General features: G+C 39.4%; 1 protein-coding gene across 3 annotated transcripts; it reads right to left on the minus strand.

Moving 5' to 3' along the window:
- Nucleotides 1-7,148: 7,148 nt before the first annotated feature.
- Nucleotides 7,149-94,248, minus strand: FAM171A1 (family with sequence similarity 171 member A1). 3 transcript variants are annotated; one of them, XM_057383245.1, is made up of 8 exons: nt 93,809-94,247; nt 44,892-45,119; nt 39,136-39,228; nt 33,971-34,129; nt 28,885-29,061; nt 15,874-15,990; nt 13,264-13,378; nt 7,150-12,618 (listed from the first exon to the last, which is right to left on the minus strand). In XM_057383245.1, exons 1-8 carry the CDS (start codon nt 93,900-93,902, stop codon nt 10,914-10,916), a joined length of 2,688 nt encoding a protein of 895 aa, XP_057239228.1. In that variant the 5' UTR covers nt 93,903-94,247; the 3' UTR covers nt 7,150-10,913. The 3 variants fall into 3 exon arrangements, with proteins under 3 accessions (XP_057239236.1, XP_057239228.1, XP_057239244.1); XM_057383253.1 differs by lacking the exon at nt 28,885-29,061 and having other exon boundaries at nt 7,149-12,618; nt 93,809-94,248; XM_057383261.1 differs by lacking the exon at nt 93,809-94,247 and having other exon boundaries at nt 44,865-44,905.
- Between the last annotated feature and the right edge of the window lie 22,239 nt (nt 94,249-116,487).

The following is a 116,487-nucleotide window of genomic DNA, read 5'->3' on the forward strand; positions in this document are numbered from 1 at the left end:
ACTATGGTCAGCCACCAAAGAACAGAGCAGTGGCTAGGGGACCCACCACACCACCATAAATCCCAGCTTTCTGGATCGTGCCCCATTCTACTTCTCCTTCCAGGTTCTGTTTCTCCCTTGCTTTCCATAACAGAGGCAGCCATGGGTCAGTCACGGCTACWCCAAATTGACCTGTGCCTACAATTCAGAGATGCTTTCAGCCACCTCAAATGTACATAGGATGCACAAATGGCCTTTACCATTGCTGTGTTTAAGTTTTTCCTGGCTGACTCCCAGATCAAACTCCAAGACTCAAAATGAAGCTCTATGAACTAAATTTGCTGCTGAGTCTGCTGAGGCCACCTTTTGTATTTCTACAAGCTACATGCTAGAAAACCTGGAGTTAAATGTAATKATTTGTACCCAGGAAAACAAATAAAGAGCAACTTGTGTTAAGTATTTGAACTGTTGTGATTTCCAGGGTCATATCAAGCTTTCTGGATGAGATTYAGAATTTCTGAGTACTTGGTTTGGCAGTGCTGCCAAGCACCACATTAAAATGTAAGAATAGGGTGCATCAGTTGTAATTTCTCCTTATCTAYGCTATTGCTATTGCTTCCAGCCTTTTTGATTTAAGGTGGTGATTTGGATTACTTTTTCCCATTTTTTGATATAAGGTAGTGTCATGTTTTGCTCTATCATGTATTGCAGGTGACATGTCAAGTAAAAGATCTCCCTGGCCAAGCAGAAGAAAACTTATGTCCTTTCAGTTGTCAAATTCAGAATCTGCGTACCAATAACCAGACTGGGGCCACTCTGTATCCCGCTGCACTTGGTCCTTTACAACTTGTGAGTTGCCACAGGAACTTGTGATTCAAATGCATAAAATGGAGTCTCTAATTTGGGAGGTCATACTTGACCACATGTAATGTCAAGCCATTGCTGTAATTCAGAAGGAAAATGTTTCTGTCATGTCATTACAGTTTGACATGACCTTCAGGAGTAAACCTTCTTYCAGTTGTACTGCATAAGAGAGAAAGGAAATCTCAAAACAAAGGCACAATACTCAATAGCTTTCAATAACAAAAAGCAATTGCAAACAGTTGTCTCATAGCTTGGAGAGAAGTCAATCCAGTAAGTATGAATGATTTTTTCCTCTCATAATAATGTAWAAGGGAGAGTGAAGAACATATGTCAATGACTAAAGAGCTATTTTGAATCACAGTGTTGGAGGAGCTGTAGATTTCACTGTCTTCAGTCCTTTACCACAATTTTCCTCACTTCATTGAGACAAATGGAGTACAGGAAGCCTGAATTCTGACTCTTCTTGTATTTCATATTGCCAATTAAAGAGACAATATGAATCTCCCAGAGTTACCCTGATAGGCATTCTCCCTGGAAGGGGGAGTATAGCTGCAGAATGGCTGCTATGCTGTACTTYGTAGCAYGCACAAAGAATATCTTTAAGCTGTTGRTATCCTGAGATTATTATCCAGGTTCAACTGTTACAAGGTCAAATGAAAACACTGGATTGTGCTTTGCGATTCATGCAACTTTTGGTTATACTACAAGTAGTGAATTTCAGCAGAAGTGAGAGTTATGCACCTGTCCTGCAGATGCAGGATGCAGCTTTGCATCAGAAATTACTGRAATTACAATTCAATTTCCTAAATTACAAGATGTCTTCCCACAGCATTTAAATTCACTCTGCAAACACTGCTCAGCAGTTACACTACTTGATAGATGCTGGCTATCACATATATAGTTGTCTTCTGAAAATAGAGCAGCAAGGTAAAAAAAAGTATCTCAGTATGACTTTCAGGACCTCACATGCTCAACCACAAAGAGTTATTGGATTATGTGACATTAGGACAAGCAGCAAGAATGGCATCTGCTGTGCCTGAACAGGCTCCCTGCGGCCATCTGTACATCCAAAATCTATGTTGTTCCATGTGGGTATGTCCAGGACCTCCCCAAAATGCTGCATACTAGTCCTACAGACACAACCCACAGRCTCACACCAGTCTAAGCAGACCATCAAAAGCCATCAGGAATGTTTAATTTTAAACTTAAACSAGGTAAAGAGCCTGTGTTTGTGAAGGTGTGAACTTACTGGTTTTAACTGATAAAAAAGACCTCTTCCCGTATGTACAGGAAAGATAAAAGCAAAAGCCTTTTATTTTATGAGGATTGAAAAGAAGAAAGCACAGTCACTTTGCACAAAAGCTAAAAAACTATTAACAAAGGAAAACAGATTTCCTTTGGMGGAGATACACTTCRCTTAATACTAAATGGCGTATCATGAAATCAATTAAAATTATTCCAGCATGTCATGAATTATTCATCAGTTGGTTTTTTYCATAGTTCTYCTCAGAGCTCTAGTAGTGGCTCTGGGTTTGCTGCTAGATGTAGACAAAATACCCAGTTGCTTATGGCAACAAATTGGAAGGAAGGAAGGAAGAGAGAAAGGCAAATACATTACTTCAGATGTAGCTCTGCCCTGCTGCTCCCACTATGGTCAGCCACCAAAGAACAGAGCAGTGGCTAGGGGACCCACCACACCACCATAAATCCCAGCTTTCTGGATCGTGCCCCATTCTACTTCTYCTTCCAGGTTCTGTCTCTCCCTTGCTTTCCATAACAGAGGCAGCCATGGGTCAGTCACGGCTACWCYRAATTRACCTGTGCCTACAATTCAGAGATGCTTTCAGCCACCTCAAATGTACAGGAGTATGGGTCCAGATCCACAAATGGCCTTTGCCATTGCTGTTTTTAAGTTTTTCCTAGCTGACTTTGGGTGTCTTGGTGGCCAACATGAGTTCTAAAGAACCCCAGGYTACTGAGGGAGGAGCCATCTAAGCTTGGCAATAAGAAATACTGAGGACAGGGGAGCCCAAACTCCCAGGACTGTACAGGGATTTGTTGGATCTCACCTGTTGGATCAACCAGCAGGTGACTGTGCAGTAGTGGGCGGGGTTGGACCATCCTTTTCCTCGCTTCTCTGCGACTGAATAAAGACAGCCAAGCACAGATACTGTTTCACTCAAGCAGCCAGGCATAATCCAGACTTGTTTACCTACCTAGCAACACATATCAATTACATCCCCGTGAGCTGGTGATATATAATCCAGCATTCAGACAATTGGCATCATCTGATTAGTCTATGTGTTTTGAGTATTAAACACTGCAGAACAAAAGTACCTGAAACTTTTTTGCAGTCAYGGGACTGCTCCTACCTTTTCATACCACATTGAAATATTAATGGCATTTATAATTTAAAATGGATTTGGATTCCAAGTAATAATAAGAAACAATTTGCTGTAAACATTTTTAATCTTGTAAATTGGAAGCAAAACAGAGCCAATTTGAAAATTAGATAGTATTTCAGTGTTTTCCCAATTTTTCCAATTAATATGGACAAAAGTTATTGAGCAAATATATTTAGGCTTTGATTCACACAAGCATCTACTAGTACTACCTCACACTGTTTTTTTTTTTTTTAATTGACTGCTCTCTATGGTGAAAACTTAAGTACTGTCTTCCTCAATTGTGAATGAGAGGAAAGGGTAAAAGATTGAAAATACACAGAAAAAAAAGCACCAAAACACCTATGTGTAGTTGTTGCAGTTAACAGCATAGGCAGAAATTGTTAGGGAAGAAAATGAGCTTGAGATTCCGTATGTTGCACATCTGTGTCCATCTGAGATCACACCTCTGATTTTTATGGTTAGTCTCATCCACTTTATCTCTTTTTAGGCCCCCTTGCATACCATGCTTGGGGAGCTGCAGCCTCGCCTGCCCCCACAGCCCACATGCTGGTGGCCTGTATTGGCTGCACTGGTCAAACTGGGGGCAAGCACTCTCAAAATATCCCACTCTTTCTCCTGCACTGTCATTCAGCTTTGTTTTTTATTCCRTTTTAAAATGCAGTTCATACCTTACCTCTTCTATTTTACATCTTACCTTTGCACAGAACCATCTACCTCTCCATGGTGGTGCTTGCATTGGCAAGGACTGTGGGCTATACAGCACTGAAGAGGGTTAGACATTTACATGCATAGTGAAAAAATATCAGAGCATTAAAAATGTGTATGATAAATATAAAGCTTTGTGCTTAAAGGTATAAGTGATAAGGATAGACATTCATCCTGTTATTATTGCTAGTAGAGATTTCAGTTTTCTGAAGCATCTGTTTTTGATGATTGTTGGAAGTAGGATACAAGACTTACATTTAACACAGGTTCAGACCGCTTCCTGCACTGCTCACTTCCTCAGTTCCTGGGGTCTCTATCCCCAAAAGGTAAAAAGATATTTAATGATCAGAACTGACAATTAAATAATTATTACAAATACATACATATTTTGCATTTTTATGTCTATTTTTATTCTAAAACCCTTCTCAAACTGTGTATGTGAAGGAGAATTAGTGGTGACTGATTTTTTGGCAAAGATGGTGTTGACAAAGGTGCTGCGGGAGCTCTGACCAATACTCAGCAACTACTTCTGTCCATCYAATCTCCAAATCAATCCAATTTACTCCTGTCAGCTCTACAATCAGTTCTCCCACTAGCCTTTTACACTTCCCCTATCAGTGTGCCTGCTGTTTCCTTCTCTTTGCAGGGAGGCTGCATGTACAGTCAAGATGCTTTATTTCCCTCATTCAGGATGAAGGGAGCAAGAGATACATGAATTACTCTTCATCCCTTGACCATTTCAGTAATTTTTCGAAAATTAATTTTTTTTTTTTTTTTGCCTGTTTCAGACAGTTCTTTGCCCCAACAAAAAAGAACTCTTCCTGGGACAGATGTGCCTTCTGGGTGATTAGAAACAGATTAACAACTTAGTTCAGGATGGTTCCACACCTATGACATGGAGAATGACATTGAATTAAGAAGTGTCTCACAGATATAGTGTCTTCCCTATGAAGATAGAGGAACACCACTCTTCAATTTTTATGCAGATTTTTTTTTAAGGTTTTAAGGTAAGATTTTACCATTCAGAATTTTAAAATTTTGTGCAAAAGAAAAGCCTCTGTCAAGAATGCAACAACTGCAGAGTAACTTATTTAAAATACAGATATTAAACAACTTTTAATCACAGAATTTATACATTGGGTCTAGGCTAGAAGGCAAGTGTGAATAAATCTTGTGGAAGTTGGAGGTACAGCAGAAACTTAGCATCAAGCATGGTTTTGACCTGCAATGTCAGACCACAAGGACAATTARGTTAATTAATACAAACCTTTATGGGCTCTCATGCCAGTTCTTCCAGTCAGTCTGGATGAACGACCTTCACTTCACCATTGCTTGATGTTGAAATGCTGAAACCAGTATTTAAGCCAGCTTTTCTATTAAATGCATTTAYTGACATACATGTGAACGGGTATCCATGCACGTGTGCATGAACCTATACACACACATTTATGTAGGTATACTTTCAAGGGTTTCAAAGAATGAAAGATCAAACCAGCTCTCAAGAGAAAAACATTTCTCCTTGGGGAACCTGGCTATCATGTCTTGCTTTTTTCATTTTTATTGGGTTATTTAATACAGGATTGCAGAGTATTAAATACAAGTTTGAGCAAATGACATAGATACAAAGGAAGCTTGCCCTAACCAACACCAAAAAGTAGCTTTACTGAAAAATCTAATTGTCACATTGTATGTCCCATTGATGTGTGGCCKCATAGGATGGCACAAAACTGGAGGCGGGATCAGGGAGCTGGGTTTATAGAAGAGACATTCCTTGAAGAGAGGGAGAGGAGCCAAGGCCCATAGCCTCTCTCATCTCCAGGTTTTTTAAACTTCCTCCCACTAAATCATGAAAACCCTTGAAAAAACAGTGCTTGTAACAGGACTCCCTTTRAACAAGCTCTTTAAGCTTTGATGCCCAACATCTCTTGCAGCAGACCAGCCGTTCCTTTGAAAGTGAGATTCTCATCTCACAGCATTATTTCAAGCACCATTTCCTATCTTTCAAGTATAAAACTGGCAGGAGCATTCTTCAGTTGGGTTTATTGAGGAGTATTTCTAGTCATGTGACCACGAAGTCCTTCTCTACATAATTACAAAAATAACCTGTAAACAAGTATTTCATTTGTACATCCCTGTTGCCATCACATTTTCCTTGATGTGGCTGTAAATTTCTAAGGCAGAATAGCTATTTAAAAACCAAGCACACTAACTGGAACTGCTCATTTCTAGAAGAAAAGCACATAAATAAGAAAGAAATACTTTTGTTAAATGGTAATAGACCATGCCACAGTTTGCAAAGGAATAACCTGTGGATACCAGAGGATTACAGCTGAAAAGAACTAGATACCCTTCTGTTACTACTGACAAATAAAAGACAGTACCTGATCTTGATTTAATAGTTGGAATTACATGAGTGATTATAATAAAAAATGCTCCTCTATTCTGACAGCTGCCTATTTGTTTACCCAAAGCTCTAATTCCAATTGCTTTACAGCATGGAAATGAAAACATCAGAGTTGATGAAAATATAGTATGAGTCTGTATCTATCATGGCATATGATATAGCATAATATATATATTATAAATCATAGGTATACACACAGACAGACACAAAATAACAGTAAGGTTAGCATTATGAGTAAGGTTAGTGTTGAACCTGCCAGTTTATCTGTCTGTAAGCAGAGGAACATGAAAAGAACAACTGAGTTGCTCCTATTTTTCTCAACTTTGGAAAAAATTATTAGCTAAAATGGTTTTTACTTTATTTTAATCTAAACCCAAGGTGSTATTCACGATGCAGAATACAGAGCTATCAGTGACGATGCATTTTGATTTGAATGGAGATGTCATAAGATGAATACTCTCCCAGCAAAGAGGCTGGGCAAGATCTCTGAGCTGACAGAGAACTCTGCACTTGGACTGACAGCATGGCCAGGAAACAACTGAMGATCCTGTGCCAGCTGCCTACTGGTGTTACTGAAGCTGTTAACTGGGCTTACATTGAAATGATGAATTGTGYTTCACGGGACGTCTGGAGAGACAGTTCACCACCAGGTGGCAGACACCACAACTTGAATTTCAAATACTAAAGAGACCCAAACGGAAGCACTTATTCAGAAAAACCTTATCTGTCACGCATTTTAGGAAAGTAAACACTCTTCTGCTTTGACAAAGGCCAAGTATGTACTGCATGAATGCTACCATGCCCCAAGTTACACACTATTGATAGTTGATTATTGTGTTATAATAATTTTTAAGAATTGATGAATTCTTGTTGGTTAAGAAAAAAAAATATAGGCGTTTTTGGTTCACTGCAGAATTTCCTAGACTAAGGGTAAATATCTAATCCAGCACTTGTTCATTTATGCTTGTACTATTCTATAGGCTAAACCCTACATAGGACATTTATTTCTTAACAATTTCAACCATATTGGTTTAGAACAGTGAAGTAAGATTGGTCCCCTAGAGTATTCATAGATAGAATGAAGGGCAGAAAATGAAAATATTGCCMAGGTATTTCAAGAGTGCTCAATTCACTCTACTAAAGCTACTCAGTCCTCCCTGTAACAAAGAAAAGCATGAGSAATTTCCAAATGGTGGGCCTTCCTTTGTAATCTGTTCATCTCAGATCAGTACCACAATTTTGTATGATTTGTGTAGCATATTAGATTGCAAACACTGAGTGAGGCAGTACCCAGTTTTTGTCCCTGTATCTGCAGAGGGTTTCACATGATGGTACCCTGACAAAGCACTTAATCAAATAATAAAAAGTCTTTATCACAATAAGTAAGGTACTTTACAGATTAATAAGCTTTGAGAAGCAAGCATTTGAGCAGGAACAAAGTGGAAGCTGGGGGACAATCATGAAGTGAATGAACTCTTAATGAGTGTATTAACTCCCAAGAGTGCTAACATTTCAGAAAGTCTGTGATATAAATAGACCTGAATTTAGAAAATTTATTTTTAGTAATTTTTAAAGATCAACATATTTTTGTTAGTTTTGTAAGCTTTGTCATTACAAACWTTTACATTTTTTTCCTACTAGTATTTGCCATCAGAAAACAAGAAAACAATTGTTTTTCTAGTTTATCTTCTACATGGACTTGGAGCTGCTGATGCCAAGACCTATTCAAGTTATACTTTGTTCTCTGTGTTTTATATGCTTTATTGGAACTTGCTTCACTGTGCAACTGCAATATATAAGCAAGAAAATGTATAGTATTTTACTGACGTACCTTCCTCAGTATGTTTCTGAAAATTAAAACATAGAAATTGTCACAGGACTTTCAGATTAGGCATGGCATATTCCAGTCTCAACCTGTTACCTGATCTGTGTTAACTCTATTCCTGTTTCATTTAGCAGATGGGCCAGGTGTGTTGGATACAGAGAAACACATTTCATAAACTATATATTCTGCAAAATTAAGYTATCACACCAATTAAAAAATGCCATTTTTGATTTTCAACATACACACACTGCTTTTGTTCAAATATATTTGCTGTATTAGGACCACAAATCATCAAACCATCAAATGAAATGTTTTGAACATAAAACCAACACAATTAAAGAAACAAACCACTGCAATTTAATAGCAACAATCTCACTTTACAAGATAGCAACGATGGAAACTTTGCAAWGGAATGTGAAAAAAGAATGTAATTAAAAATGACATCTAAGACAACAGAAAATTTGAAATTAAATAGCACAATAATTCTAGTATGCAGAAGTTTTATTCAGAATGTTTACTTATGCAGCATTCTGACTGATGTGACACTGTATTACCAGCACTTACTGACATCTGATAAATACCATTCCTTTAAAGTATTTTTCTGTTCAGTGACCTTGCACAAACAATAAGAAACCCAGAGCCCAAAACCAGTTCACAGGTGGTCAGTACAAAATTCCTAAACAGGATAGGAAAAGACCTGGCACGCACACACAATGAGCAAAACATAATTTACTGCTAATATGGTGATTTCAATATTCAATGCACTCCACAATATTTTAGATTTCTTTTACAACATATACCACTTTCAAACATGAATCAAAGCAAAAGGTGATGTAGCTTTGTGGATGGAAAGGAGCATTGACCTGGGAACTAGGGAATTGGGATTCAATTCCTGGGTAGAGATCAGATTCCCAGGTAAGACATACAGTGAGATGGAAATTACAAGATTCACTTCCTATGAAAACCTTGAGATCTACTGAAAATAAAGCAATGAATGTGAGTTGGGGCTTATTAAAAATTAAATAGGAACTACATAGCACTTWAATCACTTTGGAGATTACTTAATTACTAATTTTAGTAAGCATGACTGCTGCTAATCTGCATAAAAATAACAGAATGAAACTTGATAAATGGAATGTATATGAAGGGTTCCACAAGAGTGGAAGTCACATACTTCCTCTTCTTTGAACCCAATTCATGAAAAAGTGAGAAGAGTGCAGTAAGTCTGAGTACCCACAGGAATCCCAGGAAGAAAACTGGCCCACAGGAAGAGTGACTCCACAGGGAGTTTTGGTGATACCAGGATTTCATTTCCAATGTCTTCAGTGATACTTAAGCAAATAATTATGTATTTATCAAAATACAGAGGATGCTTTTCTGAAAARGGGTCTAAATTTCAGTATTGACTTAAGTTCATGAGAGCTGCAAAAGAAAATAAATCACACAAGCATAAATATGAAMAGGAAAAGTGAAATCAAAGTATTTTTTCTTTTTAAATAACATAAAATAATGTAATAACCACTAACAGAGGAAAAAATCCACRAAGATACTTTTTGCAGTTTATTTTCAATTATAATTTTTGGATAACCAAGCAGCTCTGTATGGAAAAAAAGCACAGAAGAGTAATTCTGGCACTTTTGGATAGTACATTTTTTTTCCCCTCAAATTTTTCTAGACACATTCAGTCCACTTGCTCGGTCCATAGTCCATTTTATATGAGCATGAYTAGCTCATGTGATTCCAGAGGAAACTAACAATATATACAGTCAATGAAACTATCTTCTTGGCTACTCTGGGCCCTTTAAAATGTCTTCTAAGTCTATCCTGGCTAAACAGAATCCACAATATACATGATAGCTACAGAATACACTGTATTGAAATGAGAAATGCTCAGCACAAAATGGGACTCTTGGCATGCAGCTTAAAATAAAAGGTAGAAGTTCAGAAGTTTATAAAATCTCAAATGGGGTCAATTAAAAGGACTTAGCAAAAGAAGGGACTGTTCATTGTTACTGTAAAAAAGGCACTTTGAGAAAATGGGACCAGAATTGGAGGAATCTTAGTCGACACAAAGTTCAGTTTGGTTTCATAAAAAGGCTTCAATGCTAAGGGATGCTACTCAAGTTTCCTGCAGTTGTACATTAAAATAAATTGCTGAGTAGTTTTATAATAAAGGACATAAAATGTTTACAACCAACTTGTAAAATTAAGAAAAGCATAGTATAAGCAAAATATTACTAAAAGCAGCAATGCATAGCCTTTCATTGAGATAATGCACAATTTTGGACACCATGTGTCAAACTCTTGTTTTTAAGATACTTTCAGTAGCATTATCAACATAAAATTGGCCTACAAAACAAAAGCTTTACCAGCTCCTATTCATAAGGAGATTGAGGTCATAAACCAACCAAAACAATTTGTCAGTATTTTCAACATCCTGGATGACCAATATCAAGTATATGGAATAACAATCACACTCTTTGTTCAGCTATCTCACTGGAGKCAGCTGTTAAATCAGAGGAATGATTTAAATTCTTTTCTAACATTTACACAGTAATGCATTTAAATTCTTTCAAATGTTGCTCACCACAGTTTGTTTTTCTCTTTTCTCTCCACAACAACAAAAAAAAGAAAAAAAAAGAAGAAAAAAGGAAAAAAAATATCAAGCACTTCCACAGAAAGGATATTTGGCAATTTTATATTCCACTGAAGGGTGGATTTTCACAATAGCTCACTTTAGATTGAAAGTCATTAGTGGTCTTTCCTCTCGTTTCTGCCAAGGACTCTTTTTATCTTCACCTTGGTCATCTTCTTCATCCTCCTCCTCATCATCATCATCATCTTGACCGGATGTTCCRTGTTCAGGACTAGTTAATGGCTCTGGTTTGGTATCCACAGTTCTGGTTTCCTCCTGCAGGCTGGGCAGCTGCACACCACTTCTCTTACTGGTGCCTTCTAGGAGGCATCGGAGAGCATTGTCCTCGGGGCTGCAAACTGCTGTTCCACACTCGCTGCCACTTTGGTCCATGTCATCCAAGTACACCAGCTGCGTGTAAGCCGTGCTATCGGAAGCCTTCCGCTCCCTCTGCTGGTGCTCCTGCACCGGGGGGTGACTCTGAGGTGCAGACAGATGATCTCCTCTTCCCTTTCGGGCAGATTTCGGTTCATTCATGTCAACACCAGAGTCCAAACTGGCATCGTTACTCCCATTCCTACCAGCTCTTTGGAGATCAATGTATGAATGTCTAACGTGAGCATTTGAACGTCCATCTAGAGAAACRAACCATGCTCGAGGATGAGGCAATGGCTTTCCACCTCCCAATTCCATCAAAGCCTTTTCTGTAAGAAGCTGCACTTCGCTATTCATTTGAGCCAGGGACGCATCATTAAGAGAGGCAGGAATGGAAATAGACTCAGACATGGAAGCATTTTGCTGACTCCACTCAGCTGCACCTGCATCTTGCAAATGCTGCTGAGATATTGCTTGGGATGCCAACTGCTGGGGCTGCAGCTGCTGGGTGGGGTGCGGGAAAAGCCGTGCGTGAGGGTTRGGAAGCTCAGCCTGAAGTCTTTCTAGATCAATCTGCTGGTCAGCTGGGACAACCAGGGGCTGGCTAACAAAAGGGTGCTCTCCGGGCAACTTCATGTAATGACCTGGGATGACCAGTGCAGGCAAAACCTTTCTGTAAACACTGTCATTGACTTGGTCAACAGAATTGCAGCAGATTAACTGACCTGGTCGAGGGAAAGATGTAGGTCTTTCAAGGTGATCAACTGAACGAGACATCATACAATCAGTAGGTCTGCAGTCCAGCAGCTCTTTTTCAGGGGCTGAAGGTGTGGGGTATATTTGTTCCTGAATATTATATTTACTTCCAGTAGCAATATGGTTCATAGATACTTGAATTTCTCTCTCTTGCTTTTCAAATAAAGGCTGAGACAGCATAGCATTGTAACTTCTCCTATACTCATCTTTAATAGGGGACTCATAGCCTTCAGCTGTTTCTGTCGATTTTCTTGCCTTTAGAGGAAARCTATCTGCTGATTTGTGGTAGTCTTTTCTTAGAGACCCACTGGGAGTYAGGTCATCCAAGGAAATTCTGCTCTTGTCTTTCTCCTTGTCAGAGAGCAGTTCCTCTCGGGAGCTGAACTCCTGGGAAGTACTGAAGGAGTGTTTGAGCATAGGTGTATGCATATCTGCTTCTCCAGTAGGTGATACCATCTCCATGTGGACAGCACTGATTAATTCCTTTGCCCCTGAGTTTTCAGCGTGTCCATTGCTGGCAACAGACAATCCACCTGGAAATTCTGACTCACGACGTGAAAATATTAAATTTATATGGGACATTGACGTTGCTTGATCCTTCTTAGAAGTGTCCAGTGCTGTCGAAAGTTGCAGTTTCTTATGATGTTGACGTGGTCTTAGACATTTTCTTCTATAAAARCCAGTAACAAAAGAAGTTATACAATTATGACTGTTGTGCACAGAAACAAGAGAAGCAAGTGTGTCTTAACAGAAGATTTTTAGGCAGTGATTAGTATTAGGGGAATTGAGCTTTTATTACATCAYCTAAAAATTAAAAGCTTATCCCAGCAGCGAAGATAAAATTAAGAATAACTAATGTCAATTGGGAAATATCTCAAGTACCAATTACAAATTGGAGTAAATGTCTGGAGAAGGCAAATATAAAATCGCTCATTAGCAGGCACTTACTGATAGAAGTTTAACATTCATTATAATGCAAGGCTAACAGAAAGATCATTTGCAAATGCCTAACAGGTACAATGACAGAGATCTTGAACCTAGGCCCATGTTTGATAGGAAGTTACAACATAGAGAACACAGGTACAGACGTGTGTGATTCATTCAACTACCACCCTACCAGGGGCAGGGATTTATATGCTGCATGGAACCAGGAACACAGGAAATTAGATCTCACTGTTTCTTTCTTTTTCAAGTRCCTGCTTGCTTTTTTCTTCCCCAAAGTAAAAATGGTTCAATACAAATGTTTTTAATTTCGTAAGCACAACAAAGCTTTTATTTTCAACGTGAACTAAGTAACCAGGATGTTGAATCTTACCTGCAATAATACAAAAGCAGACACAGCAAGACTAGAAGTATGAGAGCCATCCCTCCTAAAATTGCCAAAAGAAACATTGTGTGATAGCTGGTAATGTCGTGTGTTACAACGGGACCTGGAAGGTCAGAAAAGATAATTTAGACCTGYAATACCCTGCAAACAGGAACAACAGTCAAACACAGAGAGTAACACCTTCCCTTATTACCATGGTGCTAAGCAACACTGCTGCTCATAGCCCTGGTGCCTACTCAGCAGATCATCTCTGGAGAAGGGGGCAAGTTGTGGAGAAAGCATGTGCTGCTTTTCATGACTGGAAGTCCAATTAGCTCACTCTGTGGAAAAGCAGTTAGTTTCAATGGGAGCATGCATCAGTGAATGCTGCCTTCCAGGTCCTAATGCTGACACCCTGTGCCAAAGCCCTCACCACCGCAGAAAATCCATCTGAGCATCTCCCAGCACTGTAATGCACYGAGCAGCATTGTGGGCAGCAAGTGCTCTTTAACATCTGTGGCTCTTCACACTAAACAGTACTGACAGTGCAGTACAGCATYCACTGGAAGATGTGCTGGTGCTCTGAAATCTAGAAAAAGCCAAGTCAAGCAGATCTTCAGTAGCCTTAAAACACAGGCCACTGGTGAAAGTGTTGTAACTCCAGGTTTAATAAAGCTGAGTACATGTTCTAACACACAAAGGGATGCAGACATGTAGACAACATCTGTTCACAATTATGCATGTGTGACCCTGTTGGTGTGTAAAATCCTTATGATAATTTTGAAATAAAGATCCCAATTTTCATCTGCAGGCAAGAAGGTAGAGCACCAGCTGGCAGACTAACATGTACTGTGTTACAGTATGATGCATGTACTGTGAAGAACAGCAAACTCAGCCAATTTGGAGGTTCCAAGTCATAAGGTTTGCAAAATATCATCTGGGGATCTTGAGTGGTCTGTAGAGCCTGGGATACAAAGCTCATTTTTGTCCATTTTTGAGATAAGAAATTGAAAAGATTCAATTAGGAGATAAAATATGCAAAAATACATTAACTCATTAAAAGTAAYATAAAATATATTGCATTTGGGAAATCTAAATATTTATACATTCTGTCCCACCACTAGCTTTACGTAAGTGATTGTTACTGTTGCTTAAGGACATTAAGCAAAATGAAGAACAGATAAATCACTTGAATTTTTCATGAAAATATTACTCCCACTGAATGAAGTTTTAGAAACTCAGATCTAGTTACAGAGGGAAAGAAAAGTAAAATACAAGTAGAAACTCTGCCATACAAGTTAAACCACAGGCACAAATAAGCTTTCTCCAGTTAAGAGTTACAGGCATTGTAACCTTAGTTACAAGCACAAATTCATGATGAGTGTAACTTCTTTGCATTCYGGGACAGAGCTGTACTGGGAAATGTTTGGCTCAGAGCAGTTACTTTTTCTTCAGGTAGAATTATTTTATAGAATTCCATTGAATTTAATATGATAGCTTCTATTAAATATATAGATATTTAGATCTGCACCTGCCTCTAAAGTCTGTTCAGCAATGAATCAGCTGAATATCMCAGTGTTTAATATTTAGTATTTAATAGACACTCAAATAAAAAGCTTGCGTATTATGAAACAATTTCATGATATGTATGAGCAGATTTTAAAACTTGTCCTCGTGTAAGAGTTTGTTTTGTGTATTATAGGTAGTTTATTGAGCTTGCACAGCCAAGGCAAGCATGTTTTCTATTTTCAGCTGGAAAATCTAATAAAGAAAATCTTAAGGAATTCTAGGTTGTTTCTTTTTGATCGATTGACTGATTAATTGATTGATTGATTATCTTTTTTATAAACAGAGGTATCTCAGATTATTGGTGGCTGATAAACTAATACCAAGGAATCTGAGGCAGCCACAGAAAAAAAGGAAGCAAAAGCTGCAGCATTAATACTCTTCACAGACAGAGAAGCACATGTAATTAATGCCTAGTTCAAAGCCATTTTCTACAGTTATCTCAAGAAGTTTGCAGATGTCAACCAGCTCTGTACTAATGCCACTGTAATACACTTCCTGCCACTTCTGAGCTAAGCTAAACTGTAAATTTATCAGTCAAGATGACGCAAAGCATAACTCAGGGCAAAATGGGCATCTTCGGTTCAAAAGGGAAAAGGTGCCAATCAATCAATCAATCAATCTATCGATCCATGCATCCATCCAATAGTAAATGTTTAACCCAGAATAAAGCTGGTTTTAGGTGAATCCATATCTCCCAAGTTTCTGTACAGAAACTTCACAGCACCTGTTTTTCCTACCTGCTGGAACACCAACACATTGATGYTATGACTTCCCTAATTTTCTAGCAATGGCTCTGCTAGGCAATTGTGACATAAATACATCAAAGCAGAAACACTTAAAAAAGTTCCCCTTTGAAATGACACAGGTATTTTGAGCACCAGGATTGCCYCACATAATCCCCAAAAGATTTTAGCCCTTTACTTTCAGATTTCTGTTTTCTAATAATCCATTATTGATCAAGCTGTGGTCATTCTGAAAAATAGAAACATTATATATGAATAAATAATTACCCAATGTTGCAAATCTCAGTAAAATSCAGTTCCATCCTACCTGGGATAGTAGGTGACATAGCTGCAACCCAGTAGCCCAGYTGAGGTGCAATATAAGTCCAAGTCAACTGATTTCCTTCTTGTTGCACAATGCCCAAACTACTCTTCAGCCATGTCCCTGTAAATGCAAAAGGTGTAGGAAGATGTTACAGATGTTACTTCTGCAAGCAAAGGAAAATCAAGCAGTAACAAAAACTATCCCTGCAGGGAGCAGGGACTGTATGGGCTGACGTGCTAAGTTGTGCCTTTTGGTCACCGGCATTTGAGGGCTCCCACAAGCAGTCATCCCCTTGGCTTTCTCAGAAGTAAAAAAACCACAAACCCCAAACCGTTAAGTTTAAATAAAACTAATGAATCTTCAAAACCTGTAAAAAGAAAATACTGTCATAYTAGATTCCCCTATTTTTGAAGAAGGATATTCCTGAAGCTGATGAGATATAGATAGCCCACTTCAAAAATGTAGTTCAAGAGACATCACATCTCTCTGAGCACCTGTGAGTTCTACACACCAYCTTTCCACCAGCCCTGGCTGTCAGTTCTAGAAGACAGAGGAAAATGTTTCCTCAAAATAGTTTCCCTATACAGAATGCATTTTATGAATGTTACTGCCAATGACTAGAATTACATTGCACCATCACTTCAATTAACTTCATTAATCATTCAGAATCTGTATCATACCCCCAGGAATACTGTCTGGTAACAGATGATGAGTTTTTTTAAAAYATGTTTCTCAAAGGAAACAAAATAGATTTTTTCACAATGATGAAATGATAATTTCAAAATAAGTAAGACCAACAATTTTAAGCAGTGTATTTAAGTTCTTGTAACGCCTAAATAGTCCAGATCGACCATCTGCACTAGTTGAGAGTTGTTCTACTTCCTGAAGATTAATTTTATTCCAAGAGTTATGAAAACCATTACAATTGAACCAACTGGATGCCTTTTTGTAATTCATTAAGACTCCAGATTCTGGGGCTGTAGGAGAAAAAAAATCACCTTAGTTTCTGTAATGATAACTGTCCAGAAGAGCAATCACTGAGAGACCACCCCGTGGTGCCAGGCAGTGTTCCCCAAAGCTGCAGACCTGGCTTGGCTTCTCCAGCAGGTGCCATAATAGAGGGCATAGGCTCCTTAAGGAGGTTCTTCCCATATTTTGGTAGCCATTAGCAGGATGCTGATGTGTGTACAGAGAAGGGATGAACACCTCTGCATTTCTGTAGTCAGCTCTGTTATTTCTGTGCAGAAAGGGGAACAAAGCTGTATTTCCCTTACTCAGCTTCAAATGCTCATTTGAAAGGCAAGCTGCATCATGTACTTGTGATTTTTCTTCCTTTAAATAATCCTCCTACTTGTAATTCCCAAAATGGTGCTTTTCATCAGACGTCACTCAGGACTAAGTAACARCATTTTGGATGACAGTCATCTGAACACTCAGCAGTGAGTACAGAACACAAAGAACAGATGCTGTGGCTGTGTTTGTCGTTTTTATAAAACATCCAAGATCCCGATGATTTCTTCTGTGTTCCTCAGATTATCTATCTTTGCAAACCCTCTACACATGAGAATGGCTTGAGTATCTGTTTTCTCCCTACTACTGSTTTTTACTATGTAAGACCACCATCTTAGGTTAATAATAAACCCACCTGAATACAGTGAAAGGTTTAGAAAAATACYTGTTTGAGAGGTGACTACTACTGCTAGACGTCAACTATATTTACAAAAAACCTGATTTTGTGGGCAACATGGAAAAAGAATTACTGATGTAATTATCTGTTTTCCAAGTATCATTTCCAGTCTGTACAGGGTAGCAATAATCTGTTATTTCATAAAGAAAGTCACACAAGACAAGTAATTTTGATTTAAAGTACTAGAAGGACCAAAATCTGTGTACATKGAATTGCATAAATGACATCCATAATTGTCGCAGCAGAACACCTTGATGTAGTCACTCCTCTACCTCTCTTGGGGAAACATTGTCAGGAAAAATAGAATGGAATTGTCTGCAGTTACGTATGAAATTTCTGTAAAAACCAGGAAAAGCAGAATTCTTTTTCTCCCCTAATATGGCCACTAACTCTTCAGATTCTCCATCCRTGAACTTTTGGGGAAGGTGATACTAACAGCCCTGAGGGTGAAAAATAGCCCTTATGGTTACAAATTGCATTTAGCTTTTCTCTAAAATGCCATTTGGTAAAAATTCTGTAACCTTGCAATTTTTCTTTTTCTGCAAGATATGGATGATGAGAACTATGCACCAACTATTCAAATATACAACACACATTTTATTTCACACATATGTGAAATAAAATTTTAGCAGAGGTAAAAACTGCTGATTAAAAAAAAATGTAAGGACGTGGGTGATGAATACATCGTATTTCCCATACTTTTCTTACCATCTCTAAGCCCTTTAAATTCGCACATGAGCAGAACGCAGATGTGATTTAGCGAAGTTCATTACCTTTCATGCTTATTTCTCCAGCTCTTCTGGAGCAGAAGCTATTACAGAATCCCTCACTAGGGGGAACTTGTGTCCAGCGTGCCTTWCCCACACGATGCCGCCAAGCCAAGGAACGCAGCGCTCCTGCCGCCTCCTGAAAAGCCTTTTGCTCAAAAATCTCCACAATGCAGCGATCAAGAAGCTCAGAGAGGCTGCAGGTTATCGCTGCGAGCAGAGCTCTGCCGCCGTCCTGCCAAACGAGCAGCAGCTCGGATTGCTCATGTTTTAGCAGCGACGGGAATCCCTGATTTGTAATGGAAGCACACGAGTCTCTACTGCACAAWCCTCAATCAGGGCTCACTGAGTTCACCCGTTCTTGCTAACCACTGCACATCCTCCAGGCAATGTGCTGGTCTGGATTAATGAAGGAAAAAATGTAATTCCCTCTCTCTCTTATGGATAGTTGAGAACTTCAAATGCGTGAAAGATGTATCCAATATTGGTCATCTTTAAACAAGAGTGATGCAGCTTTTGTTGTCCATACCCTAMAAATTAGTGTATTATGACAGAAAAGAAATACTTTTCAAACAGCACTGCTCCAAGTTCCTTTGTCAGGATGACACCAAGTGTGGATTCCTGTGAACCATGAGCATACACTCTCATTGTCAGTCCTTTTTTAATACCTTCATCATCCAACACTTTGGTACCAAATTTGCCTCTTAAACTTTCACCATCTCTTATCAAAAGTCCACTAATGAAGCAGAGCATCCTCCTACATTGTGGGAAGAAGAATGGGAAGAACTCCATCCTTCACAACAGCAGCAACAAATTTGAGTGGAAACAGCTGAAACACAAAGTCCTGTATTGCTTCTTTTCAGATCAAATAGCTGAAAGCCAACCTAGTATTACTGGGGGGAASTGACATACCTCCAGTATTCTGCAAATACATCAGAGCATTTCCAGGTCTCTCATATTTCAGCCGTCACAGGTTCTAATTTCCTGTTTGTTTTTTCAAATATCATTAAACAAGCAGTGTTCTTGTAGCTCCTTACATGCAATGCTTTGCTGTAATGACGAATGCTGGACCTTCTCTTGAGCAAAACCCAACTACACGGCAGTGACTGGCCGTGCTCCTCCCAATTCATGCTGCCTTAAGTGACCAAAAGTTCATTGCTGTGCAGCCTTGAGAATGAACTCCCTATCCTGCCTCCTTGGAGTGGAAAACAAGATGTTTTCCTGTTCTAAACATGGAGCTAATTACYGTCTGTGTCCTCACGTACTTGCTGCTGTAAGCAAAGGAGGAGACTGGGGCAGTGAATAAAGAACTTGGTCCTTTTTTCTATCTGATCCTGTGCAGTAGCCTGCAAATGGAAGGAGGGCAAGCAGCATTCATTCTTCCTGTGTTGTCAGGATTACAACTGCAGAACTAAGCAGGAARATTTAGAAGGGAAAAGAGATCTTACCTCTCTGTATGGCTGGGTTCTAACAATTTAATTTGTTATTCTCTGAATATCCGGTAACATCTACTTCTTCCCCCAACCAAGTCAGCAAAATCAATGAGCTTCACTGCTTATTAATATTTGAATGAGCTTCACTGCTTATTAATATTTGCATTTGATTTAAACAAAATAGCCACAAGTAATACAGGATTATTGAAAAAAATAAAAGCTCAAACCAGTAAAAAGAGCTGGATGTAATGGAAGTGGTCATTTTTGTTCAAGACTGTGTAGCTCCAAGGAAAACTTGTCAATGCCTCTTTGGAGGAGAAACAGCAAGCTCAGTGTAGTTTGTAAGCACTCCATGATTTGGGCCAATTCACCATTAATTCCCAAAGACTGTCTGGTGCTTCACGGAAAACTTCTATATATAGACACATTCTTGCTTATAGATCATTTTTACATTTCTCTTCCTCTTTTCCCTCTCTTGCTGCTCAGYGGAGCCAACATGCTGATCCAAGATTCAAGTCAGGGGAGCTGTCTCCTGGCTCAAACTAACGGTAGGGGGAGAATCTAGAAGTTTAACACTTTTCTCACCAAAATTGTACTGCCTGCTACTGACTTYTTGGAATAAATGGTGTGGTGTAATTTAACAAATTTATTGTTAATTTCTTCTTAAAAAGCTTACGAAGAATCTACCCATCACTCTTTCATATACGGAACTCAAAAGCAAGGTAAGAAAACACAGCAAAGAACATAAAAATCAGAGTACCTTAAAGATACACAAATCAAAAAACAGTCAGATAAAGAAAGCTGAYCTCCCATCTGTCTGCAAAAATATCAGAGAAGTTCAAGAGTTTAGTAGAGCAGGAGAAAAAAATTCTGCTAGGGAGAAGCATCTTAATACTTTGCAGTAACTTTGATACTGATGAACACGCTTATTTATCTCAGGCAGCTTTTAGKTCTTGCCAGTGGGCAAGAGGGGGTTATGAGTAAATTTAACAGCAAAAAGTTTGCACATTAAATCTCTATTTCAAGTCACACTCAGCATGGAACAACACCTTTTTGTAATTTAATTTGGTTCACTTCTGAATCAGACTGGAAAATGGCACTTTCAGCAAGGAGAGTGTCTAGTTGGGCAGCTATTGCAGAGAAGCCACTGAAGAACAGCTATTCTAGAATATCCCCTGCACAATCAGGTCACTGCACTTATGGCTGGTTTGCCCAGAAAAGAGACACCCTGTTGTCTTCAAAGACATTAACTATTCAATGTGACGGTTTGCTGGAAGCAACAGCACGAATGGATCTACTACCATAGTCTAGACACATGATGCCTCTGAGTAACACATTGCTTTCATATTTTAAAGCTAGACTTCATTACTTAAAATTGATCTGTAGTGAAATCCAGGGAGTTGTATGTCCTTCTGGGCTCCAGGTGTGACTCTGCGTGCTGACAAACCCACGCTGCTCCCGCTCAAGCAAATGGCAAACAGTTCTGGTAAATGACTGTCAGAGGRGTGTGCTGCAGCCAGCAGCTTCCCCTAATGACAGTAATAAAGCCTAAATATTGCTTGTGTTTAGATATATGGTAGCTATGGTGGTTTATTTCCATAAATTACTTTTACATGTAAGCTTTTGATAGAAAATTCTTCCACTGATCAAATACTGTTTTCTTTTCATTTTCTTTCTTTTAATTGGCAATAGGATCATCCAATCCCACTCAAGCGAGGAACCAAAACATTTTATTTACAACATGAATTATTTCCATCCAATAGGTTTGACAAATAAGAGGATTTAATTAGTCAGAGAGCAAATTAAACATAATCCCATTATATGAATTTATTTTTATTCACAAGATTATCTTCCCTGGACAAAAGAGCTTTGGAAAGATAAGAAAGGTACTTTTAACCATACTGCTGAATAGCATAGATGTTTTAAATAAATATTCCTTAATGAGAAGTGCTTTTCTTTCWGCATAGATCTCTTTTGTGCTGTCTATGATGTCTCATAGGATTGCCCTGCTTGGGCAGAGAATCACGGTTAAACASAGATATACGTGTCAAAAGGAATGAGGCAGGTTGCTATCAGACAGTGTAGGACAGCAAAGGATATTCAAAACATACTAAAAGTGCTTCTAGAAGTAATTGATTTAGACACTGCAAGTGTTGTTATGAAGAGTTAATCAAGGGCAAATTTGTGAAAATAACTTCCTAAAGCATGTTATGACACACATAAATTGTAGCTTTTCATTCTACCAGTTGAAAGCTGCTTATCAGATTTCTTTTTCCAACTGAAAATCACCTCTAATCTGCATAAGGAGGGGAAGTTTTACTAGAGAGGGATGAGATTTTTGGCTTTACTTTTGCTCATTTTCTAAAAAGCTAAAAGCTGAAATGGAAGTTAAAAATTCCTTCCTGAATATTGGTAGAGCTTACTCTCTTCCTTGCCTTCCTCCCAATACACACGGGTTTAAAAATTCATAGTATTTAAGTTAATATTACAATTTTGTTTTCAGGGTTGCTAGGCAACATCAAAAAATAAATGTCCCTGCTCTGAGAGCCCATACCCTCATTATTCTTCCACTCTTACARAATTTGTTACACAACCCTTCCAGGGCTAAATCCTGCTCCTGTTCTAGCAGCACCACAATTATTTCATGAACTAAAAGGGAAATGCTTTTACCATCATACCTTGAAGATTTTGGCAAGGAAATCTAGAGTTCRGATTATTGTTTATGTCTGAGAAGCTATGTGGGTTTTGCCATTTCTTCTCATTTTCCCCCTTAAATCACCTGTCAAATGTTTAAAAAAAGAGCACACCAGTTTTCATTATTTAATAATCTTAATTAGATCTGAGCAGAAGGCAGGGCATGTCATACACAGAACTGCTTGCATGGCATTGGTCCCCTCAATATTTCCTTCCCAAAATGCCAGAACAGAAGGGACTTAATAAAGAAAATTACTTCCATACATAATTGCTAGTTAATAATTGTATTTCAAGACAAAAAGCTTAGTTACGCCTGCTGGACCACCATCCTTAGTTACAGGCACACGTGAAAGATACTGCCTTTAGAATTTGCTTTACCAATTATTAATCATATTCAGTTAGTTACTAACAAAATTATTAGAAAAAGTAACAAATAAAAACACATACACAAAACACTGTATGCCTTTTCCTTCCTTCAGCCTCACATCACACCCACATTCTGTTTTTATTTTTAAAACTGGAAGTGGAAGCAGAGGCACGCTGGCATTTGACCTGACAAGACTGCAGAGGAAGGCGTTCCCAGGTACTCCTCAGCCTCTTCCAGCCCCCTCCAGGCACTTCTCACTCCTGACTGGATTCCCACCAATCTCCAKGTCCTCTTCAACTCAGGCAGCTGCACAAGCACAAAGGTCTTCTCTCCACTTCTGAAGTTTTGACACCCACCTCTTCCCACCTTCTCCTGCATAGCTTCTGTAGGTGGAGCTACAGGGCCATCTACATGATATTGCATTATTCAAACCTGCTCCCAGAGGGCAGATRATTTGTTCCCAGTTTTATTTCTTTGACTACATATTAGTAGATTATTTGCACGAAGATAACTACACTTTGGCGCCAACCTGGTTCCTTCAATGTCCCCTTGAGCTCCACCATCATGCCACACCTCATCTGCTTTGCTACAAATGCAGCTTGGATGGGAAGAGGATCAAAAAAATCCATTAATTCACTTTCATATGTGCAAGCCACAATATCCATTTTGAAAACAGACATCAAGAAATAAGGACAACTATCTCATATGATCCAGAGGAATCGCAACAGTGAGAACGTACCTCAGTGAGCTACACTGTGAAGCAACAGAGGAAGAGCTTCTTTTCCTTTCCAATCCTGAAGTCTGTCTAATACTCTGAAATTATATCCACACCTATTATGTAGACATCGTACATGGTAAAAAGCTGAGTTTGGTAGCTGCCATTTCTATGGCAACACATAAAATATGAAATTTTTTGAGAGCTGTTAGTTAGAATTTGTATTCCTTAGTGCATTTCATTTTTAAGAATAATTTAAGCTTTCCAGCTGAGATTAAAAAGGAAGTCAAAATCAAATAGTCAAGSAATTTTTAAATGACAGAAATAGCTTAACCTTGAACTTTGGTGGTTTTCACCTTTGCAAACAAACTACCATATTACCATTGAATCTGGTCTAGAACCATGTGTTCTGGATATGATTATACTGAACTCAAAATCTGGGGGCAAGGAATGTGATTTCTTGAGCACATCCAATTTCTTATGGAAAACCCACTAAAAGTCAAGGAGAAGTGCAAGAAGTTCCAGGCCCTGCAGCTGCATACAGACCAAATGCAGACCATCTCTCCAAGGTCACAAACTCACAACCCAGGGTCAAGTCAAGTGAGAGACTGCAAACATTTCTGTTCAATAATTATTTTCTGTCACACAGAAATGTGACAAAATGTGTCACACAAAAAACGTAGTGGCAATCAGAAATTAATCAAATTCACAACAAAAAGAAACATGTTTTATTTTTAAACTATAAAACAAGCTTTTCTTTGGGTGGATTATCAYTGCTACCACATGGGAAGCTTAGATCCAAGATTTTTTTAAATCTTATTCTCAAACAATGCACAGTGAACTAGACAAGTATATGTACAATAATCTGCTTACATTTTCTGCCTGACAGTAGCTGTCGCTCTCTCCTTATAAACACTATGAACAAAAAACAAGCATCATTTCACCTCTATGAAATGCAGCAAAAATACTGCAGTCAAGTTTAAGCAGGCACCAATACTGCTTACACACAAGTATATCCTCATAACTTGAGCACAGAAAACATTATCTTGATTTTGCTGAGGAAGGAACATCTGGAAATTCTGATTCTACAAAAATCAATACAAATGTCACCACTGACAGAACGTCTCCCAGAAAAAAACAAGTACCAGACTTCTAAATGCATTTAGAAATCTATTATGGCTTAAAATRCAGACAGAAAGCACCAACCAGGAACAGCAGGGTGCTTAAAGTATTGTGTTTTATAAAGCTATAAAGAGTTCCCCAAGATACTTTTCTCCATATTCTGCCATCACTTTACATGAACACATGGTTGAAATTTCAGGGACTGGGGAAACATCCTCCTCTGCAAAGGAGCCAGTCATTTAAAGACAACAAGGTCAAGTCGAAGATGCACACCAAGTGTTTGGGGAGAAGGAAGAACAGAGACTCAGTATTCTGAACTTCATTTACCCATAGTGCACAAGAAATAATACATTTTAAGGAGGAGGAACAGCAAAGGTTTAACCCTTCCACTCCAGAGTCCTTTGCCACACAACTGAAAACAGGGTTGAAAATATTTTCCTGTTATTTGATGGGATTAATTAACTAGCAGATGCAAAATATTAATAAATCTAATTTTCGTATTACGCACACTGGAATATTTGTTAATATTTTAAAGTCCTTTGTGCAGCTTCAGATGTGGATCTAGAGGTGTAGGTGCAACATAATGCCTTCTTACCACATGGAATGAAACTGAGGACTTAAAACAGAAAATACTGGACTTACAGTTTTGCTCACTGAATCCAACGAAAACCAGACACCTTAACATAAAACACAAACCATTTAAATGGGAGCTAAGGAGAATAYAGCTGAGCAAGTGCTGTGTTATTCAGTCCAGCTGGTGGAAGCTGGAGATGACACAAGAGATCAAGGGATCTGTGGTATTTCTGACTGTAGAGGATAAGGCTAGAAGGAAGTTTTGAACAGAAATTTGGTGTCCAAGAATAGAGAGATTAATTATACTGCAGTAAATCCTACTGACATCAAGGCAAATATACATTGAAGAAGTCATGATCTCAAGCATCTGTTTATAAGTTAAGAAAAAAACGTTTTTCAGTCCCCTCAGATTTTGAGAAATACATCACAGCACTTGTTAGGAAAAAAMCTCCAAATCCCACGAAACCCCACCAAACACTCCTGATTATAGAAATGAGAATCCCTGTCTCTATGTTTAAACCTGCAAATGCATAYTGTGAAATAAAATCACTGTCCCACAGTAGTGTGAAACACAAGACATGGGTATGTCCGCAGCRTAGAGTGATTAAGCTGCATTTTAGCATGTAATGTCCCCATAACATAAATGCATCTGGGTTTATTATTACCAACACTAAGAAATGCTGCAGGAAACAGTGGTGGACCAACACAAGAATAAGGTTACATGTATTTGTTTACCCTGAAAACATCTCCAGGGCATCAACAGCTGATCTTCATTTTATTAACTATTCAAAATGGTATTATTGCTTTAATTTGCTTGCTGTGCACACAAGGCAGTAGGTTTGTTTCATAATGGAAAATCTCATTTGGAACAGTATGAAATAGATGCAGCAGATTGTCTTATTTTGATGTCAGCCTGTTTTTTCTGGCTGCTTGTTTCATCAGTATCAGTGGAGCCACTCTCAGCCTCAAGCAGATTATGCTGCTTCTCCTCCTTCTCTCCCAAGGATAGAAAGCATGGTCATGAAAATACAGATTGTTTATGGTAAACATCCTAAAAAGCCATTAGTTATTTTTGGCTGCCATAAGATGCAAATGCGCCCCATTTTTGTGGAAAATACGAAAATCTCTGCACTTCCAATCAGATGCTTCTRGGTTCATATTAGTTCATCATGAGCTCAGCAAAACGCATGAGATAGTAAGGATTAAAATATATCTGTAGTATTTCTGTCACTTCTCCACGCCCTCTAAAAGTGAAAAATATTTCTGCTTTTTAGAGCAGAAATTTCAYACAGTAATGATGACAACCACATGGATCCTAAACAAGAACAATGGCTTGCACGAACAAGCGTCCAGTGTACTGCTAATCCACAAGGGAGAAGTGCTGTGTTAGTGCCTGGTAAGACAGTCATAGTCTTCTATTTGTGGCATTTACTCACKGTTCAGATAAAAGCATGAAAATTTAAGACACTGAAAATCTATTAAGGAGAGACCRAAACATAACCAGCACTGAAAAAAGCAGCCCTGAAATGAAAGACAAAATCAGAATAAAAAGGTTAGAGGTCCTGTCCTGACGCGGCCCAGACCTGGAAGTGCAAATGGGTTACAAAAACTTATCTGCCAGCTAAGGATTTCTCCACTACAGAGCCATCCCAGTCACTAGAGGGATGGGGAATGACAGGATACCACTATGTTCATGCTACATATGGCTAGTTTGACAGCCCTTAGGGTGCTAAAGTAGCTCGCATAAGATAGTGTGGCTGCTCTACTTATTAAATTCAGCTACTCTAATTTAAAGTGGTTGGGATGTGGCCAGAATTCTACTAGAACTGGCATGCTGCAGTCAGGGCTTAAAATGCATCTTTGTTCAACATCTTTGGTTGCACAGAAAGATGCTTACTTCAGCTAAGTGTGAGCTGGAGCCTGAGCATATCATCTTCAATACCTTCCTCTCCACGGCTTTGTGAAGCTAAGTGGTCTGACAAAGAAGCATTTTGTTTAGCAATCCTCATGCCTTCTCCTCCCAGTAACACAAGTGCTCCAGTAGTTTGTCAACTGAATCAAACAACGCTGGACTTGTCTCAAGATTGGGAGCCTCAAGCCTGCAACACTAATTAACTAACCCACATTAATATATACKAATATATACTGCACACAATAGGGTAACTAGCTCTCTATATACAAAAGTAAAAACCATATTCCATACTAAGAGCTTTTGTGGCCTCACTGCAGGGGTATGGAAATTTGGCCACAAATGAGAAAGCTCCATAATCAAAATCAGAACCATTTACTTGCAATGAGTAACCAGCAACGAAACAGGCTGCAGCTCTAGCACAGCTGACAGGAAGRGTTTGGGGAAGCACTGCTTCTTGTGGAGAAAGTAAACGTGACTCAGTCTTCCCCATCTTTTTCTTTTAACAAGGGAAAACAAGAGTTTCTAGAAGAATTATTCAGTTTCAGGAAGAATGTAGTGAAACATTGCCAGGACAGTACAAGGGAAGAGTCATTTCAACTGTCAAGGGAAAAGCCAAATCCATTATCTGCACTCTTTTTCTCTGATTCCACTTTATATCATATTCAAATTTACCCTTCACTAAATCATACTGCTTTACTCTCTAATACAAGCAACTTCTGACAGAAGATTCATAGGCATGCTATTTGAAAATACATCACTTTTTTCAGCAAACAGAGGCAGGAAGGAAGCAAAAACATTATTCCCCCTTCACCTCTCTCTTCCTCCCTTCCTCCAACACGCTACTCTCATGCTTGTTGCTCTACTTCTGGGTGTGATCACCAACTGTCTCAAAATATTTGCCTCGCAGGACAAACCCCACTGATTGTCTATACAGACCCATATTTCTGGCTCCTTTTTCTCTCAGCATCTGCCYTTCTCACTGTCCATTTTTCTTAACAACCATCTGGCACATACTTCAGAAGGACAATAAATGAAGGGGATCACCAAGACCAGACATGCACTCCCTCACCCTTTAAACTTTGATGCTGTAAAGAAGCCCAGTACAGTGCACCAGCTAGCAACAAAATAAAGAAAATAAATACAAAAAGAGAGCCAAAACCACATATTTCTGGGAAAATTCCTGTTCACAAAGGCACACACTATTCTGCAATATAAAATCCTGAGTGCATTTTACAGATTTTATTAATTAGTCATTCTGTCCATTTAAAACGTTTCATGAATTTTTCTTTTTAAAATTTTATTTAAATCATTTACATGTACTTTCCTGACAGAATTAGAAAATCTCAAAGTGATTTACAAAAGAAGTCAGTACTATATTTCCTATCTGGCAGGCAGGAAACAGAGCTTGAGCCAAGAGAGGGACCCAAGGTCMGACAGCTGGCTGCTGGCAAAGATAAGGCAAGTTTCCATTTCTATACATTTCCAATTCAATCCTGTAGTAAGTATGTCTCTCTTCTTCTTAGTCTGTGAGTGAAATACAGTTCTCTCAAGTTTTCAAATAAAATATTTAATAACTAAAAAAATGGTACATTTACAAAAAAATTTTGTTTCAAATTGTCACACAATGCTAGTCAAGTATATTTGCATATATACCATACATTACTCGATCAGTAAAACTCAATTGTCTCTTCTTTTGGATAGAAAACAAAAGTCATCCAGGGAGGCACAATGAGATGTTACCTACCAAATTTTTGGTCAAACCTCCATGCTGGAACGTGTGCATTGTGTTTCAAGTTGCTGTTTGCTGGCAGAGGCACTGTTACATAGATGGGGCCGTTCACAGGGACGGGGGTCCCATCGCTGCTGTGGAGGTGGACGCTGACGGCAGTGACAGGGGTGAGGTCATACCTGGTGCTGTTTCCTAATGAGAGAGTGAATGAACACTGAGACTACACAATGTACAGAATGTAAGGGATACCTGGGTGGTTCAATACCGCAGTACTGCATCAACAATATTCTCAAGGGATGGTAACAGTAATCTCCTCCCTGCCTTTCAAAAGAATCTCCAACCAACCAACCAGCCAGCCAACAAAAAACTCTCCCCCTGCCAAAAAAACCAAACCCAAACCACAAAATCCAAGGAAGATGTATATGATCTATTTTTCACTTAATTTTGGAAAATGTGAAGACAAAAAAGCTACAATGTAAACATCTCCTGCATATAGTTTTTCATTTTACATAATCTTAAATAAATATGTGTAACACAGCCATAATCATGGCAAAAAAAATTATCTCACAATTCTTTATTATATCCTCAAATGYCCACATTGTTAATTAACAAACACCAAAATAAACAGTGGCACCTCACAAGTGATCAGCCACATGTTTAAAAACACCAGGCTGCATTTCCTTTGGCCTTTCACTGAAATAACCAAGCTAAATGGATTATTAGGATATACAGTGTTATCTTCCTATCCATGTAAGACAGTAATTATTCTTCATGTTTAAACTGCATGCCAATGAATGTTACTTCATGACAACATGCTTTAAAAAGCGTTATAACCCTTCAATCATTTAATCAAATGAATCAATGACAAGGATAAATGTCCCAAATGAAAAAAAAAAAACCCTTGAGGTTTAAAACTGAGGAGATCTGGAGCTCAAAGCAATAGCATGAGTAGTTCAAACTGGAAGACATGGAAATTGCAGTTTGGCAAGGGGCTTGAGCCCCACAGTTGTTAAGATCACCATCCCTGCTGCCCCCATTGTGCTGGCTCCGGGGCTCTGCAGCTGCTCCTCCTGCTGMGGGTGAATTGGGGACAGGAAGAGGGACAGGAAGAGGGACACCTGACTGGCAGGGATGGGGCACTGCCCCCACCTTACGCTGCCCTCTGCCTGTGAGAGCATATTCCAGCCCAGCAGCGGTGGCTCACCAAGGGGCTCTCGGAAGCAAGTCGTATCTCGACAACAACGCTCAGGAGGATGACTACACTTAAGGGAATGTTGGGAAAGCATTGAGACCTTAGAATTTCTCAGAACACAGGATAAGTCTCAAGGAATGACATTTATTAAATTTCATGTCTCTGAGTCACAGCTCACTAAATAAGGACATCACGGAGAAAGGAGGTAGGGGAGTGGTAAAGGCAAGGGGAAAAAAGGTGACAAAAGTTCTCTGAATTTCAAATTCCTTGCATTCTGCAAGATGGGCAAACTGAAGAAATGGAAAATAACCAGAAGCAATGTTGCATGTGGTTTATTTATGAAATCATCTAGTCTGATGCACACTTTGCCCAGATTTCCAGGTGGGTGTCAGTGTTACACAGCTGATGTGCAAGGGMCACACACATTGCCTTCACTGACGGTGAACAGAGGGGCAGATGCTGATCTCACAGAGGGATTAAAGTTCTGAGAAAACAGGCACTCTGAAGGTGGCCACAGAGGAGAGCCACAGAGCTAACAGATTAAAACAGGCTTTACTTTCAAAGTAAGCTTTGAAAATTCAGCTAGAGTGCAGGSGAAGGTTGCCAGCCTACCCATGCATCTGTAAATGCATATTATAGGCTCCAATGGAGCAAAATATTGTCCCCTTAACACCTTAGAATATAAAACAGTGAGACAGAGGAAGGAATTGGTGAGGGAAAAGTTATTTCTTTATTCCTCATCATTTAATACATTGCCAGTGCCATGCACCTGTAACTTCTGTCAGATTGCTGCTTGACTCCAGGACTTGGGCCACTAAGGTTCTCAGGTTGGTATCAGACAAATAAATTCCTCTTGCCAAGTACTGTATCCTGACCACATTCGTGTGTACACAAATTTCAAATGAAAAAAGGAATAACTTCAGATTTTAGATGAATATAAAGGATTAAATAATGTTTTATATTTTACATCTTTTTAGTTAYTGAAAGTTTGAATTTTTATTTTATTACTATCTTGATATAGCATGTATCTGTAAAAAATTACTTTTCAGTCCCAGAAATAGCATTGTGATGGTGAAACACAATTTTAATTAAGATGCACTAATATTTTGCTCAGCACTGGACTGAACAATTGATATTAGAAGATGAAGAAATTTCTGAAAACCACTGACCTCTAGCAAGAAGAAATAATTCTTCAGTTTGCCACCTTGTAGAGTATGTTAATGCTCATTAAAAAGATAAAATATTTCTCTGTTGTGAAGGCAAATTAAAATCAATGCATGTGAAACTCTTGCATCCTATAAAACTGATAAGCACGCACACAGATTAAATGGGAATGGGCTTCGATAAATGTCAGCTTTCATTTATTTCTTGTCATTTTTGACATCTGGTGACCTGTAAAGAGCTTTAAAAATAACCAGATAAAAATCACTGTCACTTCAGACATGATGCTTTATAAAAAAAGCAAGTAGCCTCGAAAAGCAGGAGGAGTCATTGCTATTAACAAGTGTGGTCCACTGAGGCAAATGGTGGAAAGTTTTCTTTAGTTGGGTAAAAAGGACGAAATTTTGTGAAACCATCCTCCTGCTCACCAACTGGTGATTAATATAAACAATAAGCTAACACTATACAGGCWTATCACTACTTGCAGTGAAATTCTTCAAATTTTTATGCTTACAACATGCTGATTTATGAGATGAATTTTCACTGCTCCATATTACTGATTCAACACCCAGTTGGGATTTTATGAAAAATGCTCAACTCATAGAGAATAGGTTTTAACTAAAACTACTACAAAGTCAGTCTGCACAAATACTGAGAGACCTAAATGGAGGGAYCTCACCAAAATGCTGCAGCCATATAATAAACTGTGAAAGAACAGAGGAGTAATCATGGGGGAAGGAGAGAGGGAGAAGAGGCTGTTCTGACAAATTCCAAAATTTCTAATGCAATTCAGTGCTAAGGTTATTTAGAATTCTAAAATTTGCAAGTGTTTTTTTTCTCTTGAGAACAGAAATATTAAAAAACCTCCAGCAGGTCTTGACCTAATTTTTTATGCTTTCAAAAGTCTTCAAGTCACTTGGAGATGCAGGAAAGGAAGTCAATACAACTCCAGGATTTTAGTTTCATGTTTCCACATCAGGAGAGGTTTCTACTAGAGACAGAAAACATTTTACTTCTACTATAGAGCATAATAAAATACATTCCATTTATATAGTCTGTGTTATACCATACCGAATACTACAATATTCAGAAAACAAGGCTGCTCTCAATCTCTTAAATGCCATTTCTTTGCCAATCATTTTGGTTTTTTATGACATAATTTTACCTGAAGGCTARAAGTCAAATCCAGGGTCCCCATACTCAAGCAGAAAAGTTTCWGTCATGCAGTACAGAAAACTAAAAAACCCAAGGGTGCATGAAACTGTTTTATAGGGGGATAGGAGATAAAACAGGAGAAAAACAATATCCTGGTTGTGCAGTTCCCATGAGATGGGATCATCTGAAGCCTTGGCAAGACCTGTGCTCACTAAATAAATGCAAGAACGGGAAGCTGGGTTGCAGAGTACTTAGGAAAGACTTGGGAAAGAGGAATCCCACAYACATTGCCAACAGTTTGTTCAGTTAGTTTACAGATAAAAAGAAAGGAGATGAGGAAGTAGATGAATGAGATCAAATGCATTCCTTCCTTTCAAAAAGATGARGMGATTTTGATCATGTCTGAGTATGAAAAGTCAGAGAAAACTGAAGGTTGAAGATGAGAGTAGGAAAATGACAGGGAGCTAGAATGAGATAGAATGAGATGTACTCACTGGAGCAGACAGAAGGACTGGAGTAAGGCTGGAGTAAGACACAATTTTTGTTGTAATACACAAGGAGATATGCAGATTTTTACAAAGGGAAGATGGGAGAAGCTAGCAAGCTACTGTTTGTACACACGACCTAGCATTTAAAGTCACTCAGATCAACACATCACAAGTAAATGCATCCTGAGAAACAGCAGGGAGAGACCTCAAGGGGATATTCAGGCTGCTTCAAAGCAGGCTCAGCTATGCCTATGCCATCCTCACAGGTGACTGTCTAGCCCTGTCCAACATCCCAGTTAATTCCATAGCTTAAACTATCYTCACCATAGCAAGGTTTTCCTTATCACTAGCCTGAATCTCTCTTGCTACACTGCATGGTCACTGATATATTTCTAACCCACTAGGGGCATAGAAACAAATTATTCTCCTTTTCACACCAACCTTTTAAGAAATTGAAAGCTTATGCTCTCGATTCTGTTATTCTTTTACCTGTGAAACACCAGTTATTTCACTCAAGACTGAAGAAAAAGTGGAAAGACTAGCAGGCAGCTGCAGTCATAAAAATGTATTACAACTTTGAATTTACTAGTGGCTGTGCTTCTAACTGTGAATTTTCATTGTTTTCCCTTTGATGACAGACGAATTTGCACATTTTAGCTACATTCAAAAGTATCAACAAAGCCATTGAAACAAAACAGTATTAAATCCTTGGTAYACAGGTATTTAATTTTAGAAAAAAAAAGATGAACAACAATTTTATGGCATCCTAAAGTTAAATTCTCTCTTGTTCCTTCACATTAATCTCCATCTTCTACGTGCACGTGCAGCACATTTGGGGACTCAGCTCTGAGCTAAAGTGCAACCAACTTGTCTGATCTCTCAAGGCCAAGAGTTTTCATCTTTGCTATTCAGCGGCCCCATTTAAGGGAGAGCAAACCTTGCCCTCTTACTCACTGGAACAGCATATTGGCAGGACAGTTGAACATACTATGACATCCAAATTGGAAAGAGTATTAGCTGGAATTGGGAATGGAAAAAATTATATGATCAAAAGTCAAATCCTGAACCAATATGAAATCAGATCAAAATGAAAGTAGTGGGTTACCTGTTCCATTTCCATCTAATCCCTGCAAATAAGGGAAACTGTCCACTTCCCAGGGTGAACTGGCTGCAGTCAGATATGCTGTCAAATCACTGTAGCTAGTGTTCTCTGGCAATTTCACAGATCTTCTTTGAAAGTGAACTTGTGGCTGAGTCCGTGCACCTAAAAATATTAAAAGTGATTTTATATCCAAGGCAGACAGAATATTTACATGTTCATATTCATGGAAGCACTTTTACATTTCTTTCATTATAAATTTCARTAGCTTTAGTAGGACAAAGACATTAGAATGCTATTATAAAAGACTGAAAACCAATACTATTGCATTTATTTTGTAATTGTCATTATTTGTCCAGAAGTATTCCACATCAAAATTGTGGAGGCACCTACTGTCAAAAGCTTTCTAGCTACCTTGTTTCTCCTCCACTTTCATTACATGCCTCTTTTAATAACTGAAACCAGAACTAAGTTTAGAGGTAGGGTATGCAAAAGCTTASGAAAGCATCCAGTTTACCATATTTGTTCCAATTTTGTTTTCCCTGAAATAGCAAGATAAATGGAGTTTATACCCTCTAAATTTATTTTCTAAGAGACAATTCTACCTGCAGTCTCRATTAATTTATGTAACTTCTGTACTTAGATTTTGCAAAGCTCTGGCCATGAAAATTAACTCCAGAACTGGGACTGGTCACTACTGAAATCACTGGATGAAAAGATTCACTTATCAAATCTTGGGTGAAAAGATTTGCCATATTTTCCCATGCAAAGAACACATCTAAATAGAATCAGATTACTTGGCAAGTAAGATTTCTCTGTTTTCCTCCGCCTTGTACAGTGTTAGTGTTTCTTTCAGGCTCACTAGGTGTTAATTGAAGGGTCTCTGCTGCAACATGATTTAAGACTGTTTCATGTACTCTGGTTTTCTTGTCTCATTTAAATTCCAGCTTATAAAGTCAATAGTCTTTTTCAAAGGATACTCACCATTAATACTGTTTAGCAACACACAGCAAGACTCCATCTACAAGTTCGTGTGCACAACATGCAAATTAATTTATAAATCAAAAGCTATTGTATTCTCCAGAGCTCATTTTGAATACATACAGAACGCTTCCCACACAGTACAAAATCAAGAGGCAAGCAGTTTTCCTCTTAATTCACACTGGACTATGTGATTCAAAGATGTCAACTCATAAAAATTTTGCATCTTTACCCCATTAGTCTCTGGCAGCATTTTTAGGTTACATGTAGCTTCACTGTGAGAAAGAATAACAAGCTTGACTTGCTCCTAAGCTTTGTAACTGCCTGTGTCATTAACCTAGAGACTGGAATCTATYCTTGCATAATTTTCCAGCAGGAGCTCTAGATGTGAGAAAATACAAAGCTCAACAGAACAAAACGTTGCATTGGCCAACAAAAATGTCTGTGTACAGAAGTAAGTACCTCCAAAGAGCTGATCATTGTTTAGCTGTCATTTCTTTGGTAATTTTGCAAGAAAAAGCTATAAAAATGCTTTTATTTTTAATTTCTGAAACATTAAAGTGTTTACAGCAGGCTCTCAAGACTGGTGTTATCTGTAAGTGTTTAACAAAAAAAACACCCATGTGAAATGGGAAGAAACCTTCCTTATCCAATTTCTAGACGTAAATGGAAAGCTATGTAAAAGATTTAAAAAAATTGACTGCAACAAACTCAGGCAAGACTTATCTCCTGAGTGCTCTGCAATACTGTAACAGTTTCCTGTACCTCAGGGACTGATCTGCTCAGGMACTTTGGAAACCTCTGACTGCAATGCTGAGTGGGCTCCTACAGCCCATCGGTATAAATACCCACAGTAACAAAACAGGAAAAAAACCAACCCACATCAAAGAAACTGACATTAGGATTATCACTAACAGTTCAATGTAAAATTGTAGCATTTTCTGCAGTCTAAATCTCTGGTTAAGATGCAATTATTCCAGTTGCCAAGAACTGGTGTTTTATTTCCAAACATGCACACTAATTAAAAATCAGAAASAGAGTAACTGTTGTTGACTCTGTAATACAGCAGTTTATAAGTTTTCTATTAAAAAATAGYTGGATTTTAGCAATGGGAGAGCCAYGAGCTGCCAAATTTTAACTAGATAAGGAGGACTCAGAAAGCCAACCACAGTTCCTTCGATCCTACAAGCAGCACAAAGCCTTCTTATGGCTGAGCCCCAAACCTGGCAGGAAACTGCACAGCAATGAACTCAAATATAAGTTGTGAGGGTGAAGAAACAGCCTCCTCTGTAGATAGGCATACACAGACGAGTGCAGAGTAGTTAATTCACACCCTAGAATAACAAATTCCTTGATACTGATGTTCACCTGAAAACTGACACCCTGACTCTCCCRTCAGTTCCTCCGTTGGGTCTCCCCCACTTGGCAAGAGACTCCAAAGGGGGAGAAGACCAGGAGCTTCCAGAGAAAGGCTTGTAAGGGAAGCAGCTACCAAGGCTTTCACCTTCTTTCATCACCTTGCTAGAAGATAATCCAGTGTTCTCCTGTACCAGAGGCAATGTTGATTTTGGGGCATGTGTTTGGGGATTGACTTATTGAGGGAATTGGAAGGGGTAGAAACTTGTGCTGACCAGACTCTTAAGAGTATTTTTCAACAAGTCATCACTTATAACTGGAAGTGGATTCTTAATAYTGCTTCTATTACTGGAAATAACTAGTTTTTACTGATAAGTTGCAGTTTTTACTCTCAAAACCCAAACAAATTCAAGTCTAAAATGGACATGTGAGCTCTTTCCACATGGTGTGTGCCATGAGGTAAAGATGGCTGAGCACTGATCTGATCTTATCTTCTTTAAAGAGCCTCTCGTCCACACATCAGCCATGATTCAAATGTTGTCAAGTCCAGCTGGCCATTGCACACCTGCACATGAACCTAAAGGAGTCTCTGTAAGGCACCTCTTGTCACACTGGATGTGTGACATGTGGCACCACAGCATTTGAGGTCTAATCTATGTGAAGTAACATTTGAAGCCTCACTAATTCATGCTCTGATTGCTCAGGTCAGAGGCAGATAGAGGGTCCCCATACAGCTTCCATTCACTGAACACTGAAATCCAGCCTGTSACTGTGCTGGTATTAAATAACTGAAATGACCCAGTGGTTGGCAAGCCCCATCCCTCACAATTACTGACAGAGCACAGCAGTGGATTGTAATGCCATCATGAAAATGGAGCTGCCTGCATCAACTCAGACAAACTTCTCAACTGCATAATACGTTGCTTGCTTGATTAATTATTCAAATGCAATTGGTAACTTAGTGTACCAAGACAGGCCTTTCTTTCCCTTTCACTTATGCTTCAAACACCAGTGTTCCCAGCCCGTTCCTGGTATAATGAGTTCTGGTTTGCTCTCATTTTTGTACTAAGGTAACTCCTGATCAGCTCTTTTGAAACAGCATGAGGCTACTGGGAAGTAAATTGGAGAAATAACAGAGAAAAACTAGGTCACAAGGATTTTGGATGGAGACTAGAGAGGCTCCATTCAAATACTGGAACAATGTCTAGGCTGTCTTTCATTTAGGCTTCATCACAAGAGAATTCCCAAGAAAAGAAACACGGACTGGACCAAAAAAACATATTTTACTGGGCAAGACTCTGAGTTCAAATCCCAATCCTTAAAATACTCCAGGTACTACTTTCTTTGTTTATCCTTTATTTCTGCTATTCCAGTAGAACCAGTTATGTTATTCTAATTTACATATATTGTGAACACACTGGATCAATTCACTGAAGTAAGGAAGATTATGTTGAAAATATTGATGAGTCTCACTCAGCTGTTAAATGTCCCTCTAGTCCTTTAATATCCCATTTTTTTAAGGACACTGTGAACACAAAAATACTGTTCTTTTTCAGTTAATTGCATRATATTAGCACATTTGCATAAGAACAAGAGTATTTAATACAGCATGGTAGTGGAATACTGTTGGTAAACAATGTTTCATATTTTGCCTAATGCAATCCCTTGTGCATTAACACAGTTCACTGTCCATCTAATTTACCMCATTAGATAATGTCCACCTCTCAAATTGTAAAATATATGTACAGCAGCTGCTTCTTCAGCTCCTTCTGAGCATTCCACCAGCTACCTAATTTGTTTAATACATTTTCAGCTCCAGTCGTATCTAGTGCTATCCTTAATGAAAAGCCTATTGTGTCTGGATGGCTTCTAACTAAAAAAATATGTCAGGAAGGCATAATTGTATTATATTCTCTCAGACAGAACAAGGTTATCTCAGAATACTATTGAGGGCACTATTCCCTTGTTTATTAACTACCAGTAGAGTTTAAAATGATGGCAAGCATAAGACTTTTTGTGAATAAGACACTATGCACAATAAGAGTGCCCACAGGAAGGATATTCCCTTGTTCTGGTTCAAGGTATATTTAAAAGYTCCTGTTCTTTTGCTAACACACTTACCTCAGCCAGCACATCAATTGGATTAATTTACGTCAGACCCYTAAGTCAGATGAACATTTTATCCTTCACTGCAGTTCAGAAATGACTGTTCCTGACTGATACTACCGTTGCTTTAACATCTGTGTTCGGCCTTACAAAAAGGTTTTTCAAACTTTATTTTTCTAATATACTGGATTTCAAMCTGCAGGATTTGGGTTTGCAGGCAGTCTGACCAGGGGTCTACAGGAAAAGTAAGTTTATACAGGGTGTACAACAATGCATATACAAGAAATTTTATGGGTTTATAGGTTTTTTATGCCCTAAATTTTTAAGTCATTCACACGAGGAAGCAAGAAACAAAATAAAACCATAAGAAATCCTTAAACATTAAGAACACCAGAAAATGTCTACTTCAAGGATGGTTAAATAAGGCTAGATAAAAAAACATCCAACAGATAGTGTAAGAAATTTAATCTCTAGCTCTCAAATGGCACACTGAAGTCCAAACTCATTTATTACCGTGTAACTTGAATTCCCTAGTCAGAGCAGTTAGGGATGAACTCAGCTATTAATTTGGTAAAACAATCCCACAGAGAAGCATTCCTCAGGGAGCTCAGAACTCCCCACAGAATACCAGTCTCACTCACAGGACAGAGCTCAGAAAGCATTGGGCTGTCAGGCTTTTTGCTTAGTGTCCCTCAAATTTCAATTCTGACTTCCAAAAGCCAGCATACCTTGAAATCCTGAGACTATCTGGACTACATCATCGTAGACCATCAGAGTAGCTGAGCGTTCAGGAAGAAGGCCGAGGCTCAGTGAAGAGAACACTGTGGGAGAGAAGTGGTTTAAGTGGGATGTATTAAAATTCTTATAAACATAATCCAACAACAACAGTGCTTACTTTTTTCACATTTTTGCAAAAGCAGGCCACCCAAACGATTAAAATAATTTTGTATACATGACAAAAACCACATGCATTTTCTGAACCAAACAGCTAAATTGCCAGACTAATTACTGAACTAAACAAAATGTTCTATGCTTTGACTCCTGCACGTCATGCATGGTAGCTCAAAGCACTGAAGAGTGCAGGGTTCCAAGCTTTACATGGAGCATTTTCCAGCTCCACAGAAAGACACAGAGGAGTGAAACACTAACTCAGTCTGGCTGATTTATTTTTCTGTGCAAAAGCTATACTTCTTACCTCAGGAAGATTTTAATGAAACTTAAGTACTTTGAGATACTTACGTAAGTCATACAGAAAGGCAAAGTATGATGAGCAAGTCTGAATAATTTGCTTTAAAATGCAGCATGTACTTACTGAGTCACCTCCTACACTAGGGAAGGGCTATTTATAGCAGAACTACTGTCATCCTACCAGTGGTATGAAAAGGGACAGATAAATGGTATTTGCTGCAAGAAGGCTGCCTGCAAGGATCTCCCTTCCCACTGGGTACTGACACTCCTTGCAGGGGGCTGTGTCTGTAGGCACACACATCTTTGCACAGTGAAAAACAGGACAGAATTTCATGCCAAGTTCTTCAGACCCACAAGACCTGAAATATGGAAGGAATTAGCTACAGAGCCCACCTGCCTCCTGCCTCCATGAAAACAGTAAGGAGCATGACTGCCTGCAGTCCACACATGGCTTTCAAAGGTAGAAGGAGACTAATGCAGACTACTAATTTTTGGTAACGGGGCAGCATCCCATACCTGGAGATTCCTCATCCCAGTCTGAAGTAAATGCAAGCTAAGGAAGGCATTCCCAGAACCAGTCAACAGAACAACACAAACTCTTCTGATTTTCTGGTGTTTTTAAAATTTCCTCTAAATTAATAAACATTACTTAACCCAAGAAACCATACAGATGTTAGCTACCAATAGGGAGACTACACTATTCTGCTTTAAAAAATATATTCTCCTTTTAAAGAKCAGAAATTTTAGTTGGGAGAAGTGCAGGACAAAGAAAAAACTAGAAGAAACACGCTGATAACAACCACCATCTAAAAATGGTTTTAACAATATATATAAATATTAMAATAAATAAAAATTAAATACCATTTTATTTCAAGTACAGCTGGGAATTTTCTTTCCCGTGCCCTACATGTGAAACAGATCTACACATAAGTAAGAAAGCTGAGTGCAAGTAGCACTAAGGCCACACAATTACAAAATTTGTCTTTATTCCAATAACTTAATTTCTATGAAGAAAGCTAATATAATTTAGACACCCTGGGGAGCTCAATACAATCAACCATGCCAACGTCTTCTTCCATATATGCCAGACTATAATGAATATATAACCTCTAAACTTCCCTTGGGCTTTTCTGCACAATCTTTTCTCAGCATGACAAAGACAGAAAGACACAGCTTTTAAGGCCAGAAGGATGACAGYGATGATCCAGCCTTATTCCTGTGTAACTACAGCCTTCCCTGAATTAATTATTGCTGCAGATTCAATTTCTGTACTGAAACCTGAAAACATGGTATAGAAAAACTCTAATTTTCTTTTACAGGTGTCCAGTGGTGAAGAACACACCGCAACATCAATGCTCCAATAAATAATTACGAGGGCACTTAAACTATGTGCCTCTTTACCCATCAAAATTTATGGAGGTTAGATTYCCAGCCACTTGATCTTCTTTTTATACAAGCCTGCTAGACAGAAAAATTCTCTCTTACTCGTTTCCTGTTCTCTATGAGGGTATTGATAGACTGTGATCAAATTACCCCATGAACTTTYGCGCTAGTGAACAAAATAAATTAAGCACTTCCAAGTCTTTCCATGCAAACCATATTTTCCAATCTCTTAATCATCCCTGATATAACTCTGCAGTTTGAAACATTCTTCTTGAAACGTGGATTCAGAGCTAGACATACATTTCCCTGAATGGCTATACCAAGGACAAGACCTGAAATACTATACTCTGCCTTCTGCATTTTACCTTATTTTACAGGTAAACTATTCCAGATGAGCTCTTCTCTCCCAGAAATACCATAAGCATCATTCTCTGTTCCTAAAACTCTACTTCACCACAGTGAATGCCATGGTTTGCTTTGACTGACTGTCCTGGTTTCAGCCAGGATACAGATATTTTGTTCTCTGTTGCTGGTACAGTTCAGCATTTTTGGTTTGGGATGACAATGCCAATTACACACTGATGGTTTGGGTGCTGCTGAGTAGTACTTATCCTAAGTTAASGGCTTTGCAGTTTTCTATGCTTTGTCAGTGAGAAGCTGCAGAAGAAGCTGGGAGGGAGCACAGCCAGGACAGCTGACTAAGACTGGCCAAAGGGATATTCCATACTACAGAATGYCATGGCCAGCATTTAAACTGGGGAGGAGCTGTCTGGGAGGGGTCAACTGCTGCTCAGGGACAGGCTGGGCAATTGTATTGTGCATYACTTGCTTTACCTGGGTTTTACTATTATAAAATTTTACTTTATTTCAATTACTTAACTGTTTTTATCTCAACCCATGTTTTTTACCTTTTTATGATTCTCTTCCCCATCACACCAAGGCTGGGAGGGAGCAARCAGATGGGTGATACTTAGTTAATGACTGGAGTAAAACCATGACACTGACCCCATCAGCTAAGTTTAACTGTGCTGTCTCAGCAACTCCATCTCTTCATTGCATCCTTTCAAATAAGGATTACCAGTCACAAATGTTTTCTTCCAAATTACTTACAAAGAAAAATCTATGCGTAGTTAAGAGGAGACAGACAAACACATCTTCCATCATAAACACTTCAACAACTCAAGTGATGTTAAATTAATGAACTGTTAATAAGTGGAGTCATGGCTCTGCTGATAAATATTTTAATGGAAAAAAGAGATCTTAAATCTTTTCCTCCTACCATTTATCACTATGTAAATAAATAATCCTCCTGCTAAAGCGATAAAGAGCTAGTAATTATTTTGGTTAATATAAGAAAAGTTATTTCTGCCAAATTGTAAGAACAGAAAACCTTTGATAYTCACTCCTTGAAGGTACTACAACAATATCATAAGTTCAGTGGCTGCACAGCTTTTCAGCATAAGGCTGTAACTAATGCATATTGCCTGTGAAGGAACAATCCAGATCTTTGGCAAAGTTCTGCTACAGCACTTTAAACATTACCACTCTATAGCTTTCAAATCTGCTCCCTGCCCGTGGTTATCATTTTCTCATTTGAGGTAAATATGGCCATAGTGCATTTAACATACCACAGGATGGCACATCAGCTTAAAACACTGCCCTGGCTGGAATGCTGCTCAGTGGGGGATCTGCTCTGTGGGTGACAGCTCCTGAGACTGTKAAAAGGTATTTCTGGGAAAAGAGGACCCAGCTGCATGGTTGTGCCCAGACTCCACATTGCAGAATGAAGATTCAGATATGCTGCCTGCTGCCCATCCTTCAAACCAGCTTAAAAATAATAAGAGAACAACTTGCCCATTTTTCCAAAGTTCTATACTGTACTGGTTAAAAGCATGATAGGCATTTAAATACAGGACATTTAAACACAGATGTTTTTTAAAGACTATAGGTATCTTCATCACTACAAAAAATAAAACTAAGTATATTGGTCCTTAACTTTTATGTCATGTACCTTTTCTGGACTAATTCAAAGAACAACCCTATTAAATCTATATAAGGCATATCCAGTTGTAACTTGTTTCTTTAATCAAAGAAARGAGTAAGCTCAAGGTACAGAAAGCAAAAGAAAGGATTCTACATCCAATTAAATCAATGACAAACTATCTATGCGTTTCAGTGGGGGAGGATCAGAGGTGAAACGAATCTACTTTCTGAGCTAAGCTCACATTTCAGCCATGGAAAGAAAGATTTTCTGGAACCTATACAATTACTGCTCTTTAAACTTCAATGACTTACTGAACAAAAATGCCCTGTTTCTTTCCCTTCCCTCAAAATCAGTATCTAAGAAAAGCAACAAGCAAAAACCTAACCAAGTAAACTCCGGACTATGGAAGAGTACATCTCATTCAAAAGACCTAGGGTATGAGACAGAAAGATAAGAGACGCAAGGCAAAGTTATTGCATACTTTAATCATTTAAAAGCACATGAAAGTATGCTGAGGAAGCTGCACTTCATCTGCTTTAAAGAGAAGAAAACCCAAAGGAAATTTTGAAAGACAATCACAGAACAATTATGGCTRGAAGGGATCTCTGGACATCCCCTTCTTCCACCAAGCATGGCGTGTCCAGTTCAATTTTCAATGTCTTTAGACATTTCACAACCTTTCTGGGTAACCTACTCCAATCTTTGCTGCTGCTGTAATGAATTGTTGCTTTTTACTTATTTGAAACTCTGCTGGCGGCAATTCTTTATAGCTGCTTCTTATTCTTTCACTACACCCCAAAGAGCTTGACTTAGTCTTTGCTGTAGCTCCATTAAGCAGCTGAAAAACATGGCAGATYACAGTACAGAAAATGTGGAAGAAGTCAGTCTTATCTTATCTGAAGCAAGTGAATGCAGATAAGTAAACAGAATGTTGAAATGCCTAAAGCATAATTCTGAGTTTGAAGAGATTCACGTTCCTTTCCCCTTCTAAAAATTTATTTGCTWCTTGACCTTGCAGCAAGTCACGCAGTCCTCCTGGCTATGTTGATATTAATAAATAAAATGGAGCCAAGGCATGGAATTCAACACTGCCCTGGGAACATGTATACTATTTAAATATTAGTGCACTTAAAACCTGGCATGACTTTGGCCCAGGCTAATTATCAAACCTGAGGCGTCATATAAACCAAGCCTGTGACCATTCCCAAATTATGTGGGCTCTGATTGTGGCTGCAGATTACAGAGAAGGCAGATGAAACTACGGATGTGATCTTCATATAGATGCTACATCTCAAGGTTTGAAAGCCACCCTCAATCTGTTCTTTTTAGCAGTACAGAAATGGCTACATGACTCAATTTTTCCTCTCTTATAACTAAAGTTCTGAGACATTCTGATAAAAACTAACATGCAAGTACTATTGTTATATTTGCCTGTGGAAGAAGCAAAACCATGCAAATTAATTTAGTAAAAACCCTAACATCTGGAAAACATAACATGTTCTATGGACAAGGCTAGGAACTGCAAGACCAGGACTTTTTTGTAAACTACAGCCTATAGCACAAGAGTTGTTGTTACACCTTGTAAGAGAAACAAGAGTACGTCACAACTGCTGAAATGAGGCTCTTGGAAACAGAGTTCCTATAAAGAGAAAGATCTGGAATAGATTTCTATTTTCTATGGAGCTGTAAGAGMACAAACAGTTGTTTCAAAACTGATGCAGCACTGTATCGAGGATCACCAGAAGAAGAGTGAATCTCTGTTCAGCCTGATGCTGCAGTTTAACCGAGGAAGAATTGTTACTATTTTTGAAATGTGCAGATGTTTCTCCTCCCACCCAGGATGGCAAGCATTGAAACACATCATACAAAACTGTGTAGCTTCCTTTAGATGCAAAATCTTACCTCAGAACAAAAATAAAGATCTCTTACCAGGCAATCTTACAGGTTTCCATGGTGCAGAATTTGGCACATATGCATGTTTACTAGCAGTCACTATCAGCTGATTGCCCAACTTATACTGAAACTTGAGGAAGGCAGTGCCATCTGCTCCTGAGGTTCCAGATGCAATGGAGATCTGGTTGGTAAAAATCTCAATGAAGGCTTCAGTTACTGGCTGATGAGTGCTGGCATCGCTTACATGGACCTTCAGCGTTACTTCTGTAATGACAAACAACCACAGTAATTATTGTCTGAAAAGCTTCTATGGGAGGCAGCAGTTAGAACATGCTGACACCAATGACTGAAAAGACAACAGGCTCTGACATTCTAATGCCACACAGGACTTCCTATACTGGCCTGCAGTTCTCCATCTGAGGCAGTCACTCCTTAGAGACACTGTGCATTCTGCCACAAGCCACACCTGAATCATTGCCTGACAGAGAATTGCCACTTCAGCTGTGGAGGCATTTATCTTCCACCGGTGACCCACATGCAGCTGGGCAGCACATCACCAGAGCAGGCAATACGCCCTTTGATGGACAACACGTCAATCACACAGTGCTGCTGTACTGTGACAGTTTTAAATGTGTGCTATCAAGTGTCAGGTGTTAGTCAYGGACAGCAGGGCGTGGCAGCTCTCTGTAAGGTCCCTGCTTTGCTGTGCCTCTGCTCCAGCCAGCCTTCTCCAACAGCAGCAGAAAGAGGGAAAGGCTGCAAGGGGGATATGCTGCCTCACCCCTTCCCACAGCAATTCTGTGTAGCAATGGAATGGAGGAAATCTGGTCTGACGGAAGCCCAGGGAGAAAGTGAGCAATGGAGTAGGCTGCGTTGCAGCTGGTGATTTTCAGCTCTGGCGGAGCGACTGTCCCAGCTGACACAGGACTTCCCTGGTGATGTCTAAGGTGGTGAATTCCCACAGGATCATGTCCATGTCCTGTGCTTTGAGGTGGGATGCAGAGTGCTAGCACTGACAGCAGTAGCCTTGGCACCACTGTATCACCTGTCCCCACATAGTACTGGTGAGAAGCACAGAAGTGGTGGTTAAGGCAGTCGGGAGAATAATACATCTTGCAGATAAGCAGTCAGAAGCCAGCACAATGGACTACATTTTTCTTGAGTAATTTGCCATTTTTCCAGAAACTAATTACTAGTTAAAATGTTTCCAGATGTACAATATTTGTCCACTCTGGGCACTCCTATGACTAAACCATGCATTGTGTCACCAGGCTTTTGTTACATARAGTGGAGTGGCTTGTGCAAGACAGTCCCTCTGGAAGGCATTCTTCTGTATCTACGATTATTTTTCTGTGTCTACAATAGTTCCATTGCCTCACGTTCTAAAGTAGCAGCTGTTGCCTTTCTGCAATAACTGTGACTTAAATGCAATGCTGTGTTGAAAAGACCCAGCAATGATCTACTACTTCCACCAAGACACTCCTTGGGTTCTTTTCTCTTCCAGTCACCCCTTTCTCCTAAATGAATATCTCCCCCCCTCTTTTCTCTCCCACTCTCCCCTTTCCCTCATTCCCATCCTAATTTCTGGAAATTCTGTTGTTTCTTGCATGAAGTTCCCTACCTCAGCTTACTCCACTGCCTAAGGTTGTAGATGATATTTTGCAAACTCACTTCTAGCGTCAGGAGACTTCAGCCTTTCACAAGCAAAATGCTCATGTGCATTCCATGTGCAACTCATTTCTGCATGCGACACCCACAAAAGATAGCAAGATCTCCTATTCATAAATATTCAAAAACAATATACTGATTTCTACAGAACAGTACCAGTGGTACAGTTCTGTTCTATTACTAATGCCTTGTGATTATAAAAACTTACTTTGGTGTAAGTCCTGAGCCAGCAAGACATAACATCAAGATGAAAACAAAGAACTTAACAAAATCTTAGTTGTGAGTTTCAATATTGAAATGACACAACTGAGTATGCAGAGAAAGACACTGCAACAACCAAAAATTTTAAAAGGATGTCGGGACCTAATAGAAAAATGTCAGCACATCTGTCCTAAGGGCATTTCAGTCAGAAAGATCAATATCTTGGGCCCTTTTATAAGCAGGGACCTTCTCTGTGAATCCTACAGTATTGAAAATGCCAATATCCTGCAGCCTTGTACAAAAACTCCATTAGAGAAATTCATCATCATCGCAGCCCTCGCTTTAGAACTTGGCAACAGAGGTTGCCAATTTAGATGGGATCAGCATGAAATACATTCTAGCTATTAAAGATTTTGGACTTTTTCCCAGTTTCGCATTTAGTAGTCAAAAGAAGAAATGTACATTGAAAATTAGGGTCCAAATACTCTGGTGCCCAGTACAGAATGCCTCCTTAGCAACCCTGCCTTGTCCACCAAGCAATTTGTGAAATCATGTGTATGTAAAAGGCAGTCACATTAATCAATGAAGGAAAAAAATATATATTCAAKTATTTACAAACATGAGGACAAAAAGCAGTGTTTTAATTAAGTTTTAATTTTCAAAGGGACAATATGCTTAGATCCAAAGGCAGCTGTGCTCTTAGTATTTTCCCCTTTGAATTGCCTAGCAAAGAATGCAAGAACAGATGAGGTTAAGAGTAATGGGTGATGCATTAAAGAAAAAGCAAGAGAACAGGACAAGCTGAACACTGCTGTTAGCAACTTCAGCAGCATGGAAGTTTAGCCTTTTCTAAAACAACTACATATAAGAAGGAACCAAGAAGCTCTGGAATATTAAATACTAATAAAGGAAGAGTATAAGAAAACAACAGAAGTATCAAATCAATTTAATTTCTTATATACATCCAAAATTCTAGAACAGAGACTACTACTAAAATTGATCAAAAGAAAAAACTGATAAAATTTTCTTGTATACACAAATCCATCTTTCTTTTCCCAAATCAGAGAGCTAGCCATGGGTATCTCCAAGTAGGAAATTTATCTTTCACTCCATAGCTATGTCTGCATCCTTCTCTCTGATAAGTTTAGGGGTTTCCAAAATCCTGTTCCTCAACAGAAATGACAAAGGCAATCACCCAAGAAGGAAGACTGAAATCCTGAAAGGCAGCAGACTGGAACTGCTGTTCCAAACCACACAGTCCCTAGATCAGACATGGGGCTTGTTGTCTCCTCCTTTTTGATATTTAATATGGTTTTTTTTCCTGAGCAGATAGAGAAAAGCCTAGCAGCCTGAACAATTCTGACTCCTTTTCATGTGTTATCTTCTCTGACAAACATGTGAAACATACACAACTTGCTTAATTCAGGGCTTTCTCCCACACGACAGCTCCTTTTTCTTATCTAATGCAGCAGTGAAGTCATGAATGCTAAACCTGCATTATCACTGTAATTTCCACAGCAACTGAATGATTAAAAGCTTAAAACTGGAAAGAACTTGTTGAAGAAAACATCCTCTCAAACAGTGACCTGATGAGAAGAACCTATAAAAAGAGAGTAAGCATATTAAAAAAAACTTACTGTATAAAAACCCGTAAGTTCCAGGTTTGCTAGGATACATTCAGGCAGTCCTTGAGAGTCAGGAGGACTGATGAAAGGAAATAAGAGAGCCAAGCAAGGACAAGTGACCCAAGATCAGTCTGATCTCAAATTAAGAGGGAGGTCTTAGATTGAAAGACTAGGTATACTGGATGAAATAAACTAGAAGCTTTTTAGAAAATTTAAACTTAGAAAATAGAGAATTTAAAATATCTGGCAAACGTTTTAGTTGGTAGTCTCAGTAAACAGTGGGTAYAAAGCAGATACACTATTCTTGAGTTTTGCAGTCTACCACAGTAAGGAGCTCACAAAGAATTAAAGACACACGGACTCAGAGAAGCAGGACATCTGCAGATGGAGGCAGGGAACTGAAATCACTGCAAAAGATGAACTCTGAGAACATGAACTGCTAAAGGGAAGCCTGCTTCATTCTCACACTATTGTAAGAACAGCAGGAGTATTTGCTAAGTTGTGGAAGAGCTCTGTTCTGTGCCGCTAGTGAGGTCCTGGAGGAAGGAACCAGACATAAAGGTGAAGAGTGCTGACGTTTCCTCATTTAAGAGCAAAGCAGAGATGGCTGAGGTGACAGACCCCAGGATGATGAACTCAGCCAGGGCAGCTTTTGTCTTTCTCACTTCCCCAGACAAGCCAGCCACAATCAGGACAGGATACGACTGAGCAATAGCCCTGTCTGAGTTACCTGCTCCTGACTGGTGTGGTATGAATGTGTCTCCTTCTGACCTYTGCTCTCTGGCATGTGCTTCCCTGATGGCTGACAGTGGTGGTGGACACAGGTACAGAGCCAGAGTCACTTCCCTACACCACTAGTGTGTGTCCTGCCTTTATATTCTTACAGGAAAGATTCAARTCCAAAGCAAAAACCACTTAGGATAACTGTCATTTCCAGAAGATAAACCATGAGCAAAGACATCCTTTCTGGATGAGTAAAACGCCTTTGTCTCCCTGTCTAGAAGTGCAGGTAGGAATGGGCCACTCATAGATGTTAAATAATGCAACCCTTCAGCTCTGCTTCAAGAATCCCAAAGCAAAGTGGGGAAAGGAGGTTAGTGGGAAAAGAGCAAATCAAACCAGCAAATGGCAGGGRTAAATTCCACACAGAAATCAAGGCTGATGTACATGTATGCTCAAGCAAGTCTCGTAGATCTGTTTTCTTACATAGTCCTTTGTCTTCTTTTAAGCAATAACATCCTACTTGTTTTTCAAATGAGAGCAAACCAAAACTACTAGTTACCGTGAAAAGAGCTGTTTAAGTGCAACTCCCTCCCAGTTTTCCAGTACTAAATTTATTGTAAGCTGTATAAAAAACTCCAGCATCTTCAAGGTTATAATTTCGGAAAGTGAAAAAAAAGACCAAAAAACCCTAAATGGTAGCATTCCAATCCAGAATCACATCTGTCTTCTTAATCTGATTTTTGAGATTTTACTAAGTTTAAACTTTCTCTGAGCAATCCTTCCTGTGCCATCTGTTCTATGAACCCTATTGCCTTGCCTGAAATACAATTAACCTTAAGAAAACTATTTCTGCAGTTGTAACCCCTTCTTATACTCACAACTGCTCTTTACATTGCTGAGAACTCTCAGTTTGGGAATTGTTTCCTTCAGAACTGCTATCATCACTGCTGTCTTCTATAAMCAAGCTCCTGAAAAATGAAAAGCACTGGTTTTAGGTGGTTTGGGGGTTTGTTTGTTTGTTTTTAAGTCAGTAATGTAACACCAAAAGAAAAATCCTGAGTGATCTGAGCAAAGGCAAACTGTCAAATCTCAAATACTGGAATAAACAGAGAGAAGTTATGACACAGATTGGAAGCCAAAGATCACAATCCTATTTAGATCCCAATCCTGCAATTTGGTTTCTGTGCACACACCCCTCTGTCAGGCAGACTCCCACTGACGTCTGCTGGACAGATGATCTCTTTTGGGAGCAGGCTGACACAGGCAGCTGTTATCACTTAGCTTTTCCTTTGGGGGTCCCTTATACATGGACAATGTCAGGATATTACCAAAGAAAGAAATATTTAAATTATCTAGGTTTTGCTTAGATAAAGAAAACTTCCTGCTCATTTAAAAAATGCCATTATGAACTTTATGTAAAATTGTGTCCTCCGCTCTGATTGAGCTTACTGGCAACATGCCTGGCTTTGAATCCTACATGCCAAATGGATAAGCCTTTCTGTCTCTTAACCTTTCACCCATGTGTGAGGTCAACCCTCAGCCAAACAATAGGATTTTCATTTATCTAAAGGAAAACCTTTTCCTAGAAAAAGGAGTGTTCCCCATGCTTTAGCCACAGATGCCAACTCAAGCATTTATGTGCCATCGTAACTTTCTAATGTGCTGCATCAAAAAGGCTCTACTGACAATCACACTTCAAAATAGCAGCAGAGTAAGTTTGTGTGAAGAAAAGGAAATGTGTATATAACAACCCTCCAGAAGCACAGACTCTGATCTTCACTGATGTTGTCAGCTGAAAAGAAGTTCTCAAGTAGCACCTCAAATAGCAAGCTGTGCTTGAACAAGATTCACAGCCGAGATGATGACACCCTCTATTCAGAACTGGCTCTGGCCCTCATTACAGCAAAACCAGTAGTGCTACACAACTTTCTCCTGCACCGGGTGGCCCAGCTTCAGCTGGGGCGAGTGCCCACCACTGATCTGCAGGGAACCCAACCATGMAGAGGGTGGGACACAGGAGGTCTGCTCAGTGCCTCTTCAGCAATTCTCCAAATGATAACAAGGGTGATGCATCAAGAAGATGCATCAAGAAGAAAGTTCCTTTCTGCACTGGTCAGAAATCCAGTAAGGACTACACAGCACAGCTTGGTTCTCAGATCCAGATTAAGAAGGGGTTTAGAAAGCAGAGGGGTTCAGAGAAGAGCCACATAAAAACACGGGGGACAGGGAAGCACCCTTGGGACAGGCCATTTAAGAACCTGGCCTCCTTTTCTTGTAAGAGAAGGCCAGATCACTGCGCATAAAWAGGAAACTGCAAAAAATCTTCAGCTGAGGACTTTTAGTCTTGCTGAGAGAGACAGCCAACAACTTGACACTGAACCTAAGCAAATTCAGATATCATTCCTTACCAACAAGAGAACAGCTTACTTGGTAGTCGACTCACTCAGACCGTGGGAAAAATTAATTTTCTTTATTTCTTTAAATAGCCTTCATTTTACTTATAGGTATTTAATTAAAGATTACAATTAATGTTAAGAGAATTAATGTTTGACTGCAGAACATTTAYGAGCCAGCCCAAGTGGTTGTTTTGCGGTGCTTCTTTCTAGCACTGCAATCTGAATTAGCTGAACACTTTGGTGCTTTATGGGTCAAGGGGAAGACTATCAGGAAGGTCCTCTGCACACTGAGTACTTGCAGTGTGATGACTGTAATTAACTCTCACACCTCATTAGTCAAGAAGGAACATTCTTTCCCAAATGCAAAACTGATGGATTTCTGAGTTTTTCTTTTATTCCTCCCTCTTCTCTTCCTTAGAAACAGCAGGGGTCTGGTGCAATAAGAGCTGCATATTCCACTCTCCTGGCTGACACAGAAAACCCCCTCCATGATGCCAGATCAGAGAATCCTGCTCACCTCATCTCTGTGGACAAGCAGGATCCAGGACTGTGGAGGAGGCTGCTCTTGGGTAGTACTTGAGGCTTTTTCACCCTTCTCTGCAGCTCAAGTTGATTCAYTGGTATTTCTCATCTAACATTCCTTGCTGCTCCAAGTGCCTCAGGCATTGCTGGCACTGTGGCTGGTTCCTCTARTGCACAAGAATTTAATTTCCAGGGGATTGGAATGGTTTATCTTAACTAAAATAATTAGACTTAATCCTCAATATTCAAATAAAGCACAGTGGTCTCTGATAGGAAGGTCAGACAGGTGCCCTACTTACCTCTTCAGGTTTAAAATCCATTTAACAAAGTGTTCATAAACTAAAATGATAAATACATTAATTTATCTCAAAATGCATTATCTCCTAGGGATAATGCACACACTTTTTAGTAAAATGTCATAAAGAGAATTTTTTGTTCTGCTATCAGAACTAGAGSAATTTATGCCACATGCAGTGACAACCAGGCTACTACACAACCTGGAATTCAAAGGGGAGGGAGGGGCAGTTATGGGATAATAAAATAAAGACATTCATCATGCAACTGTCCAACGTTTAAAAGAAGATTTGCATATCCTGACCTGCTAGAGCCTAGAGCATTACCACCAAAATTAATTTCTTGGGAAAAAATGTAGGAATTTGCTTTAATTAAAAAAAGTGGGAGCTCTATGCATTATGCCCAGATGAGACTCCGATACCCTATTGTTAAGTGATTAAACAAGCATTTATAATTAACGTGAAAYTCACACGGCTATGAAACTCATGAATAGCAATAGTTGCATTAACAGGTCTGCCTTTGATCTCTACAGGAACTGTGCATGACACAAACTAATTTCATTTCCAAACCTTGTCTCTTAGACATGGAATTAAATAAAATACTGTCATGGAGCGCAGATGGAAGTTGAGTTTCAAAGCTTTAGCTTGCCACACGCATAATATATTCTTTACATGACATGAAAAAGTAATCCCTGCTTAAAMCCCTCTTTTTTTGTAATAGACCTCTTTGAAACTCGGTTTGGGGATCAATATGGAATGAGAAGTTAATGCATTGATATTTTCCAGTTGCTCAGCATTAGCATTCTCCACTGACTCAACACCACAGTTGATTTTGTGACATCAGCTCTGAGGATAACACTATATCAAACTCAGCCACTGCCATAGCTCACAAGGGTTTTAAGGCAACTTTACATCTACTGCACCACCAGTCTAGTTTGGGGGAGGGCAGAAAAGGAAAGCTTGGATTTGCTTAGCCACAAAGGCACATGTTACATTTTCTCAGAACAACTTTATCCCAACTCTATTAATGAAAGTGTGCATCTGATGAAACAACCTCAAGCAGACTCTATGTTTAAGCAATCCAAAGTATGTTCAATGGGGCAACAAGGAGACAAGCTTTTTTTTAATGCTCATTTTCAAGTAGCTTTAATCGTAGGTTTAATCTCTAATTTGCAAAGCCTGTTGCAGAAGCAAAGCTAGATACCACTTTGGAAGAGGATATTTTTACTTGAGTTGTTTGTTTTTAAACAAACCACTGTAACAACTCAACCAAACCCATCTCAAGTGCCTTTCTACATTCCCACTGCAGCCTGCAGTGCAAACTTTCACTTTCATCTCAGTACTCCGTTGATGTAAGCTCATGCACGTACAGAGGCGAACTAAATTTTTGAACTGTGCTAAAATTTTATCTAGGCACTTGCAYGTTCCCTTTTTTCAAATAACTCGACAGTTGATTCATAATCACTCCACTCCTTGAAGAGGTTATCCCCAGCTGGCAGACAGGAAAATTAAATCATAGGTGAAGCTACACATGGTAACCATTGCAGTCCTCCAACCCAGCCAGCCTGAGCAGAGAGCTCTGCAGAGGGATGGAAGTGCAGCACTACTGTTCAGCTAAACCACAGTAAAACCAGGAGCATCCCTTCCCTCCCCACGTCTGCGGCCTGGATATGGACTCTTCTCTTCTGTTATCCCACTTTTCCTTGGACCTGCTGCCGTGGTGGTTGCATTTCCTAACCCAGCACGGCACCAGCCCAACAAAATGAGTGGCTCACTGCCAGGTTATCAGGCTGAACTGCTGAAGCAACGCAGCCCCACCTGCCAAAATCAGCAGAACAAGCAGGTGTGGGGGTGGAGAGTGGTGGCCAAGTGCAACACTGGCAAAGGAAAAGAAGCGATTATGGACCACCCCTGCTGGTTCACAGGCAATTCAGTCAGCTCTGATGCACCTCTATGATCACTTTGGAAGTGTACCTGTCCATCTCCTGACCTAGGCAAGCCTAAGGTCAGTATTTGGTATGTACAGTTGCAGTAAACCTTTATTCTGCATTAGTCCCAAATCCCATACTGATCCTCAAGTAACTTCCCAACCTCTACAGCTGCATAGTAGCACCACAGCAGTAAAATCTCCWGGCTCCATAATGACAGGATGCTTGTGACAATGCCAGGAAGGGGTTTGATATGGAGCAGCGAGGACTTTTGCACAGGCACTACAGAGTGTTTACAACTACTCTTGAACACCCAAAAACCTCTGATCAGTTGGTATTTGCGACTTGGTGGATGGAGGAGGTTACTGTTGTTTCCTCCTCACCCTAAAATGCTTCCTTTTATTARTATCTCTACATGCCACTTCCTGTGACTTCTGGTTCCTCCTCACAACAGTACCAGGATTAAATGCCACCCAACCTGTCTATACTGAAAATTTCTGATCCTCCAAAAATATTTATTATATTTACAAGTTTCTGAGATTTTTATGTTAACAACAGTATTTCTCTTTCCTAATTTGGAGTAGCTTAAAAATTTAATTAACCTGTGATCTAGGTATTTTTTAGATAACGAATAAAACCTTTAAGCAAAATATGACCCGTTACAGTTCTCTTCATCCTAACACTGTAAACCAATCCCAGGTTAATACATGGCCATTTATCATTACACTTTGTTTTCTCTTTCATCYAAGCTCAGTCACACAGAGGAAGCCTTCTGATCCAAGTCAATTAATTTTTCAATTAATATTTTTGAACCAGACTGCTGTACTGTCTATATTTCAGTTATGATGACTGCATATATATGCAGAGCATACATAACTGACTCAGCAACCAGAAACTGCGTCAGTTTAAATTACCATAACAGCCATGGTGATCTTAAATTTTGGCAGGGGATTAATTTTAGGGCTGTTATGATCTCAGGAGCTAATCAGACTAAAACTGTGAATTTTGAAAAATTACTTTCTATTCCCCTAYACTGTAAGTCAATTATATAAATCAGAAGTTATTGGCTCTTCCACAAATTCACAATCCTAATGGGAAGGTACAGTTACAGTTATACTTGCAACAGTCATCTTTCTTAGACTCCTTGTATATAAAAACCACAAAGTGACAATGAGGGTTTGACATGCTGCTCACACACCTTTCCAAGGTGGGAAGAGCACTGGAGCATACCTTTGTATTTCTTGGTCACCTTGCAGCTTTGATTCCCAGAACTGCRTATCACAGTCCCATGACTACCACTGTAGCTAGAAATGAAGGTTTGGGGATCCACGAACCAGGCTCTGGGAATGGGTGAAAGTAACTTGGAGTAACATGTTTGTTTAGGTAGTATATATAACTGCCTATCTAAGGGCAGTCTGAAGGACATGACACTCTGCTGAAGGAATCCTGGAGTTTACAAATCAAAATGCTAAAAACCAACAAAACAAAGCTGATCAAACAGATGAGTGAATTCTCTGTTCTATTTAGAGATCAATCCTGATGTAAAATGCTGTGACTGGCCAATACATGTCAGAAGACCGAGAGGAGATGGGCAAAGGCAATGTGCCCTGAAGTTCAGGGAATAATGCAGGGTGGGACTGACCACAGCTGCTGCCAACAGGGCTGACTGTATCTCAACACAAATGGCACCCGAGGGTGGCCTTTCTGTTAGATGAACAGCTATGTCATTTCAGTAAATAAACTGACCACATCACCGTTGAGTGGATCAAATCTTTCTCCAAGTTCATTAAAAAAGTGAGAATGTCTCCTGAACTAGCAGTGAAGGCATATATACATGGCTCAGACCAGCAGAGTGTAAGAACTGGACAACTAGTAACATAAATAAATAAAATCAAAGATAGTTACGGGCTGCTTTCAACCCATGTATTCCTTCTCAGCAGCTGGAGATGCCCAGTATCATGATGGAAAGCATACTACAGAGACCAGAAACAAGTACTACACACTGGTGTAGTGATTGAACAGTCTGCTGTTACTGTATTTTGGATAAAAAAGTACAAATTACATTACCATTGTGATTTTGGCATATTTTGTATCAAAATCAAAAATCCGACATAACGTTAAACATATCGTCAAATAAGTAAATTTGATATTACATGTGGTCTACCTAAAAGAGTCCAGTCAGAGTATACAAGATTCTGGCAAATGCTCATATTATTTACTAGCTTGTCCATTTGACAACATAAAGGAGTTACTGCTTTACTCTGGCATGAGCCCATTCTAGATATTTATAGYTGTAAACAGCACTCTGCTCAAGCTCTTTCCCTCAGCATAGAATCCCTCAACTTCTTTCATTTTACCTCATCTGTTTTTTGTACGTACTACAAAACACACATCTGTTTAAAAGTAACACTACCACACAGGGCTGCTGGTGTTTTCAGTTTGACAAATACRGCCACTTTCCCATTAACAAGCAGATATGTAGAACTGAAAACATTCCAGCAGCCTGCTCTGCTTCCTTGGCACAGACAGCAGCATGAATATTTTGTAGRCTACTTAGTCTATGCATTAAGCAAGCATTATAAAGTCTTTTTATATTGGTTTAAACAAACAGCTGTATGTTTGGAAAGCGATCTACTGCGTGCAAGTAATGCTTACAGGAGAAGGAGGAGGAAGGYCCTTCTCAATATCCAAATCATGCAGAGGCTAAATTTATACAYAGAGGCTGCATTAACAGGATGTGTTGGGGGAATTTGCTGGGATGCAAATGAAAAAGGAGATATATGAGACCAATAATCAACTTCTAAAATGGCAAAATATGCTTTATTATATGTTKTGCCTAGAATAAATATAATGCTAGCACTTGGGGCACAGTTTTGTGATGAACRTGGCAATGCCTGGTTAACGAYTGGACTTGATGATCTTAGAGGTCTTTTCCAACCTTAAAGATTCTATAATTAACAGATAAAAGGTTCATGTATGTTATGCACACACACATGTATACTAAGTTAAACTGAAAGCACATGGTATACAACTAATCCCACTAAAAATGACAGCATTTACTTTGAAGTTTTCTTGACAGTACCAACCCATATCACTTCCCTGGAATGCATTAAAAAACCAAGTTTACAGACACTTTCTTGAAGAAAACATGTATTTCATGCAGGGGTATCTCCTCTTTGTTCATCTGTAATTAATTCTGTTCGCACACTTACAAAGGAACTAAGAAAAATTAAAGGACTCAACAGTTAATCTTTATTTTAAAGGAACCAGGCCAATAAATTCAAAACTTATTCTACCATATTTAGTCATAAATAAAATTCCAGTGAGTATTACGTCAGTGCTAACCTTTCTTATAAACATGTAAAATAGAGATACAGATTCCTCATCCTTCCTTCTCAAATTTAACAGTTGTATGAAATCTGTAAATACCAATTTTTAGCAATATATTCAATATCACTTCCTGCTCTRTATTATTTTGACATTCAGTTTTCTAAATGACTGTCCATTTAATTTTAAAGTTCACATAATTTCAGCATGCCCTGAGATTTGGGAAATTAACATTCCACAATACAAAAATAAGGTATCCTTTTTGCTTTGCTGAGCATATGCTGTAAATCAAAATCACTCTTTACTCTTCCCCCTCCTCTTTGCACAAAGATTCTGGAAAAAAAAAACCCCAACACACATAACAGAAAGGATGTATGTGTGTGTWTATACACTCACTATCTGCAGCACAGAGTAGGAAGGATGCAGCACACATCCTACAGGAAGGATAATTTATTTATTTCAACAGGTCTAACAACCCAAGTGGTCAGTTGTTCTCTTGAGGTTGCARAATTACTTAAGTGAAGTGGAAAAAGAACAGTAGACTGCTATGACTGCTCAAAGCAAGCCTGAATTCCCAAGTAGCCTTGTGCTACCATAGCAGCATGACTGAGACTTCCAGCCATCAGCTGGCCAAGCACAATATGCACCCTTTTAAAGAGCACAGAATGTGAGGAGGTTAGGAAACCTAGCAGCACCCATTCTGTAGGAACCAGAGGTCTACTGCATGGAGGCTAACAACCAGTTGAGTTAGATGTTTATAAAGAAAAAGGGACTTTGGGTCCACTGCTTTAGTACAGGACCAGAAACAAACACTGCAACAAAATARTGACGGCTCTGATTTCATGTAGTAACAATAAAATTCTACAGACACATTAACATCCTGTATGCACATAAACGTGGATGCAATATAGGAGAAACAAATTAATTAGAAGTCCAATTGCCTTAAATGGCAACTTAAAAGAGTTTATSTGCAGACTCAAATATCTTCCAGAAATGGCAGTTACTCTAACGTCAAGATTTTTAATGTGAACAATTTTAACTTCATCTTTGGTCCATTCAATCAGATAGTCCTATCTGAGCTGGTAGTTGAAAAAAGAAACATTGAAGCAAGTAAGAATTATTATCAGCTAATATGAATGAATCAACCTTTAATATCAGCCCTTTAAGTTCATCTTTCTAGCCATTAAAGGAATATTAAAATTGGGCTGAAATTATTTTGTAGTTACATTCACAWGGAGCCTAAAATGCTTGGGATCTCAAATAGCACATAACAAATAACAAGATAATAATTCAACSAAATACAGAGACTCATAGTGTATAGCTGCTCCTTTAAAACAGGAAGATTCTTACATTAGCTGCAATACCAAAGCCAGGCAAAATACATTTCATGTTCTTTTCAATGGATATGCTTACATATGAAACACTGTTGCCTACTTTGGAGGCTGGTTTAGAAATTCATTTTTGCTCCTGCCACGTTAAAACTGCAGTGAAGTGGGTGGAATTTCTTAAAATCTCTCTTTAACTAGGAACCTCAGCCAAAGTGTTTTTGAGAGCCACTGCTCCAATTCCCTTGGTAGAAAGGACTTTTAGAAAATCAAATAGGTAACTGAAGCATAACGGGTGAGATTTCATGATCCACTTAGGGATGCAGTGCTAAACTCGCTGTCAACACAGACAGTGGTAGAAGCAGATGGCTCTGCAGGCCATAAGCTACTTTTGCACTATGCCTATTCTTTTCCACAAATTAGAGGGGTTTCCTGGCAAAATGCCCTGGGGACTGCCTGTTACATCAGCAGTAACAAAGCCTGGAYTCTGAAGATGTGGCCTTCACCTTGATAGTTCTCCCATTTCTGCTGCCCAGGCTACATCACATGCAGAAAGAGTCTGTGAGAGGAAGATGCACTCCAAGCCAGGAATCCTCTCTGGCAGGCAGAGCCATTGCACAGCACCTTCCCCAGCCTAGATCCCTGGAGCAGCATAAGAATGTGCTCAAGGCTGATGGTCTCACCCAGGAATCCCAATCTGGGCTACTTTCTGCCCTTGTGCTGAAGACCTCTTTGGTTTAAAACTGCCACCTCTTTGGCCTGATGACCTACTGCTGAAATAACCTGGATGATTTATTTAGACCCCCAACTATTAATTGTCAGAACTGCTTGTGAAACTGAAACAATTCTTCATATTTAGGTACCTTCATCCTGCTGTTTTCATGCTCCAAGACTCCATCACTTACTAATACAGGTTTTTTTTTAAAAAAAAAAAGGTAACAGATAAAGCTCTGCTAAATGCAATAAAGTGATTAAATGTAATAACCTGAAATAAACAGATCTATACTAGAGCAATATGTCTTGTTTAAACGTCATTTTATTTAAGTAGYAGTGGTAGCAAATATGTTTAAATAGCAGACCACAGTTAAAAAAAAGAAAACAACAAAACACATGTACTTTGCCTCTGCAACAGTTTAGGACAAACCATTCCAAGTTTCACATGAGACTGTATCAACTTGCATAGAAAAACAGGTTTCAGAAGTTCATTCTGAAAAATGTACATAAATTTGAAATTACTTCTTAAATTAAGGCTTTTGATTTTTCAACAGCTTCGTTACAACCCTTGCTACTTTGCTCCSCAGAAGTGTCCTGAAAATATACATTCTTTTCACATCACTTGCAGTGACAGCAGGCAAACTGATTTCAGCAWCTGTAGCAGCTCAGTTGTGAAGTTACCAACGCTTTTTGCCAAATCAATCAAAGCCAGAGTTAAAAGAAGCTCTAAAGCACGTGGCAAAACATGCTGAATATCTAAAACATGGTATTATTGCAGCAGGAAGGCCCCTTGGTACAGCAGAGTCCTGGAGCTCCTTCCTCCACGGTWAGGAAGCAGATTCCTGCAGACTCGCACAGTTCCTGTCATTTTGTGTGGGCAGCCCCAATTGCTCTTGCAAACTATTCCTCARTTGCAACAGATGGGACTTGACCTACTCCTTTTTGAAGAAAGCAATCACCTGCCAGTCTGTTTTGGTGCTCCCCTTCCCAKGGCAGCTTTTTTCAGGCTCCATACCAGGCCATTGAACCTACAGATTACATCAAAAGAGTCATAAATGACACCTGAAAAAGAGCAAGTCATGAGGCTTACCAGTGTTATACTGCCATTTTAACTGCTACTGGATTTTAAAATATATTTTAGATAGTAATCATAAAAGCAAAAAGGCTAGTAACTACTGCTGAATGACAAAGGAAGTCTTTTAAAATGGCAGTGGGGTTGTTTCTTGGTTTTGGCTTCCTAAGAGACAGGCATTATTTAGGAAAAGGAGCTCTGAACTCAGAGAAAGAAATACAGTACAATAAGAGTGAAAATGTAATGAAGAGAGGGCAGTATCTAACTTTTGTACGAGTTTAATGAAAGCCTATGAATAAATTTATTTTAAGTTTTTTAGCTTGCAGAGAATCAACAAAACATTTCATGTTCAGTGGGACTTTCACCTCCTATTAGATAAAAAAAGATGAGTGAATTTATCCTTGTGAAAGGACAGGCCTTTGTGCTGAGCWGGGCTGAGCAGTAAATGGACCGAAACACCAGATGCACACAACTAACACAGCTGGGAGCCCGCACAGTTACCTGCCATGTCTGTCAGCCTGGGGACAATGGGAGGGGACAGGAAAACAGTGAAGAGGTAGACAATCTCTATTCACTACAACAGGGAAACTGGAGTGAAGAGAGAAACTTACAGGAAAGTCACATGTTCACAGATGTTGCCCCTCCATCTTCCTAGAGTTTAAAAAAAAAAACCCTAAAATGGGTTTTTCTCCCTGCCTACTGGACTCTCTTTCCTTTTTAAGTCCTTATCACCTATATTCCAGCAATTCCCATCAGCTCTAAACTAACTGTTACTATTTTGCTCTTACTTGAACTGGTCTTAACAGTGATCCAAAAGTATTCAGAAAAGAAAGAAGCAGAGAAATCTTTTCCTTGGTGCAGCAGTGAAAGAAGAACACGTACACGATGCCACAGGCCYTGCTCGCTGATACACCCATCGCTCACCCAGCTCTCTGCAATGAGGTGTAAGGCAGCAGGGAAGGCACGCAGCCCTGCTCTTCCCCAGGAGCTCTGCTGGGGAAGCTGCCCCATCCCCCAGAACTCGGCTCAGGCACTTCATTGACATCATCCAAGACTCACTCCTCTTCCAGCACATCCACCCCAGATACTGACAACATCTGMTTTGGGCCAGAATACCCTGGCCTTTTGACTCCCATTTCTCCTTTCTCTTGGGGATCATTTGCTGCATTTCATTTATTACAGCAGCTGGATGTTAGAGATCCTCCTATGCATGTGGGCTTTGTATATACAAAGTATCATCTCCCACTGGATATGGGGGTGTTGGGCGGGGGAAGAGAGGAAAAAGAAGTCGACTATTTTAAGGCGCTCCCTTTGATTTGCAAAGTACATCACTGCTGCACGCTGAGACACTTCAGTCCAAGGGCTGCATGCAGCTGCCATGGAGCCAGGTCACAGAACAGGGCAGCTCGACTCCACAGCCAGCACACTGGAGTAYTTCTGACTCTTCCCTCCCACAGATATCACCCTCAACCCACCACATCAGGACTGTCAGCCGGCTGACAAAGAACTGAGGTGGGGAGGGGAGACCAAAGAATCCCAGGCTCTGCCTTCTCCCGAAGCAGCAGTCAAGACAGCYAAGGACATACAAACACTTGCCTACCCTCACATCGTGCTGTGATGCTGCTCAGGGCTTGCAGGAATATTACACCCATCCCCTCAGAGGGACAGAGCGACTCACACCAGCACTGACTTCACATCCTGCAAGCATCAAAACTAGCAGCAGGGTATTGGGAACAGCAGAAGGAATATCAAAGAGCATGCCCCAAAACCACCCCAGTAGTGCAAAACAGCAACTCCAGCCTTGTGCTATGGGACCAGAGGAAAGGCCTTGGCTCTGGGATCTGTAYACCCTGCTTCCACAGATCCCAATCCCATGCTGGAAGGACACCTAAGAGTGTCCCTCTGGCTTCTGCAGTTTGTTTTCCATAAGATGAATTTTGAAATTGCTGTAACCCATCTGGGTCCCAGCCCAGCCAGAACTGCAAAGCACATGGTGAACCCGTTCTTCTCCTGAAGCTTTGGCACAGCTTGTGTGACAGCACTCAGCATCTGGAACACTTGCAAGATAAARCCAGAGCAAGCTGCAATCAGAAAGGCATTCTAACATGAGCACGGCTCTTGCAAACACTTCAGCAAACCATAGGTTAAGTAGCAAAGTAAGTGCTAGAAGACGATCTGCGCATTGCTTTATGAGAAAAAAAAAATTAAAAAGCCAAACAGAAAAAAAATTGTCACTCAGAGAGATGAAATGTTGGAGGACATCTRTACACATCAGCAATCAGATACAAAGCAATACCGAAAAATATCCAAAGGGAGAACTAGTAAACAGTATGYTTCAATGTAAAATGTGTGTCATAGCTGCTTTTTATAACCTGCCTTGCCTCCAAAAATCTTTGGGGGCTCCTTTTAAGTTAAATGACTACAGATTTTTTAATTAGTTTAATWATGTTCCTTGTGGACAGTAAAATATTTGCTAGCTTTTACAGAAGAATTTTCCAATAGTTTTATTTGGAATGCTCACTGGCATTGCAAAGGATAGCTGTAGGACTCTCACTTGCACTTTCAGCTACTTCAGAAACCACAAGCTTTATCAAGTCCAGAACCACCATAAATGAGCACCCAGAAACTCAAGTTTTTAAGGTTCAAACACATGGACAATACCTCCAAGGCCACCAGCACCAGAAGTGTGAGTAGCATCACTGTATCATATGTACCTTCTATCTACGTACAGTATCATATGTACCTTCTATAGACTCATAAGCTTCCTTTGCAGTATCTTGGCTTTTACTGTACTGGGATTTTTGAGATTCATAAGTGTTATTGGTGAAGACAGCTTATTAATAAACAAACATTAATTCAAGTTTTATACACCAYAATATGAAGATATAATCAACCTGTGTTTTTAAGCAGAACACATACAATTATCTCACAGTTTACCAAAGAACTTCAAAATCCACACAAAACAGGTATTTAAATAACTCTTATTTACATCTGGTCTGAAAAATCCTACAGTAATTTCTTCACAGGAATTGATCTTTATAAAATAATAATTAAAAAAAAGACCTTAAATCATCTGATTGTGTAAAACTTAAGTTCAAGAATACCACTTTCATAATGGTTTTAATATAGTAAAATGGGCTGTGAAGTTCACCAAGTGACTAGACCTCTCCCATTTTCAGCTTARGTCTTGCCTAGACTAGGAAACTGTGGCAGGTAGGAAGGTGACTGCCTAATGTTTTGTAAGGAAGATGACAAGCCCTCCTGAAGTTTGAAGGATTAGACTATAGTCAGATACAGGAGATGTTTCTCAGTTCTCCACACTCAAGCCAAGGAAATTGTCATGTCTAGCCAAAGTGCTCTTTCCTACATGGCTTCCCTCCTGGAATTGTGACAAAGATGCTACACGGAATTTAAGTTTCTCTTAACTTCTTTTTTTGTTGTTAGGTTTTGTTTGTTTGTTTGTTTTTGCTTTTTAAAACTAGAGATTGATAAGAGCTTAATATTTTGTGAGCTCTGTGGTGACCACATAGGAAGTATTTCTTCACTGTGCTGAAGGGAAGAGTGGCTCCCTGGCAAGTATGTTCACAATGCTTCTTTATTCAAAGCTAGCTGGAGAGGGCTCACAAAGGGGTGAGTGGGCTGATGATGACAACCTCTTTGCGAGAACAAGCAGGAATCTGGTGACGCACTAATCGCTGCCTTGTTTTTTTCACTGCAGAACCTCTTGTGTGCCTGYTTCAGAAGCCAACTCTCACCCTGCTTTGCTGCCACAGCAACACAGAAACCATCATGTGGGAGTGCTGAAAACAGATTTCCTTGTATTATTGAAACCAAGAGATCCGGCAGTAGACAAGGAACCAAGAACCACTCTTCTACCATCTTGTGGATTCCCCACACTTGAGCCTCAAAAACAAACCACAATTTGAGGTTCTTCTCCTCAAACACATGAACACACTCTCCCGCCCCCACAGGTAACACTAGACAGTAAAAATACTCCTGACTTTTCTCGTCCTTTGAGAAAATGACTGTYTTCTCAGCAGGGCTGTAGGCTGACTTGAAAATCTATAAACTTATACAGCATCTCAGTGGAAACAAATACTTTTATTGGTGTTTGGGCTTGCTTTGCAGAGATGATGCTGCCTCTTTTCACTTTACAGAAAAAAAAAATGACAGTGAAGGAGAAAGACTGTGCAAATCACTGAGACATCTAATTACACTTTGTTTTTTTTTTTAACTTCTAGTAGATTTTCAGCTTTTTGACAAGTCTGTAATACTTCATTTTGCATTGTAAACGTTAACAGTCAATACTCCCGACAGCTACTGAAACAGATAATAGGTTACTGAAATTGTGTAATGTAGAAAATTCAATCTGTGGGTGGTGKTTTAGAAGTAGCAGTTTCCCTCCTRTGCTCATACAGAGGGGAAGGTGATGGTAGGACATGCACTAAAAGCCCATTGCTTTCGTCACGCTCTATGCCACAGGCAGAATATAACTTGGCCACCACAGGAATCCAACACATTTTATTAGTATACACCCTCATACAGTTTACAAGTGTTAGTGATACTACCATGTGGCCCATCTTAAAATTGTGTTTTCACACAGTGGAAGGAAATAAAGTTTAAGATAAAGACATTTGTTGAAAGGAAACAATTAAATGGGAAATTTCTAATTCCCTTCAGCCAAGCTAGAATTGAAATATCTGAAAATCAGAGTATCACTTAATTTTGCTGTCTCAGTGTATTCCCGTATTTGGGTGACTATTTTCCTACAAAACTTTGTGGGTTTTATGCATCATACTTACTATGCRTTTCCTCTTTAATAGAAGTACTGGTTCAGAGGCATAAAGGAAAGTGAGGACTAACTTCCTTGCAGTTAAATCAAGAAATCACAGTTTTCACTTCATGKGGGCTTTGCTTCAGGGCTGGAATAATCCATCACATTACCATATAGATTATTAACACTGAGCTAAGAAAACCAATCAGAAAGGCCTTAATCATACTACAGTTGTAGGCAAACTTCAGTTCAGCACCATTCAATTTGATGGCTGTTTATTTTTAAGTGACAAGCAAAAATTTACTGCACCTGATATTTTGAGGACTCTAAGTTTCCAGTTGTAGCTCGAACCCAGGAATATTTATTTATCACCATATGAACATAATATGTTTAAGAACTGAAATATGTCATCTCAGAACAGATACAGTAATGTGGTGTGGCTGCTAGGATCACTATCTATGCGCAACATACCCACTGATAAAACATGACCTTGATGCAAACCTCACAGTGACAATGCCAGAAGCAGAGCTCTGTGAAGATTCTCCTTCCCTCTGGGCCAACCAGACACCACATCCTGATGGTTGTCAGTGCTGGGAGCAGGATGGTTGTACCACAATGGTTTTTGGTGATCTCCAGATCTACTGAGGTGATTCCCCMTAACTGGAGCTCCTCAAGGGTTCTGCAGGTTTCACCACCACAAAAGAGCAACAGGACTGCTCCATGCAGTACTGCTAATCCCTGGCATTTGACTTGCTTTTCAGATCTTTCATCTTACTTTGACTTCTTTACGGATCAAAAGTGATGCAATTATCAGACCAAGCTCCAAGTGTGTAAAAATCATGCACTGAGAGACATAATGAGGGATTTTATGTCATCTGTTTTATATTGCCAGAAGTATTCAAATCTAACGCCTTTAGGGAAGGCCAGTATTTCTCCAGTGACAGTGCAGAGAACATACAGTATGCTTATTCTGGKACTTCTAAATGCAGGCAAGTTATACACCCATATTAGCTTAAAATTGAGATGGAAAAACATTGCATATACCTGAAGATTTATGCAGAAAAATCATAAGACAGTTAGAAAAAAGTTTATGGTTAAACTGCCTCTCCAAGGAGTACTTGGAAAGCAAAGGGAAAAGGAGACTGATTGAGCAGCATTCCCTTTAGTTGATTAAATTCAGCTGTATTAATTTATTTAACAGATGTCAAAGACAACAAATCATTATCTGTCAGTTTAGAGCAATTTCCACAAAGCAATCTTTAAACCTCAGTGGTATTATCTCCCTTTGCTTTCTGAACACTACAAAGCTGCTAAAAATGTACTTAATCAGCCTGTAATCAATATGATACCACTATGAAGGTGAAAGTAATGCAGAAAACCCACATAGTTTTCTAGGACAATTATCCAAGGCAATGAAATTAAGCAATATTATAGTTTGCAAATGTTTCAATTCCAGCTTTCCTGGAATCTCCATGAAGTCAATGCACAAACAAACCTGCCTATAAAATTAAGACTCCTGCATTTGATATGCTCACCTCACCTTTTAATTACACCTAAAATTCAAGAGAGTCGAGATTTTAGTTGAGATGTCCCATATCTTGCAACCATGTGGTTTTTTGCCTGCCATCCATTGCATTTAAAATAGAAAGCAGAAAGGATGCTGTACAATTTTATACAGTAAGAAATTTGTGCTGCAGTAAGTTATCTTATTCTAAACCATGATGGAGGAGAGATCTTACTAAAAGACATACTTTGAGAAAACACAGAGAAAGAGTTGTATGGAAAAGACAGTATGGAACAGTACTGTTGTATGGAACAGTAAAGCAGCCTGAAAACTGGTTTAAAAAGCAATCTGTTTTTTCTCCACACTTAACAGAGAAGCTCTTCATCAAGCCACTTTTTAAAATCAATTCAATTCCATTTCTCCTTTGACTGCTTTCATTCCTGATGCCTCCTAATGATTGTTTGCACCTCAATTTCCTTTGACATTTAACATACACATTAAATGCTAGTTGAAGTGAAAGAATCTCACTTAACAGTTCCTATATATGAATATAATGGATATATCACCTGAATTACAGCCAATCCTGCTCCCAAACAACAACCGAAAAAGCCCAACCACAAGCAGAAGCCAGAGCTCAAACAGTGCATTAGTTTACCACAGCATCATAAACAAAGGATAGTAGTGGGCAAGCTTTCAAAATACAAATWTTTCTACTGTGAGAGTCCTCCTGTTTTCAATCTGTTACAGCTAMATGCCTGTGCTCATTAAAAGCATGYTTTGCACAAACAGGACTTAAAGAGCAATGAAATGTTCATTTCCAAGTAAAARCGTGGTTGCTCACAAGTCAACATGATACAAAAAAACAAGAAGGGAATGAATGTGATGATGCAAAAGCAGCATCACTTACCTGTCAAGATTAAYAGAAATCAAAACTAAACTGCTTCATTGTATTTTTTTGCAATACTACCCATAATCTTTCACTTTTAGCCAACTTAAATTGGCTTAGATGACCACCACAGTTTTGGTGGCCTTAAGGCTGTTTGCCAATTTAAACATTACAGTAAATTGACTAGAATTTTGGTAATCCATAATTTTGGTAAATATTTAGGCAATGCATGCCTTCAATTAGGCCTTCTTGATGAATGTAGAAAAGGCTCACTAACTACATTAATCTGCATTCATGAAATACACAGTACACRGGGSTTCAGACAACCTACTMATGGAAAATAGAGGCAGAAAGCTACATGAATGAAGAAAGAGCAAATTTAAATCTTCAGAAAATGTCCTTAATTAATTGCATGAACATTTCACTGAAGGGATGTTTTTTTCCTGGGTATACAACACACAAGAATACTGCAGTCCTCAACCCTTACGCCCATCTGCCTTTGTGCCTTGGGCTGGGAAAGGGGACAAAATGAACAAATGTATGGAGCATGCTTGTCCTGAGGACAGAAAGCTCCTCTGGAACACACCACTGGAAAACAGCACTGATGCAATTATCACATGGAAGCAAAAGTGTAATTTGATTTCTTTCCCATTTTTTAAAAATCACWTTTTTTCTCCAAGACACTAATTTCTGCTAAGCACAAACCTAACTGATGTTATAGGCATGTTAACTTGAAATGTATGGAACTTCATATTCAGCTATACCAGCACTATTCTGAGCTCCTTCAGCAACAGCACACAGATGCCACCCATTTTGGGACATGCGATTAGGCAACACACCCCACAGAAAGGATACCATCAAAGAAATCAACCATTAAGACTGTTTTATGTCCATTCAGTACCTCTCTTGGCTCTGTTACTTTATCACTGCTGTTGGAATATGACTGTACTCTCTGGATAGGAGAGGAAAAACACCATTAAGAATGTTAATATTTATGGGTACTTTAAGTAAAGACRTTTATATTTTTAGTAGCCTCATGATCCTGCATAATGATTCTTCAACTTTACAGGAAGTAACGCTACAAGGAAAGGTCTGCATCTTGGATTCAGGAATGCCGTTTATAACTTTTTCCAAGCCTTGGCTTGTTGCTAAAAAGAGTGAGTGTGAGCATATGTGTCTGTAGGGGAGGAAAGGARGGAAACCTGCWATAAATAYTGATGCATSATGACCTTCATAAAGTACCAGATGAGATTCCAACTTGGTCTAAAGCTACTTCATTTTTTCCAAAGATACATTTTTCTCTTTCTTCTTATGCCCAACTATGAGCTTTTTGTAATCTTAGCAATATGATTTACACAAAAAAGTAGCGGAAAGTCAAGCTCTTCTTTGGTTTTACTCAAAATGCTGCTACGCTGGTGCTCATTGTAACCATGGTCCTCATGTGTCTACTCTATAGATTTACATCCCTATGCCAAGTCATGATAGTTGTGTTATTGTCTTAAATATCAACTTTTTCATAATCCACACTACAATCCCAATTATCTTTCCAGTGAATGTATCTGCAGCAGGTTGGAAAGAGCACAAAATGAACACRTATGCTGGTATAAGAAGACAACCAAACATTACAGTTCCATTGAGACAGAGGAAGGTTGTAGCCTCTTAAGCCATAAGAATTTTGAAAAGGGCTTTTTCTCAAGGTAAGAAAACTATCTAATCAGAAAACTCTTCCCCAGGCAGTTCTAGTAGTGTMTGCAATTAAGTTCGATGTAAGCCACTGTCAAGTGTGGTTAAGTTATAGTTTGACAACAAAGGCGACATCTACAATGAAGCATGAATTACCATCAAACTCCTCAACTTACCATTAAAATCAAAGAGCCTCTTAACCGGCCAGTCATTTTACATTTGTTAACATATCAACAAAAATGATCCAAAACCTTAAAAGTGAACCAACTCCACTACTGAATGAACTTTTTGAAAGTACAGTTCTAYTGTCCTCAAAAAACAAACATATCCCAATTATTCCCCTAGTACAATGCAGGGTGCAGTGTCCTTTAACTGACAATAAGAGAGGCAGAGAATTGACTAACCCATTGATTTCTGCTGGTGTATTTGAGATGGGTTTTAGCCAMACAAATTTAGGGTTATCCAGAGCCAGAGGGGAGGTACAGTGCACCTGACAGATCCTCTGTGACAGAACTCAGTCAGTGYTTTGACTAAAACCAAGTATCAACACTGGAAAATGAGGCTGAACCACTAAAATGTGCCTTCAGGCAGCTTGGGTGTTGTTTTTAAATGGCAGCTGCAAATATTACTTTACAGATCAGAGACTTCTGAATGATGCATATGGGCTGAACTCAAACCAGTGATCCTATAAACTGCATTCTCTTTTGCTGGGTTCTGCAATTTACTAGCATGACTACTGAAATAATTAAACCTATTCACCTGATTAAACCATTATATTGACATTCCCAAAGGCCATAGACCCTTTATACTTTTAGACACAGCTTAATCTACACTCAGCCTCAAAATACACAATTATTATAAMGTAATTAGCAATATTTTACTGTGGTTTGGATTAAGTTAATCAGACTTTAAACAAACAGATACATTAAAAAAATTAMAGAGCGAAAACAGGATTTGCCACACCAGATCAAGCCATTACTCTATCTAACGTGGTATTTGCCTTCAGCATTGGTTCAATACTGTGGACTGGCAAGAAAGTGACAAAGTCAGTCTAATTAAGTTACATAACATGCATATGTGAATGTAAAAGAATAAAGAATGGAGCAAAGTGTATTGTCTTACATAAAATAATGTAATACATCATGCATKTGTCCAAGAGTAAATTCAGTATTCAAGGTTGTAACTGTGCAAGCAGTCCAAGGGGCAATTAAGAACAATGTCAAAGTATTCTCACAAGCCCTACAAGTGAGAGCAAATTTAGAAATACAGCAGATAATGGTACAATGACAGATGGGGCTCCGTCTGTCAAGTACTTATATCTGATGAAGTATTTTCAAAAGAACTAATGGAGATGAAAATTTTCCAGTGGCTGCAAGAAGAGAAACTCTTCAGATGTGCTTCCAGAAGGCACTTATACTGGGTACAGTTGCACTTATATGCATATACATATATACAAATATAGATTGGTTAAAAGACTCTAGCTAAAATACTGAATTAAGAAGGGAAGGATAATTTTTTTAAACCCAAACTGAGTCTCTGACATGGTGTGATGGTGGGCAGTGATGGGTCTAGTACAGCCAAATGCTGGTAAAGGCAGATGAGTGGTTGGGGTCAAGAACAGTGGAATTGTACCCCAATTTTTACATGTGCGGAAATATCAGTATATTCATTTTTTCTTATGTAGTTTTGCATTTTGGCAAGTGAGTATAATTGCTCACAACATATGAGCTTTAAGATGTTTCATGGTTATCAAGGAACTCCCCATGAGGGAATTATTTAGATAACCAGGAAATAATTCCCATATCAATCTTACGGGGGGGGCAGGGAATCTTTTTCAGGCAAATAATTGCTCAGTTCAGACCTAACCAGGGTAAAAATCTACATTTCTTGCAGACAGACACACAACAGGCTTGGGTCAGCAAAGTATGGTCTGTTGAGGTCCAACAAAATTCTTAAGTAAAGGATAAAGAGATGAGAAATGAACACTGTGCCACCTCCTTCCCTCTCCCCTGACAGAAGAAAAATCTAGGAAAATGTTTGCGAAAACTATCCAGAACAAGATCAACTTGCCAGTTATGCCATGGTGGTATAGTAAGTACCACACTGGAGCAATAAGCAAGGCACAAGACAAGGCCACACAACAGATAAAGAACTTGTGCCTGGTATCTACTTTTACTGCAATTTCACTTGAGATGCCTTTTCMACAAACAAATTAACAACTAACCTATAAACTAACAACAACAAAGCCAAATGTAGAAAACAGAACATTCTTTGACTAAAAAAAATTGTTAAAATATTAAATATTATTTGAAAATGGCWAAACAGTTATTTGCAGTAAACTTGGACAGACTTAGCTATGTGTGGGACTTTGTGAAAAAGGGCATTCCATAATCCAAAGAAGCATGCAAAAAAACTGAGCTAAAATAAAACCTTACATTTTAAAAATGTATGTGAAATCAAGGTAAAGGAGCATGCAGAGGGGATTGAATTTCCCAGAACAAAGTAAAACATACTAAAGGGAAAGACTGTCATTAGCCATTTCCAAGGTCATGGGTTTCCATGGACAAAATCTAGAGGTTTCTGTTGCTCTCCTGTGAAACTCGGCAATATGATGTACCCAAGTARATTAATACTTGTCCCAAGGTCCCATTTTTGGCACTATGAAAGGCAAAGAAAAAAYTACCATATTCTGGAAGCTTTATGAGCTTCTTGAAACAAGTCAGATCACTTTCTCTCAAAAGCAATTTGATTTGTATACTAAATGAGCTGAACATCATTAACACTTTTTACATTTTGCACCAAAAAAAAAATATCTAATGTTTCTACAGTTCTGAATTATTTCGGTTGCTGGTCAAAACATCAAACTATAGCCAAATATGACATCAATTAGCTCTCCAAAAGAAGAGTATCTCTCTGTTCTTATCCAAGTGGTAAGAATACTTGGAGAGTCTATTTAAAGCTTCAATTTATGCTGCTTTATCACCCAAGTCTTTTACACTAAAATGGCACACAAAGACACCCACAGACTAATGTTCTGCAAGCAGATTTGATGGAGAAGACAGGCATCATTAGATACATTTCATTCCATTAATTCAAAAGGACACATCTACAGTAGTCACACCTTTGTGTGCATTTAACAGACATTTAACTCTTCCTAAAGTTAGGAGCAGCATTTACAAATTTCCTTTGCTTTTCAGTTCCTCTTGCTATCCAGTGGGGGTTTTGTATTAGTGTTTATACAGTAAACRCTAATCCAACCGAACAACAGAATTCCACAAACAGAAAGCAAATTCTTCCCTATTCAGTAGTCATTTACATCAGCAGAAATGCAGTTACACATTTTGCCTTTCAATCYCTTGCCTAATACATGAATTACTTTCCATGTGCACTGAGAATAAAACTGTAACTACTTTCAACTGAGTACTAGTTCTTTTGCAGCAAAAATGGACAAAAATTCCTTTTAAAACAGTAGTTTGTACAAAAAATTACCAAGTAATACTAACATGCAGTCGCTAACGGCAACATAAATACAAAAGGAACTGTACATCTCAAGAAATTAGAGTCACTTTTTCCACTTCTTGCGTTGGCTTTAGTTTTTTATTTAAATACTGAGTCACCTCAGGCAATTTTTAAAACTGGGGTTTTTGTTGTGTTCCACTGAAAAGCAAAAACTAAAAACAAATGAAAAATAGTTTAGCTGGATCTTCACTATACTATTACTTTTTTTGTGTGTTTCTATTCTTCTCACTTATTCTTAGTAGGAATGTTTTAAATTAGAATAAAGAACATAAAGGAATCTTGTGGGTAGYCAGATTCAGGCCTCTGTTACCAGAAGAAACATACATCATTAAAAAAGTCAAGATTTTCAAGTTCTGCCTTAAACAAGGTAATTACTTATCTTCCACACCCACACAATTGGCTGCCTGCCAGAACCCCACTCCACAATGGCTATTTCTTTTAAGTGCACGCTTTTTTCAAGGCCAAACTATCAAGTCTTATTCTTTCCTTAAACAGGTCCTTCCTGTATCTGCAAAGAGAATCACTGTTTACTTTTATTTGGTGTCTTATCACTCTGTGATTGACCAATACTCTTGTATCTGYTTCTTCCTGTGTAACTAACAGCTGATAAGCCTTCAACTTAAGAAATCAATGTTATYGGTCCCAAAACAGACAAAGTTGTGCTCTGATATTGTTGTTTCATTCTKTAAAGACTGTTATAAAAATCAAAGTTTTATAAATACTCTTAGATAGCATACTAATATAAATATTCCGTTTGAATTTGACTGAAAACCTACTAATATAAACACTCAGCATCTATTCACAGGCTCCTGTGTTTGGTCACACAAACACTTTTGCAATGCCAAATGTAAAGCAAGATCCTTATGAAACACTACTAACTGCTTTGTAACTACAGGTTTGGGGACATAATCCRATGAGGAACAACACTATTATGCCATTCAATGTTAACAGAAGATCATGTGCAGTGTTAACATGTTAGAGAAAAATGATTCAAAATAGCTTCTGCAACAGTCCATCTATCAAAATCTCAGCTTTGAAGAAAACAACAAAAACAGTCATGAATGTTCTTCAGCACAGCCATTTTCCACCTCTTACAAATCAAGAGCAAAAGTAGTGTAAAATGACACACAATTTCCCTAACAAAACAAAAACAAACAAATACCAACATCAAAACCCAGCTCAAGCAAGGTTAAGGCAGCAGGTCATACAGATTAACCTGGGGACAGTAGAATCCGAACTTCAACCAACCAGCCTGAGTAAGAAACACCAAGAAATCTTTCCCAAACACTCCCCACACCCTCTTTTTTTCCCCTATTTTTTGCGAGTTTTACAAGTACTGGGATGAAGTGTCAGGTCACGGAAAGCTGAAATTCAAAAAAGAACACAGCAATCTGTCAAAAACTAGACAAAAACTAACTTTTAAAAACTAACTTTTAACTATGCCATGAGGAAAAAAATGCATGACTGAGCAAGTTCATGTGTAGTTCAAATGCTAGGTAGGAATGAATATTATTCAAACAAAAAATAATGTTTAATAGTTCATTGATTATCTCCAATCATCACACACTGATGTTTAGATGATTATTGAGGGCCTGAAGGGCCTGTTTCCTCCTTTCTGGGAAAAGGGGAAAAAATTGAATATAATGGMGCTGTGCCAGGTGGCACAAACTGATATGATGAGAATAAAAAGAGCCCCACATGGCTTCACCAAGCTCTGAGCTCAGGCTAGCTATGACAATCTTTTCTATGTAGGTAAATAACATTCCCTTCTGATTAAGCAAAAAAGACTGCTTTTTGATTGGGATCAAATACTGCTTGAACAGCTGCYCACTGCAGATACCGAAGTGCGTGAAACAGTGTAATCACAAACACCAGCAGCAGATGAAGATGCTCATGCTCAAGCTGCCTAGCAGCATCCCTCATCTGAATACTATTACTCCCCCAGCTGAAAGAGTGCACAGTGTTATGTGAGCACACCTCATCTCTACCTGTGCAAAAGCAGCCAGGCAGTGACTCCATGCACCAACACTGCTCAAGTTTTGCTGAAAACCAACTGGAGTTATCCAAACTGTGGAAGAGAGGCCTTGCAGTAACTGCTGTGACATCCAAAGCTGACTATGCTAGCTATGAAAGGAAAATGTGGTAATAGTTTAACTGTAAGGAAGAAACAGTACAAGGAATATGTTATAAAATTGCTTATCAAATAAAATACAGATGCCAACACACATGGCACTAAAAGCATACAAGCAGGGCACTACCACAGCCCAGTGTATATTAAATTCTACATAGCCAGAGCACTGGATAGGCAGATGCATTGTGAAATCATTGTTTCTGAGAAYATAGACAAAGGTAAAACACTCAGAACTTCTGGCAGTTCAACTTGAATCATTACTGTTCGTATTTTAACAACAAATGCTATGAAAGCAATACAACTCTACGCAGAATAATCTGGCACACTGTATACTTCTTGGCTCTGGTATGGAATTTTGACGAAATATGCAAGGCTTAATTTCCCAGACAGGTACCCTTCCACTAAAAAAATAATTAGTAAAAGTTTTATAATTTTTTCAAACACAGAAATCTTTCTACTCTTTACAGCAGCAGCACCTTCTAGCCAAGTACAAYGTGGAAAACCAGATTTGAATGGGACATAATCATGCTAATACCATATGTCACAGTTTTTCCTCACTTGCTACTTCACYGGAAAGCTGATGGAGTCAGGCACCTCTCAGTGGTGCTCCGTGACAGAACAGAGGCAATGAGCACCAGCTGAAACAAAGGAGATGCCTTCTGAACATCAGGAAACTTTTTCACTGTGAGGGTGAGTGCACACTGGCACAGGCTGCCCAGGGAGGTTGTAGATTCTCCATCCCTGAAGAYACTCAAAAGGTGTCTGGAAATAGTCACCAGGGCCACCAGGTCTAGATGGCTCTTCCTAAGCAGGGACTAGAGGTACCTTTCAAACTCAACCACTCTGTGATCCTGTCTTCACACTATTTCAGTGTCTACATTTCCCCAATTTGATGGATATTAACTATACTTATTTCTCTCCTTCGACTTGTCTCAATATTAACTTAACAAAATTAAATTCATATCAATTGTATATGAGGGRTATGTACAAGTTAAAAAAACAAGAGAGAGACATGGATAAGATCTTTATGCCTGCAAGCTTCTCTCTTCTTCAGTTTTACAAGGTGGTCTAAAACACYACTGTTCTAAGAAACAGGACCATGTGCAAGCCACGTTTATTTGGATAATAGAGAAGGAAAGTGTGAGGGATTATCAAGTTCTAATTACCTTAACACCAACTGAATAAAAATTAATTGGTTTCTTTTSTGACCACTGGTGGTTTTCTACTGCTAAGTGCTTTCAGCATCTCTGCTGGTAATGATCCTATATGCTCAATCTTTATTTTGTAAAATTTTAAATTTTGTTACTTTTTTTTTTAACTGGGTTTTTGTACAACTGCAACTTTCACTGAACTCAACCAGATGGATCAAGCTGYTGGGTTACAACCCCATCTATGCACATGGCAGTAAAGGCCACCAAAATGGTGTATTTCATGAACTTTAATATTTCAGTTACTCTGGCAGATAAAAAGTATTGAGAAAATTGCACAATATTACTAACAACAGTGAAATACTTGGAAACATCCTCTGATGCATAATGATGAAGTCAAGCAGARCTCAGCTTTAAGATGAGGTCAGTGAAATTCAAAAAATGCTTACAAGGTGAAAAGATGAAAATCCAGTCTGTTCCAGTACCATACTCCTACATGTTCAGAGGGTTTGTGATTCATACTCTGAACTGCATTCCAAGCATTTTTAGTCAAACGCAGAAGTCAACATATTGCTGCACTTCATTACCTTTCCCTACAAAGAGAGTTGTGGGCCCATCTTGCACAGCACCTGTAATTTCTGCAGTATTACATTCACAGATTGGAGGGCAGAAGGGCCAGCTTGGTATTATCCACAATATAATATCAAGAAATTTCACCTAGTCCCCACTCCTGTTCTGCATACAAGCACCAACTGCAACCATGCAGACCAAGCTACTCACTCTGAAAACAACATTCTGCACATCAGAAAGGAGAAATGAGACAGCCTCCCTTTACTTTCAGCTCACAAATATTTGCTTTCCATGTTCAGCAGGTAACAATTATTCTGYTCCAGGCTGAATGCAAAGCAGACAAGCTAGGCTTATGAGACCAAAGCAGTGGGAAAAAAAAGGTAAAAAATAAAAAAAAAAATCAGTAATCCAAGAATCAAGTACAGGCTATTGGTGGTGCCTATAAYAGCTCTCAGAAAGTCAAATAAACACAGATGACTAGTGAGGAAATCTCAAGTTTATGTAATATACAAAATCTCGAGACTATCAGCAAAAGCTACTAAGTGCTCCAAAGTCTACAAATGGCCCCCGAGGAAATAATTCTAAAATAATAATAATAATAAACAATTAACCAGAAATCACAAATTGCATTTATTCTGGCATAAGACCTGTATATGTCTTGGATTTAAATATCTGTCTTTCTATTAAAAACATCCATGTCTGTTCATGCTGGGTTTAAAACATGACCAGAAGATGTTTGCTAGATTAACACCCTTGCTATCATGTTTTAACTCTTTAAAGAATCACACAATAAAAAGTCAGCATCTGATTCTCATCAGTTGACAATAAGGTCTGTTTTTTTTAATTAAAAAATATATTAACTTTTCTCCTCACTCATAATATAAACCAAGAAAGAAAGTAAGGAGTTAAAGCTGTTTGGCAGCTGTTACTTTAAACTCCTTCGGGCTTTACAATTTGCAGAGCATATCAGTTCCTCCACCCTGGAACTTTTTAAAAATACCCAAGTAGAGGAATGTCACAGCAGCATCATCTGCTATCAGTACAATAGTCAGAGATATCATACAGCAGAGGACCTCCTCCTCCAAATCTGTCACTTGTAATAAATTATGGTATAGCCAAGAGCTGGTTGAGACCAGACAGAGAAATCAAAATTAGGAGAATATGTAGAATCAGACATGACCTATATAGAAGTGACGGGTCAGGCTGAAGAGAGCAGTATGATGTCTTAGAGGGGGAAAACATGCAGATGAGGGACAAGGACAGAGCCAATGATACTTGGTGAAAAGGACAAACAASAGCATAAACCTTGAGCACCATTAATAAAAAGCAGCAGTTTGAGGCAGTTTTCAAGCACACAACACACTGGYTTCTTGTTAAGGGTGCTCAGAAAGTAAAGACCAACATATGGCACTAAAACCCAGCCACAGCGCATTTACATCAGAGACAAAGTCTGCATTGCAAGACGTCCTGGGCAAGTGCTATACAGCAATCAGATACTGTCTTTGAGCAGAATACCTCAAACAGAAGGTTTTGCACAACTAAGAAAAAGAAATGCTTATGTTTATAATTCTTCAAACAAATCCCTTTTTCCATAAGCTCCCCTTTTCCACACCTATAGAGAAAGGCTATTTCATCATACAAACATCCCACCGCTACATCAAGCCCCTGTATCTGGGCAATAGAATACTCCCTCAAAGCAGAGAAACCCAACCTGAATTGAATAAAGAAATTAATATTTAAWGATAGATAAAATGTTACCCCATCATTTCACAACCTTGCACTGTTTACTTTTCTCTATTAGTATCCACTTCTATAAAGCCCAAGCTGTGARAAAAAACTAGTGAACACTAAACTATCATTCAGCTCATACTCAGTACTGCAGGACAGTAGCTCTGAAGCACTCCTGAGCATGCCAGCCTTTGGCAAACAAGAATGGACACCTTCTTCACTTATCAGTTTAGAACAAGCAGACAAAGCCAGTGAAACACCAGTAAGTGCCTTTCATCCATTCTGTTTACCTCTTTCAACCAYCTGGATTTTCAGATGAACTTCTGCATTACGTGCTTTTCTCCGCTGCATGGCTTACAGCATTTGAAGTGGTCACAAAGCAGAACTTCTATTTCGCTCCCTAGCAATGGAAAACACTAAAAGCCACATCACCTTGACAGATTACAGCCCAGCAGAAGCCCAGTGACAATCTGGGGCCCTCACTCACTAGTGCTAYCCACAGATATCTAAGAGCCAAGCAATTACAGTGGTTGTGAGCAGTGCAGGCCCAGCATCTGCAAGTACCAAGAGCAAAACAACGAGACATTTGTTCCAAACTCACGCAGCAAGGCAAAAACAACTGCAAAGCAGCCACCTTTCTTTTGAACAGGGGCCAATGAGATTAATTTTTTTTTAAATTTCCCGAATGAGTTCACAAAATGTTCGTAAGAATCATCCTCTTATTTTAATTATTGCACAGATCCATTCAATCTGGATGCTTTACACAGTAAGCAACAGCAGTGGGGCATGGACGAGGGTGAAGAACAGGAGCACAGCCAGCTTACTGTTTTCCATTCAGCCATACCAGCCCACACTGAAGAAGCTGCAGTTTAGGATCCTCAGCTGACACAAAGCCAACACAACAGACCTTCTAAGTCTGGATGCAACATGTCAAGAACACAAAGGACTGCCCAACATGACAGCAGTTGGTAGCCATGAGATACCGCCACGCCTGTCAAGCTAACCAAGCTTCCCTCAAGTATGAACAACAAAGAAACACAATGCTCACTACAGCCTCATCTCTGCACATCCCTCTGTGGTAGGGAAGGCCAGCAAAACACTCTATYCCACCTACACATTGAGCATCACTCTCCAGGAACTACTGAGCCACCAAATCTTTCTCAATATCTTGTGATGGGGATTAAGAAGCTGGGAGAGGAACAAGACACATGGATTTAGAGTCCTTCAGAAGCTGAAATGCAGCTGTTTTTCAACCACCTGGAAGGACAAGTTGAAACAACACTGCCAAGTTGTCAGGGACTTACWAGCAGGGACCAAACTAACTCGTTTATGCGATGTAAATGTGGCACTTAGAGACATGGTTTTTGTTGTACTAGATGATCTTAAAAGTCTTTTCCAATCCAATAGATGATCTTAAAGGTCTTTTCCAATCCAAATGATTCTACAATTCTTTGAGTAAACATCCAMGTAACAGAACCTCTGCACAACTGGAAACACAGGTCTGAGGCAAGTTCGAGTCAATGTGACAAAGCATAAAATGTCTCCAGAAYCGACACAAAGATGGACAGCCTCCAGAAAAAATAATCAGGAAATAACTAAGCAACTCTTAGCAAAACTCCCTGATGAACYATTAATCTCTTTCATACTTTGGCCTGAGCACGCTCCTTGTTCTAAAGCAATCAAAGCAGCACRCTGAGGAGGACGTGTTCATCTCCTCTGAAAGTCAAAGTCATCATGATTATGTGAAGAAATAACTGGCCACTTCACCAAGGTCATTAYCTACACCAAAACTGCTGGCAATTGAAATGCTGCTGTCAAAAATTACAAGTATGGCAAAAGATTTAACTACCAGATATATTCTGAAGGGATGGCTTGGAGCGCTTACAAACCATTAAAAAAAAAAAGTCATCAATGTTCAAGACACATCATGTTACCTCAAGATGTATCTTTTTATTTGACATCTATATTCCTGCTAGAGAAAAATGACAGCATATCAGTTCCAAACAAGTATATAGAAACAGTTAGAACCCAAGGACCTACTATCACTACCAAAGGGAAAATCTACCAGTACTGACTTTCAGTAATGTCATTTAGAGAATAACACATCTGATTCAGCATCTGGTAAATTTTTAGGATATCTTAACCACCCTACTTATCTTAATACAGATAAAAATATAAACAGTAGGTCAGCTCTCCATTTTAATGCTAAAMGTACTTGTGTGTCTAGAAAGGCTAATTTTTAAAATTATCAAAGGCACCTTCACAGCCTAAAGGCTGAATTGTCTTGAGCTACTAGAATGATAAAAAGTTTTAAGTGTTATAGTTTTATGCAAAATATCTAACAGTCTAATATTAAAATGCATCTTTTCTGATAAAGTTAGAAATTTCTAAGAACTCCCAGYAACAGTATGAAATACCATGAAAACTGCAGGAAAAAAAACCAATAACCAGAAGCCAAAAATGCTTAATTAGAGGTCTCAGATTGATTAAGAATCCTGAACAAGAAAATACACCTACCCATACACACAATTAGTTCATATGCTTCTACCTGCTAGCAAGGGTTTGTTGAAAATCTACTGCTGTGAACAAGAAAGAACAAACAGATCTGTATGCATTTGCAAGCCAAAGCTGCTCTGAACAAAGCCAGTGACCAGAAACGACAGCACAACTTCTGGTGTTACTGAAACAGCCACAGCAAWCAAACGACAAAACTGAAGCTAAGTATCCTGAAGAACCCGTTAATTTCACAGAAAAAAAATTACCATTTAGGAAGGACAATCATTGTAAGTTGTTCAAAATACAGAGTATCATGCCATGAACATATAACTGAAAATGGTGGAAAATGCATTACAGTTTTACTACTGTGAGGTAAGCTTTGATTTGTACCATATGGCCTTACAAGACGAGCATGTGTGCACGTCTGCACATGTGTGCATGAATGCTGAGGTCTCCAACCAACTGTGGCCATCCCAGCTTCCTCACAGAAGGAAGAAGACAGGAGGATTCCAACAAATTCATAGCTTTTCAAGAGTCATTCAGAGCAACTGTTCRTACTGACTCACAATTTTTGCCTCAGAAACCTGGTAATTAACAGAAAGTGAGAAACTAAGGTGTGACGATAACTAGGTATTAGATTGATACTAATAATGATGCTCACATTTGCTCTTCTTTTTACAAGGCTTAAAAAACCCCTCCTAATACCTAACAAAACTAATTCACACTAATATGTAAATAMTTCATTAAAACAAAAGGGATCAATGGACTTGCCAYTACATTCTTTTCCTTTYCCCTATTCTTTTTAACAYAGTCCTTTTATTTTGCCCTCAGGCTAAGAGGTCCAGTGAATACACAGCTACCTCATAAAAATCACAGGTCATMAGTCTGGGTTTAAAGTAATAAAAATGTTAAGCCAAATACTATACTAAAATCATAGAGAATATTGACAAATTCAATTAGTTATCAGCAAAATTCCTGAAATCACACTTTATCAGTGTTGTCTCACTCTGAATTAAAATAATTGCATSCTATGATATTTTCTGTGTTGTAACTACACACAAGTATTGACTTTTTAAAAGCACCTTGACTTTGAGGTGTTTTATCCTTCTGCTACTTCAGAGCATGAAATGAGATTCTGATGTTATCTGCAACATCAAGTTTGTGAGTATGTTTGAAATACAAATTTGTTTACAAGACTGCTTTAAAATGTAGGTTATCTTCTGTCAAAATGAAATAAAGCTAAAAATTGAGCTTGACTCAGTAGGAAYGGGAAGGTGAGGGAAAGTGCAAGAAGGAAAGGAAGAAGGACCTTATACTTGTAGCTGGAATCCATTCAAAATGCATTTCCTATATAGGAACTTTAACACGCCTTCCTATCACCTGTATGCTTTTGCTTTTTGCCCCCCTTTTTAAAACCTTTTTAGTTTCTTTACACATATATATTCAGAAACAAAGCTTGCCATTCATTTTGGGGACAAGGTGTTGTGCACATAAAAACCTCCCTCAGATTTGAACATCAGTGTAGCAGGTGGGGGCTCTTCTGCCTTGCCAGGAGGCTGAAAGCAAGCCCACACTGCTGACACATCACAATGCTGCCCACTGCCAGGCAATGTTCTAGCTTTATCCTTTACGCTCATGCAAGTGTGATGAAGAAAAGCACAGAACTGCAAGRAGAGGGGGAATAAATCTAAACAATTTCACAAGGTTCCAAGCAGAAACTTCATTACTAAGTATTACCAAATTCATTAACAGTTCCCCAACCACTGAAGTAAAAAYGGCATGAATTAAGAACAAACTTGTGTGGGCTTGATTTATTTCCCAGCCCTGACCTAGACAGAGTATCACCATGGTCACTGCACTTTCTCTTTACTCCTGACCTGATTTTWTGCACAACAAACACCTCCCTCATCCTGTGACTAGAGAACAAGCAACAAACCTTTYTTTCCCAAGGAAGATAGACTCTTATTAATTTGAACTTTTATTACACATTCAAGCTATAAGAACARCTTGAAAGATTAAACTCTGCAAGAGAAAGTGCTGTTCCTTTTGGCAAACATACCCATCGCTCTCAAAGCCTTTGGGCCATTAAAAGCTCTTCTGAATTTTAACATTTGGAGTAATGAAGGCTGCATTTTACTGTCTCCACAGAGACAYACCAGAAAGGAATGACCTGCAACCCAATACTGTCAGATACCATTTGTTTATGGCCAGACCCTAGATGAGCACCAAGGCTCTGTCAGGATGGAGTATTTAGAGTCTACCCTTACTAGCTGTTCACTTGTACAGCAGCAGACAGAATGGCATGAAGTAACAGTGAGGCTATGAGACTTTCCACCCCACGTCAGCATCATGGTAAGGAAACAGTGCTGTACATACACTTTGCCCCCCATTCAATACACTACTTCTTGGAAATGCTAACATCACCACGGGAAGAGAGAGCACCTGGACTGAAGAAACACCTGAGAGAGTTGGCCTTAAGAATTTAAGCTTTAATATTTTGTGCCATGCAATTAGGCTAGGGGTAAAGGAAGATGACACTTGATCACTCCAAGCAGCTCACTGATGCAAGACTTGATTCTTGAATGCATCAGATATAAAAAAGCATCTTTGTTAATGTGCAATYTTCTATGCTAAGCAAAGATTCTCTGCTACTCTGACGGAACCTAGAGGTCTATCACTTACTTATGTGTTTGATCTTGAGAGCTTATATACATTTTTAAAAAAAAAATCCTTTTCACCACGGAAAAAGTTATGAAAGTACACTTTAAAGCATGCATAAACTTGCACATGGGAATAACCATTACCTTTCTAGGAGCCCACCACAAAAACTGCTCTACTCTTTTTACTTAAGCCCTCACCCCTCAAGGCTATTTTTCTGTGCACAGAAAGTCAGCTTATGACATGACATGACACTRCTCTGATCCCCTGACAACATCTGCTGAGAAGGCTCACTCAGCTCTTCAAGCAGCAGTAGTAAACCACACTGTAAAAAAACCCCAACAAATGAAATAACCACCACCGCCCCAAGATTAACTGAAAGATAACATACAATTGAAATTACTAATTAAAACAACATTTTACCAAGATTCTGAACAYAGCTAAAGAATGACAAGTAGGTTTTGCTGAGGTAAAGCTTCACAGAGCAGCAAAGTATTCATACCCGACCTTAARAAGGAAGGAAGGCCTTATCAAATGTCTGGAAAAACTAGGGTTTTCAAAAAGATCTTTAGTATGTCAGATTCCCTTCCTTCAACAACTGATTTTTAAATTACTTTTACTAATTTAATATTCCAAAGCCYGCTGCAGTTATACCTCAATAGCTTACAGCAATAAGCAAACTTGAAATTCATCCCATTTGAAGTTCTAGCTCCTACTGCTTTAGGCTGCTTGAAGCAACTGTATATTTAATTTTCATGTAACATGCTAACAACAATATTTACATTGACTGAGTCTAATGCTATAGTTTCTTCTGAAAGTTTTAACTAGCAGTATACTAAAGAATGAAATAAAAACCCCTTCATTCTTATTGTTAACTTTTGAAGAAAATGTGTCTTCAAACTGAGGTGTTTGTACTAGCAAAAATATAACAACCCCCCCACACAGGTACACCACAAAACAACAAAAATACAATTCTCATTTCAAACAACTGTGTTCCTGGGTCCTGTAAATCATACATCATGAACCTAGAGAGTGGCCCAAGCTTAAGGTACTTGCCAGGACTTCAAATGCTGAGACAAGCTGTGTTGCAAGAATATTCTGGGTACTAGAAGTGAAGCTAAAAGAGCAAGTATATCACTGTGCTTCACTGTGTCTGTCAAAGTTATTACTCCAAGTAGCCTTTTTAACTATGGTAATATTTGTCCAGCTCAGCATGCTACTCAGCAGGTTTCAGAACTTGCCAGGAGCACAATACAGAGGGAAGTGAAGAAAGCTCCCATYTTGAGCTGAAGGCTCCCATTCTGCAAACATAATGCAAGGCCTGGAMAAATTAATCTCCTCCTGACCAGCAATGTGCTCCTGCCCTTGATCACCTCACCCCCTACAGACCATCAGTACTGTCCCCAGACCTGCGGGATCCATTTAYTTCCCTAGCAATCCTTGCCCAACTCAGAGAAATAAGAAAACGCCATGAACACTCCCTAGCACACTTTCCTGCCTGTCATCAGCAAAAGCAAACTAAGTCTTTCAAGATAGGAGAGGCCCAACACTGGGACAGAAGGAGGAAGGGTAGGACAAAGAGTGAAAAGTTCTTATCTCTTAGCAGCCACTCTAATCTTGGATACATCAATCCAGAGGGGTGGTATCTAAGGAAAGTAAGGCAATTAGGTGAAGGAAGGTGGGAATCACTCTGGCTGACAAATCAGAAAGGAGTGACCAGACACTACCAGGCATCATGTGCTAATCACAGCAAATCCTACTGCCAACTTGCTGGCAAAAGTTACTCTACCACAAGGCTATGGTAAGAGCTAGTACAGCCCCACATTTCTTTAGCATTAAAATGAACTAAAATATATTATTTTCCTCTCATGYCATTTTAAACATCCAGAGAAAAAATGACTCAGGTACTAACTCATCTGCTGCCCTACAGCTGGGAGAAACACTCACAACCACTACACAGTACACTTGAGCTGAAACTGTGGRTGAAAGTCTATTTAAACTTCCGTGCAGGGTACAAACTGGAAATCCTAGGCAGGGACAAAAACCTGTTCTGATGAAGATGGAGACAACTGCAGCTTGAAAGCACCTCAAATCATCAGCCAGCACCCAGGTCCAGGTCTGCCACTATAATGCARTTTTTTTCTACCATAAGCAAATAGGTTTTTCAAGAAATTCTTTATGATTTTACTTTGAGCAATGGGGTGGTATCATATTTCCAGACAAGAGCAGTTTCCTTTAAGCAGTAACTTTTAGAACAGTTACTTTTCTAAATGCCATGACAGCATTTAGAAGTCTTATGCTTTAGTTCTACAAAAAAAAAAAAAAAGTAATCCTGCATCATCTGGCACTGATGCCATGAAGTTCTTGTTTTCCCTTATCAGTTCCTCCCAGCYCTTTCCTCTGCACCAGCAATAGCACTTGTTCAATTTCTGATGAATCCTATCAGGGAAATGATCCAGGTGAAGACTGTGAAGATGCATGTAGGAGTTTTCATTTGGGTAATTTCCTTGATCTGGTTTACCACATTGCTACACAAATACCAATATGAGAAAACAGACAAGATGAGAGTAATGATGCAGTTTAATCCAGAATAAATCAACCCATGGGAATACAAAGCTAATTAAAAACATGGCAAAAACATATAGGCAAGTCCAAACAACTCTACAMGCCTGTTTACTTGTTTCTAAACCTTCCTTTTTGTTTATTTACTCTTGGGAGTGAAACACTYAGGCTTATAAGCATAATGCTACAAAGACAAATGGTTTAGAAATGTAAATAGACAACAACTCTKCTTTGAGTCTTGAAAAGCACATAACCCAGACAGGTAATCCAACAGTGTGTTCCTCTACATAGTTTATTACACTGTATATATTCAGTAGCTCAAGGCCAAGCCAGAGGGCAACACTGAGGGAGGATTCATCTGACTAAATGGGAATACAAATGATGTTGTGTAGGCTGCTATGCTCCCCTGTGGAGATTCACACAGCACGATACATCAGACCAAATGTGCTTACACCAGGTGACAGGAATGATACTYGGCTCCATTAGCTGAGAAGATTGCATCTTCTTGTCTGTAAAAGGACCATGGTTGACTCACTACAATGCAGACACTTGAAGACTGCAGACACCCAAGTGAGATGAGATGCATCCTACCCTGGATGACAACTGCATGTACCTCACATGAGGAGTATTTGGCATGTACAGACTGAGATATGAGATGTTAACCTTTCACTTTGGACAACTTTTCACAGTATGGTAAAGCGCAATAGTTGGATAAAACTGCTGATACATTAATTTCCTCCCAGCAGTAGTACAAATRCAGCTTTTACCTTAATTTATTGCTGTTCTTTTAGAGAGTCTCACAAAACCACTGTTGCCCTGTCAGTATATGCCTTTGCTTACAAAGGATGAAAGCCACCATGTTTCAGTAATGACAATCACAAAGGTGGGATGAAACAAGAGGGAGYAGCCAATAGCATTATCACATCTATTAGTCACTGCAGGAAGAAGAAAGGGTTCTGTTTTCTTGAACAAAGCAGGAATACTTTATGGCTCTACCTCTGATTTATCTTTGCATTTATGGACCATCAAGGTGAGCTCCGCTTTGTTGTTAAACATRGTATTGTATTACTYATACCTAGCACATAGTACAGCAGCYCTCAGCACTGCAGCAGCTACAACTAAACTGGAAGCATTATGCACCTCATTAGATTCAGCTTCTTTGTTGACCCCAAGTTGAAAGGATGCTGCTACTTCCTTCCCCTTGGCTTCCCCTCCGTGCTCCATTTCCTCTCTGCTAACTTCAGTTGCCACTGTGTCTCCTCCAAGCCTGGTTCCCACAGGCAGAGAGGCTGAGGGTGACCCCTACAAGTCACTCCAGCACCAGCAAGGCCTGCGTGGTGTCCTCTACACTGCCATGTGCTCTCCCCTCTCCATCTGTAAAGCACCCATTACAGCAGCAGTTTGCCATGGTGCAGATTCCCACTCAGTGACAGGGAGGTTTCACCYCTCAATGTATGAGATGTTTGTGCCCTGCCTTCATTAACTCCTACTTTAARCATACATTAATAGCCACAGCAGCTCTATTTAAATACACCCACTCCCCCAAGTAGCTAGTGATGACCCACAAGTAACAGGGAGTCAAATTTAGAGACTATACTGCACATAAATGAACTTTTCCTTCAGTTTTTCTCAGGATCTGRTGCTCTTTAAGCTAGCAAGAGTGGCATGGGTATATCTGAATCAGAACACCAGCATTTTACAGAAATGAAAATGTCACTCTATGTTGAAACATACTTAAAAATATTTCTTTCAAGGGGCTCAGACATGCCATTATGTCAACCGTGATTTTGTCTTACTATTCTGAAGTGGAGGATTCAATGCACTTAGCAAAAGCAACAAGAAATTACAGTATGTTCACATTCTTATGGGTCTGTATTAAAAAATACGTATTTTTCAGTTTCTAATAAAACTAAAGATGGTATTCGTAGAAAGTAAGTGTATAATGCTTATTACCCATGCGCAGCAAGCCAGATACTACATTAACTGAAAGCCAAATGTAAACCAGCTTTCAGAATAATGTTTCTGGAATTTCTGAAGGAAAAAAAAAGCATTCAGTTCACTTTGGCACTTCCTAAAACAATTTTTTTAGTGTACATTATTAACATGTATTGCACTAGTACTACTAAACTGATTTTTTCTAATAAATACAACCATTTACACAGGCTTCTTGACTCCCTTGTTTGTCCTCCCTGGCATGTATATGGTAAAACCACTGGGTCCTGTGGGAGAAGCAGAATACCAACTTCTKTCAGAAGTTGCCTTTCTTCAAATCTAAAGGCAGAATAGATACATACTGGAGCAAAGATCTTACAAAAAATTGAGCTTGTGTAAGGTAATGAGTGTATAAACCAACAGAAACACTGAAAGTACACACTTTGATTTCTACTTGCAGGTAATTTTGAGAGATTACTTAAGTTTGCCTTTGGCTGACTGGAAAAAGAACTCTCCCTAAATTATAAGTCTGAGGTTTGCAACAACTGTATTGATCCAATGTACTGGAATTTGAGATATGGAAAAGAAGCATCACTCCCAGCCACACTGCTATTCAATGGCCAGATATCAGAAGGGCTGTTCAGAAATGCTATTGAAGCTGAACCTCCACCCTGCCAGGTACTGCACATTTCTCTAATGACATGACGTACAAACTGCATTTCCTTGGCATGCATTTTCTTCTTGGTTTTCTTCCTGTGCCAAGACTGGCTAGTGATTGCCCACAGAAGACAAGGGTAAAAAACTAATATGAAGTTTGTACTAATAGGAAGCAGAGTGACATTTCTGTTCTTCCATTTACCAAAACCACTGGAGATTTCTTATCTTCTCCAAAGACTCTAAATGCATGATTCTTCTTCCTTCCCAGCACACAAATACATATAGCCAAGCTTCTGTTAACCATTACAATAAAAAAATCATAAGAATACATTACATTGCTACCAGAAACTGCTATTTGAAACTGTTCACTTAGCCAAAAGTTGGCACAGCCATAACTAAAAGCTTCATGAAACCAGTGTTAGTCTCAAGCAGGAAAAGGCAACAGTGTGGTATTTCAAAAAAAAAAAAAAGACAAAAATGAGGGAACAGGGAGAAACACATAGCAATTAACACCATCTCAAGACACAAGTGGGCAAATGACTATACAGAAAGCCAGCATATGAAATTGTCACTTCACAAGTGCATAYATGTGTTATTAAAGGTAAGCTGGATCACTTAGTGCAAGGTACTACAAGCCAAAATGGTGAACACAGATGCTTAGGAGAAAAAGACTGCAGTTTTAAACCCTCAGATCACCTAGGTAACTTGTTCACCTGACTGAGAAAATCAGTTACTAAGAATTGGAAGGCACTAGTGTTCAAGACAAACCTGAAAAAAAATCCAGCCAAAACCTAGTGCTTACCTGGATCTGATAATCGATAAAATCAACACATGCCTCATCCTCATTAACATTTAATAACACTATCTAATACYGAGTAAACAACTGGCTCCTCCACTAAAATAATGCAATCTTTTCTACTGCTTTGGAGCAATTTAGCTTCTACTCTGAGGAGTCCATTTGTGGTCTCAATGAAATAAACCTTTGGATTTGATGGTCATTAGCAATTTGTATCTGAATGAGAAGAGACAGTACGGCAGTGCAAGAGGAAAGAGAAACACTATAAAGATTATTTCTGCATCACCTAAACTTTGCCATCATTGTAAAAACTGCAAGCTTGGGGTAAAACTAGTATAAAAACAACAACAACAAAAGCCCAGAACTGGAGGGTCTTGTCAGAGCTGTTCCTGTGCTGTCCAGAAAAGCAGACTCCACAGMATGTCCAGCTGAAATGGTTGTGAAGTTAGCTTCCACAAAGTAATGSAATGGCTGCTTGCAGGCAGGCAATTCCGAACAGCAGCACTCAAGCATCAACCCTCCTGTCCTCCATGCACACAGAGGGAAAAAACACTGCAGATTCTGACTAAGCAGCAACATCTGAATTTTTATTCACCATCRTACTGGGAAAAAGATTATCTGCTTAATCTCATTCTGGGATTGTGAAGGTGGGATATCCTGAGCATATTCATCTACCAGTAAGCTAGCTAGTATTTGAACTGGGTGCATTTTATTACTTAAATGTTCTTTTATTATTCATAACTTCTTAATTTTGAGTAACTAACAGAACAGGAAGACCAACTGAAAAGTGAGTTAAAACCAACACACACTGCGGCGGACAAACGTAATACCAGTTTTCGGCACTACAGCATAATATTCTACGACTTCTCTTAAAAGACCTSCTTAGCTACAAATTAATGATCCTCAACTTCTACTGAGAAGCAAAATTTACAGGCAATGAGGAAATTTAATCCCTTCCCAAATTACACTGATTATGCTTACAYTCTCCTGGGTTAATGTTACCTCTTCTTGTAACTCTTAAATTCCTATTTGCCAGGGGTCTGCTGTTAGGTTTTACACAGGACTTATTCATGTGAAAAACGCGCACTATGTATTTTGTGTACTCACCAAACAAATCACCAATGCMAATAAGAATTCAGTTTAAGGGTTAGTTCGGAAGTTTTTTTTTGTTTATTTTAAAATTTCCACACATTCACTTCAGCACTAAAACAAATTTAAGTTCTACAATGCCTATTAGAAAAATTAAAAAACAGAACCAAAACCAAACAAAAACCCCTCAAAACCATAATTTAGTCCTCATGTGAAATACCTGTCAGGTTTTATGCACTTGAGAGAAGTTAGAGAGGTAAAGGCTTTAAAGCACACTTTCATGGACATCTAACAGCCTCACTGCTGGGATTCRAAGCACCAACATTGACAAAAGTGAACAACTCATCTGTGAGAATTTTACCGTATTAAAGAAAACAAGTTACTGAAACTTAGAGGGTACCTCTGCAACCTTCAGAGACCACAAGAGACCTGCATTAAAAGGTCATTCAATTTTCTAAATACAGTGCTAAGTGCAGAGCTTAATTACCAGTACTTTCCATATTCACAAATTATGTAATCAGTCTGGCTGAGGAGAATTTGAAGCTGGGACTGTCTGAACATATGTCTGAGAGCAATGAGGGAGAGAAATGCTTCATGCAAAGCATCCCACCTCATCCCTTCCCTAATGAGAACACTGACTACAAATTCCACCTTCAAACAGCTCCAAATCCAAGACCCATTTATTTGGTTTGTTAACATAGACMTGGAACATCTTAATCAAGTCTCATCTGATCYGTCCCACCACAAGGAGGGTTCTCCACCCTAGTCTCATGTAACCTGTCCAACAATAAATACTGCAGCTGAAGCAATTATTCYCTAATGGAATGCTCTGGCTTTCAACCTCTACTTTCATTTCAATCCCTTGGTTTTYAACTAGTCTRTTCGAAGGGAAAGTAAATTGCCTGSAAATATTCCTGAACTTTGGCAATGGCCCTTTATCTGTACCTACAACTATGACCRTGGTACTAAAAGGGCAAGAAGGAAAAACAGCTAGTTTTGTGTGTACACAAACTGGGAATGTACCTGGTTTTCTCCAGAAAATCATCATACCTGATGTTCAGGAACTTATTCAAGGCCACAAGCTGGCATCACAACTTTCAAAAAAAGATTCACAGAAAGTAACTAGTAACTAGGAAGCAGAATACATGCTTAGACATAAGATYAGCTCTACATATCCCCTTGTACCTATGTACATGTCCCAAGAGTAAAGACTGGGCTTGAAATCAGGCTTTGCAAAATGACACTATGAAAACTCAGATGTTCTTGTATGGAAGATAAAATTAGCTATTTCTATTTCCATAAAAATGTTCTCTTCTCACTGACATAGCTGCCATTACTCAAATAATCTGCCATCAGTCTTGATGTGGATGCAGCAGCTACAGAAACAAGCCTTTCCATGCCATCTGAATTGAGCTTGACAATAGAAGACAAGATTGACAGGGCAGTTGAAAGGCACTAATTTTGTCAATACCTCACCACTTTGATCACACATGAAGGAGATCTTCCACATGATACAAAAATTGCAATAGAGTTTGATATTACCTTGGTATCCAAAGTGCTAGCTTCATGGGCCAAACACAGCCTGTGGTTTTCTGGCATGCTCATCAGTATATCCTGAGTTTAGTGGCCTTTGAGTTATAGTTAGTGGTTCTTATACCAAAAYAGCTATTGTTTTGTTCTTTATAAAAGGCAGAATCTGGTATTACATTTGATGTCAGATTGCCTAGCATGGTAGGTTTTGCCCCAAGACACCTTTACCTTTTGACTCCTCTGTGTGYGAACACATGCCCACCTAGATTCTACACAGTGTACCACGAAAGAGAGTCCAAAAAGGCCATTCTTAACTTTTTACTTCTAGCAGCAGGCATTGCCTACTGATAGTTACAACCTATGGGAGATGGGATAGCTCTGAGGAAGCAGGACATAAGCGTACCCTTCCCATGGTACACTGTCCACCCCCATCACAGCGGAAAGGGTGCTGCCAGCCCACTGCCAGGAAGGCTCAGCTGGTGTATGATCGCTCATCCCCGGTGACACATTTAGCCATTCGACAATACGTGCCACAAGGCCAACGCTGACCATAGAGGAGGATGCATTTCCTTTTAACACATCTTGTACCCCTACCTAATCAAGTTTTCTGCATCCTGACATACCCGTGGTCCTGGCAGGCGCGATGCAGCCGCAGGATCCCTGTCAGACCCCGACGGAGGGGTTGCCCTCCTGCCACCCAACTCAAGGCCGAGGGCAAATGGGGCACGGCGGCGTTCTCGCCCCCTCCCTGAGCTTCCACACGGGGGAGGGCTGGAGGGCAGGTGCACCATGGCACAGGTAAGGCTCGGGGCTGCGCAGCCCAGGGCAGGACCCGCAGCCCGGCGCAGGAGCACCAGGTGCCCCCGGGGCTTTCGGGCAYTGCCTCGCTACGGCTTCTGCGCCCGCCCGGGCACGGGCGGAGAGAGAGAACGACCCTGCCCGGCCGGGGAGCGTCTCTGCCCGGCTGCCCAGGGGCAGCGGTGACAGACCCCGCCCGGCCGGCGGGAGCCACCGCGCCGAACAAAAGGCCCGGCGGAGGCCCGGAAACGTCCCGGGGCCGCGGCCGAGCCGCGCCGTCAGCCCGGGGGGCGAACCCCAGCCCGGCGGCCCCGCACGGCCTGCGACCGCCGGTGCCCCCCACCCGCCTCTCACCGCCGCGACGGGCCCTGCAGCGGGCACCGTGAGGCGCGGGGGAACCGGGGCGAAAGGACGCGATGCAACAGCTCCGGCAGCGCCGAGGGACGGAGGGAGGGACCGAGGGGGCAGCACAATGAGGCCAGCGCAGCCCCTGCCAGTAACAAAAGCTCCCCAGCCGCGGGGCTGCCTTCGCTTCTCCGGGCTGAGGGGYCTGCGGCGGCCGGTGGGCGCCGAGAGAGTCTCACATCACCGCCCCGCTTCCCCGCCGTACCCCGGCCSGGCCCCCCGCACAATGCAGCCCCGCCACCCCGGGGCCGCAGCACAAAGCGGGCCAGTCCCGCCGCCCATCCCGCACCGACCTTGAGCCGCCTCGGGCGCCCCTAAGGTTTTGGTCACCGCCTTCCACACGTTGCAGCCCAGCAGGCAGAGGAGAAGCGCCGCCGACCTGCTCATTTCCACCCGCCGCCGCCAGCCGCCGCCAGGGAGAGAATCGCCGCCGGAGCCGCTGCCCGGAGGAGGAGGAGAAAGAGCCGCATCAGGGGCTGGCCCGCTCCGCGCCTCCCTCCATGTTGCCGTGCGCTGCCCCTCCTGCTTTCTCCGCCTGCTGCATTGTCGTCCCGCCGCTGCGCCCCGGCTCCGCGTCCCGCGCTGTCCCCCCGGGCGGGCGGGCGGCGGGGGTGGGGGGGGAAGGAGGGGAGGCGGGAGGGCTGCACGGCCCCACTGCCTGTCCGCCCGGGTTTATTCTTCAATTCCGCCCCGTTTATCGCCCCGCTCTCCCCGCGGGAGCGGCCCGGGCTCCCCGCCCGCCCCTTAACCCTTGGCGGCACCCCCTGCCCTGCCCTGCCCCGCGCCCGGCGGCGCAGCGCCCCCTGCCGCCCGCGCTCCGCCCTGCCCCGCCGCGGGGCTCCCCGGCAGCGCCGGCTCCTGGCCCCGTTCCGCCCGGGGCAGCCGCGTGTCCCGCCAGGCAGCCCAGCCCATCCCGGCCCTGCCCCGGTGTGGCCGCGCTCACCTGCCGCGCTCACCTGCCGCCGGGTCCCGCCCGGCCGCGCCCGCCGCCCGCTCTCCCTCCCTGCACGGCTGCAAAATGGCCTCCCCGGCGGTGCCGGCACCGCTTGCCTCCCACCGCAAACAGCGGGAGGGACGAGGGGGAAGGCGGGCGCGGTGACCTGCTCTCCGTACGGGTGGGACGTGTCGGGTCGCAGGGTCCCCCGAGGCCCCGCTGCCACGCGTGACCTCCGGCCGGGACCCCTGCCGCTGCTGGAGTATTTAAAGCGAATTTTAAAAAACACATCAAACCAACCAACCACAGAGCAACAGCACATGCACCCATCCACTGGTTTTAACACAAAATAGTTTAAAAAACGCTATAGCAAACTGCACAGGAACGATGAACTCTGGGCTGGAAATCGTGGCATTGAGGGCTGGGACTGGGTACGGTGGCTCTCACCCCGCACCGTGCGGAGCATGCCAGGGGTGGCACTGGGGACGTTCTGCCGAGGGCAGGGCACTCTCCCTGGGGGTTTCTCACTCGGGTGGTTTGCATCTTCTCTAAAAGCATCTCTCAGCTTGCTTTTCTTCAGGCCAGTGGAGGCAGAACACAAGGGCACAGCAGTCACTCCTCCCTTCCCGGTCTCTGTGAGCATTACATGTCCTAAGGGAGGGAGAACAGTCGCTCCTCATGTTTCCTCCAGCACGGAGATTGCTGCTCCAGACAGCTATTATGGCAAGTCTTTACACAGCTGTGCAAAGCAAAGCCTCTGCCCCTCTGCCTCACGGATTTCCCACGATCTGCTCCCAAGCACTACCCAGTGCTTCAGTCGGCCTGTAAGACTGAAGTTTGTATGCCTACAAATTTAATCTCTCACTGAGGTGTCTTAAAGTTTCAGGATTTATTTGTAATATTTATTTTTAAATAAAATCTTCCAATAGAAATGCAATGTGTTACAGATTGATTTTTTGAAAGCAGTATCGTTGTTTATTTTGTCATTTCACCAAAGTAGCTACATCACAAGCTATAAGCACCATGGATTTTATGAAATTCTGATGCCCCAGAAGTGATAAAGCTGATTTTACATATCATTTTTTGAGACACTTCAATTGATTACGATTTTTTCTCTTTGTGAGAAACAAATATGTTTTTTGAGTGTTGATAAATACTCTGTAGACACTGCAGCTTTATCTTTGACTCCTGAGAATTTGGAGGATTTATTTGCAAAGATCAGMCCCATACAAAGTACAAAAAGGCTATTCAGTTCACAGAGAAGACTAAATGAACAAATACAAGTCATGTGATCTTACTCCTGCTTGTCATAAACAAAGATTTCAATACTGTAAACTCATGGTTTGTCTTAAATGTGCGGCAACTTGTTCCTAAAGGAAAAAGGTTGGCATGTGGCAAATAAAGCTTTTCTTCTTTCACTTTTTGAGATCCCATTTCCCTTTCTCTGGATATTCATGAACTTAAATTAGCATACAGAGGATGAGCTTAGAACTGGAAACTTATGTAAAACCTATTTCTGTCCATAAGGAAAGATAGAGCAATTTGTTACAAAGAGGAAAATGAATGTTCCTGTTTACAGTTATATTATTTTCACCAAAAAAAAATCAAAGATACAACCATTCTCGCAACATACAACAACTAAGGCTGGAAAGAAATGAGATCTTGCACAGAGAAATCACAGAATCATCAAATGGTTTGGGCTGGAAGGTTTGGGATGAAAGTTTCAATTCCCCTGCATAAGCAGGGATACCTTCCACTAGACCAGGTTGCCTAAAGTCCCATCCAACCTGTCCTTGAACACTTCCAGGGATGGGGCATCCACAACTTCCCCRGGCAATCTGTTCAAGTGCCTCACCACCCTCACAGTAAAGAATTTCCTCCTACTATCTCATCTAAACCTACCCTCTTTCAGTTTAAAGCCATTCTCCCTTGTCCTAACACTACATGCCCTTGTAAAAAGTTCTCTCTTGCAGCTCCCTTCAGGTACTGGAAGGCACAATAACGTTTCCACCAAGCCTTCTCTTCTCCAGCTGAACAACCCCAATTCTCTCAGCCTGTCTATATAGGAGAGGTGTTCTAGTCCTCTGATCATCTTCATACCCCTCCTCTGGACTCTGTCTTATCTGGGGGCCCAAGGGCTGTTGGCAGTACTCCAGGCAGGGTCTCGTGAGAGCAGAGGGCAGAATCACCTCGCTCGCTCATCCTGCTGGTCACTTCTTGTGATGCAGCCCAAGGTACAGCTGGACCTCTGAGCTGCAGATTTTGAAAACACAAGCTGTGTACAGTAGCACACACTCCTTCATTCCTCTTTATTTCAGCCCAGATATCCTTACAGATTATGCTGGGCACACAGGGCTTGTCTCTTACCTGAGTAAGCTAAATTTATATATATAATTACATGGCAGCACTCTCATAAATGCTGCTATTCATGTAATGGAACTGAGCTATTCCTCCAAATACTTCTTTTAAAATGATCTTTTCTCTGTTGCTTCAGTGAGCATTGAGGCATCTAACACTGACATACTGCTAATGCCACTGATTCCCGGATAAAAACTCCCTGTGACACAAGGGATAGTTGACATCTTACAGCTCAGTTCAAGTCCTCTTCAAACTTAGGCAAATATCAGTTAGACCCCAGTCACGTTTCCATGCCTGTTTTGCTGACACCCATTGGCTAGACACCGTTAAAGCCAAAAAATGAGAAAAAATACTGCAGCCCAAGTAAACACCGCTGGAGCAGTGTCAATAAATMAGATTAATACAAGAATTAATCTAAGTCATACAAATGACCCAAGTAAGGCTGTAGTGAGAGCTCAGCTCTAACTTGGTCATTCATGAGCCAGCAGTGTGCTCTTAGAGCAAAGAAGGCGAATTCTATTCTTAAACCAAGGTGGAAAATKTTTCCCTTTTGCAGCATTTCCTATTTGTCCAGTTCATGCTGATGCTGCCCACAATGCATTTTCACACTTTACAAACAATGTAAATTATATTTAAAACTGTACAAACACATTTCAAATAGTTGACTATTCAAGTAATGAATACTAATATATTTAGAACATTAGTACCTATTAATGAAGCTCTCTGCACGAATCCTTACTAGACAGACACATTAAGTGAGCGCCTTGGAGACTATATGGATTARTTTGCAGGTAGGCTTTTTGTTAAAATTTCCAATTTTTAATTCTACATATTCAGAAACCCTTGAARGGTATGTTGAATATGCTTGAGCAAAAAGTAAATCAGTTCTTTTCTGTTCTTTCTCACAATATCTCACAATATCTACTACTGTATTTCTTGTGGTATTATTTCCACATAGACAAATACAAGTTATGAAAGCAGTGCTCAGGCAGCCAAAGACAAATCCATGATGGATTAACAGTTAAATATTTCATATATAGCAAGTGAATTCAGTGAACCAGAAGGCACAAATATTTGTAATAAAGATATAGCTCTAGCAGGCTGTTATCTAGCCTTTCTGGCTGGCAGTAGCAGTTTTGAGCATTTGAGAATTGCTTTGAAGTACTTTTATAATTTCTASAGGAGTCCTTGTTTACCAGTGCACAAGTTACTTTACATATGGAAGATCACACAAACCTAAATCTAATACAAAAAATAGAGTGAACGTCAGATATAAAGCCCTGAAGATTATTTTACAATGTTTCTGGTAAACTGAGCCAGCTACAGATTATGTGGTATTAAACATTTTACATGAAAATTATAGAAGCTATTTAGTCATGGATCTTTCAAAGAGAAAAGCAAAGTTTTATGACCAGGACAACAATTATTTCATATCTTTATGGAAATCTAGCAGTTTGAGTACTGCTGTTGTTTTAGTTGTAGCCATGCTGAGCATGAATACCAAAACATAATGCTGTCTTTGGCAAAAATACCTTTCACCCTGACTATCTCAGATCATTTCAATATTGACATACCCATGCTGTGCTATTAATATGAGAGTCAACTAGTGCCTATATGTGCTTGCAAGGTAAACAAATGTTTGCTTCAGCAAGACCTAAGTACTTGTCTACATAGGGAAGTCAGTGTGAAACAATTATGTGTGAAATACATCCCCATACCTGGCTGCACATTWAATTCCTTGGTAGACAGCTGGATGTGGACCAGCTCAAGACTTCAATAAATATTAGAGCCAAAAGTAGMTTTTACTGCCCTATTTCTATATTTAATCAACTCACATTTTTCTTGTGGGAGCTGACAGAATAGGACTAGGCTGGGATTAAAAAAAATCTGTAAGCATGAAAGTTGTGGAGGAAAGATGAGTAAGAAGCCTTGAAGTCAAAATTAGGGTTTTAGGAGGCTGGGCTCAGCAGCTAAGAAGGGACTGGCCATCTGAAGCAGGAATGAAAGGATGACCAAGGAGTCAGTGCRTTTGGGGACAGGGGAAGGAAGGATGAAGGAAAGGTTGTGTGGGGTCTCTGGAGCTTTTGGGAGCTATGGGAGATATCAGAACATTTTGTGACTGGCARAGGGTTTTTTTAACCTCTAAGGTAGTTATGCTTTCTAGATTTTCCTGCATTTCTGAAAGGTRAATTTAAAACAAAGATATCTGGGARTCCCAGATGAGTCCCTGAYTGAGAGAGTAAAGGATTTARTAAGAACAYTAACAWAGCAAAATYCTGAATAAAATAGGAAAGGTGACAATATTTATACTAAGGATTATTATAAGGCAAACACAGATTATAATTAAGAGGAAGCTRTTATCAGCATTAAAATCCTTCTTTGCCCTTTGCTGTTGTTTATGGCTCCATTCAGCTGAAAATAGGACCATAATTTGGGTATCAGCTAGGCAGACTTGAAACTTTCTGGAGAAAATTTGATTTAAACTCTACTGGATATTGCTTATATGGTGGTCTGAACTGCTAAAAAGTTCTTATGATATAACAAAAATCCAATTTAAACAAACCAAACTTTCTTATTGCTACAGCAAATGATGATAAAAGTATACCAGTAAAACAGAAGCTTTCTAAAYTATATTTTGGTGTAATGCCTTACTAAAACCACTGTCTTCCCTAAAGCTCTTAATAACTAAATTTAAGAGCCTTCACTCTCTGTTTAATCACTTTGATGAAATACACTCACAGCAGTTCACAGCTGAGTTCCTCATCACCAAGTCACACCATTGCTCTCAGTTCTCTCCTGGAGGCCACAGCAGCAGTACAGCTCTTCTGGAAGTACATGGTGACACAAACACCCATCCAGGCACRGCTCTGTGGAGTTTGTGAGTGCTTGTGCCTCCTCGTGCCTCCTGATGACAGTCCATCTGAGTCAGCAAAAACAAAATGCAGGAGAGTCTTAAGTAATGGCCTTGAGCTGTCATTRCAAGTCCTGTACAGATTTTAGTCTTTGGGGGAAAAAAAAGAAACCACTCTATAAATCAATACAAAACTGGAAAACATTGTTCTCAGAAGCCATAATCTTAGTAAGATTTTTAGAACAGAATTTGTCTGAAGTTCTAAAGTCAATTATGTCTTTCTGTGGCTCCCCTTCCTCTCATCTGCCTGTTACCTCTGCTCTCACATCTCCTGTCATCCAGGACACTTCASTTATTCTCATGGTTTCAGCTACTGCCTACATTTACCAAAATCTAATTTATTTTTCTGTTCCAAATTTTATTCCCTTCAAACTTTAGTTTCAAGCAATCAGTTTTACAATTGAAAATTATAACACTCCACTAAAATGACTTGTCATTTTCTTTACCATTTAAAATCTGGTTACTGTTCCTTCTCACCCAAACTTCTAAACAGCACTTGCTTTTTTTTTTTTTCCTTTGTCTTTTTTTTTCCCATTTGTTATATCTCATGCATTTATACCAGTTTATATTTCTAAACTTTGCTTTATCCTAAACATACCTCCTACCAGTCTTGTTCAAGCAGTTTTACCTAATCTCTATTACCACAGGTCCCTCCATGTACTCCCATTTTCCTACTTCAGTCTCTTTCATTCTTTAATCTAAATAGAGAAATGGGGGTTTTGTACTGATCAGGACTCAGCCATAATCTCTGGCTGGGGTCAATACACCTGCTGAGTCACACAATGCTGCATCAGTATGCTGCATCTTAATAAAAGRTGGAGACTTGCAATTTTTAAAGCTCAGGGTTGTTTTCCAAATGCCATTATGCAGCAAATTAAAAATAGCTCACAGTTACTGGTAATTTGCAAATAGAGAGAATTGTGTTGTAATCCTGGAACCTCTGTAAAGTATAACTTTCCAGGCTCTATCTAAGCTTGACTTTTAAAATATTTCAGGTATTCACTCCACCATATGATGCCACCAGTTCTTACTGGAAATAATTTTGGGAATATTTCAACTACCTCGTTAAAAACCTCAAAATGTTGTGGCACTTATTGATATAATTTTTCTCAGACGACTCTTCTGCTGCATCTGACTGCCACACACATCCCATCACGCCTTAGTAATCCCTTAGACAGCTACAGCTGTGCCAGCAAATATGAGTAGTTTTTTAGCTCCCAAGGGCCTGGCTTTGAATTAGTGAGAGCTAAATACTGTCCCTCCCAAAACAATTTATGTGATGCGTTTTGTGATGGTTATTGTTTTCCTTCTGTCATTAAACTCAAACTCAGACTTTACTACCAAGCTGTTTCATGTGACATGTAAGCATTAAATTCTACAATATTGGTATGTGGAAACTTGCTTGGGTTTTCACACATATGTATGATTATAAATGGCTCTGATGATTTATTTGCTATTATTGTGAGTCTTATGGGTCCCAGAGCTCAATGTCTCTGGAACCATCTGGGTGTACTTGTGCCTTTTTCCATGTTCTGCCATCTTCYATTATTTTGGAAATAACCAAAAGCCAAACCAAATACCCTTAAGAATTTGTCATTCTCTGCAATCTTTATGTTTAGCAGTAAAGATAATCACAGTTCTGCTGTTTTCAGATTTCCCCTGAAGACCTGGAATGCAACTTGTTCTCTGTGCATAGCACAGAGTAGGGAAGCTATGGAAATGAAGTTCTACATGAAGCAAAGTGTCAAGAGAGTATCTGGCAGGGAAGGATGGAAGGCAATGTCAGAAACCTGCTGGAGGAAGTGACCAAAGAACTGATGAACCATACAAATGTCTTTGTCAGCTKGGGGAAAAAGAGATGACTGCATTCTTTTTGCCAGAGTTTGAGGGAAAATTAACTTAGTCCCTGCTTTAGTGAAAATGAGACAGCAGATCTTTCTCTATGCATTTAAAAAACAAATTATAGGATTAAAAATAAAGGAGACTGCTGACTAAAAAACTAAAAGGCAATTTAAATGCTCTTCCTTTTTTTTTCTTTTCTTTTGTAGTCCATGGCTTTTCTTTTCTGAGTGCACTGAGACAGAGTGTTTAATGTAATCTAGATTCAGCCAAGAATACACTTGTGCCAGGACTTCTTCAGGCCAGGGTTTGYATATCTTCCCTTGTATTTCCCTGCRTGCTTATTAGAAATGCACAGAACTCTGTCTGCACTATTCTTTCCTTTTTGTTTTTCCCTGTGTTTGTCCAAATCATGGTGAAATTCTTGGTCCTGTGCAGCGACAGGAGTTGGACTCTATGTTCCTCATGGGTCCCTTTTAATTCAGGATATTCTGTTCCAGTCTAGTCTAGTCTATTCCATAGCTGAAATAGTCTGTTCACTTGAACTGTGATACTTTTCACAGTAAATTTATTCTGACATATATTATATCATACTGACTAAAGACATACAGACAGAACCCATCCCTGACTGCTAATTAAACCTGATATCTGTGCTGTTGATTACAAATGTATTAGAATTGAACATCTGTTGAAATTTTTATTAAATAGCATTAAAAAGATAGGAGAGTGGTTATTGTTTCAGTTGCTATCTGAAAGAAAGAATCAGTTCTTTCTAACTTTTGAGAGGACTGCATGTCTGAAATAGTGCCAYCACAGATTTCCAAGGGAGGGGAGCAGGAATGAGAGAGGGAGAATCTGCAGATTATTTTGAATCATCATTTGGAAGAGACAGAGCTTAAATGGCGTGCAACATAAACACTGTGAAACGTGGAATACTGAAATAATAGGCAGGACTCTATTATTTGTCTCATGAGTGAATAAGACCAGGTATTGTAATTTATCAGAAATACTATTGGCTGTGAGGGACTTGTCTCATGACTACTTAGGAAAAAATTGAGGCTTCCTCGRGAGGTACAAGCCTCAGGAGATGGGAGCTGAAGTGCTGTGAAATGCTTTTGTCTCTGGCATTCTGAACCCTTTGAGCACTCATGTGAGCAGGCCTGACTCTGGGAAAGGCAAAGTGGATAGTTGTCTATTGGAGCAAACTCCGTGAGCAACAAACTGCTGTTGTTCACTGAAGCAGGGATCAGCTGCTTCTAGGTAAGGCAGCAAACTTCTGGCTTTCCCAGRCCCTTTCACTTAGCTTGGCTCACAGGCTTTGCCTGATCTGTTGGTGTTTCCCACCATGCTGACACAACATATGCCCTCTCTGATATTATGAATTACCCAGGTTAATCTTACACCAAACCTTGTTCTGCTTCCTGAGGAATTTTCACAGCCCTTCACTGACTATTCCTGCACCCCAGGATGCTCCAGGAAAAGTCCTCCAGCTAAACATATGCCTTTTGTAAAGTAAAAAAAAAATATATATATTATCAGGTTCTGCATCTAACACAGAGAAAATTAAGAAGCTAAGACAAGAGAGTTTGTGGTCATATGTTGGGGAGACAGGGTAGAGACTAATAGGAAATCTAAAAATGTGGCAGTTTTTTTTCCCCAGGGTGGAAGAAACTGATGGGTCTGCTGAGTGTGGTATTGTGGACTAATGTCCATAGATAAAAGCCAGGCTATCCCTATAATGAAAGCTTCAAGGACCCAAAAACTACTCTGTTTCTCTTGTACACTGCAAGTGAATATGGGAGACTAGAACTGGGAAAATATAATGAGATCACTCTTTGATGAAGGGGCTATGGCCTTKAAACAGAGTACAGAAGTACTGTGCTGCAAAAACAGAGATGCTGGTAGTATCTGCTTTCAACTGAAAACATGCAAATAAAGACATTCATTGCAATGTATTCTCCAGAGCACAATGAATGTAGCTTTTCTGGGGAAACCCAGGAAAWGAGAGAGGTGAGTTCGTTACTCACCTCTCTTACCTTATATCTTATGGTCTCTTATGGTGCTGTGATTTTACGTAGCTTGAGAAAATGAAGATACAAAKGAGTGGGTTTGACTCAATAGACAGGCCCTAAGAGCATCACATGCTTGCAGAGAGAGATGGTCATCTGACTTGGTTGTAGGGACATTATTTCAGCATGAGAGTGACTCAGACTAGTCCCAGAAGTTAATCTGCCCAAATGTGCACTGAATTTGCCTGCCTCTTCTTCGGATTGGCTTAGTGCATGCCAACCTGCTTTTGAAATGTGCTGACTTTGTGTTGAAGAACTTTAGGACCTCCAACTATCAGGCACAATGCTCACAGGAATGTTTAGACACACAATTCCCATTAAAAYGAAGGACCCAGGCTGTTAATAGCTTAAATAAACACTAATGAAATGTTCACTGTAGCAAGCTGAAACTCTTCAAATKTTAGGTTTAACCATGCACATGCATGTGGATACACACAGACGAATGAAGATAGAAATCCAGTAGGACCAACATAGAAATTGTAAAATTTAAGCATGCTTTTCTTGGATTTCCTTTCCATGAGAAGCATTTATTTAGGTGTTTGCAATGCCACCATGAAATATTGTCCTTTTTTAGCCTTTCTGTACATATTGTAAAATTACATATGCATGTACTTCAAGACATATAAATGCATATATGTATGCATACAACTGTATCTGTGCATGGTGGGCAAATATATATATATATACATAAACATGCAACAAAAGTATTAACTGAGTAAAAGACTTTTAATCTTTGTTTAGTTTAAAATCTGTGGAGTTAGTATAATTCTTTAAAAATTACTATTCTGTATAAAGGCACACAAATACTACACATTCAGCAAAAACGTCTTGAAAAAACACATCGGTACAATCTTACAGCTCATGTTCTTACTTTCCTAAGTTGTRCTTCAGAATAATGACATTAGAGGCTAAGCATAGCAGTGTACCCTGCTGGGATAATTAGCATGACATCCCTGCTATTGCCATTAAGATACATTRAAATGAAGGAATGCACAAGGAGGAAAACAGAAGTGAAAAGGACCAGACAAAGATGCAGTCTAGGGACAGGGAAAGTGGAGAAGGTGGTTGCAGGGAGTTCCAGCTTCAAAAATGTTGGGAAAAAATTATGTTGTATTCTGTAGTATGATCTAATGGTCCCAGCTGATCTTAACCCTAATGGAAAAGCTTGGTTTAAGAGCTATAAAACCTCAATTTTTCATAAACGCTTACTGTAATCTGGGACAAGACAGATTTTGTCTCATCTAAATTATATGATCTTTGTTCACATGTATTCCTTACTAAATCTAGGGAACAATASGAGAGCCTTCCTGTGGCCAGCTGAACACCTGTAAATTCCCTTGATCACAGTCAAAGACAGCCCTCCAGATCATTACCTAGTGTCTGATTTCTTGTTCAATGGGAGTAAGTTGTTATTATCACACTATTTATTGTGTAGAGGTCTGCATGACATTCTCAACAATAAATCAAAGGCAACTGGGCTCAAACCCTGATCATCTATGAGAACAGACATAGCAAAGTGAAACACAGAGGTARCACTAGTACAGAACATAATGACTTATTATCCACTGTTGTAAGTCGGCACAACTCCACCAACACAGACAAGAGAAGGTAAGTGGATTGAARAGGTAGCCATATGGAACACTTGAACAAAAAGCAGTGGACTTGAAGTGGAAGGGATGGCTCTGAACACTATTCTATGTCYTCATACACATTGCACTGACATTTGCACCAAGATGGAATAGATGTGAAATTCTGTGCTCTGACTAGMTATTTTTGATATATCCCTTTGCAAAATGTAGATACAGTACAAGCTATCCAGTGGGATTCTTGTTAATAATATCTCACTTCTAGACAACTTGGACTCTGCCAGGCTAATCCTCATTCCCATCAACTCAGTTTACAGAAGTATCAGAACAAAAGGATTCAATAGCATAAGAAAGGCTGAGAGATCACACTTTTAATATCTGTAACTTTTCCAGTTAAAAAAAAATCTTTTGCTAAAAGGGCAAAAAAAGATTATATGCAGCCTCCTTAAAAAAAGTGAATAGCTGGTCTAAGGACATAGAGACCCCGAAAGGATAGGAAAAGAACAAGTAAGTGTTATAAAGAATATGAGACAAAATAATYCCTTTAAAGCTAAGAATTTGACATAAATTTATCTCTTTCATAACTACAAAACCAAAATAATGTTTAATTTATATAATCAAATTCAAGAGGACATAATGAGAAGCGACACCTTAGCTCCTCTGAACAAATGTGCTCTGAGCTTAGCCTGAAGAACCAAATGTGTGCCCTATGCAATTCAATGCATTACATTACTGAGCTCTTTAAGTGGACATAGACAGCTGAGTACCTTGGAAGAGCTGTCAAAGACAATTTACACAATATTACTGATGATTTTCATTAGCATSAGTAAAAGTGCAGGAAGAAAAAGCAGTATTTGATCCTTTAGGTGCAACATTAATCAGTGTTGCCTACCATATGGTCACCAGTTTTTCATGTTTTTTTAAGTCAGAGCAAAATGCTGTTCAAATAATCTGTATCTGCAGTTTTTTTTCAGCAGCAGATCAGCAGCAGTTCATCAGCAATAGTTGCTCCCTGAATTTTTTCAGTTTCATGATTTTTCTAGAATCTTAATTTTAGCTGTCTTTGCTCTCCTTGTCAGGCATGTGCAACATGTGACAAACTCTGGGTCAGTACAAGATTTCTAACTCGAGAATTAAAATCTCCCAATGCAAATCGGTCCAGGCAGAGGCCTTTCTCTCTTGGTAGTACAGCCAGTTGATCAGTAGGTGGTGGTGGTGCACTATCACCTGATGCAGTTGGYCGAGGACAGTACCGAGTTGTTAAACCATTTTTGATATAGAGCAGACCAGTGACAGTCTTGGACATGAYGGAGTTTTTAATATATCAGAATATTAAAATGTTAAGAAATGAGAAATACTAAATATATGTGTCTTTTACATGCTGAAAAGTTGCAYTTTTTGKKTTTTYYYYYYCCCCCTAGAGTTTCAGCAAGCTTCTAAACTTTCTTTTCTGCATTCTGTTTTTTARTTCTGTGGGAAGACAGTCCCTTAGCTTTTGCTGTTTTCATATAYCAATTAAAATGATAAAAGCAAGGAGAAATATAATACATAGTGAGAAGATACCTTATGAAATTGTCAAACTCCAGAAATCCTTTCAACATGGTTATTTACCACTTTCCCTACCGCATTGACGTTGTCACAACAGCAACTCTCTGGAAGTGAAAAAGGGAGAGAAGGAGCTGCTTTCAGTCTCCTTTTCCCAGGCAGGCAAGACAGAGAGGATGAGCACTAGGGACATCCTTCCCCTGTTCATATACAGGATTCTGGCATGTCTTCATCTCTGAGTCTCGACCTGTTTGCACTGCTGTAGGTATTTTTGAGCATCTTTCTGGGGATATATATGTCATTATGCATCTGGAGCCAGTGTGCTTGTCCTGAGCATTGACTGTATTAATCTTGGARCTTCTACTGAGAGAGGAAGAAGTGTGGTCTTGGAGCAGGACCACAACTGAGTGGATTAAAGCTGCCTTTCTGAGCAGTACAAGTGCTGAAGTTTTATAGCAGGACCTCTGATGGGAGTGACATGCTGAAAGCAGAGTGTGAAATATTGTAGACTAGGGTCCACGTAGCCGGGGCAGATCAGATTTCCAGTTAAACACGTTTGCCACCCACTGGCCAGGCTGCAGATTTGCCTGTTGCTGCAACGGGAATCAGCAGCTTGTCGTTGTATTTACATACGATGAATGATTAGGATGTAAAAAAGCATAGTTTAACAGTAGAGTATATTTGAATATTTATAGGCTTTTATTTACAATTTTAAATGTAATGACTCCAGAACTGGGCAGTGACAGGGCCATACTAGCACTTTTAATCTGCAGCTCACTTACACCATCAAAAATTCTCAGTTCCTAGATCATACTTCCTAGGCTAATTGACTGATTATGTGCATGAACAATCAAAGCTAAAKGAGCAATTTAATTTGGGCTATGCATAAAACCTCTTATGAAGGTAAAACCAGACATTAATTCAAAGCTGAACTAGTAGTTGAGAAGAGGGTGAAAAAGCTGATCCAAATCATTCATTTTCCTCAGCSATTGGGTACAAGAAGAATCTGGTGTCAGAAAAGAGAATTGAAAACGAAGTCCAAAAGACTTGGCTGAAAGAGTCTTCCAACAATATTGGTTCCTATTCAGTTTTGGTTTTGGTCCTGTCTTCACCCAGAAACAGAACCGTATTGTGAAGGTGGATGAGTTTTTACCTCAGCTCAAAAGCACTAGTACAATTTAGGMAGAGAAACAAAGAAATATGTGTATCGAAGCTATCAGGCCAGAAATAAGAAATTACCTTTTTAGATTTATCCAACATGAGTAAGATTATTTTTCTCCTTTCCCCGCTCCCTAATTCACTGTAATTTTTCTATCACCTAGAAAGAAATGCATGTTTAAAGATGTAATATACAGAGTAATTCCCATGCTGCCCCTTTTGGATTTGAAAGCTGGCAAAAATTTATTGCTTAGTAAGTTAAACCTGATACTGTGACATTTCTAAGGGCAACGGTTATGTAAATACATCCTTATACTGGGGCCTGTCTCTGGGGTGCCACTGCAAACAAAAACCAGTCCCCACAGGGTAATGATATCACCTTTACATGACTGAATACAGAAAATGGAAGACCACAAAAATAATTTTTTATGAASAGTTTCTCTTTTAGTAGGTCCTGGAAAAATATGTATTGCTTCAAAAGAAAAAWGAAGTGAAGGAGTGAGAAATATAAATATTTTTTCATGGTACTTCAAATATTAAGAAGGGAATACAATAWAATACAAAGAAATTAATAAACTCTGATTGGCCAGACATAGTTAATTTTGCTCTGTGAAGGTATCAGTGAAGAAACATCATCCAGAAAAAGAATAAAATCTTAGGATACAATTAATATCTTAGAGAAAAATCATACCAGAGCTTGTACTGTAAGGTCTTAGTCATTAGAGAAGTTATTTAAGATAGCTGCTTCATACAGTATATTTAACTTATAATGTAAGTTTAACCATARTCATGACAGTTCTTCCTTGATTAGTGTATCTTATTCTTATACCAATCYTAGAGTCATGAACTTTTGGTAAATTGGGTCTAGAACCTCCATATGGTGTCACGAGGTTTTGCAAGCATATGGAATTTCTTACCCTACAAAGAAGGAAGAAAATTTACTTAAATTTAAGTATCTAAAGAAAGTAGATGGAGCAAATAGTCCTTTAAGGCATATGAAGGTTGAATATTGCAGGAGAATAACTATATATTTGATGTGTATATATATATATGCATGTGTATATTATTTGTATATATGTATTCGATGTAGTGTTAGTTATCACACCTATCCATTTAATGTGGATTCTCTGTTTTTCTTGCATAGACACATGGCAAAAGATTCAGGAACAACGTACTACCAAAATAAAAAACACTAAGATCCCTCTGTTCCTTACCACATTATAGAGCACAGTACTGCACTCCCTGATTCTTTAGATGATGCCTATAGGTAAAGAAAGGCAGACAATAAAAGTCACAATTTGGTCTTTGACTTGAATGAAGTAATTTATTTTGTGCTGACTATTACTTCACTGAGAATGTTTCCAAGAAAGCAACATTTAATATTAAAGGTGAACTTTGTGCTTTCCAAGGCTGTGGGAACTTTTTGTTGCCTGAAGAGGTAATGAATTTTACAAGATTTTAATTCAAAAAAATTGCCACTCAGCTGATTACTTCTTTCTACTGCTGTTGATAGACTTACAAGCAGTACTGGGAAGACTTCCAGTACTGGGAAGAGCTCTGCAAGGTTGCTCTTGCCATTCTTCTGCCTTAGGCTATGCTGAGTCTCTGCAATACAGCCCCAGTGTTCCAGACCGTATGTCCCAATTCACTCCTCAGGGAATATGATTCGTATGCTTCATTGCTCTGCCTGTTCAGAAACACTTTCTAACATCTAACCTAAACCTCCCTCAGTGATATATAAAGCTTTTAGATTTTTATCCTATCCAATATGAACATGGCTAACAGATTACTTCCTTCCTCTTGTAGCAGCAACTTTTTATTTGTCGGAAGCTTATGTCTGTCTCCCTCCTCATYTGTCCATTCTTTTGGCTGTCAATCTTTGCAGACAGCTAATCATTCTTACTGCCTTCCTTTGGACCCTTTCCAGATCATTCACATATTTTTAAAAAGAACTGGAGCTGTCAAACATCCCTTAGAATGTGGGAATTCTCATGTTTAAGCCACAAATCTCACATGCCATATTAAAAACATGTGAAATATTGCCTGCTTGAATATTTCCTCTTTATTTTAATAGGTGATATGGGTTTTGAGGTTGAAATGTAGAAACCTGCAGCTGCTTTCCTGCCCATTCTTCAGAGCTGCCTTTGACAGCGCAGAGCCATGATGTGGATGTGGCTGTGACAGAAGCAAAAGCTGAACTGTCCCCAAAGGAGCTGGGGGGGTCTGAAGGACAATGCATGCCCTGAAGCACCAGGGAGGTACATTAGTGTTTTAAAATTCAGAATCCACCAATTCTGAGATGCTGCCCCCCATCAGATGCAGCCCTTCTTACCAACATAACAAGAAAATAAGTACTCCTATGTTTTGCAGGAAATACTTTTGTTTATACAGCTCAGGAGATGACATTTTAGGCCCCTGACTTGTTTGGCTTGGGATTCTCCTTGCCCTCTTCTCTGCAACATGTTATCCAGCCAGTCATGCTCCATCCTCCATTTGCTCAGATTACCCAAAGACCTTGTCTTTACTGTACTTCAACTTTAACACTTTTTAAATTTACCAAGTTCATTGGTTTAAATTTACCAAGACCATTGATTTTGGTTCTGTCCTCCATTACTCTTGCTGTTTCTCCCAGCCTGGTGTCATTTAATGCCTGATCTCCTTTCAAGTACACAAATTATTAAAAAAAAAACAACAAAACAAAACAACCAAACAAACCAAAACTATAACCAGACCTTGAACAGAATTTTGAACGTTATCTGATGTATCTTTAATTTCAACATTCATCTGCTWTGTTATTTGGAGCAAGCCAAAAACAGAACAGACTCTACTCCTCAGACACCATCTCCATGGATACGATGCAACACAGAGGTATGAGTTTGCTTTTTCCACTTCCAGATGTATGGAATTACTGTCTTGAAGCCAGTGTCAGCTCTTGTCCCTGGAAGGAAAGACTGGAGAGTCAGTCTGAGGGCCCTCAGCCGTGTCCACTGTGGGAGAAGCACTGTTTCATAGATGTGAGTGCACACTTATCTAGGGCAGGATGTAACACAAAGGAATAACCATCTCCTCTCAGAGCTAAGAATACTCCAGCACTAAGGATGTCCTCTGAAAAGTATCTACTGCAACAAATGGGAATATTTTTTCTTGGAGTTGCCACGTAATTGATAGTACAAGAGAGAAATTACAGCCTTTTTCTGCCTCCAAGACATGTGGCATTCAAGGGCAGCAGTGTCCATCACCTCTGAAAACTTAAACTGTAGCAGACCTCAGTTGCATGAAAAGAATTTTATTCAACATCATCAAAAGGTCTGGGATCTCTCATTTTGTGAAGAGTTTTAGAGGAATCTTTTAAATATTTTTCTATGAATATGTATGAATCTTTCCAATCTGGGGCCTGTTAGAGGAGTCAAGCTTGGCATTTAAGAAATACTTAACTCCAACTCACTTCATTTTTTGCCCCAGCACTCTGACTGATGACATTTCAGTGTGAAAGAAGGCTTTGCAGCTGACCTTTCTATTCCTGCCAGAGAGACCTTACAGGCAGTGGCAAATTCTGTCATTACACAAGGTGAAAAAGACACYATTCATCCTTATCCAATCTGGACTTCTTGGCAGGATCAGAAATATATTTCTAGTCAATTCAGTCCCAATGCAAAGCTTTCAGTGACCAAAGTGGGTGAAAGACAGTGAAGAAATGCAACTTGAACAATTTGAACTGTGTTKTAAAGTTAATTTCACTCACTCATACTATTTCCAACTGAATTTCTTACTTTTAAACCAATTGCTATTATTTTCCAGACCATTAAAAAGTAAAYTCCTGTTGAAAAGGGAGATGGTGGTTTATACCATCCACTTGCCAACAGTGAGAATAGATGTGGCTGGAAAGATACGAAATGTATAGCCTGTGCTGATAGAGCATGGGCTCATAGGATTTATATGCTCTCAGAGACCACTTACAGGACTGTTTTGTGCCTGTGTGGCCAGACATGTGAATGTCATGGGCTAGTTTTCCTTTGMAATGATGCAAGGAGATAGTAATTCCCACATTTTTCTCTCACTGATGGGGGAAGGTAGCTTTAAGAGCTGGAAGGCTGAGGATTGAGACCTCTAGTTTCTCTAAGGTGATTTTAAAAGATTCTTTAATTCCAGACAGAGTATTACTAAGATCCTTAAAGATTTATGATGTTTATGACATTTCCCTGTGAAATTTCCATTCTGCTTAAGTATTTACAGGAAGAAAATGTTTTCCTTTTTCCCCGGTCAAGTCAGCAAAGCTTATCCTGTGAGGATTTCGGAATGAAAAGGGGAGATTAGTGTTTCAGGAACATACCTTCAATCACTTTAGAAGCATTTACTGGRCTTCCTGGCATGCTGCCTGTCCAGTTGGCTGGGCAGCCACTGCTCTGTCCCCCTCTGTGCTTCAGCTTTATTTTATTGGAAGGAATTGGGAAAAAACCCACACAAACAAGCTTTGAGATGCTTTATGTCATAAAATCCCACTTGGGATGTGATTGTTTCTGACTAAAGCAGAGAGCTTCAGTTAATGGGATTAAGGAAATTTCCAGCTGCTTAGAGATCCTCCTTTTCTCTGCTTTTCATTGACAGGGGGAAAAAGTTCAATTGTTGTAATTGTATTGCAGGATAATATATCCAGTGGCTTTTGAATCAGTGCCCACAGCTATCATTGCCTCAGCTGTACAGAAGGGGGCCAGCTCTCCTCAGGGGTTTTACCAAGACCTATTTCTCGCCAAGACAGAGAATATTTATTTTGGTCCTTAGATGCACCTTGACATTTACAGAATCATAGGATCGTAGAATATACTGAGTTAGAAGGGACCCATCAGGATCAYTGAATCCAACTCCTGGCACTGCAGAGGATCCTCCAAGAATCACTCMATCTGCCTAAAATTAACAGCTCCTTTTTTATGTCCTGTTCAAGATTGGGACAAAATGAATTTTTTTTTAATTTTTTTTTTTTTTTTTTACATTAGCTTTTCACAGAAAATCACTTCAAACTAATTTCCTCTCTTACTTCTTTTAGTTTTGGAGTATGTTTCACTATGACAGTGATGGTTCTACATAATAGGATCACACAACTATTTTGTTAGGACGAAGTAAGATGTAGAAAGACAGTGAAAAACAGAAATCCATCTTAAAAATAAAAACTCCCACACCACTGCACAAATTGCTTACATTATGTTTTTGAGATTAGTATGGTCTGTTTCAGAGTCAGTCACCATTTCACCCTACTCTACCAGTTTAACTACCTTAATTGAGCTTTGTTTCCCCAAAGTATTTAGAGGAGGTATTAAAAGGGGCCATTAGGCTTTTTTTGAGATTGAGAACTACATGATCAGTATGCTGTTATTGGGCTTTTTTTCAGCATAATTAATCTCTAGTTGTACTTTTGATATGTATTTTTTTGTTAGTATAATTGTGTCTGGCAGTATATTCATAGTTAGAAAAATAGCCCTATCCATAATGGTTTGTAAAATCAAACAGGTCATACAGGAAAGTTGTAATTTCAAAAAGCAGAGGAGTACTTAATTATCTGCCCAAACGTGTAGTTATGCAAGGTTACTTGTTAGTTAACACTATCAGTGACTTTTTATGAGGGGAAATTAGAATTCTGTGCCCTAAGAAGCTTATGAAAGGTTGCATCAAAAGAAAAAGTTGAAGTGTTCATTAGTATGCCTTGTCCCAGTTTGAGGCAGAGAAAATATGTGTGATAYTCTATGTACTTAGAAATTTCCTATAGTTTATATTCTACTGTCCAAAATGTGTTGTACCTTTTCATTTCTCTATCAAAGTCTGTTATGCAGGCCTRTGTCAATGACAACCCCTCCTCACGAAGGAGCAGAACTGGCAATGCTGATCATCCACCMGGATGCCAAACCAGCCCACTCTGCATCTGAAACATCTCCACCATGGATTGCTCTGTACCCTCTCCCCTCTCCTTCATCTATGGGCTTCTATACAAACATGTGTGATTTTGTGTGTTTAATTGTTGATGTTTTATTCAATATACAAAAAGATTAAATAAATACACTTGTTCTAATGAGTATGACAACTTTTTTTTTCCCTAGAAAGATTTGAAGAGAACTGGATAAATTGTGCTTTTGCTTAAAACATTTTCAAAGGAAACTTGTATTTTCAAAGKAAACATAAAGCTTGCAGAAACTCTTGAACAAGGTGAGGTATTATCTTCTAAATAAGTTTTCATTTTTTCCTAAGGAATACAAAATATTTGGAATTCAAAAGATCAAGAAAGTTGAAATTAGTATTCTTTGATTTTATTGCAAGACTTGCAGGAAGCCTTGGGGATTTTTATAAGGAGCTCTAACACTGTAACTTCATCACTTGTTTAATATAAATAAGCTCTTGTTGAATGCTAAGTAAGGTTAAATCATACTCTGCAGAGATTGCTAAGCAGTTTGACTTAAATTTGTGCTCACATCTTGATTACCTGATTTTCTTAGGATTTCATCATTTCACTACTTCTCCAACTGCCATAGAACCTTAGCAACTTATAGAAATTAGCTAAAATTCACAAATAAAAGAATAGCATGAAGAGAAAATTTTCTGACCAGTGGCTAAGAACAAAAATTTCATTGTGTATTCTTCAGTGTGTCCCACTTGCAGATCATTCTTCAAGTTTATCAGTGCCATAAGAATACCAAGAAAAAATAGCCAACTGCCATACTTCTTAAAAAAGAAATACAGAATATTACATTACTTTTCATTAATATGTTGCTTTTCAGTTGTCTCTTCACTGATTTTTTYACCACATTCTCTAGTTTTCACCCACAAGCCTGCTAGCGGGGCCTCAGGGCTCCAAAGTAGAGCTTGAATGCCMCATTAATCACTTTTGGAAAATTAACGACTTCATGCTCTCCTGATTCCTTGATGCCTACATCACTCAAGCACATTTTTAATCCRAGTAGCTCCTGAATGAAACCCTCCACAGATTATACGCTTCCCAAATGAGAAGTTTWGTTATTTAGTTCTTGCTAAGGACTGTTGGCCAACAGGAAAATGTATATATGAAAAACTTAAGTTATGTCCATAGGGACAGGTTGAAAATTTGATTAAATGTTGGACAATAACATATCCAAAGAATTCAATTTCCAAAATGCAGCAGCTCATGCCCAGTCTCTCCAGAACATCAGGAGAGACAAGATGCCCCAGTAGAGTCTTCTTTGTAGAAAAATACTTGGTAAATATCCAAGGCTGCTGAAACATCCCTTGAGAGGCTAAACAAATATCTATTTGTAATTATTTTACAGCCACTTKAAGATGGTATTTTCTCCCCTAAATACAATGTTGAAATTCGTCTTTTAGCAAGTTGAAAAAATGAAAGTTATGTTTTCGAAACTGAAAAAGAAGTCTCTGTGAATAATAAAATCTCAAGAAGTATAACTATAGAGCTACAGACATAGGCATTACACCACTCAAAACTTTCCAAAAMTACAGTGTTTGAGTAAACCTGACATCACCTGCAAGCCAGATTAGTAAAAGGGTATGGTTTCCTGCCAAACTTCAGGGAAAGCTCATATTTTCAAGAGTTTATAACTCAGTTGTAAAATGCTAACAACTGTTTTCCAGACTTCTCTTTGGTATACAAGTTTCAGTCTAGAAATCCTTTCATTTTATCACATACAGTTTATATTAAGGGATAAAGAAACCAACTTTGTATCTCTTTACAGTGATTTGTTTATAACACTACATTTTACCATTGGGAACCATTGTAAGGCAGAGAATACAGKTAGTTGTATGAATTGAAGAAGCAATGTTAATTATATAAGCACCTAGTTTTGCACACTACTTTTCACCAGTAGATTTCATGAAGTCRGATGTCATACTCCACGTTGATTAGATGAGCACCTAGTTCTGTGTGGTACTTTTTACCAGCAGCTGCCAAGAAGTCAGGTTTGAGGCCACTGATGGAAAATTTAAAGGACCAATTTGAGTGACGTACAAACTGATCTACCAGACTGGGATCTGAGCAAGGCAAATCATCTAGGAATCTTTACTCCTCACTGGACCTGCTCACCACAAAGCAAGTTAGAAGTGCAGTAAAAKGTACAGTGCACTATCTTCACACACAAATGTGTGTTACACAGTCAGGTCTGTAACAGCCTTTCACCTATGTGGCTTCAATTGTGGGGGTAACCAGGGCTTGCTCTGGCAGAGAGAGATCAATARCACTACAGGGCTCCAGGGAGGGTTTCATTTTCCTGTCAGGGGCACCAGAAGTCTGTCATCCATGAGCTTTGGAACATTCCATGCTGATATTTCTCTTAAACAGTAACAGCACATAATTACAATGTTACAATATTCTAAGAAACAGGTTTTAGATAGAGAGTCTGCAATTGTCCTAAACACCTAGATATCTAGATAYTAAACCWACAGTTAGTAATGGTACAGAAATTCCATTCCCCTGGAAAAACAAAACAGAGAACAAAATCACACAGTATTATCCTTCACCTGGACAACCTTAATGGCAATAGTTTAGTAAATTTTTCTTGTACAATATCTATTAAGTATAAGCATTGTACACTTCATACAACAA

This window comes from Malurus melanocephalus, unplaced genomic scaffold, assembly GCF_030028575.1.
Source record: "Malurus melanocephalus ecotype Western Australia unplaced genomic scaffold, MMel_1.1 scaffold_14, whole genome shotgun sequence".
In the NCBI taxonomy this organism is placed as follows: Eukaryota; Metazoa; Chordata; class Aves; order Passeriformes; family Maluridae; genus Malurus; species Malurus melanocephalus.